Consider the following 144,179-nt stretch of genomic DNA (forward strand, 5'->3'; position numbering starts at 1 on the left):
CAAATTGCCCATGCATCTCTGTTATTGCGAGAACAGATCAAAGTGCATCTTTGAAGTGACCATTCCAAGTGTGCACAACAGACTCAAATGTGTCAGGATGTCACTCTAAGGCAGAGATTATCAACTTGATTCAGCCGCGGAAAGATTTTATTATTGAGCTAATGGTCAGGCCGGAACAAGATTACAAATAGTTTGTAGACTACAAATTGATCGCAAGAAGCCCAAACAGATATAATATGACTAAAACATAATAATTGAATTATTCCATTCCATTACATGAATTATCGGACAAAGGCGTCTTCTGTACGTTTAAGAGCCTTGGCACTTGGTCTGAACACACATCGCTTGCATTACCGTTTTGGAAGCATAAGGACCTTATCTTCAACTATTTTTAAAAAGCAAAACAAATTGATACAAAACTTTATAGGGTTAGGGTTTCTGTTCCCACACGGCCCTATCTCCATGTTAGAGCTCGTGTTTAATTTTTACAATTTTATTTCACCTTTATTTAACCAGGTAGGCTAGTTGAGAACAAGTTCTCATTTACAACTGCGACCTGGCCAAGATAAAGCATAGCAGTGTGAACAGACAACAACACAGAGTTACACATGGAGTAAACAATAAACAAGTCAATAACACAGTAGAAAGAAATAAGGAGTCTATATACATTGTGTGCAAAAGGCATGAGGAGGTAGGCGGATAGTTACAATTTTGCAGATTAACACTGGAGTGATAAATGATCAGATGGTCATGTGCAGGTAGAGATACAGGTGTGCAAAAGAGCAGAAAAGTAAATAAATATAAACAGTATGGGGATGAGATAGGTAAATTGGGTGGGCTATTTACCGATGAACTATGTACAGCTGCAGCGATCGGTTAGCTGCTCAGATAGCAGATGTTTGAAGTTGGTGAGGGAGATAAGTCTCCAACTTCAGCGATTTTTGCAATTCGTTCCAGTCACAGGCAACAGAGAACTGGAAGGAAAGGCGGCCAAATGAGGTGTTGGCTTTAGGGATGATCAGTGAGATACACCTACTGGAGCGCATGCTACGGGTGGGTGTTTCCATCGTGACCAGTGAACCGAGATAAGGCGGAACTTTATCTAGCATGGACTTGTAGATGACCTGGAGCCAGTGGGTCTGGCGACGAATATGTAGCGAGGGCCAGCCGACTAGAGCATACAGGTCGCAGTGGTGGGTGGTATAAGGTGCTTTAGTAACAAAACGGATGGCACTGTGATGAACTGCATCCAGTTTGCTGAGTAGAGTATTGGAAGCTATTTTGTAGATGACATCGCCGAAGTCGAGGATCGGTAAGATAGTCAGTTTTACTAGGGTAAGTTTGGCGGCGTGAGTGAGGTCGGAACCATCCAGGGTGGTGATGATAGTCGGGCGGGCGGGTGCAGGCAGCGAACGGTTGAAAAGCATGCATTTAGTTTTACTAGCGTTTAAAGAGCAGTTGGAGGCCACGGAAGGAGTGTTAACGGAAGATGGACGGAAGACAGAGGAACCACCTGTGCTAATTGGCTATATAGGCTGCACTGAACAGCTGTGTGTAATGGAAGAAGGCCGGCAGAAACGTGTTGTTACTGAGAAGAATTGTTGGCAGCAACTGTGATAAAGCTGGTTAAAACGGTATACAGTAAAGTGTTTATATTTATTTATCCGTTATTTTACCAGGTAAGTTGACTGAGAACACGTTCTCATTTGCAGTAACGACCTGGGGAATAGTTACAGGGGAGAGGAGGGGGATGAATGAGCCAATTGTAAACTGGGGATTATTAGGTGACCGTGATGGTTTGAGGGTCAGATTGGGAATTTAGCCAGGACACTGGGGTTAACACCCCTACTCTTACGATAAGTGCCATGGGATCTTTAATGACCTCAGAGAGTGAGGACACCCGTTTAACGTCCCATCCGAAAGACGGCACCCTAGACAGGGCAATGTCCCCAATCACTGCCCTGGTGCATTGGGATTTTTTTTAGACCAGAGGAAAGAGTGCCTCCTACAGGCCCTCCAACACCACTTCCAGCAGCATCTGGTCTCCCATCCAGGGACTGACCAGGACCAACCCTGCGTAGCTTCAGAAGCAAGCCAGCAGTGGTATGCAGGGTGGAATGCTGCTGGCAAAGTGTGCAATTTGTATTTGTGAAATTATTTTGATTTGAAAGTAAAGAACTTTACGTTTCAAGAACTGTATCGCAATTCAGAATCAATTCACATTTAGATGGAGTAATTGGCTGTTTTGCTTTGGCTGAAAATAACATAAGCTCCTTGAGGAGTAACGGTAATGTTAAGCTCCTTAAGAGTACATCTTGGGCTAAATCAAATCACACCTTGCTTACATTTGCATACGATCCAATATCTCTATGCGTAAGAATACTTTGGAACAGATTTCCAAAATTAAAATAACTTGGACCTGATTAGCTGGTGTTTTGACAGTCAAGTACGAATAAAAAAAATATAAAAAATAACTCAAACTTGGGGGCCAAAGAAAATCACCCGCGGGCCAAATTCGGGCGCAGGCCGCCAATTGGGGAAGCCTGCTTGAAGGATTGTGACACCCCCACCACTCTGACTCTCCTAAATATGAGACTCATGCTAAAATGGATAGTAAAACCAGAAAGCCCACTTTTAACCCATACCACATATGCAAATAGTTTGTGTCTTGTATCATAATGCTGAATTAGTACTGTTGGCTATCATGACATCATTATTGACCAGTGAAATCATAATGTGATATAGAACTGCCATTTAATGGTAGCTATGGGTTGCTAGGCATAAATAGCCAATACAAAACTTCCCCTTTATGAATTTCTTTTTCCAATCCCGATGTTTAATATTTGTGGTAATTGATCGAGATGTAGTTTTTGTGTGGGAAAATGCTGGGATATAAATATGGTGATTATGAGGTAAAGGCAAAGGGTTTACGTGACGATAGACAACATAGTGAGGTGGTACGATTTAACAAGCTAGCCTATGCCATTGCTTAAGTTAACTAGCTAATGACGGAAGCTAGCTAACTAGTGCAACAATTTTAGCCAGATTTTAGCTAGGTTACTTTTACTACAAATGTGTGAATGCACCTGCTAGCTAGCCCCATAAATGCAGAGCGTACTGTAGGGCTACTGCTAGCTTGCTATCCCAACTACAGTAGTTAGGTTCATAATAGTGGTGATTAGTGTCGAAATTAATGGCATCAATATATTAGATAAGAAATGTAACAACAATTGTGTCAGAGAAATTTTAACCCTGCTGCAATTTTTCAATCTTCCTTTGATGTGAAATGGCAGAGTGCGTGGACTCATCCACATAAATATTTGAGAACTAATAAAGTAAAACAAGTTTCTTAGAAGATCCTTCACAGATGTTATCCTTGTAATAGTCGTATTTCTAAATATTAATGTAGAAAATGAGACTAGAGAATTTATTTTGTGATTGTTTGCTTAGCTAAATATTTTGGACAGGTATGAAAATATATATTAGTGATAAGATGGGTAAACCTATAAGCATTACTGCATTTAATATTATTTAGATATTTTACATGCACACACAGTGACTGACAATACATTGTGAATTTGTTCATTTTATTGGGTAAATGTTTCATCCATAAAATGAAATACATGGGTAAAAAAAGAATTCAATATTTTTCTTCTTGATTTACAATATTATATAACATCCTTAAAATATATAAATACCAAATTATCAGAAGTGTCTACAGTATTTGTGAATGTAACTTTGTGTCTCTCTGGATTTATTTAGTATATTTTTGGAGATATTTTGTCATGTGTGATATTTGTAAATTGTTTTGTGTAATGCAGTGGCGATTTTAGCATGTAAATCTTGGTGGGGCAAAATTTTTTAGATGCATGCCACAAAGCCACTTCACAACACAACATTAAACAATACATGACTTGCACTATAACGGTGACAAACGGTGCCCATAAACTGTTAGAGCCACATAAAACTGTCCCAACAGCAGAGCTTTTTTTCAGCACCATGGAGTGAATCCTTACCACTAATACACCTGGCTATTAGCGGAGCCTTGTCTGGCAGCGAAACAGTTCATACTGCCTTTTAAAAAACATAGCTGATATGGCTGACTTGCTTAAACAAAATGTGGTTTCTACTGATAATTGAGATGTACAAACTGGACGTAGTCAATAACTATTTGTTCAGCACTTTTGAAATGTACAGCGACAGAATTCAGAACACAGGCCGTTCTTACAGTGTACTCCCTGTACAACAATTCAGAACCGTAGGATAAATAAAGGGGGCATATAAACAAACAATGAAAGCTCTTACAGTATTCGATGATTACATTTCTATAAAACAGGTTATAGGCTACATGTTCACCACCAATTTAAAACAGTAGGTGAAATTAAGAGGGGAAAATAAACCAAATGATTAGGGTGAGGCACATTGAACGTCGTTTGCGATTTTGCATGTCAAAAAAGATACATGTAAGCTTTTAATTTGACATGTCAAATAACACAATTCTATTATAGAATGTTGTGTGCGCTGAATTTGCAAGTGCAAGTCAAGCACCACCACTACTATCAGTAGCACTGTCAAAGCTGTACAAATAAAGTTTGCAAACAAGCGCACACCAGCCACGAACGATGTGTTTACAATACCACGATGGTGAAAATAGTCCAAATTTTAGGGTGAGGCACATGGCTACAAACAGCTTACTACACAACATACATTTAGTATTACTTTCTTAGCTACAGTATAAATATCTCCCTTGCATAATACATAATTTATGCAGCAGCATACAATACATTTTTGGACTCACCTTGTGAAGGTGGTCCTTTGTGGGCAAATTTTGTCATCAAAGTCTGGCATTCTCTGGATTTATGGTGGGGAACTCTGAAAAAAACACACAGCCATTCCATTGAATAGCAAGCTAGAGGATGCTTTGCAACGTTTGCAGTTAGCCACTGATTCCAAACCCCTCATTGTTGAATTTGCAATTTCCAACTTGTGCAATCTTTATGTCCCATGGCAGATGAGCACCGATATGTTTTATCTATAATTTCTCTTCATTATTTCTCTTCATATGACACGGATTAAAAATGATTTGCCAGTAGATTGTTGACATCATTCATGATGATGACTGCTAGCTAGACTTTGAAGATGTTGACATGAACAGTCCAATCAAAGCTGTACATATAACATGATTTGACGTCATTTTATCTGTGGCCAATGACCTTGAGACTTCTTGGAAGGGCACTTGCAATATAACTCTAAGGGCTGAAATATTGGATGTCTAACCTTACTTAGGACCTAAACTTGGTGATGACGTAGTGTCCCCATGAGTGACAGAACACTGAGCCAATCACACCACTCACAGAGACGCATACAAAGCTCATTAATAAGCTAAGGACCCTGGGACTAAACACCTCGCTCGGCAACTGGATCCTGGACTTACTGACGGGCCTGTAGTCCCTGTTCAAGGCCAGGCATGACTCCAACACAATCATTACGTTTGCCGATGACACAACAGTGGTAGACCTGATCACCGACAATGACGAGACAGCATTTAGGGAGGAGGTCAGAGACCTGGCCGTGTGGTGCCAGGACAACAACCTCTCCCTCAATATGATCAAGACAAAGGAGATGATTGTGGACTACAGGAAAAAGAGGACTGAGCACGTCCCCATTCTCATCGACAGAGCTATAGTGGAGCAGGTTGAGAGCTTCAAGTTCCTTGGTGTCCACATCACCAACAAAGTAACATGGTCCAAGCACACCAAGACAGTCGAGAAGAGGGCACGACAAAACCTATTCCCCGCTCAGGAGACTGGAAAGATTTGGCATGGGTCCTCAGATCCTCAAAAGGTTCTACAGCTGCACCATTGAGACCATCCTGACTGTTTGCATCACTGCCTGGTATGGCAACTGTTCGGCCTCCAACCGCAAGGCACTACGGAGGGTAGTGGGATATGGCCCAGTACATCACTGGGGCAAAGCTTCCTGCCATCCAGGACCTCTATCACAGGCGGGTCAGAGGAAGACCCTAAAAATTGTCAAAGACACTCCTGCCACCCTAGTCATAGACTGTTCTCTCTGCTACCGCACGGCAAGCGGTACTGGAGCCCCAAGTCTAGGTCCAAGAGGCATACAGCTTCTACCCCAAGCCATAGGCCTCCTGAAGATCTGATCAAGTGAAGGTCTACTACACCTGTTATATTCAACGCATGTGACTAATACGATTTGATTTGATCACGGCGCAATGTTCCTATTTTCTGCTGGCTCGCCCCACCACCACAGAAAGCACTGAGTTAGGCTGAAACACCTGCATTTTGGAGCTGCCTCACTAAAGAAAAGAGACCACCTGCCCCGAATGACGGGTCGCCACTGATTGTCATACTTGAGTAAGAGTAAAGATACCTTAATAAAAAATGACTCAGGTAAAGGTGAAAGTCACCCAGCTAAAATATTCTTGAGCATCGAAAGTAAAAGTATAAGCATAAATCATTTCAAGTTCCTTAAATTAAGCAAACTAGACAGCTCCGTTTTCTAGTTTTTAAAATGTACAGATAGCCAGGGGCAAACTACCACACTCAGACATAATTTGCAAATGAAGCAAGTGTGTTTAGTGAGTCTGACAGATCAGAAGCAGTAAGGATGTCATCTTGATAAGTGCATAAATTGGACCATGTATCTGTCCTGATAAGCATTCAAAATGTATGGAGAAATGTTTCAGAAAATGTATGGAGTAAAAAGTACATTATTTTCTTGAGGAATGTAAAAGTTGTCAAAATATAAACAGTAAAGCATAGATACCCTCAAAAACGACTGAAGTAGTAATTTAAAGTATTTTTTACTTAAGTACTTTACAGTTTGTCAGCTGCGCGAGTGGGTGGGAGATGCCTGTGTGCTTCGAGGTTTACCTGATATTTTCTTGAAGATCACTCCCAGTGTTGCCAACTATTTTCAGGGTAAATAGCTAGAGGCAGGTTGATTTGTTGCTAAATGACGTTGTGATGTCATTGCGTGATAACGTAAAACTGCGTCATTATGTATAATAGACAATAACGTTACTCACATTGACTGGCCATCTCTGCAAAAAAATATGATTTGACATTTGTTCAGGTACAGACTCCCACTCTTTTCTGTACTTCTGGCTGTACACTTTTGATTGAGTCATGTTGATTGATGTAAGTTTCGTTCAAGATCAAACATTCGTGACCAACTATATTCATTGGGTTTGGCTCGTCGAACGCGTACTACTGCTGCTGCAGTCAGCCAACACTGATTTGCAATTTGCTGAAATTGTTGCTGGCCTACTGCTGCCTGTGCACGAGCTGAGCCCCTACTGTTGACGTCACTCACAATGCACTTTTGCAGCCAGGCACGTGTGCTGTGACTGAGTGTGTGACAGAGAAAATCGTTTTTGTGCCATTTAGAGTGAAAATGCGTGCATTTTAACGTTTCAGTCACTTTTCAAAAGTTGCTAAAAGTTCCAAATACATTTTTAAAGGTAGCTACATTTGTTGCTAGGTGCTGTTTGAAATAAACGTTGCCAGGGTACTATGAAAAATGGCTAAATCTAGCAACAAAATTGGCATCACTGATCACTCCGCGACCCACAAGCTGCAGTACCGTCGTACAGCAGCAGATGATGTTGCGCGGTGAGCCAATTGCCGCGTTCATGACAACTGGGAACTCGGAAAAATACGAGGTCTAATCATGACTTCAGGGATCGGGAAGTCGGAGCGATAAAAAGAGTCCGAGTCGGAAGAGAGTTCAAATTAATTTTACGCAGTCGGAGCACGTTTTCTTTTAGAGTTCCCAGGTATTTTGAACATACTGAATCCGTAAGTGGGAGATTTCCGAGTTCCCAGTTATTTTGAACGCGGCAACTGACGTGTGATTTCCACTCGCCATCACTCACCGCTTTCATCGAATGGACTGAAAGCTAGCAACAAGTTATGTTGTTGAGCTCAATTGTCGAGGCCAGTTGTCATGAAACGCAAAAACAGCGATGAGTTGTTCTGTCTTGGTTTAATAAACACTTAGAGCAATAACGTGGAACGCCCACAATGTGTTTTGTGTGGGTTAAGTGCTTAATGAGTCTCTCATGGAACAAATTTAGAACGACACGTCCTGACAAAAACATCCACAGCATGACGGGAAACCCAGTCAGTTATTTCAGAACAGCGTAGAATGCTTCAGGAAACAGTGCTTCGACAGTGGAAGAGTGAGTCTGCTAGCAAGACATTGTTGTCATTTTATAACAGGTGATGATAAGCATAAATAAGGGAGTAACGTTACTTTCTCTCGTTGTAGTCGATGTGTGTTTCTCTTTCAAACAATCCCCTTGTACACAGTTAGCCAAAGCAAGCTAGCTATCTACTGATAGTGCAACAGGCATAAGTAACAGTACATATGAAGTTGAAACATGATCAGGCCTACTGTAAATCTTACTGTAGAAATTAGGTTGGAGTCTAGGTTGGAACTGTTGCTGTTAAAATACAAGTCATGTTTTTTATTCTGAACTGGAATAAACCGAAGCAAGATGCTTTTTGAGGCAAACACAAAGTTATGGGTTTCTTATCTACAGCAGGAAGCAGTCTCCTGCCTGCCTGAGAAAGCACTATATGTTCTGATCCAGTTTGTCACCACATACACTACCAGTCAAAAGTTTTAGAACACCTACTTATTCAAGGGTTTTTCTTTATTTGTATTATGTTCTATATTGTAGAATAATAGTGGAGACATATGGAATCAGGTAGTAACCAAAAAAGTGTTAAACAAATCAAAATATAGTTTATATTTGAGATTCTTCAAATAGCCACCCTTTGCCTTGATGACAGCTTTGCACACTCTTGGCATTCTCTCAACCAGCTTCCAACCACTGTGTCTTTGTGAGACGCGGTGTAGGTGAACGGATGATTGCCGCATGTGTATTACCCACCGTAAAGCATGGAGGAGGAGGTGTGGGGGTGCTTTGCTGGTGACAATGTCTGATTTATTTAGAATTCAAGGCACACTTAACCAGCATGGCTACCACAACATTCTGCATCAATACGCCATCCCATCTGGGTTGGGCTTAGTGGGACTATCATTTGTTTTTCAACAGGACAATGACCCAACACACCTCCAGGTTGTGTAAGGGCTATTTGACCAAGAAGGAGAGTGATGGAGTGCTGCATCAGATGACCTGGCCTCCACAATCCCCTGACCTCAACCAAGTTGTAATGGTTTGGGATGAGTTGGACCGCAGAGTGAAGGAAAAGCAGTCAACAAGTGCTCAGAATATGTGGGAACTCTTTCAAGATGCTTGGAAAAGTATTCTAGGTGAAGCTGGTTAAGAGAATGCCAAGAGTGTTCAAAGCTGTCATTAAGGCAAAGGGTGGCTATTTAAAGAATCTCAAATATAAAATATATTTAGATTTGTTTAACACTTTTTTGGTTACTACATGATTCTATATTTCATAGTTTTGATGTCTTCTACAATGTAGAAAATAGTAAAAATAAAAACCCTTGAATGAGTAGGTGTGTCCAAACTTTTGATCGTTAGTGTACCTATGTGAGTTAGTGTTCTCAACAAGTATAGAAACAGACTCCATGCTGAGCATGACCTTAGGGTTGCACTGTCAAAAACTGAGCCCAGAATAGACCTGTTTGTTGAAAACTTCAACCAGTCATTTACACACCTCTCATTAGGACTGTGTGTGTGTGTGTGTTTTGTGTGATGCCTCAAAAAGCATCTTGCTTAAATCAGTTTATTCCAGTTCCGAATTCAAATGATTTATTGTATTTTAACAGCAACTATTCCAACCTAGACAGATATGTAAGAGGGATTTTAATGGGGAAAAATAAACATGAATATCTATTTATATGGGTATTTAATTGAATTGTTATTTGTCTATATTGCATTTGTTTTAGGTATAAGGGCAATGAAATGTGCTGATATTTACATATAGTTGCATGTTTTCATAAGCTTGGGCCCCAGGAAAACACAGAATTTCTAATTTGGGTCCCAGGGTGAAAAGGTTTAAGAACCCCTGCTTTAATGATTGCAACATGCCAAAGATTAGGCTACCATATCTCACATTCTCCCACATTCAAGGTTGGTAAGGGCCCTGAGTCCAGGTTGCATAAATAGTCATTCAACCAGTTTTGAAAAGAGAAAACAGAGCATTCTACTCCATTTAACTCCAATGTAAAGTGCAAGGCTGCCAAAATTTGACCACAACTGTACTGTAATATTACAGACCTACACATAGGTGGTTACTAGGGGGTAACAATGTCTAATTGCTGACACAAAAAAGCAATGTCTGGGAACAAAAATGGTATGTGGATGAAGGTCATGCTTAAGTGAATAAACTATAAAGGGAAATAAATGGCTACAGTTGTAACGGTTTTCTTGTGGTGAAGGAGAGTCGGACCAAAATGCAGCGTGATGATGATTCATGATATTTTAATGAAGGAAAAAACTATACATGAAGAAACTACAAAATAATGAAATGTGAAAACCGAAACAGCCCTATCTGGTGCAAACACAAAGACAGGAACAATCACCCACAAAACACTCAAAGAATATGGCTGCCTAAATATGGTTCCCAATCAGAGACAACGATAAACACCTGCCTCTGATTGAGAACCACTCCAGACAGCCATAGACTTTGCTAAATACCTCCACTAAGCCACACACCCAATAACTAACAAAACCCCAAGACAAAACACACCACAATAAACCCATGTCACACCCCGGCCTAACCAAATAAATAAAGACAAACACCATATACTTCGACCAGGGCGTGACAGAACCAGTGGCTGACTGGCAGATCTGGAAGAGTCTGGCTGACTGGCGGATCTGGAAGAGTCTGGCTGACTGGCGGATCTGGAAGAGTCTGGCTGACTGGCGGATCTGGAAGAGTCTGGCTGACTGGCGGATCTGGAAGAGTCTGGCTGACTGGCGGATCTGGAAGAGTCTGGTTGACTGGCGGATCTGGAAGAGTCTGGTTGACTGGCGGATCTGGAAGAGTCTGGTTGACTGGCAGATCTGGAAGAGTCTGGTTGACTGGCAGATCTGGAAGAGTCTGGCTGACTGGCGGATCTGGAAGAGTCTGGCTGACTGGCAGATCTGGAAGAGTCTGGCTGACTGGCAGATCTGGAAGAGTCTGGCTTTTTTTAGTTTTTAGTTATTTAATAAAATGTTGTTTTTAGAAAAGGGGTGTTTTTTAAAAGTACCTGGGTAACTAAAAAAATATTAATTGGAATATAATATTGGAATGGAATAAAGTGCATTTGGAAAGTATTCAGACCCTTCCCTTTTTCCACATTTTGTTACGTTACAGCCTTATTCTAAAATTGATTCAATACATTGTTCCCCTCATCATCAATCAGTATTCAGTCCTGAAATTGAGCTCAGGTGCATCCTGTTTCCATTGATCATCCTTGAGATGTGTCTACAACTTGATTGGAGTCCACCTGTGGTAAATGATTTGCAAAGGCACAAACCTGTCTATATAAGGTCCCACAGTTGACAGTGTATGTCAGAGCAAAAACCAAGCCATGAGGTCGAAGGAATTGTCCTTAGAGTTCCGAGACAGGATTGTGTTGAGGCACAGATTTGAAGAAGGGTACAAAAAAAATGTCTGCAGCATTGAAGGTCCCCAAGAACACAGTGGCCTCCATTCTTAAATCGAAGAAGTTTGGAACCACCAAGACTCTTCCTAGAGCTGGCCGTCCGGCCAAACTGAGCAATCGGGGCAGAAGGGCCTTGGTCAGGGAGATGACCAAGAACCTGTTGGTCACTCTGACAGAGTTCAAAAGTTTTGTGGTGGAGATGGGAGAACCTTCCAGAAGGACAACCATCTCTGCAACACTCCACCAATCAGACGGAAGCCACTCTTCAGTAAAAGGCCCATGATTGCCTGCTTGGAGTTTGCCAAATGGCACCTAAAGAACTCTCAGACCATGAAAAACAAGATTCTCTGGTCTGCTGCAATCAAGATTGAACTCTTTGGCCTGAATGCCAAGCATCACGTCTGGAGGAAACCTGGCACTATCCCTACGGTGAAGTATGGTGGTGGCAGCATCATGCTGTGGGGATGTTTTTCAGTGGCAGGGACAGGGAGACTAGGCAGGATCGTGGGAAAGATGAACGGAGCAACATACAGATAGATCCTTGATGAAAACCTGCTCCAGAGCTCTCAGGACCTCAGACTGGGATGAAGGTTCACCTTACAACAGGACAATGACCCTAAGCACCCAGCAAAGACAACGCTGGAGTGGTTTCGGTACAAGTCTCTGAATGTCCTTGAATGGCACAGCCAGAGAGCCCGGACTTGAACCCGATCGAACATCTCTGGAGAGACCTGAAAATAGCTGTGTAGCAACGCTCCCCATCCAACCTGACAGAGCTTGAGAGGATCTGCAGAGGAGAATGGGAGAAACTCCCCAAATACAGGTGTGCCAAGCTTGTAGCATCATACCCAAGATGACTCAAGGCTGTAATCGCTGCCAAAGGTGCTTCAACAAAGTACTGAGTAAAGAGGCTGAATACTAATCTAAATGTGATATTTCTGTTTTTTTTAAACATGAAGCAAGAATTTCTAAAAAACTGTTTTTACCTTATTTTATGGTGTATTGTGTGTAGATTTGATGAGGGGGAAAAAACCATTTAATCCATTTTAGAATAAGGCTGTAATGTAACAAAATGTGGAAAAAGTCAACGGGTTAATAACACTAAAAAACATAGGAATATAACATTTAATAACTAACTTAACTAATTAACTTGATATGGCAGCTCTCTTATGCTCTGCTATTGCACGATTCTAATTTGTACATAGGTCACAAATAAAGCTATCCCCAGTAAAATTGGAGCACAATTTATGAGCCCACCTCCCGCACTGCTCACACCACACCTGTGACTAAAAACATGAGAGATGCCAATTGAAAAGTTACAGTGCCTTGCGAAAGTATTCGGCCCCCTTGAACTTTGCGACCTTTTGGCACATTTCAGGCTTCAAACATGAAGATATAAAACTGTATTTTTTTGTGAAGAATCAACAACAAGTGGGCCACAATCATGAAGTGGAACGACATTTATTGGATATTTAAAACTTTTTTAACAAATCAAAAACTGAAAAATTGGGCGTGCAAAATTATTCAGCCCCTTTACTTTCAGTGCAGCAAACTCTCTCCAGAAGTTCAGTGAGGATCTCTGAATGATCCAATGTTGACCTAAATGACTAATGATGATAAATACAATCCACCTGTGTGTAATCAAGTCTCCGTATAAATGCACCTGCACTGTGATAGTCTCAGAGGTCCGTTAAAAGCGCAGAGAGCATCATGAAGAACAAGGAACACACCAGGCAGGTCCGAGATACTGTTGTGAAGAAGTTTTAAAGCCGGATTTGGATACAAAAAGATTTCCCAAGCTTTAAACATCCCAAGGAGCACTGTGCAAGCGATAATATTGAAATGGAAGGAGTATCAGACCACTGCAAATCTACCAAGACCTGGCCGTCCCTCTAAACTTTCAGCTCATACAAGGAGAAGACTGATCAGAGATGCAGCCAAGAGGCCCATGATCACTCTGGATGAACTGCAGAGATCTACAGCTGAGGTGGGAGACTCTGTCCATAGGACAACAATCAGTCGTATATTGCACAAATCTGGCCTTTATGGAAGAGTGGCAAGAAGAAAGCCATTTCTTAAAGATATCCATAAAAAGTGTCGTTTAAAGTTTGCCACAAGCCACCTGGGAGACACACCAAACATGTGGAAGAAGGTGCTCTGGTCAGATGAAACCAAAATGTAACTTTTTGGCAACAGCAAAACGTTATGTTTGGCGTAAAAGCAACACAGCTCATCACCCTGAACACACCATCCCCACTGTCAAACATGGTGGTGGCAGCATCATGGTTTGGGCCTGCTTTTCTTCAGCAGGGACAGGGAAGATTGTTAAAATTGATGGGAAGATGGATGGAGCCAAATACAGGACCATTCTGGAAGAAAACCTGATGGAGTCTGCAAAAGACCTGAGACTGGGATGAAGATTTGTCTTCCAACAAGACAATGATCCAAAACATAAAGCAAAATCTACAATGGAATGGTTCAAAAATAAACATATCCAGGTGTTAGAATGGCCAAGTCAAAGTCCAGACCTGAATCCAATTGAGAATCTGTGGAAAGAACTGAAAACTGCTGTTCACAAATGCTCTCCATCCAACCTCACTGAGCTCGAGCTGTTTTGCAAGGAGGAATGGGAAAAAATTTCAGTCTCTCGATGTGCAAAACTGATAGAGACATACCCCAAGCGACTTGCAGCTGTAATCGCAGCAAAAGGTGGCGCTACAAAGTATTAACTTAAGGGGGCTGAATAACTTTGCACGCCCAATTTTTCCGTTTTTGATTTGTTAAAAAAGTTTGAAATATCCAATAAATGTCGTTCCACTTCATGATTGTGTCCCACTTGTTGTTGATTCTTCACAAAAAAATACAGTTTTATATCTTTATGTTTGAAGCCTGAAATGTGGCAAAAGGTCGCAAAGTTCAAGGGGGCCGAATACTTTCGCAAGGCACTGTATGTCTTAGAAACTTAGCTATCTATCCAGCAATATAACATAAAATGCTGTGTAAAATAGCTAAAAGGCTATAAAGTGACATTAACTGTAAAAATATCAGTCACTAGTGGAAACAATTAAGTTACCATTTTAATGTGTTTTACCTCAGATGGTCTGGTAGTAAGGTTGCTAGCCGCTTATGCTAGCCGGCAAGCATTTACTTCTAGTGAAGTTGCTAACTAGCAAGTTAGCATAAACTAGCGCTAACTGGGCTAGTCATTGTCTAAATGATAGGTAGAAACACATAACAACAAATGGGTAACTTAGCCCCCAGGGGCCAGCTACCCCTTAGTGTGGGGGCGAGTTGCCCCCAACACACTCATCCAACATATTACTGTTGACTAACCCCATTCCGTACAAATTTGCGCAACCGCGACATTCAAACGAGGCTGCAATAAAAACTAATGGGACAGTAGCGACTGTGTTGGCACGTGTGAACTACTTTTCTATTCAAGCGTTGGCACATGGTAATGGCCCAATAGTATTGGAGCAAAGTTTTAAAAAACGGACCCCTTTGACACTGTATGTTAAATTGTGATGTGTCATGACGGAACGTACAGCACACATAATGCAACTTATTCTGTGTCAGGTGTAGCACTTCCCTCACAGATTAAAAACAAGGAAGAGACAGGGTAAAGGGGGATACCTAGTCAATTGTAAAACTGAATGCATGACTCTCATGACTCTCAAAATCTGCTACAGCCGCTGTTTACTTCTGAAGATGACTTTAGCGCCACCCTAAAAACCTGATTCAAATTCGACACAAACCTTCAAATAGGTATGTAATGACATATTATATAAACTCTTTATAGTGTTTTATTTATATTTTAGAGGTGATAAGTTGGACAGATCGAGTGAAAAAAGCAGTTTCCCCACACGGCTTATCTCCCCCTTTCCCTATCACGCAGTAGGTTTCGCTTCCCCACCTGCCATTTTTTAAAGACCCGACGGAGATCATTGCCTTCTTCAATTATGCAGAGACGGGCAGCATGAAGGCCTTGTCATTGATTTTGCTGGAAAGGGGAGAAATTGTGCTTTACAATGGTGTTCATATTACAGTTGACCTGGGAGTCTTACGTTTTTTGGGTGCTAAAATAAGTTAAATTGTACGTTACAGCGCAATGTACAAATGAGCGTTAGCTAACTATACTACTTTACAAAAAAAGTATCTACATTTTTCTCTCTAAACAAGTGGATTATTTACTTGTATTTTTTAAAAACAATTATAGATCTAACTTCATTGGAATATATCTACGACTTACCACAAAAGTTGTGATGACACATTGGACATGTTTTGTTGAGCAGAGCAAATGCAAATGCAGCTAGAAAAAGTGTTGGAAAAATAATTTGTTGACATCTTGTGGTCTTTATATGTATTACAGGGGGGAGGGGGTAGTTACCCCAGGGGACTAGTTACCCCCTACTACCCTAGTAGTATTACAATGAAATGCCACCAATGTAAAGTTCAAATGTGAGTGTGATCAGCAGAGTGAAATTACTCATGGTTGTGACGTAAGGTTATAAGAGGTGGGGGGATAACCGAGTCAGATGATAGTAGGCCAAAATCGGCCGACCGGCTCAGCTGTCTCTAAGACATCAACACACCCATCAGCTAGTTTTCCGTTGCTGCCAGTGAAAACGGAGGAGCGCGCAAGCAAGCAACACTCAATGGATTATACAACGTAAATCAAGAAAAAGGCTGTGTTGATGCCAATCCGAACCAAGAAGAGAGAAAGAAAGCACATTACAGATTACAGTTCATTCAACCCGAGGTAATACTAACATTATTCACTAAGACATACTATAGGTCGTTTTAACAAGGGAAGAGTAGAAATGGTCTGTATGATTTATTTATTCTTGAATGTCTAGAATCTGTCTAAGTAAACTAAGGAAAGTTTGAATATAACTTTGGTGCTGAAGCTGCCTACACTATAGTTGAACTTTTCTTAAACGTCAATAACTGTGAACAAATTACCCTAGAATAGTATTTTATGGATTGGAATAGCCAGCCACTGAATGGGCTCTTGGCCATATGATCCACATACTTCTTCTGATTAACTGTGTCTGTGGAAGTGGAAAGTATTGCCTATTTTTTAAATTCAGACCCTGGCCTTGTTCACTCATTATCATTACACTGTTAAAATAGTTGTGCCTCCGGAGTGGAATGTCACCTCTCAGACTGAGTCAGTCTTTCACAGTCAGTCACAGGGCTGACATCACCCCACTCGATGCAGCAGCAGGGCAACAAAGCTCTCATTCACTAGGTTGGACTGTTTTCAGTTAAACTTAAGCAACATGCACATTCTCCCCTCCAATTACAAGACAAGGGATTCTGACAGTCAATTGTCGTGGCTTTCTCATTCTGTTTCTGACATTTGGTCAGAGACATTACTTGTCACATGCCATATTTTATGCTTTTGTTGTTTTGTGATTTCCCACATTCCTAGGCGGATTCGTCTTGCTGTCCACAGATGAATTTTGATCAGCCACCTCCTTATGGGGGCCCTGGCCCCTCTGCCCCAGGATACCCTGCCCCTACAGCACCTGGGTATCCAACCCCCATGGCCCCTGTGTACCAACCCCAAGGGTTCCCAGATCAGGGATACCCAGCCCAGGGATACCCTGCTCCGGGTTATCCACCCACAGATCCATCCTACTCTAACTTCCCCCCAGGACCCCCAGGTTTATACCAAGGGCAGCCAGGTTACCAGGGTTACCAGATTCCGCCTCAGCCACAGTTAGGATGGCAGGATACACCCCCTGGTGCACAAATGTATGGAGAAGCCCCTAAGAACACAGGTGAGATCTTGGAATTATGAAGCAGCTATGGAAATTAATACATAGAATAACCCACTGACCCACTTTTGTCTGGCTGTGTATCTGAATAGATTATTGTATACAGGGGTTAAATGTGGAATTCAGAGGTGGAGGAGCCCTATTTTGGCCGGGTTAGGTTAAGCCAGGGTTGACTTTAAGACTAAGGGTTAGAGATAGATAATAGGCCAAAATTGGTGTTAGGGTTCTTTTTAGTCTTCGTAACGGATTGCCAAATGACCTCTGAGAACTCCTTCCCCTTCACACGATGTAATTGAGATACTTAATATCAAAGATGTTTGCAGTCACGCCACACCCTTACTGTACCCACGTGACCTGTCACTATAAAAGGCAGTGCGGTGTGACATTCTGTCTTTCTTCACTCACGTTTGTGTTTTACATTACGAGATTGCTATTAATCCCCTTCGGATTACTTCCTTACGGAATTACAATTCTTCAACAATTCAGAGGTGCTGTGAGTAGTTGATGTTAATCTAGTCAAATCAAAGAACATTTTATTTGTCACACGCAGCAACAAATAAAATAACAATAAAGAGGATCTATATACAGGGGGTACCAGTACCGAGTCAATGTGCGGGGGTCCAGGTTAGTCGAGGCAATTGAGGTAATATGTACATGTAGCTAGGGGTAAAGTGACTATGCATAGATAATAAACAGCGAGTAGCAGCAGTGTAAAAAGGGGGGTGTCAATGCAAATAGTCTGGGTAGCCATTTGATTAGCTTTCCTCTAGGAGCTTATGGTTGCAGGGAAGTTCCATCTACATTGAAAGTGTGTATGGCAGCCATCTCTATGGGTCATGACCAGATTGTGGATGCATTACTACGGGCACACCCTCTAGTATCGCAATTCATGCCCACCCAAGGCTCCTTCAGTACCCTCATGGGAGTTAGATGTTGTCCTAAAATCATTTATGACTCCACCAACTCTATGTTAATGCCCATGATTTTGGAATGAGATGTTGGACGAGCAGGTGTCCACATACATTTGGTCATGTAGTGTAATTTCCTTACATTTGACACATTTTGCCATGATTTATGCTATCTGAGTGACTCAAACATGATAACAAAATCAATAAAGGGAAAGGGGATACCTCGTCAATTGCACAACTGAATGCATTCAACCAAATGTTTCTTCCGCATTTAACCCAACCCCTTTGAATCAGATTGGTGTGGGAGCTGACTTAATCAACGTCCAAGTCATCAGCTCCCGGGGCCCATACCATGACAAAAATAAGGGACCGTACCATGACAAAAATAAGGGCCCCGTACCATGACAAAAATGATCCTGAATGCATAATGTTTGGAAATGTTAGACTGTCTAGCTTTTATTTTGGTGATTGTTAGTAAATTTGGTGATTTTGGTCATAAAAAGGTATATAGGCTCACAATCCTCTCTACATACTTTACACTGAGTGTACAAAACATTAGGAACACCTGGTCTTTCCATGACATAGACAGACCAGGTGAATTCAGGTGAAAGCTATGCTCCCTTATTGATGTCACTTGTTAATCAGTGTAGGGGAGGAGCCAGGTTAAAGCATGATTTTTAAGCCTTAAAAGACAATTGAGACATGGATTGTGTGTGTGTACAGTCATGGCCAAAAGTTTTGAGAATGTTTCACAAAGTCTGCGGCCTCAGTTTGTATGATGGCAATTTGCATATACTCCAGAATGTTATGAAGAGTGATCAGAGGATTTGCAATTAATTGCAAAGTCCCTCCTTGCCATGCAAATGAATTCCCCCAAAAACATTTCCACTGCATTTCAGCCCTTCCACAAAAGGACCAGCTGACATCATGTCAGTGATTCTCTCGTTAACACAGGTGTGAGGAAGGCTGGAGATCACTCTGTCATGCCGATTGAGTTCGAAAGCTTTAAAAGGAGGGTGGTGCTTGGAATCATTGTTCTTCCTCTGTCAACCATGGTTACCTGCAAGGAAACACGTGCCGTCATCATTGCTTTAAACAAAAAGAGCTTCACAGGCAAGGATATTGCTGCCAGTAAGATTGCACCTAAATCAACCATTTATCGGATCATCAAGAACTTCAAGGAGAGCGGTTCAATTGTTGTGAAGAAGGCTTCAGGGCGCCCAAGATAGTCCAGCAAGCGCCAGGACCATCTCCTAAAGTTGATTCAGCTGCGGGATTGGGGCACCACCAGTACATAGCTTGCTCAGGAATGGCAATTCCTGCCATTCCTATTCCATAGGCAGGTGTGAGTGCATCTGCACGCACAGTGAGGCAAAGACTTTTGGAGGATGGCCTGGTGTCAAGAAGGGCAGCAAAGAAGCCACTTCTCTCCCTGAAAAACATCAGGGACAGACTGATATTCTGCAAAAGGTACAGGGATTGGACTGCTGAGGACTGGGGTAAAGTCATTTTCTCGGAATAATTGTTCCGATTGTTTGGGGCATCCGGAAAAAGCTTGTCCGGAGAAGACAAGGTGAACGCTACCATCAGTCCTGTGTCATGCCAACAGTAAAGCATCCTGAGACCATTCATGTGTGGGGTTGCTTCTCAGCCAAGGGAGTGGGCTCACTCACAATTTTGCCTAAGAACACAGCCATGAATAAAGAATGGTACCAACACATCCTCCGAGAGCAACCATCCAGGAACAGTTTGGTGACGGAACAATGCATTTTCCAGCATGATGGAGCACCTTGCCATAAGGCAAAAGGGATAACTAAGTGGCTCGGGGAACAAAACATCGATATTTTGGGTCCATGGCCAGCAAAATCCCCAGACCTTAATCCCATTGAGAACTTGTGGTCAATCCTCAAGAGGCGGGTGGACAAACAAAAACCAACAAATTCTGATAAACTCCAAGCATTGATTATGCAGGAATGGGCAGCCATCAGTCAGGATGTGGCCCAGAAGTGAATTGACAGCATGCCAGGGCGGATTGCAGAAGTCTTGAAAAAGAAGGGTCAACACTGCAAATATTGACTCTTTGCATCAACTTCATGTAATTGTCAATAAAAGCCTTTGACACTTATGAAATGCTTGTAATTATACTTCAGTATTCCATAGTAACATCTGACAAAAATATCTAAAGACACAAGCAGCAAACTTTGTGAAAATTAATATTCGTGTCATTCTCAAAACTTTTGCCCACAATTGTACTGTTCAGAGGATGAATTGTAAGTGCCTTTCAACATGGTATGGTAGTAGGTGCCAGATGCACTGGTTTGTGCCAAGAACTGCAACGCTGCTGGGTTTTTCACTCTCAACAGTTTCCCCTGTGTATCAAGAATGGTTCACCACCCAAAGGACATCCAACCAATTTGACACAACTGTTGTGAGCATTGGAGTCAACATGCTTTCGACACTTTGTAGAGTCCATGCCCCGACGAATTGAGCCTGTTCTGAGGGGAAAAGGGGGTGCATCTCAATATTAGGAAGGTGTTCCTAATGTTTGGTATACTCCGTGTATATTTTCATTTTAGTTTAAGTTTACACTGAAAAGTTTTCCCATCCTGAAAAATATGAACTAATTTCTAGTCTTTTTTTGAATGTTTGGATTTTGGTGGCCCATAAAATAAATATTAGGCAGCCTGCCCAATACTTTTCCATGCAGAAAAACCCTGTCTTTGACCCAAGGTGCAGGAGCCAGGTTCTGTGAAGCTGAGGCACAACTTAACCACTGCCTGTACATACAGTATATGCATAAATCAACTATTTTACCTTTTTATAGAAAGGATTCTTGATGACTAGTTGAGGTGCAGAATTGTCAGTGATATTTGTAGAGTAGGCCAGTACAACTCAATGAACACTAATATATAATTTTCCCAGCATGGACACAGCCTGGGACAGGCAATCTCTGGCTCTGTGACGAGGCCAAAGTGATTAAATGGATTTGAACGCTCATAGGAATGAAATTCAACTTAACCTCGCTACCCATTGAAGAGTCATGACACTAATGGCAGAACTGCTGGCTTGATCCACTTTCCTTCGGTCCCTGCTTCTGACAGTGGTCACCCCTAATCAATGGAGTTCCACTCAGTGAGAGTCTGATCAGACCCCAGGGGCATCCAATTCCAGCTCCCAGTCTAAACCCATCTTGCTCTTGCCGGAAGTGAGGTTTTGTGAATCTGCCCTCATTCCCTTAGCACACATTGACATTACTAGTAATGCGAATTAATGCCTGATAGCTAACGAGTGTCGTAACATGGAGTGGCCTAGCTCTGGCCAATTACTAGTATATGTGTCTAAATAATGGATACAAGCTTTTAGTTTTTCCAATATTATGAACATGCATGTGTGTCAGTGGAGGCTGCTGAGGGGAGGAAGGCTCATATTAATGGCTGGAATGGAATTAATGGAATGGGTTTGATGTATTTAATACCTTTCCACCGATTCCGCTCCAGTCATTACCACGAGCCCGTCCTCCCCAATTAAGGTGCCACCAACCTCCCGTGATGTGTGTAGATAAGAGGGCCTGGGAATACAGCATTGAATAACTTCTCTTTGTCTTCGTCTCTATCAGTGTATGTGGTGGAGGACAGGAGTCGAGATGGCGGAGGTGGAGGGGAGCACGCCTGTCTCACGGCCTGTTGGACAGCCCTTTGCTGCTGCTGTTTGTGGGACATGATGACCTGATCCCTGAACCTGGCGAGACGAGACCTCACTGTTACCTCACCATGTCCTCCCCAGAGAAATCTATCACGGTGTATTATGCTCGCTAAATTGTTACACACGTGACTTTGTACATCATACGGCAACTAAAAACCTAGCCTGAACACTCAAAGTACTAAAGCTAACTTTTAAAAAATATATAAATATTGACAAATCTTAGCCGAAGAAAAATATATAAAACAATGTTGAATAATCGGTCTTAATAATTAACAGTTTATATTTAATTATATTTTTAGTTTTTTTCATATTAGAGACGTTGGAAACTTACTTTTATCTTTCATCCCCACCTTTAAATATTTGCTTTTCATGGTAAAGAAAACTAGACTGAACCAAAATATAAACGCAACATGTAAAGTTTTGGTCCCATGTTTCATGAGCTGAAATAAAATATCCCAGAAATGTTCCATACACACAAAAAGCTTATTTCTCAAAATGTGTCCACAAATTTGTTTATATCCTGGCCAAGATAATCCATCCACCTGACAGTTGTGGCATATCAAGAAGATGATTAAACAGCCTGATCATTACACAGCTGCACCTTGTGCTGGGGACAATAAAAGGCCACTCTAAAATGTACAGTTTTGTCACACAACACAATGCCACAGATGTCTCAAGTTTTGTCAACCAGAGTTGTTGCCAGAGAACTGATTAATTTCTCTACCGTAAACCGCCTCCCAACATTGTTTTAGAGAATTTGGCAGTATGTCCGACTGGCCTCACAACCACAGACCACGTGTAATCACTGCAGCCCAGGACCTCCACATCTGGTTTCTTCACCTGCAGGATCATCTGAGACCAGCCACCCAGACAGCTGATGAAACTGAGTATTTCTGTCTGTAATAAAGCACTTTTGTGGGGAAAAACTCATTCTGATTGGCTGGGCCTGGATAACCAGTGCGCCCCTGCCCAGTCATGTGAAATCCATAGATTAAGGCCTAATGAATTTATTTCAATTGACTGATTTCCTTATTTGAACTGTAACTCAGTAAAATTGTTGAAATTGGTTTCCAAGTGTTTGATACCATTCCATTTATTCCGTTCCAGACATTATTAAGAGCCGTCCTCCCATCAGCAGCCTCCAATGGTTTACAGCTATTCACATTTAAATATGTGCATTTTAGCTGTGTGTCTTAGTCAGGTGACTATATTTGCACAACTTATTTTGGGCAGTGCTTCTCACCCCTCTGGCTTAAAGCTCTCATGTGGGTTGAGTGTGGGGCCAGGAAGGTCTCTGATTCTATTTCTGAAAGGTCAAGATTTAAGCCCTGTTTATACCTGGTGCTAACATGTGTACTGATCTTGTCCACATTCTGATCACCATCAGTTATTTTAATAATCTACACCTGTCTAGAAATGTGGGCCCAATCAGAATGTGAACAAGATCAGGACACATCACACCAGGGTATAAACAGGGCTTTGGACAGGGTGCAGTGAGTTTGATCTGCATGTGTGAAAATAGCTGCAACTCGTTCAGAACAGTCCTGACTGCTGAGTATCTCTGCTTACCGCTGCTCTATAAAGGTAGATGATTCTACGGTCATGGAGGGGGCTCAGTCCTACTGTATGTCAATGGAGATGTTAATGATTAAATCTGCTTGTTAGCTTGGAGTCCCAACCTCACACTTCACTGCAGTACTCCAGTCTTTCATATACGTTAGTGCCGGGGGTCAAAGATGCTTCTGGCAGGTGCTAATTAAAATGGTAAAAATAACCTGGGAGCCATGAGAACCCACTGCAGCTGACAGGAAGAGGTTTGCCTCCAATGATCTCAATTTGAATGATACAATACCTGCCTTTAATATACATTTACCTCAGTAGTACAAAGGAAGCCAATTTGACCTGTCAATCAGTATTTGACAGATTAAATTGCTTTTGATTTATTCACAATTTGCTAATTTTACGCTAATGACAAAAATACTGTAAGTGCTCAATGGAAGTTGAGGGTAGGTAGTTAAGTCTCCCAAATGACCCTCAGGAAAGCACGTCGATCCACAGCTGCTTGCTGAAAGTGGAAAAAGAACTTCATGCAACATGAAAAAACACGTTTATTCTGATAAACCTTCCACATAATCCTCGTCCTAGTGTAAAGAATGTTTCATGATACCTATTCATGTACATATTGACATCCGTACTGTGGTTCTTCACAGTGAAAAGATACTTTTTACAGATATGGTTGGTTACAGAGAAACCACTAGGTAAAAAATGAATTAAAATCTCCAGTTCAAAAGGGATGTTTGAGTTTTGGCAATCAAATCAGTCAAAGATCAGTATGTAAACCCCTTTTCTATGGATCTTCACAGAACTATAGTTAAACCACCTTTGAGAAATTTACAAATTAGACAGCTTTCAGGACATGGATCTCTGTTGCTGAATGAATGTGAATGTACACATTTAACTTGGTAATGTATAGGGAAACATGTTTCACAGTTGTAAAGACAAAGAAAAAGTTAACAATATAAAAACACAACATACACCATCATTTAGGTAGACCTTTACTTGACACCCAGTGTCATAACACATTATGACACGGTCATAACAACTGACATAACTTGTCATAACCTGTCATAATATGGTCATAACACTGTCAGGTGTCTTGTCCTGCTCCTGCATTCATCCCAGTCATCAGCAACAGAGCACTTGCGTAGGTGCATGTCTGACATCAACGTGTGCGCAATTACAATGATAATTTAATATGGTCAATTAAAAAACAAATATATATATATATATATATATATATATATATATAACAAGCATACTGTTGACACATAGGCTATGGTGTAATGGAATGTTTTGCCTTGTGTGGTAGGTTTGGTGGGTTTGGACACTTATGTAGGTGTCATAACCAGCCATAAAATAATGCACCTTATGTCACAACAGGTCTAAATATATGTGTCATGACGGTGTTATGACCATATTATAACAGGTTATGTCAGATGTTATGACATATTATGACATGGTTCTGACCGTGAAATAACGTGTTATGATGCTGGCTTATCAAGTGTTACCATATTTTATCTGTAGCATGTCTTGGGCTGCAAATTCAAATTCATGTATTGAGAAAACTTTAATATATATATATATTTTTTTAAAGACATGTATTTCATCCTCAATACAAATTCTTCATGATTGTCATATAGTGCAAACAAAAAGAGCAAGAAAAAAAACAACTATCCTGTGATTCCATTTGTATTTTTCTTGAAATTGTGAGAGAGTTATCCTGACTTATCTTGGATAAGTCAACAGGAGTGCCCAAGTGAATGTCTTGTTTCAAAGTCTACAGCACAGGAACATACAAATCTACATATATGTCATATCCTCAATCTCTGTTGTTGTTAAATTAAACCATATTTTAATATGTGAATGAAGAACAATTGAGCGTCCTTAAACATTGCTCATGGTTATGATGATGTTGGCAAGTGATGGCTCTATGTTCTTCAGATGGTGGCCTGAGACAGTTCAAGAGTTGTTTAGCCATTAGAAATAAAAGTTGGGTCGGATACGTCTGATAAGCTGTTGGAATAGCAGTTAACCTCATTGGCATCAATACCAATCCCTCAAAAAAGAGTGAAAAATATTTTCAATTTTTTTTCCACATAAAAAAAGTCTGTACAGTTCATATCATCAGTAGTTAAGGGTGCTTTTTTAATTCATAGTCTGAACTCATTCAGGCGTTGTTTTTGCCTTCAGCAAGACATCTGTTTTGTGAGATTGTGTCCTCTCAGATGCCCCTGCAGCACTGCCAGGGAAACCCCATGTTTACTCTCCCTAGGAGATGAAGTGTCAGAGGGGCTGTGTTATATTGTACTCTGTTACCTCTTGCCCATTTCCTTCTGTCTGAGGAACTGGATGTTGCTGCTGCTGTCTGCCAGTTCTGGGTACTGCTCCACAGGCAGCACATAGTACCCATCGTAACCTGGCACCTTCCCTGCTGCTAGGAGCTGCTGCCTCTCTCCCTCTGCCCACAGCCTCCCACCCTCTCTGCTTTCTCTCAGACACTGCTGCTCCCTCATCCAGGCCCCCGACAGGGCCCTCTGGTGGGCCTGCTCCAGCAGGCGACCCCGTTCCTTCTCCAGCACGTCAGCCGCCAGGCCGTAACGTACACTCAGGGACAACGCTACCGTGTGGATCTCCACGGTGACGCCCCGACGAGAGCGGCCGCTTACGGTCACGTTGACGCCATTCTCCAGGGCTTTCCTCCCGCTGCTCAGTCCTAGAGACAGCAGGTCACTGTCAGCCAGGCCCAGCTTCACAAAGAAGTGGCAGTCCTTCCCGTCTACGGTGTAGTGGGTTCCCTCCAGATAGATGGCGTTGTTCAGGACTTGGGCCACCTTACGGCTGTCCTCGCTGGCCAGGCCGGACACTCCCGTCACCACATGGCCCTCCTTGATGGCTAGCATCATGCCCCGGCCCACGATGGGGATCTTGGTGCCGAACCAGTACCCAGGCTTGTCCCGTTTGGCCCGGTGCTCCTTGTTGAGCAACCTCCCCTCCAGGGCCATGAAGGCCTGGTTATAGCGCTCCGCTGCATGCTGCACACCTGTGATCAGCTGGAGACAGAGCAGAGGGTCGGCCAGTCACTTGAATATTTTGTTTCAATTAATAAACATAAAAAAAACATGGAGATTTGCCTGTGTAGTCTCAGTAATCAGTAGCTCAAATATGTATTTGATACATAACTCACCTGAGCAGTCTCACAGTCCTGGCTTGCTAGTAGTTCATAAGGCGGCTCAACAAAATACATGGGGTGCCTGGGGAAGCCTGGTATGATGTTACTGAGCTGGAAACCGAACATCACCAGCCAGCTCTTCACATCTACAAAATAGGGCAAGAGTATTAATGAATTAAAACATGTCAAGATGCCATAACAACATACTTAGCTCACTTGATGGATCTTTTTCCATAAGAAAAAGCAAACTCAAATCATCCTCACCTGTCACATAGCTCTTGACGTCTATCATGTCACTGAGTGGGTTGTTGTTCTTGAACATGTACAGATTGAACGGGGATGGCTCCTTGCCAATTTTAGGTAGGAGTTTATGGTCTGGAGCAGTCCATCTGCCTGCCAGCACATCGTAGTCTCTCTGGCCAAAGTGCACCAGCTTAGTGAGGGGGTCGTAGAGCCCTCCGTGGAAGCCCACCGCCATGTTGAAGTCAGGGTTGGAGTCGTGGTACACCTCCCCGTAGGCAGTGTACTGGAGCTGCTTGACCATCTGTCCGTTGCTGCTGAACACGGCGAGCGGCGTGCCCGTGTTGTCCGAGGCGATGTAATACTCCTCCCCGCCGGTCACCTCCATGGCAAACAGATGGCCCTGCAGGTCGTAGTAGAAAGAGGTGATCTCCCCTCCAGAGTGGTTGTACACGTGGGTTATCCTGCCGGGGTAGTTGAGATCTGCGTAGAAGAACTGCAGGTGCTCTCCCTCATTGGTCTTCCTGGAGATGCGGCGGCCCAGGCCATCATAGCGGTAACGCACGCTCCACCCCCTGGGCGTACGGCTGTACGCCTGCTCCAGCAGCCCGTTGGAGTTGTAGAGGAAGACATCAGCGCCGCGCTGGCCCAGGACGCCGTCCTCATCCACGCGGTACTGCATGTCACCCAGGCGGGTGATGCGGTCGCGCAGGTCGTAGCGCAGCGGTAGCAGGCGTGCACTGTTCCCAGGGTTCAGCAGGTGCAAGTTGCCGTTCAGGTCGTAGCTGTAACGCCAGGTGGACCAGTCGTTGACTTTGACCCCGACAAGCTGGCCGTCACCATCATATTCATAGCGGTACTGTGTCGTGTTAGCATATGGCCCGATCTTCAGCTCTCTCTTGATGACCCGGCCCATGCTGTCATACTGTACCGTCATCCAGTACATGAGCGAGCGGAAGATCTCGTACTGCACCTCTTTGATGCGGCCGTGGGCGTCAAAGTGCTTGCTGAGGGTCATCACTGCCGTGGTGATTATCTGGTTGACGTCATAGTAGATAATGCCAAACTTGCCAAAGTGCTCCACCTTGCCTGAGATCTCATCGTAGCGGTAGAGGTCCACTGGCAGGGGCGTCTCGCCGATCACAGGCTTGACACTGGCCACACGGAAGCTGTTGTCGTGGTAGGTGTAATCAAAACGGGCGTTAACCATGCCCTCCTCAGAGAAGCGGTACATCTGTTTGTCCACTAGGGGGCCAACTTTACGGTAGCGGATGGTGCAGGAGAATCCCCCACTCTGCAGGTTAACCATCTTCAACACTCCGGCTGTCTCGTCGTAGCCGAACGTCACAGCTGTGCCGTCGTACAGAACCTCAGACAGCTTGGCCAGCTTGCCATACTTATAGATGACGCGTCGACCCGTGCCTAGGTAAAAGGTGGCGCGGGGTCGCCCGTCTTCGCTGAAGTCGTGGATGACTGTGGCGTTGCTCTCGGGAGGGTTGTAGATGTTGCGGATGTAGCCGATGGACACGTGGGTGGACATGGTGTGTCTGGCCATGCTGGGCATGGTGACAGAGATGATACGCCCCGAGGTGTCAAACTCAAACACATACTGCCTCTGACTCTGCTGGAGGTGCAGCACCATGGACTGGGGAGGAAGATAGAGAAAACAAAAAAAAGGTACATCCATTTGTATTCTAGACTGTACATCCACAATAACAGAGACCTTGAAAAACTTCTCACAAAAAATACTCAGGGACAGGCAAGAGTAAAAACACTGTTCCCTTGCAGCTTACAGCACGCACGCCAGGCAGACAAACAGGTAGACAGGCAGGCAGACAGACAGTCACATCCAGTAGTGTATCAGAATGCCTCACCCTGTCCAGATAGCTGAAGCTCCACACCTTGCCGTCCACAAAGGTGCGTGAGAGGATGCGTCCGAAGGTGTCGAACTCGCTCCTCTGGCTCATGCTGCCTCTCTGCAGGCCCACTAGGCGTCCGGTGGGGGAGTAGGACACGTTGACCACAGCCAGGCTGCTGCTGGGAAGCCAGGTGGCTGGACGGCCCTGCTGGTCATACATGATCCTCAGTGTGAACTTACGGTGGTCGTCATAGATCTTCTCTGTGCGAGTGTTGCGGTCAAAATCAATGGAGAGGAGGTTCCTGCCATGGGCCTGTGCAGAGTGTGAGGGAGGACATTTCATTAGTCATAGGTATAGCTAGGTCAAAAATTATTGGCACCTGACTGTACATGAAACATGAGAGGAAGACATCCTAAGCCTGTATAATCATCTGCATTCTGATAAAATCAAATGTTTTTATGGGTGAAAAACTAAATGTTCTCTCTTTTGCTCAGAGCTGGCTGTGTATCATATATAGTTAAACACAACATTACTCTACAAATCCTATATTGTAGCTCTATTTTCCTTCTCAGTGATAGAGAGGGACTTCAGTTTGACAGAGAGCAAGCTGCATTGATTAAAAAACCTCCAGAAATGGATTGACATTAGAGACTGAGCACTTTAAGTGCATTGTGTCCAGCTTACTCTCAGCTTCCTGCCATAGACGGTCACTTTGCTCTTGATGAGTTCCTTCCTCATCCTCCACTCGATAGAGTTCAGCCCGCTGTCAGTGGGCAGACTGATGTTGCGCTGACCAATGGTAGGGCTGACTGAGCCGGCTAGGATATGGGGCTCTGTGTGGAAGCTGAGGCCCATGCCATTGGCATACGATACTCTTAGAGTACCATTGTAACAGAACTGGTAGTTGTTCCGTACTTGGTCTGCAGGGGGAGCAGCAGACACAGGCACACACACACAAACAGGCACACACACAGAGGTTGGATTAGAAGTGAGAAACCGAGGGCACGTTTTATTACAGAGAAGACATTACATTTGATCTGATTGAATGCTCTGCATTAGGGGAAATGCAGTCTCTTGGGCTGGATCTGTGTACTTTTCTACCAGACAATAACAAGTATCCTCTCTCATAATGACATGACCAAAGATAAGAGGGTTTTTAGTCTTTCAGCAAAATGCAGAACATTAGCTTTTTATTCCATTTACATGCAGTAATGAGATCATGTACTACATTTGAGGAGGAAAGGTACCTGGAAGCAAAATAATCCATGGAGCTTAATGCGAAGGAAACTTCCCGAACACGTCTAACCAGACGAGAGTACTCAAAACCAGCTTTTAACGGCTTTCAAACTCAATTTATCTCCCTGAAACAGTAGAAGCAAACTTTGGAAGCCTTTATAGACAGATTTACTTTGTAGAGTCCATTTCAGTCAGAACTCTCGCATTAGATTGAAATAAAGTGTGCAGTTTAAGGTAGCCAAGTCGCTTTCCCTCTTTTATGAGCCCCCCAGGGCACACTTTCATATAAATCTCTTCAATTCTTATTCTCGCGGCTCCAGTAGTTTCCAGACGTACAGATGAGATTGCATTTATTTTCTGTCACACCCCCATGGGTCAGTAGGGAAATCTATACTCTCTCCTGCTCTTTCCTCCACACTGTTAAACAGCTGAAATAAGCTCTGGGATCAGGGGCCTTCTTGTTGGGCAGCAGCCACCTCCTATGGCGCCCACAGACACAGATGAAGATTTACTGTGTCCTAGGTAATGAATTTCCACCTTAATCGCATTTGTCATAGGACTGTAACAAGTGTCAGGTACCCTAGGGTGTTGGAGTTGGGGAGACAGAGAGAGCGAGCTGGGTAGGGGATTATAGTACTGTAGTTTAAATATGAGAAGGATCCTTTTAGGTGACATGTTTGCTACCTTGCACCACAGTGTACGATGCCTCCGCAGAGGACAGGTTGGTGATGACGGTGACATCATCATCCCTGTTGGAGCTCTCCATGTCGATGTTGATTGACTGGTCTATCTCCCGGTGCAGGCTGGTCACCACTCCCGTGGGGTAGGTGACGTTAGTCAGACGCCCCTCACTGTCATACCTGCATGGGAAGAGTAGGATGGAGCTGAGTCGAGGGGCCATGGAAGAAAAATCCTACATGTGCTGGAATGTTTGTCAAACGTGAGACCAACAGATGTCGTCTAGCACTCAGAGCAGTACCAGGGTCAGACACCAGATGGTGACAATGTGACATGACACATACTGTTGATTTGACTCCGAGTGGCCTGACGGAATCCAGACTTCTTTTTCTCTCTGACTAATGCATTACTTCCACACCAATAAATGGCTATTGCTCCTTTTCTTCACCTAATATTAATACACTACACTGTGAGCTATACCACTGAATACGTTAGGCTAATTTACAGTCACACATACACTAGTTAATTCCCACATACTCATAAAAGTTGGTCCATCCAGTCTCATCAGCCTTGGAGGCCAGCAGGCCCGTGTTCGCAGCATAGCTCATCAGCGCCACCTCCTGGTTGAGGGCAGATACGGAGCGCAGGCCACCGGCAGGGTCCAACCCCAGGGTGACCACCTGGTTCTCAGGCAACAGCACCAGCCTCAGCTGGCCAGATCCGTCTCTCCTCACCCTCAGGGTGTTGTTACAGTTATCAGCAACAGCAGCCAGCTCCATGTCCGGCCCGTAGGTGAAGTTATAGAGAGGTTCCCCGGTGATCAGACTGACTGTCTGTCTGTGGAGCCCATCTCTACTGAACACATACAGCTCCTGCTCCCGGGGTGACCCCACCTCATATAGCCCCACTGGCGTGGCCACGGGCCTGTCGCGCCGCACTGCCCGCACACGGATGTTGTTGAGGTCAGCGATGAACAGCGTGCCGTCGGGAGACACAGCGAGCGAGGTGGGGGCGTTGAGCCCGGCATCCGTGGCGTAGCCCTCGTCGCCAGAGAAGCACTGGCAGTTGACGTCGTTCTTGCAGTCGCACTCGGAGGTGGCGCCGGCCAGCAGAGAGGTCTCTCCGGAGGCGCTGACCTGCCGCACGCGGTTGATCTTCTTCTCGTCCGTCTCGGCGATGTAGAGCACACCGGTGTGGGAGATGGCGATGGCCGTGGCGCTCTCCAGGGCAGAGTGGATGGCCAGCTTGCTCAAGGAGTAGTCGATGCCCGGGACCTGGCAGTGCATGGGCCTCCCAGCGATGATGCTGACCTGGTGGTTCTCTGTGATGCGGAGGATCATGTTGTTCTCTAGCACGTACAGGGAGTTGTCTGTGGGGTTCACCGCCAGGTCTGTGGGCCACTCCAGACGCACCTGGATGAACAGTTACACAACACATGAGTAATCACAAATCCACTGGAACTCCCCAGTGCTCTTTAGATCTCCAAGTCTTCACCCAAATTTCTCTCTCTCACACACTATTCAGAAGAGAGCACAGCTAGGATAGCTTGGATAGGTGGGTATAAATACTGTCAATTGATGACAGCAAAGAGGCAGCCCTCTTATGTTGGACAGTAGTAGATATATCCCTCTAAAGAAAAGTCTCTGTAGTGGTCCATGCTTAGCGTATTTGGCCATAAGGCAGAGGGGGGGAAAATAGGACAGATGGGGATATCATTTAGACTGCAGACTCTCTTCCCACCTGGCTATTAAGAAAAACATATAGCCTCAGCACAACACAGGTTTCCTGCCCCAAAGGACGATTTTTTGTCCCCCAGTTTTTCTCCCCACCTGACTGACGTCCATGCTGGAGTCACAGCTGAGTGGACGGACCGCTGTGAGGTCATTGGTCTTGATCACGGTAGAGATGATGCCGTTTTGGTCCACCCTACGGATCATGGTGGCGTCAACAAAGTACATTAGGCCGTTCTTATCCACCGCGATCCCTGACAGACAGAAAGATGGAGACAGAGTTAGAAATCATGACATTCTGACATATCAAAACTAGTTCTACTTTACATCTGGGGCTGCTAACACAAACAGTCATAACACTGTCAAAGTTGGGCTCATCAGGCATTCTGCAGGGTTGTAACCTCATCCTGACATCAGAATGTCTCTGTGTTAGAGTGTCACCTCTGCTGTGACACCAAGTGACAGTGTTAACACTCCGCCTGGCAGTTTGGTGTCAAGAAGACCCGCTGTTTCTGTTCCAGGTCACTGCTCTGAACAAACAGATTGCAAATCACTCGTTTACATACACCCTCCTTCCTGAGGACACCACTAGATAGATACTGAGTGACAGCTAAAGACCCCAAAAGAATAGCAGGTGAACATGTGTAAAATCACACAATATGAGTGTTTCTTACAAGGGGGTATAAGTGACAGACTGTATGTAACAGTCAGATATAACTAAATAATCCTGATGGAAATTAGATGTGTGGATCTGATTTTATATGGAATGTGTGGAGCAGAGCATCCCTAAAATGAGGAAAGGCTTCAGTCACTGTCACCTCCACAGTAAGAGTTGATACACTATGCCCCTGGAACTCACCCCTAGGGCTCATGAGTGTGGCCTCCGCGGCCTTGCCCCCGTCCCCACAGCGGGCCTCGTCGAAGGGGACACACTGCTCGCCGGTCCCAGCCACCACCTGGGCATTGTCCAACAACTGCCGCCCGCCGGTCAGTGAGCGCACGCGGTAGATCTGTCGAGAGTTGGTGTCCGAGAGAAAGACCGACCCAGACAGCGGGTCCACCGCTAGGTAGTACTTGTGTGTTGGGTTGTTCCTAGGTAGATAGGAAATTAGAGAATATTCTAGATAGATAATCCCTCAAAGGACTGAGACTATAGGAATTACAAGAGAGATGACATACAGGTAACCATCACTTTTGCTAAAGCTATATGTCAGGCAATGTTACCAAGCTGGAGGATACCAAAAGTGCTTCAACAAAGTACTGAGTAAAGGGTCTGAGTACTTACAGTACCAGGTTTAGACACACCTACTCATTCAAGGGTTTGTCTTTATTTTTTACTATTTTCTAGATTGTAGAATAATAGTGAAGACATCAACACTATGGATTAACACATATGGAATCATGTCGTAACCAAAAAAGTGTTAAACAAGTAAAAATATATTATAGATATAGTAGCCACCCTTTGCCTTGATGACAGCTTTGCACATTCTTGGCATTCTCTCAACCGGTGAGGTAGTCACCTGGAATGCATTTCCAACAGTCTTGAAAAAGTTCCCACATGTGATGTGTGGGGGTGCTTTGCTGGTGACACTTTGGTGGTGACACACATAAGGCACACACCCGACCTCAACCCAGTTGAGATGGTTTGGGATGAGTTGGACCGCAGGGTGAAGAAAAAGCAGCTAACAAGTGGAACGGAGCAACCAACAAGTGCTCAGCATATTATGCTGACCACTTGTTGGCGGCTTTTTCTTCACTCTGCAGACGATGTCTGCGGCTCCTGAGTGGAAACTTTCAAAGTTCTTGAAATGTTGAAATTGTCTGGATTGACTGACCTTCATGTCTTAAAGTAATGATGGACTGTCGCTTCTCTTTGCTTATTTGAGCTGTTCTTTCCATAATATGGACTTGGTATTTTACCAAATAGGGCTATCTTCTGTATACCACTCCTACCTTGTCACAACACAACTGATTGGCTCAAAAGCATCAAGAAGGAAAGAAATTCCACAAAATAACTTTTAACAAGGCACACCTGTTAATTGAAATGCATTCCAGGTGACTACCTCATGAAGTTGGTTGAGAGTATGCAAAGAGTGTGCAAAGCTGTCATCAAGGCAAAGGGTGGCTACTTTGAAGAATTTCAAATATAAAAAAATTTGTTTAACACATGATTCCATATGTGTTATTTCATTGTTTTGATGTCTTCACTATTATTCTACATTGTAGAAAATAGTAAAAATAAAGAAAAACCCTGGAATGAGTAGGTGTCAACTTTTGTTGAAAAACATGTCATGTTTTTTTTTTTACTTTGCAAAAAATGCAGCCTTATTCTAAAATTGATTGTTTTTTTCACTCATCAATCTACACACAATACCCCATAATGACGAAGCAAAAACAGGATGAGAAATGCTAAATAAAAAAAATAAAAAATGAAATATCACATTTACATAAGTAAATTGGTCACCTCCCTGACCCAAGGCCCTTCAATCCCAATTGCTCAGTTTGGCCAAGCAGCCAGCTCTAGGGAGAGTCTTGGTGGTTCCTAACTTCTTCCATTTAAGAATGATGGAGGCCACTATATTTTTGGGGACCTTCAATGTTGCAGAAATTTGTTGGTAGCCTTCCCAAGTTCTGTGCCTCTACAATCTTTTCTCTGAGGTCTAAGGACAATTCCGTCGACCTCATGGCTTGGTTTTTGCTCTGACATGCTTCCAATGTGATGATGTATTTCAGAACCGCGGACAGCGACCGCTAGCTACCCAAGCCGGAGAATTGTTATAAAATAATAAAACAATAATAATATTAGTGTTGCACCATTGTTCTCACTTAATACAACCATATATATTTTCAGCAGCACATGTCTTGATGGACATGTGTCATCCCCGCGGCCTCCACAATAGATTAGTCCACTCAGACATGTGTCATCCCCGCGGCCTCCACAATAGATTAGTCCACTCAGACAGGTGTCTTGTACGACATCATTTTTGTTTGCTGCTGCTCGACTAAAGAAATCTCGGTTGACCAACAGCTTATCGACCAAACAATCGACCAGTCGACTAAATGGGGTCAGCCCTAGAGGACACACAAACATAACTTACCCATGCCTCAAGTCTTTATTTCTGGAGAAAAACAAAAACAAAAGAAAACAACCTTGTTAGTTTCCACCTATCATGTTACTCAACCCCTCCTCAACCCCTCTGTCCATCCGTCATGTCTGCCAACCTACCTGAGCTCCAGCACGGCTGTGGTGTTCAGAGTGGGGTAGACCCGGCGGACGAAGTTGAGGTCTCCCACATACAGGCTGCCGTCCCCCCCACAGGCCAGCGCCATGGGGGCCAGCAGCTTGTTGCCTTCAGCCAGACCACTGCAGCTGGGGCAAGAGATACTGCGCCTGCGCCCGTTCCCCATGATGCTGTTGATGACTGGAGGCTGCTGCTCTGATACAAACACGTTCTCCCCACTGCCCTTATGCAGGATCCCTGAAACAGTAGAGGCATTCCGATTCAAAACAATATCCTTTTAGATCCTAAACTTTACATCTACTCCGTGAAGAGAGCTAGGGAACAAAGACCCAGTGTCACTTTTTAATCAGCCTCTATCTTAATATTGACTTACTTATCATTTTAGACTTTAAATTCCCTGTGTACTTAAAAATAAAACAATAAAAAGTCATCCAATAATACTGTTCAAACTGTTGCTATAGAAACTGAGTGAGTGTGAAGGTGTGAGAGTCAGAGAGGTATACTATTAGTGTTTTTCATCTTATTGACTCCCTGCTTGTCACTGCCTGGGCACAGGACTATTCCATTGGTTTTCAGTGGAAACGGGGTGCTGTCAAACATGGAGGCGAAAGAACACTGTTTTAGGAGATCCTCAGTGGCACTGCATTGATATACAGATGCGACACAAGAAAAGACACGACTACTTGGATGTTGAACATTCATTCATGCATTCCAAGACGTTGTCTGGTTTCAGTGACCATTTAATGTAGCTACACCATTAAAAAAATTTTAAAAACATTTCTCAACACAAGATAACACACACGTGTAAATGATCTGTCCTGCTGTGAGTGAGGTTCGTAGCTAAAATGTTCTAAGTGCGTTTTAAAAGGCTGTAGGTCGTACCACTGGCAATGTTGAGGGCGTGGTGTTTGTCCAGGGACCAGCCCCCCAGGTTGGACGGTAGCAGCTCGTAACCCTGCAGCACCGCTGTCCTCTTCTCCCATAGGATCAGACTGGGACACGTCTCATACTCAAACCCCACTGACACTGTAGAAAAACAGAGAATAGAACTTTTCCTCCCCATCCACACTTTAGCACCACCTCAAACTAACACAGGGCGTCATCACACCACATAGCGCGTACAGTCGTTGAATGCATTAAATGTACTCTCAATGACCACAGGAATCAAATGCAATACACATATGTGTGGACAAACGCATCAGGTTTAGCCTGCTTCCACGAGAATGTTAATCAAGCGAGTGAGATTTAATGAGACGTGTGTGCGTAGGGAGAAACGTATGCAGTGTGATCACATAGTGTTTCTGTCAATGCATGGTTCACACCTACACAGCACCACACAGTATCTTACTGTGTAGGTGTCAACTTAATTAAACGCTTGTGTTGTGGCTTTCTTTTGTCAGGAAGCCACAACAGAAGTTCTGCCAGCCTGTTGCGGTAATAGATGGCACGGTCCTGTGTCTTGACAGATAGAGCTACACAGTTACATCTAACATAACCGACAAAACATAATCCAAACACTACAGAATCTCACACTGCCACTCACCAGCAGCCTGGGTCAGCCCATAGACCCTCTGCCTGTAGGCGTCCGTCTTGTCCCAGATGTAGGAGTAGGCCAGGTTAGGAGAGGCGTGGAACCACTTCTGGAAGAGGTGTCCCTCCACGGCCACCATCAGGTGCACCTTGACCAGGGAGAGGGGCACCAGGGTCTGAGTCATGGTCACCTTCAGCAGGGCGTGGTACCCCGAAGCACGAGAGCTCAGGTAGCACAGCTTCAGACCTGTACCTGGGATCTCTAGCTGCTCATGAACCACCTAAGAGGAGGAGGGAGAGAGGGAGTTAGTGGAAGAGAGAGAGAGAAGAAAGTAACAGACAAAGACAGCTAGAGGGAGGGAGAGAGAGAGAGAGAGAGAGAGTATGCTAATATATATATATTTTAAATTGTGGTTTGATACTTTATTCAGACGGTAATGACATGAGATAGGGAGACAGGCAAATACTAGAAACAGTGGCAAGGTTGGAAGCAGGGATTGATCCCTGTTCTCAGGTGGAAAGTTGTAAGCAGAGAGAGACAGAGAGAGACAGAGAGAGAGAGAGAGAGAGAGAGAGAGAGAGAGAGAGAGAGAGGAAAGTAAATAGACAAAGAGAGCCAGAGGAGAGCTACTGAATGTATGTACAGTAAGTACCTGAGTCTCAGGGATGATGTGCCTCTCTGCAGGATGGGAGCTGAAGAAGGAGGAGAGGGGTGAGGCCACCACCACGGGGTCAGGGTGGACGTAGCCACTGAGGTCACAGGCTGGGATGGTGTTCTCCTCCGTCTTCAGTACCAGCGTGTCCATGGCATAGAACTGGTTCCAGGGCAGCCACACCGTGCGCTCTTGGCTCAAGAACGGCGCTCGCTCGAAGTGCAGGGTCAGAGACGCACCCCCATTGGCCACCAGGTCAAATCTACAGAGGAACAAAGACAGGGTGATATAAGGACGTTGATCCACACGGTCCTCCATTCACTCTAAGATGTTTTTAATTCATGGGGGAACTAAGGGACATACAGTAAATCCATTAATAATACAAATGATAGTCATTGTCATATTCAAAACCCAAACGGGCACTCACGTGCCGTCCTGTCGAGTCAGGGTGTAACCATAGTGAGGGTACTTGACAAACGTCACGTTGACCCCTACCAGGGGAGTCCCGTCCGTGGTCAGGACCTGGCCTCTGATCAACGATGCCAGGCTGCAAGAGGAGGTGAAAGAAGATACAGTTGCTTCCTAACTGACTGCCAAGGCATGAAGATGATGTAGCAGCAAGTGATCCTAAAATCTCAATGTCAAAGTCAGTGGTAATTGCTTAGTGACAGAAAAATACACTTTTGGATATATTTGAAACTCTCATATATATTTAAGCAATAAGACCAGGGGGGTGTGGTATATGGTCAATATACCATGGCTAAGGGCTGTTCTTACTACAGCCCTTAGCCGTGGTATATTGACCATATACCACAAACCCCCAAGGTGCCTTATTGCAATTATAAACTGGTTAAGAACGTAATTAGAGCAGTTAAAATAAATGTTTTGTCATACCCGTGGTAAACGGTCTGATATACTACGGCTGTCAGCCAATTAGAATTCAGGGCTCGAACCACCCAGTTTACAAATGCTGATATTTATTGCATAGCTAGTTGATTCCATCCAAGGAAGTGAAATGGACAGATGGGTACACTACCTTGAGTTGAAGGGGTTGTTTCCAGGGATGATGTGGGTGCCATCCCTCCCCACCAGTAGCTTGACCCTGTCATAGAATGACCGGACTTTCAGGGATGGTGATTGACTTTGCTGGATGATCTGCAGTGGATCCCTTGCTCCCAGACACAGTGGATTGGTCAGGCACAGACTCTGAGTGCAGCAGTCGGGATCCATGCAGTCCGTCAGTCCGTCTGCAAGGGGAAATACACAGAAATATCATCTGGACGGACAGACAGACAGCGCCGCAGCTAAATAAGGATTCAACGGCATTCTTTATGTCAAATTGGTCCTCTTGTAGTTGGGCAGAACAGAACAAGGTGATTGCTCACGCAGGAGCAGAGCTGATAAAACAGTGCCACGAAGAAACGACAGTCGAAATGGAATTTAACATTCAAAGACATGGCACGCATTGTTTAGCATTCGGGGTGCCCTCTACACTGTGTCCATGTGAACCACAACGTGTGCATGATTCAAAATGTATAATCCCTTTCCATTCTTCTCCTGATTGTTTCATGAGACAGTTATAATTGAGCTCTTCATCTAACGCTCTATTTTCATTAGGACGGGTGTGTGGTGTTGTATTTTCTCCAGGTTCTCCTTTAGAAGTGGTGCTCTGCAGCCTGCTCCCCGGCACAGTGCCTGCATGTCCTCCTTTTAATCAAACCCAATAACACTGGCATCAAAGTCAAACGGGACGTAACGCACAACCCTGTGGGGGGGGGGGGGGGGGGGTCTCCTCTTTTTCATCTCTCTTTACGCGCCCGACACAAGCACGCGCGCACGCGCGTGCACTCACCCGCCTCTATTTTCCTTCCCTCCCTTTTACACCTCCCATCCGCTTCAGACCTGCCAAAACAAACACTGCCAACTACTTTCAGAGACTTTGTACACATTTTCCGTTTGATCTTTCAGGTATTATTTGGTGAAATAAAACCCAGACAGAGACAAATAGAGAGGGAGAGAGACTGATAAACACACAGACAGACATACATACACAGCGAGAGTGTTACGGATTAAGGACGCGACTTGGAAGTATGACACAACATCTCCACGGAAGAAGGAAGACGATTGGATTGACCACATCAGCCAGCCAGTTAGGCAGCCAGGCAGCCAGCCAGTCACACATTGAAACATGCACTGAGCCAGTCTGGTAATGGAGGGCTGTTCAAGTGAGCCATGTTTAAAAACCCATTGTCCTCGGAGCCCATGACCTTATTGCTCAGACGCAGACGGGGGAGATGAAAGATTAAAGGCTTCCAGGGGCTGCATTAAGACACCTGTTCAATCACCACCCGTTTCCTTGGCGACAGGCATCCTCAATTGCATGACATGCCACAGAGAAAGCGATCTTTAAAATTGACACAGCTCTGGCCTCTGCAAACTACTTAGCCGTTAATCAAGGAAAAATACATCTGGGTATCATTTTCATGTTAGATAACCCTGCCCTGACATGCTGACTGAGGCTGACTGGCTGACTGCTCAGAGCTGCTGCTTGCCCTGTGAAAAGCATCTATTGCCGAGGCCTCTTTGATCCTCTCACAAATGGTCACAGGAGGGGGTCACTCCATCTCCCACCAGGGAGGGAGGGAGAGGAAATAATATGGGCATCCATCTCAGCAAACTCTAGGTCACTGATCCCCACATGCTCTTAGGAGGAGGAGGAGGAGGCATTGATTCAACCAGCCTCTCCTCTCTCCCCAGCCCTCTCAGTACTCGCTCACACCGACAGAAGGATGCCATAATGGGGCCATTCAGACCTGATAGCACTAGCCCCGCAATCACACCTCTTTGATCCGCTAAAAACACTCACTGAGAGGAAACCTCTCAGAGAAACCTGGGCAGGCGTCTGTCTGGCTGTCTGGCTGACTGCTGCTCATCAGGGAGAATCAAGTAATTGTCACGCCTGAGAGACACTGCTATTATTAGGAAATAAACTGACTCAAAATCTAGACCAAATCAACAGTACAGTTGCACAAATACTGTAACTCCGCCACAGCTGGTTCAAAATCAGGGTATAATTTTTCATAGGCAAATCTACAAAGCGTCAGCCTGCCTTCCTGTGCTGCGATCCTTCACCTCTTCAACACACTCACCTCCTTCGTTGTCCTTGTTGTCAGCACAGGAGATCTCCATGGCAACGCTGCAGCCAGGTCCTCTCCAGCCAGTGTGGCATTCACAGTGCCAGTTGTTCTGTCCCAGGGTGCATTGGCCGTTCCCGTTACAGAGGCCCGGGCACCCGTCTGAGAGAGAGAGGGAGGAGGGAAATAGAGGAAGAGTGGACAGGGACCAGAGGAGAGGACCGATCAATAATAGTGACATAGTAACTTGTGCCAGCTAAGGGAGAGCAGCACACCAACTTTATATATTTAGTCTCTGTCTACCATTGCATCACACAACAAAGGCATAAAAAAAAAACGATTGATTACATGGCAAGGGGATTGCATCTCATCACAACTATTCTCTTCTTGTGGATGTGGGTTTCATACAGCTACAATATATACCCTAGAGGCAAAAGGGAGGATTTTGGCATGCGGTAAATTGTTTTGTTCAATATCCATTCATAGCTAAAAGTATTCAATAAAAGAAAGTACACAAGTTCACAGCCAATTCATTTGCAGTGGTTGATTTGCCTCTGGAGGCTGGCTGGGTTGTAATGCTGCCTCATGAGAGAATTTGATTAGGCAAAACTGATGAGATTACAAGCCACCTAGACTTTGAAAACAGGGAGGGAGAACAACAGGAGAAATGCTACACATCATTGATGACTGCAGTCCCCCTCAGCAGATGTACTATTCTCCCAGGCTAGGTTAATGAAGAGGACATGATGAATGCTGCTGGGACATCTGTCTCAGTGGTGTAGTACAGTCTGTACAGGAGACCAGATGTATGGGACCAGGCAGTCGGAGGTATTGGACTGTAAACTCGCCGATGGTGTACCCACGAATTACCATCACCAAAAGGTCAAAAGAGCAAACCTCACTGAAAAACAAATATATATATGAAGAAGTGATAAATATGAATCCATAAACTGCATTTAGAAAATCAGACACTTTCGTCAAATTAGGAAACGTCAAGATTAACATTAAGACTCCCCCCCGAACAGACTAAAATCTCATTAAACCGTATTAACCTTTCATTTAAGCCAGCCTCCTAACAACATGTCCGCCGTCCTGTCCCGATGTGGAGCAGTACAGTCATTAGTATTCTCCCAGCAGGGATGAGCATGCAGCTTCACTGGTCCAACTCATCTATTAGTATTCTACCTACTGCTGGGCAGATGCAGCTAGAAGGCCAAGGCCATTAATATTCCCATGGAGGGAGCGGACTGCTGCAGCAGAAATAGCTGCCGATCGGTCTCCATTGAGCCCACTTAACATGGAGTAGCAACGCTAACGTACACTTCCAGCTAACTGTGTGTCTACAACAAGACGATAGACAAATAGACGGACTGACAGGCCGACAGTCGCAAAGGAACACACTTGACACACAATAGTCCTATGCTTAACAAAGCACAAGAGAGAAATCAAGGCAATGGATACAAATGTTAAGTCTATGAGGAAGGGGTTCATCTGTAGTGGACAGACTAGTTAAACATACAAATGGTACCATCTGACCATCTGGGTTAACCAATATTAGGAAGTGGTAGAAAGGGTGCACTAGCTGAATATCCCAATATGAGGGACCAATAGGGATTGGGGATACTAGCAAATGGGAGTTTGCATCACTCTACTGGAACTCTAAAACACCAGCTACCACTAAGACATTGAGTACAAACACTACTCAACACTTCACAATACTAAAGGAACCCTCTTACATCCCTCTTCTACACAAGAGAGTGGTCTGTTTGAGGCGTGGGGAACTAACGCACACATCAGATCACCTCTTGTCCAAATACAATACCTTGTTCCAAGCTTTCCCAAAAGTCTGCTAGAAACCAAAATAGGCAGGTTTGATACGTTACTCGTGTGTGGAGGACAAAGTGGGATTCTTAACATGGCGTGGTTCATCACAGGTAAATAGGAGAGATAAATCTCCTTCAAACTCAACTGTCCAACACTAAGAGAGAGACGCATAATGAACAGAGAATGGGAGCTAGCACAACTCTAACAACACAGCCCACAGTGGAGCCCCAGGGAGGTGTTTTTCTCATCAGATGGGAGGAAGATAAAGAGAGGAAAATAGGAAAATAAAGCCCTCTGGCACTCAAGAGCACTCTGGGGGAGAATGAGGGGGCAGAGTGGCTGTCCCTCTCTGTTGGCTCCCAGGGAGGCTGAGTGGGTCTTAAGGCTTCCACATGCTTCGGTTCGGCTGGCACCTAGCCGAACTAGGCTAGGCAAATCAAATGAGTGTGCTGGCATACTCCCTTAAAAGACGTTCGCTTGAAAAACAAGAAAAAAGCTGCAATAGTACTGTTTGTCCATCTTGAGAAGCCGTAGCCAGTATACACGTCCTCAAAATAGTCTGAATTAATCTAAGATAACTCAAGAAATCTGTCATTCATTTTGATGTTCTTGTTGATTAACTCTTAGTCCCGGTATTTAACATCTAACTAAGATGTCTGGTGCAGTATTTCTCAAGTGAAAGAATGTGCATGAAAAATAATAATCTATCATAGAATGACAATAAACCCTTCATTGAAGAATCCCTACTGTTGACCAATGACTGACGAAGGGGCGTAGACTACAGCTACCAAAATTGGACTTGCCTTGAGCCCAAAAAAAGTGCGCACGAAGCAGGAAAAACCCTTGACGAAGACCAAAAAGAACAAAAACGTCACAAAAATGCACAATCTGTTCCGAACTGTTTTGGATGGAAAGCATGCAGACGCCTTAAGGGAGCACCAAGAGGCCTGCTGCCCAGCCTTCTCCACCGGAGAGTGGGTGACTAGGCTGGAGGGGCGAGGCTGCAAATAGATGTGGCTGAGTACTTTGGTCATGGATGAAACATTTGCACTGTAGTGGAGAAACCATTCCAAATGAATGGGAGAGCTTCTTAATGACATGAAGGAGCAGAGCAGGAAAGGAGGGCACTCATCAGCATTGGTGGAAGTATCTTCTGCTGAGTGCTATACTTCAGCAATAAGGCCAGAGGGGGGTTGTGGTATACGGCCAATATACCACTGCTAAGGGCTGTTCTCAAGCACGAAACAACGTAGCATTCAGGGCTCGAACCACCCAGTTTAGAATGCTCTTTATATAATCATAGAAAGAGACACATTGGACATGGCTACAGGAAGATGTTTTGTGTTAGGGGTGCTGTCGAGGGGGTAGGGTTTGGTGCTGAGGAGTATTTTTCTCCGCTCTGCTGACAAGTATTTTTCCCCGCTCATACAGAATTAATAAAGGCCGAGTTCACTAATAAAAAAATGATAACAGAAAAAAGTATATATATATATGCTTTTATTTCCCGCGGCTATGGACTGACAATACCTCCTCATAATCCAACCAGGGTATATGGTTAAGACAGCATAAAGGATGCATCTTTTAAACATGTGGGGGTAGTGACAGTTCCACTCCTTGGCTGAGAGTTAGTATGGTGGGAAGATAGACGCATGATACCGCTGTGTGTGTTAGCGTGCCAGGGTGTTGGCTGATTGGCTGGCTGGCTGGCCGGATGCATACCGATGGTGCAGTGCTCTCCGTTCCAGCCCTGTTGGCACTGACACTTCCCATCCCGGCATGTCCCGTGCTTCACACACAGCGGGTTGCAGACACGCTGGTCACACCCGGCGCCTGTCCAGCCCTCCTCACAGCGACACACACCGCCGACACACAGGCCGTGGGCGCCACAGTCCGACGAGCACACCTCTGTGGAGAAACACACATGTAGGCACATGAGCACATTAACAGGAGAGGAAAGCAATACAGTAGACGGACACAGGGAAATGGATGGGTTTCACAGAGGAGGTAGTCACAAAGAGATGTGGCGATGGCGTGTGTTGAGTGTCTTTCTGAGTTGTAGAGACTAGTGGGAGAAGTAGTATAATATATGCCATTTAGCAGACGTTCTATCCAAAGCAACAGACATGCATGCGTGGTCCCGGGTGTTGAACCCACCATCTTGGCATTGCAAGCACCATGCGCTTACCAACTGAGCTTACAGAGGGGAAGGTGTGTGTGGTATTACCTACCCATGGAGCAGTCTGGTCCCATCCAGTTTGGGTCGCAGCTACAGATGCCTGTGTCGGGTATGAAGGCACCGTGTCCGTGGCACTGGTCTGGGCACTGGGCCCTGGGATGCTCACAGAGCGGGCCGGCCCAGCCTGGCTTACAGTGGCACTGCCCACTCACACAGGTACCATGGTCAGAGCAGCCTGGGTCAAGACAGTCCACTGATACACAGATAGAGAGAAACAGAGGCATGCCGTCAATGCACCTAACAAAAACGTAGTAGCAGTAGTAGTGAATAGTGAATATACTTAAAGTAGGGAATATTCTGAAAGAGAGGAGGCAAAATGGCCATTTCTGATGTATTCTCAGTCCCTCCGTATAACTAGAACTCTCTCTACTCTGCCATCACACATCTCGCTTCTCTACTTACCCTACTTTTGGCTCCAACTCCACTTCATCCCAGATGAGCAGAAAACCCATCAGAACATAAGTGAATGAATCAGCTCCAGGGCAATTATTTAAAAGCGGGATCAATAGAAGAGATTCCATTCCCGTAATAACGTTTCTGATGTACTGTGGGGGTCTGAAATGATTGACGACCGTGACAAAGTTGAGCAAAGAATGACCGTGTAAAATAAATCATTTAAATACTGAGCTATATTGTATGCAAAGGATATTATATTATTTTTTATACGAACAGAACTGCTCAGAGAAAGAGGTTTTTGTTGAACAACTCATTTAAAAACAATTCTCAAAAAGGTAGGGGGTCAAAATGATTGACACCCCTGTTTTCAACACTTCAGGTGGTGAGGATAAAAGAGTCTTCTTCTAAAATGTTTCATGAGATTGGAGAACACACTGGGAGGGACCCTTGACCGTTCCTCCATACAGAATCCTTCTAGATCACCGATATCCTTCGAACTGCCCTGTTCAATTCAAACAGCAGGTTTTTAATGGGTTTCAAGTCCGCCAATTAACCATTTATTTTTTTGAAGGTTTTGGGCTAAAATATCCTGGTACATGAAGTTCATGATGCCGTTGACCTTAATAAGAGCCCCCAAAGACCAGCGGCAGCAAAATAGCCCCATAACATCAAATATTATTTTCTGATCATGCGTTCTCGTCTTGACGCCAAACCCACCACTGGTGTGCATGGCCAAAGAGCTCATGGATTAGAACTGGAGTTTTGGTCTGATGACATGATACAAAAAGCTATTGTATTGTATTTTAACTATATATTTTATACAGACAATACTTGCTCATCATTATCAAGGGTGTCAATCATTTCAGACCCCACTGTGTACACTGAGTGCACAAAACATTAGGAACACCTTCCTAATCTTGAGTTGCATCCCCTTTGCCCTCAGAACAGCCTCAATTTGTCAGAGCATGTACTCTACAAGGTGTCAAAAGCGTTCCACAGGGATGCTGGCCCATTTTTGACCCAAATGCTTTCCACAGTTGGGTCAAGTTGGCTGAATGTCCTTTGGATGGTGGACCATTATTGATACACACAGGAAACCCAGCAGTGTTGCCGTTCTTGACACACTCAAACCGGTGCGCCAGGAACCTAGTGATACCCCGTTCAAAGGCACTTAAATATTTAGTCTTGTCCATTCACCCTCTGAATGGCACACATACACAATCCATGTCTCAATTTTTAATTTTTTTATTTTACCTTTATTTAACTAGGCATGTCAGTTAAGAACAAATTCTTATTTTCAATGACGGCCTAGGAACAGTGGGTTAACTGCCTGTTCAGGGGCAGAACGTCAGATTTGTAACTTGTCAGCTCGGGGATTTGAACTTGCAACCTTCCGGTTGCACCGCTCTAACCACTAGGCTACCCTGCCACCCCAATTGTCTCAAAGCTTAAAAATCCTTCTTCAACCTGTCTCCCCCCCTTCATCTACACGGATTGAAATGGATTTAACAAGTGACATCATTAAGGGATCATATCTTTCACCTGGATTCTCCTGGTCAGTCTGTCACAGAATGAGCAAGTGTTCCTAATGTTTTGTCCACTCAGTGTATATCACTGCCGTCGCATACTTTTTGAAACGTAATATGGCACAACATTGTGAATCTCCCTGAAGGCAGGTGTGTGTGCGTGTGTTTGTCTGAGAGTGGGCGTGAACAAGTGTGCGCGTGATCTACAGCGCTGTACACCCTACCTTCCTCGCAGGTGTCGCCGCGGTAACCTGCAGAGCACGTGCAGGAGCCCTCGGAGCAGGTGCCACGGCCGTTACAAACTGGGTCAATACACTGGCCCACTGGGACGTCACACTCTGAACCCTTCCATCCGCTGTAGCAGATACACGAGCCCTTGTCATACTGGCCATTGCCACTGCACAGGACCGGGCAGGCAGCTAGACAACGTGGGAGGAATGAGATACAGCAAGGGTGAAAGACATGGGCTTTAGGTCCTATTTGAGTAGGTCCTGAGTAGGTCCTATTTGAGTCATGCTCCATTTTATTTCAGTAGATAATCACTTATGTTGAGATTGGACTCAAACAAGTCATGGTGGCTCTTGTTACGAGGATCAAGGTAGGGGTAAAATATTCCACAATATACATTTGAGTGATGCTTCATTTGAATATATCAGTATCACATACGTTGAGACGTATGTCTCAAAACGATAATGATTTTCAAGATAGGGGTGAAATATACCTACAGAATACACAACTTGACAGCCGAGCGCACTGATACCAAAGTACATACCTTTGGCACAATCCATGCCATGGAATCCTGGAAAGCAGTGGCACACGCCCGACATACACTCTCCGTTTCCATGGCAATTCTGCGGGCATTCTTGCACTGAATCTATGATCGAACAGAAATCATTGAAAACAGACAAGTAATTACAACCAAAATATGAGATCTGATATGATACAGGATGCGATTGTTCCCACTCCTCTCACCTCCCTCTGTTGGATCCCTCACCTGTTTTGATTAGGCAGACCTCCTCCCTCATCACCTCTTCCCTCCTTACCGTTCATAATTAGATGCGTCTAAATAATTAACAGTCATTAACGTTTCACCGGAGGCCGAACCTGCTACTCTTTCTATAGCTAATATAATAGTCTGTGCCAATAAGAGTTGAATGCAGAACGTCAAAGGTTTGATGGAAGAATACAATGAAGCACTAGAATGGTGTGAACACATTGACATTACTCGAAAAAAGGGGGCAGCTCCTGGGGGGGCATGTCAACATATACTCTATACAGCTTTATGCAAAGACTACAGCTCAGCATTAAGAGGACAGGTGAAGACAGATGAGCTTTTGCGATTCGGGTAATTTTTATTAAAATAATTCTCTGTAAATATCCGTTAGCAGACCATTCAAAAACACCTCTGTGGTGTGACGTCTTAACACATTATTCAAACGATTCAGCATACCAACACTCTTTTTTAGCACACCCCAAATGTCCTCAAACAACCCTCCCTCCTCCTCCACCCCTCCCCCCCTGCCACAAGTGAAAACCTCCCCCCATTACAACATTACTCATCCCCACTGCTCAGTTAAGTACAATTACTGTAATATAATTGCCTCAATCACTCAGTGTCCCTACGGCAGTATGCCAGTGGCAGAGGATACTCCACCACTGTATGTTGCTGCCACTGTTGGATGTCCTGTGTGCCTCCCCACGGAGGATTAGAGGGTCATGGAAGCATATAAGGCAAATGAATAATGAGCAGATGTGTATTCATGTACTAAGAGAGTCTACTGTTGAAGACAAAAGCGCCACTTTGACCTTGTGCATATCCATGTAGCCAGTAGGCCAAGCCAACCCATTAGTCTCAGCTCCCGTTCCCCTCTCTTTTAGTCAAGTTTAAGCCCACGCCCTGTTCTGTTGCCCTTTGTTTTCCTTTCAGTAGCATCATCCTTCAGACCAGACTTTCTCATCACTGGTTATCATTTCAACTCATCTCTAAATCAAAAGATGTTGTTTCATGCCTTTACTGCAGCAGAGCCTGCCTGTGTGCTGTGTAGAGATAGTGTTTTTCTTCAGGGGAGCTCCTGACAGTCATGAAAACTTCAAAACCAAAGCAAGTGCAAAAATTAATGTGTTTTTTTATTTTCTTGTTTTGTTCTCAGCTGTTGCACGCTTGTTTACTGTTAAGCGATGGCGAACTCTTGTGACAGCTGCGGCAGGTAGCTTAGTGGTTAGAGCGTTGGGCCAGTAACCGAAAGGTTGCTGGATCGAATCCCCGAGCTGACATGGCAGAAATGTGTCATTCTCCCCCTGAACAAGGCAGTTAACCCACTGTTCCTTGGTAGGCCGTCATTGTAAATAAGAATTTGTTCTTAACTGACTTAAATGCAGCTTACAGACAGAGAATACTCCACAGGCATACATCTTTTACAACTCAATCTCTCCCACTCAACCTTGCCAACACATTCAGAGTTCACTACTAATATCAGTCTAACCCGAACTGGCCAACAGGGCTGCAAACCTGGAATGGTGCATTTGTAGGTGTTACTTGCTACCAGAATCCAAAAATGGTTTCCCTGACTTTACGAAGAGAAAACAGAGATATAGAGCAGGGAAATACAATAACAGCACCCACCTAGAGCCACGGTGCTGAAGGAGACAGACTCCTTGTCCTTGCCGTCATTGTAGAAGGCCAGATGCCAGGTGCCAGGGTCCAGGTATTGAACAAAGATGGCCTCGTTCAGAACCACCATGTGGATGCTGCGGCGCTCCCGAGGAGACTCCACCACACTCCACTTCTCCTTCCCGTCCAGGCGCTCCATGTAGTCATACTGAACAGAGAGAACAGGGTTAGTCAGGAAGGAAGGGGCACGGCAGGAAGTAGTCAATTCTGCTTAATAAACCCGGTTTATTAAATTCAGGTGGAATTAATGTCAAGGTCTATAACATATCTGTGACATATGTAATATACTTCTATATCCAGGTCTACAACATTACCTATCCAGGTCTACAACATTACCTATCCAGGTCTACAACATTACCTATCCAGGTCTACAACATTACCTATCCAGGTCTACAACATTACCTATCCAGGTCTACAACATGACCTATCCAGGTCTAAAACATGACCTATCCAGGTCTAAAACATGACCTATCTAGGTCTAAAACATGACCTATCTAGGTCTAAAACATGACCTATCTAGGTCTAAAACATGACCTATCTAGGTCTAAAACATGACCTATCTAGGTCTAAAACATGACCCATCTAGGTCTAAAACATGACCCATCTAGGTCTAAAACATGACCCATCTAGGTCTAAAACATGACCCATCTAGGTCTAAAACATGACCCATCTAGGTCTAAAACAATATAGACGGCCATTGCTGGGTACCTGTGCATGGGAGGGGGGCAGACCCTTGCGGATGTACACCCCAAAGAGTGCATCTTTGCCCAGGGAGATGTTGAACTTGAGGAACAGGGGCTGGCGGAGGTGTAGTAAGGAGCGCCAAAACACTCCTGGGGGGATGTCCTGGCTCACCCGCCGACCTACCTCCAGCTCACCTGTACTTATACTACTGTTCCTGTACACCCATGGTCCTGAAAGAGAGACGGATGAGGGAATGGGGATGGGAGAGAGAGAGAGAGAGAGAGGGGGGGTGAGTGAAAGAGAGAAGAGAGAAAGAGTAGGTTTAGACATACCAAATCCAAGGTAAAGGCCCCTGTGAGTTTACCTCAGATCTCTGTCGAAATAACCCCTCTGCTGTGATAAAACCCAGAGGAAAGTCAATGTCTCCAGCTCATGGAGAGGCAATGCAAATATTTGTGTTTCATTGCGGGGGAAAAAAACAACATACAGATGCTGTTTTACTAAGGTGTGCATTTTACAACACTATTAATCATCTCACACTGTAAAAGGGTTTTAGATTCATGTTTACATTGTAGTGCTGTAGGATGCGGCATCACACAGTTCCTGTAGCTCCTTTTCCCTATGGGGACTGGTGAGGAACTAAAGGTCTGCTACCATTCTCCTCCTCCCTCCAAGGGGGATTACCGTATTCCCAGACCTGTTTATCATGCAGCTCTCATGGGACTGAGGGGGTCGACAATAGTGAGGACTTTGCTAAATCATCGTAGTCCACCATCATCTGGGGTGCAACATACTGCATCTCCCCTTAAAAACAAAAAACGCTTGAGAAATTGATGCAGGAACAGGAAGTTCCTAGTATTAACTATAACTGCAAAGGTTGCTATCCCTCTCTGGTTTGGAGCAGTTAACCCCAAATAGTTTATTTTCCTAGCTGAGAAACCTCTGGCTGTATTAATATTGGATGAGGGAGAGAGATAAAGAAAGAATGGGGTAGAGAGAGAGAGAGAGAGAGAGAGATAAAGAAAGAATGGGGTAGAGAGAGAGAGAGAGAGAGAGAGAGATAAAGAAAGAATGGGGTAGAGAGAGAGAGAGAGAGAGAGAGATAGAGAGAGAGAGAAAGAAAGAATGGGGTAGAGAGAGAGAGAGAGAGAGAGAGAGAGAGAAAGAAAGAATGGGGTAGAGAGAGAGAGAGAGAGAGAGAGAGAGAAAGAAAGAATGGGGTAGAGAGAGAGAGAGAGAGAGAGAGAGAGAGAGAGAGAGAGAGAGAGAGAGAGAGAGAGAGAGAGAGAGAGAGAGAGAGAGAGAGAGAGAGAGAGAGAGAGAGAGAGAGAGAGAGAGAGAGAGAGAGAGAGAGAGAGAGAGAGAGAAAGAGATGAGGTCCTAGGTAGCGATCTGTTCCTCCCACAGTATTAAAGCAGGGGTGTTATTCCTCCTGAACACATCAGGCAGATCTGCAAATGTCCTCCTGACAGTGAGGATCACAGACACACAGCGAGAGAGTCACACTAACCACAATGCTCTGGCTCGCCTCCAGCACAGTCTCACAGTTCCTTCTCTATGTCTTTACTGCAGAGTGACCTCAACTCATCTAGACACCAGGATCCAAGCCCTGGAGGTTAGGGATGCATCGACCGTTTAGTCTGGAGGTCTGCCTCACAACACAGTCTTATGAAAAACTATTCCCAGTCCTGCCAAACCCCGGAGAACCCAACGCGACTGCCGTATCTCTCAGTAGAGAGCCGTTTGATGCCATTCCCAACAGATGACAGATGTGCTCTCACTCATATCTTGTCCTTTCCACAACCTTCTCTAATTACATGAAGCCCAGCAAATTCAAACGCTCAATTTCAGCGTCTGGCTTAAACAAACTAGCTTGGCCCAGACATGCAGTGTGTGTGTGTGCGTTTATGTGTGTGTGTGTGTGTGCGGGTGTGTCGGCTCATCAGACAGCCCATGCTTGGCGGCTCCTCAGAGCCACTCCAGAGGCCCTCCATCAAAGCCAACGTCACGCTGTTGGAAAAACACTTCAGAGGACGAGTTCACAGCTCGAGTCTCCGAGAGCGATTTCACAGCTCCTTCCGCCCACACTACGCCTCCTCTAGTTGGATTAGATGGAATGTGTCGTTACAGTCCTCCTAAATTAAGACGTGCCTCTGACGCGGCCAGCAAATTCTACAGACCGAAGGGCGTGATATGGTGTTTTAACAGCAATCAAACAAATGTGCATTGGTATGTGTGAGGAATTACTAAATATTTATTTGAGGGCTGAAGGCTTCCTTTCTAATGTGTTACTAATTCACAAGGGAAATGAGGCATTACATGCACTATGGCGGACGGATGGTCAGCCTTGTGCCATCCTTTGATTGCGCTCCGACAGCAAACTTCAAAGCGCAAGGTAAATAACCTGAGTTCTAATGCAATTGGCAACGCTCCTTTAATAGAACCTGTGTAAGCTCTGTTGATGTGATTAGTATTCTATTAGGAGTTTTGCTTCACTATAATTCAAACACTCCAGACAGCAGAAAAGGGAGAACTCGTTATAATTTGTTAATTAACAAATGAAAGTCAGGGACTTCTTGTTCTTCATTCTTGCACATTAGCAGGTTGTCGATTTCCACTACATCCTTCCCTCCATTCATAAACAAATCTAGCCCAGAGCTACCAGACCTCTAGCCCAGAGCTACCAGAACAGCCAGAGCCTCACTAGCTGTTAGAACCCCCAGTACAGTCTCCAGTCATCCATGCTGCCTCAGTGTAGTGTAGTGGAGGGTTTCAGCACCATGGCCAGGGGCGGTAGCTGTGTGGACTCTGGCTGTTCTTACCTCTGCCTCCGGAGGGCACTGTTGCCACGTCGCTCCTGCCTGGCAGGCCAGTGCTCAGTCCGTTGTTGATCAGGTGACCATCGGCCGGTTTCAGCTGCCAGTTGAGCCCCAGCAGATTCAGAACTGATCGAGACACAGAGAGAGAGAGAAAGAGAGAGAGAGAGAGAGAGAGATAGAGAGAGAGCGATAGAGAGCAGTGTGAATATTGTGGTGTATATACCACTAATACACAGAGCTGGGCTGTTGAGCTGTGCTGGGTTGGGCTGGCCACAATGGCCAGGCAGCTTGCCCACACAGGTGGACTGGAAGCCCACAGCCCAGGAGAACAGTTTGATAAGCCTCTCACTTCACTACTTAATCACAATGGCCTTTAGGTAAATCACTTCATCCCAATACTCAAGAGAAAACTCTTTAAACAGCCATGATAGAGTTGGCTTTGTCTCATACCTTCCTGTATATTGGATTAAATGCTGGGACATCCTAAATCTTGATTAAAAAGAGACAAATAGGCTGAATATGAATAATAATAAAACAAAAATATATATGAAATGCTTTGAATTTAGTGACAAAGTGGCAAAGATAACTCTTCTTCTTGAGTTAATCAGCTAGTACATTCCATCGCTAGGAAAAGACCTTGGATTAATATCTCAGCAATTTTTCATCTACTCCCCAGAACTCCAATTACTGCTGCCAATGACCTTTTGCACAGAGCGAAACCCAGAGAGTAGAACATTCAGGTATATCAAAATTCCCAAAAATGTAGCTATTAGGTTGGGACAGGGATGGCATCTGCTTGAAGCACACGTCAACCTCACTATAACAAGTCAGACAGATCAACACTCTTATTTTATAATTGTTTTAATTGTACCTTTATTTAACGAGGCAAGTCAGTTAAGAACAAATTCTTATTTACAATGACGGCCTACCGGGCAACAGTGGCTTATCTGCCTCGTTTCAGGGCCAGAACGCCAGATTTTTACCTTGTCAGCTCGGGGATTCGAGCCAGCAACTTGTCTGTTATTGGCCCAATGCTCTAACCACTAGGCTACCTGCCGCTCTCTATGATAATATAAGGAACAGTAGTTTTGTCAGTCAGAGGTCCTAAGGTCATCTACATGACAACATGCAGAGTGGTCCAATGGCTGTTCATAACAGGGGTAGAAATGAAATCTACTCTACAAACGGCTACGTGGGGAGAGGCCGAAGGGGTCTTAATATTCTACCCAGTCCCTCTTACCCTAGTCCACATGGATGCACACCAGCACACACACTGACATTGGTATGTACAGGCACAGCAGTATGCAAACAAGCATACGCACGCAAACATATACACGCATGCACACACACGCGCGAAGATGCAAACGTATGCAGTATCAGTGTTAATGACTCACCTTCATCTGTGCCCTACTATCCCAGCTACCCCCCCCCCCCCCCCAGGGCTGAGGCAGACAGTAGGCTGAGGAGAATGAATGGAGCAGGATGGGCCCCTCGGTATAGCTCCTGTCTGAGCTGTTCAGCTTGACTTGTGGGCAGGCAGGCTATGCTCCTGTGCCACTCCACTGTCAACCTCTCTACCGTCACAGAGATGGAGCAGCCTTTCTTCACTATCTCCATTTACTCTCGCTCTCTCCCTCTATCTGCTTATCTGCCACAATCTCTCTCCTTCAATCTACCTCCATCTCCACGTCTCCTTCATTCATCTCTCTCTGCAGCCTTTCTTTTCTCCCACAGCAGTCACTAGGCCTCTGTCCCAGATACACTTTGCTATCCAGACATTGGGCTGCTGCTGCTGATCCTGGCACAGATCAGGGACAAAGAAGTCCAGGAACGTTATCAATAATAAGCTCTCTCCGAAAGCTTTGTCTAATGGGACACAATTCACTGCATTTCTGTCGATGCCGGCAAGAAACCCATTGTCTTTCTACTCAGCCTGTAGAGGGCATCCTTGCTATAAACCATTGCAGAGTTCAAAGGGGAATTTCTGATAAGGTCTATGCATGGGGAGCCAAACTGCATATCGACTCGGTATTGCAGCGAGACACACCTCTATACAGCAATGGCGCCACCTTCCGCAATTCAGGATGGTGCCAAGGGCCACATACAATCAATTGCTAATTGTATTAGGATCATTTAACAACAATCAAATGATGCCATTCTAAAAATAGCACTTCTCAATGACTATTTTCAAACCATCTCCTCACGGCGTGCACACAGTCACCCTACATTTAAACACAAGAAACAACAATCAGGCTGGCTGTGCAGCTATAGTTATGCACACTATAAATGTGCCCATGGGGAGGAGTGTAGAAAAAGGATCAGAGAAACAGGCACTTTGCATACATTAGCTCAAAGACAAGAGCTGCAGCACTGCACTGCTTACTGCGGTCTGCATGCTGCCTGTACAACTCCCAAGGTTTACCTAGATAATCATTAGCTGATTGAATAAAAAGCTTGTCAATGAGGCGAAGAGACAGTAAAACTAAACCTAAATGACAGGCGGGCCCCTCAAGCTGTTGGTCATCCTCAGTTAATTCTGAACAAGAACCCAAGTTCTGCCGAGGCATTAATAAATCCTCGCCTTCGGGTTCCTCCTCCCTCTCTAGCTTCTTTCGGTACAACACACGGTCTTCTGCAGGCCTCTCTAAAGACACACATATACATGTAAAGCAATGTAAGCTAGGTAATCAGTGGTTCATCAGTCTGTCAATGAACCAGCGTGGCAAGTGTTAAATACTCTCTGTCGCTTCAATGCACTTAAGACTGCTTAATCACATCTGGGGGAAATCTTCCACAAACTCATTTTCGGCCCTGCAATAAACATGAATAATTAACAGAAAATGTGTTAGATGAGAAATTCATGAGATGGTGCATAACAATTTATGTAATCTTTATCTATAATTCACCTCCTCAAAGTGATGTATAACATTACCTAGAGAAGTACTAATCTGAGAGATGACCTCAACTCTACCGGGAAGGCACTGTGAGTTCCCCGTCTCGGTCTCTGCTGCAGGAGCAAGACGCTCCGACTTCAGGTCACATCCATCATCAAGGAACAGCACAGAGAGATACTGGACTAATGCAGTATAATTATTTATTATTGGCTACCACTCACTTCAGTGGTTATGTATCAAAACTCAATGCGACGATCCAAAAAAAGATCAAGTTGTAATACATTGGTCTGGGGAGTCTGATGAATTCTATGAATCTAACAGGTGAAGAGTCCTCAGTTTGAGGACTGAGACTGGGTGTGGCAAAAAAAAAGAAAAGATTCCTGAATATTAAGCCTTTATTCTTGTAATACCCCCATGTGAGCTGCTCCCTCCAGGGGATTTCTCCTGCAAACGCAAACACAGCTAAGTCTAAAGGCTTTGAAGTTCAACTACAAAGTGGAGCAGACCCAGGGGCCAGGGGAGGGAGCTTGCCGGGCCGGCTGAGGAAAGGAAAGCAGGCCGTGCTGGGGATGAGGATGGGCCGTGATGTGATGTGATGGAGGAGCGTAGAGCTCAGGTCTGCTCGGGTTGGTCCCCTGGCAGGACCAGCCTCTGATGAACCGGTAATGAAAACAGCCGTGGGCCTTGCTCCCTGGGTGCCACACCTCCTCTGACTGATGCAACTAAGTGGCAGTTCACAGCAATCTGAGGACAGGATTACAGGAAGTTAAAAGCAGGTGTGCAGTACCACCACCACCACCACCACCCATCCCCCATCCCCGAGAGACAACTCAAATTATAGGTGTGTAAACACAGACGTTAGGCTCCAACTTTCACACACACACACACACACACACCATATAAGTCACACACTTATCAACACAAACTCAAATCACCAACACTCTGCCACACACAAACACACAAAAAAAAAGCGCACTGAAATAAAAAGCTTTTATTCCCACTGATCTCCCGGCGTGTTTCCATCTTTGAAGTCTGTTTGATTTGTCGTTCACAGCTTCTAGCAACACTTGTGAATACAAATGTGTGACTACGAGAAATCGACAGTGTCTCTCCTAACAATGAAAAGCCAAGCCAATAACAGCAGCCCTTTCTGGGGTCTATCCATCCCCGCTGCAGCATTCTCTCCAATCCCTCCACAGTGTGTACCTTATCCGCTGCTCTATCCCTGACCACTGAGGGACCCCAGCCTCTGAGAGATGATGCGACATGCCTGTGCTGCGGAGCCATTTTGTTGTCTGATCATCACCCTTTCTGCAGACCCATGGAATCTAAAAAAGGATTACCACCCCACCAGCAACCCCCGCGACCCCCCCTCTGCGAGGGCGAGATGTGGGTGTGAAGAGCAGCGTGACGAGATGGATCCAATCTATTCCACTCCGCTTGTCAAAATCCCTGAGCCCAACCATCGGTCCCCCAGACACCTTTTCTTTCTTCTATAATTGCAACCTTCGCGTTATGAGTTTCTCTCTCTTACTCTTTCACCGACTCCAAATGGACCATGTCACCATCCTGCCCATGTGCAAGTGCTGAGGAGACAATTTGTGTGACAGCGTTATATACCCCTGTCGGTCTCATGAAGGAGAGCCAGGGAGAACATCCACACATATGCCAGCAGCATACCAGCCTGCATCCCACTGCTGGCTTGCCCCTGAAGCTAAGCAGGGTCGGTTCTGTCGGTCCCTGGATGGGGGATCAGATGCTGCTTGAAGTCAAATCAATCAAATGTATTTTATAAAGCCCTTTTTACATCAGCCGATATCACAACGTGCTGTATAGAAACCCAGCCTAAAACCCCAAACAGCAATGCAGATGTAGAAGCACGGTGGCTAGGAAAAACTCCATAGAAAGGCAGGTATCTCGGAAGAAACCTAGGACAGGATTACAGTGGTTTTGGAGGGCCAGTAGGGGGCACTCTTCCCTCTGGTCTAAGGAGATCCCCATTTCAGGGCAGTGAAGGGGACATTGCCCTGCATAGGGTGCCTTCTTGTGGAGGGAACGTTAAAACAGGTATCCTGACTCTCTATTAAAAGTCCCATGACACTTAGCATAAGAGTAGGGGTGTTAACCCCGGTGTCATGTCAAAATGTCCAACCTGGCCCCATTCCATCATGGCCACCTAATTATCCCCCTCATTCCTAATTGGCATATATCACTCACCTGATAGCTGATGTGTGGTGAAAATGGCACAAAAATGGTTGCTGTGCATCACCCAGGTGGGTGCTACAGTACACATTGATGGTGGATAAGGTGAGTTTCCCCCTACTATAGGAAACGCCTTGAGGAACTCAGTTGGTAGAAAAGCGCTATATAAATCCAATCAATTATTTATTATTATTATTATTATTATTATTATTATTATTATTATTATTATAATACCTGGAGTCAGGCCACATGCTCAGCCTCCCTCTCTACAGCTGCAGCTCTTGTACAGCTCATACTATATGCGTCTAACCGTAACCGGCCAAGTTCACCAATGGTGGCTGGCCATTCCAGCAATATTGCCAAGGTGCTTTGCTCTCTGCTGCTTTGAATCTGAAATAGACCTGAATTTACTATTACTATGCAGGCTGGCATTTGTTTATAGCGAGAGGTAAAAATATTAAATTAAGTGGAATGGAAATAAAGTTGAATTTTGATTGTCATTTCTGTACGCCAGAAGCAGAATTTAGAGTAGAATGAAGAGACGAGGACTCAGGGTTGTGGATTGTTTTTTCTCCAGTTTAAAGTGCGTGCATTGTATAGCATATCTAACACATCCATGACATGCGGCATAAAGAAAAGTTTCACTCAAAGCCTCATCTCCAAAGTAGGAAGGGAAGGAATTTCAGGTTAGTCTCTCTCCAGTGTACACCGGATTCATTCTGCACATTAAGTTTTGCCAGCATGAAGGTCAAAGTCTCCAAAGGCTTGGGGACATTGGGGGTCGTGTTTTCCAGGGTAGAGTCAGTCTGATGAGGCAGATATAAAAATATAAAAACTGTGACAGACTAGGCGTATTGATGGAGCACTGGTTTCACCCGGAGAGAGGAGAGCCACGCAGGGCTGAGGACGTCTACCACCTGTCTCACATGTTTTACCACATGGCCTGTCACTAATGATGGACAGATGACTACAATCAGAACCCACACATAAAAGTGACAACCGCCAACCCTGCTCCATCACTGATACCGGAGGGAGAAGGGGAATAATATGAGTGGATATGTGTGTGCCTGTGCCTGTCAGGTGGTGTGTTATTCTAAATACAGAGGGGGGGGGGGGGGGGGGGGGGTATTTAGTCAGCCACCAATTGTGCAAGTTCTCCCACTTAAAAAGATGAGAGAGGCCTGTAATTTTCATCATAGGTACACTTCAACTATGACAGACAAAATGAGAGAAAAAATCCAGAAAATCACATTGTAGGATTTTTAATGAATTTATTTGCAAATTATGGTGGAAAATAAGTATTTGGTCACCTACAAACAAGCAAGATTTCTGGCTCTCACAGACCTTCTTTAAGAGGCTTCCCTGTCCTCCACTTGTTACCTGTATTAATGGCACCTGTTTGAACTTGTTATCAGTATAAAAGACACCTGTCCACAACCTCAAACAGTCACACTCCAAACTCCACTATGGCCAAGACCAAAGAGCTGTCAAAGGACACCAGAAACAAAATTGTAGACCTGCACCAGGCTGGGAAGACTGAATCTGCAATAGGTAAGCAGCTTGGTTTGAAAAAAATCGATTAAATGAACGTTTTCCCTCATTAACCTACACACAATACCACACCTTGCCTGGTTCACCAATTACTTTGCAGACAGAGTTCAGTGCGTCAAATCGGAGGGCATGCTGTCCGGTCCTCTGGCAGTCTCTATGGGGGTGCCACAGGGTTCAATTCTCAGGCCGACTCTTTTCTCTGTGTATATCAATGATGTTGCTCTTGCTGCGGGCAATTCCCTGATCCACCTCTACGCAGACGACACCATTCTATATACCTTCGGCCCGTCTTTGGACACTGTGCTATCTAACCTCCAAACAAGCTTCAATGCCATACAACACTCCTTCCGTGGCCTCCAACTGCTCTTAAACGCTAGTAAAACCAAATGCATGCTTTTCAACCGGTCGCTGCCTGCACCCGCATGCCCGACTAGCATCACCACCCTGGATGGTCCCGACCTAGAATATGTGGACGTCTATAAGTACCTAGGTGTCTGGCTAGACTGCAAACTCTCCTTCCAGACTCATATCAAACATCTCCAATCGAAAATCAAATCAAGAGTCGGCTTTCTATTCCGCAACAAAGCCTCCTTCACTCACGCCGCCAAGCTTACCCTAGTAAAACTGACTATCCTACCGATCCTCGACTTCGGCGATGTCATCTACAAAATGGCTTCCAACACTCTACTCAGCAAACTGGATGCAGTCTATCACAGTGCCATCCGTTTCGTCACTAAAGCACCTTATACCACCCACCACTGCGACTTGTATGCTCTAGTCGGCTGGCCCTCACTACATATTCGTCGCCAGACCCACTGGCTCCAGGTCATCTACAAGTCCATGCTAGGTAAAGCTCCGCCTTATCTCAGCTCACTGGTCACGATGGCAACACCCATCCGTAGCACGCGCTCCAGCAGGTGTATCTCACTGATCATCCCTAAAGCCAACACCTCATTTGGCCGCCTTTCGTTCCAGTACTCTGCTGCCTGTGACTGGAACGAATTGCAAAAATCGCTGAAGTTGGAGACTCTTATCTCCCTCACCAACTTCAAACATCAGCTATATGAGCGGCTAACCGATCGCTGCAGCTGTACATAGTCTATTGGTAAATAGCCCACCCTTTCTCACCTACCTCATCCCCATACTGTTTTTATTTATTTACTTTTCTGCTCTTTTGCACACCAATATCTCTACCTGTACATGACCATCTGATCATTCATCACTCCAGTGTTAATCTGCAAAATTGTAATTATTTGCCTACCTCCTCATGCCTTTTGCACACATTGTATATAGACTCCCCCTTTGGTTTCTACTGTGTTATTGACTTGTTAATTGTTTACTCCATGTGTAACTCTTTGTTGTCTGCTCACACTGCTATGCTTTATCTTGGCCAGGTCGCAGTTGCAAATGAGAACTTGTTCTCAACTAGCCTACCTGGTTAAATAAAGGTGAAATAAATAAATAAATAATAAAGTGAAAACAAGTTTAGAGATTTTTGCAAAATAATTGAAAATACAAACAGAAATACCTTAATTACAAAAGTATTCAGACCCTTTGAGAAATTGAGCTCAGGTACATCCTGTTTCCATTGATCATCCTTGAGATGTTTCTACAACTTGAATGAACTCCACCTGTGATAAATGAATTTGATTGGACATGATTTGGAAAAGGTACACACCTGTCTATAAGGTTTCACAGTTGACAATGCATGTCAGAGCAAAAATTAGGCCTTTATGTTAGAGTGGCCAGACGGAAGCCACTCCTCAGTAAAACGCACATGCCAAAAGACACCTGACCATGCCAAGCGTCACGTCTGGAGGAAACCAGGCACCGCTCATCACCTGGCCAATACCATCCCTACGGTGAAGCATGGTGGTGGCAACATCATGCTGTGGGGATGTTTTCAGTGGCAGGGACTGTGAGACTAGTCAGGATCGAGGGAAAGATGAACGAAGCAAAGTATGGCGAGATCCTTGATGAAAACGTTCTCCAGAGGCTCATGACCTCAGACTGGCGTGAAGGTTCACCTTCCAACAGGACAACGACCCTAAGCACACAGCCAAGACAACGCAGGAGTAGCTTCGGGACAATTCTCTGAATGTCTTTGAGTGGCCCAGCCAGAGCCTGGACTTGAACCCGATCAAACAACTCTGGAGAGACCTGAAAATAGCTGTGCAGCAATGCTCCCCATCCAACCTGACAGAGCTTGTGAGGTTCTGCAGAGAAGAATGGGAGAAAATCCCCAAATACAGGTGTACAAAGCTTGTAGCATCATACCCAAGAAGACTCAAGGCTGTAATCGCTGCCAAAAGGTGCTTCAACAAATAACTGAGTAAAGGGTTTGAATGCTTATGTAAATGTGATATTTCAGTTTTTAATTTTGGATACATTTGCACAAAATTCAAAAAAAATGTTTTTGTTTTGTCATTATTGGGTAGTGTGTAGATTGATGAGGGATTTAAAAAAATCAATCTTAGAGTAAGGCTGTAATGTAACAAAATGTGGAAAAAGATAAGGGGTCTGAATACTTTCTGAATGCACCATAACTAAGGGGATAAAAGTAGAACCAATATCAAAAGGGGGTTTGGGAGGTGGATAGCTAAGCCTAGACATACTTGTAATTTATCTCTCCCTTTCATCATCATTCACCAATTAGTGTAAATTAGACCTGCTGTCCTTTAAGGGGGGGGGGGGGGGCGAGAGAGAAACGCAGGAGCAGGGCTCTCCATTGCCATTCCCCACCTAGCATGATGATGCTAGACCTGCTCGGCTTGCATCAGGCCTGCTCACCTCACCTGTGTCCTAGCAACAGTAAACCTCTCAGCCCCTTGGATGCGGTAGGTCGGTGAGCGAGTGCGTTTCACAACAAACCACAAGGAATATAAAAAGACCTTTGTGGCAAACGAGTGTCCTTAGAGGAATGGACGAGCGGAGAGATACAAGGACAACTGGTGAGAGTCAGTCTTTCATGATGTAACAACGTCTCCGTGATTGGCCCAGTAGCTCTTCACACTTGTACCCGTACACTGTTTCAAAATAGCAGATTTGGACACGCAGTGGCTGTGCAATAACATGCTACTCATGACGTCAGAGCTCAAGGACTCAACTTCACTGTGCAGTATTGGTTTTGACTGACAGCAGTTCTGAACTTGAACACCGGGCGTGACAAGACGTCGCCCCGATCCCCATTGCTAATTGGGGAAATCGCTGTCTTTTGAAAAGACGAGACATTGGACAAACACCCGTTAGTCCAAATGTGCAGTTCACATTTCCATATCATAAAACTCATGTCATATACAGTAGTGTCAACGTTTATGATCACTATGCCATGTACAGTTCGAAAGACATTTGGCGGGGAACACGCATCTGAATACACCAAAATGAGAACCTGCTTCTCTGAACTGCCTTGTGAAAGCCTAACACTGTAAGATCCTATTGAGTAATTTAGCTAGCTAGCCATGTTGCCAATAGAACACACTTTCAAATAATGCCCATCTGACCAGATTGCGATTTATAATGGACTGTTTTTGGAATGTGTAAACAACAACAGTAATTGACACGGATGCAGGGCTGTGTTCCAAAGAAAACAACTACAAGTCTACTTGCTCTAGTTCCTCAACGGCACAGCTAGGAGAGCTCAAAATAGCACCTTATAGTTGAAGACTCCTCTTTGAGACATACAAGTGCATTCAAATTACATAGGAACTGTGTGTGGCCACTTGGAGATACAAGTTAAACCTCTCACTCAAAGCCGTGTCATTTTTGTCTTATGTTGCACCTACCCCACATTTTCCAGGAATAATCTAGTCATGTTACTGAATTTATCCAGAGAATTTACAGATTTAGTTATCAACAAATGTGGCAAATAGGTACAGTAAATGTAAAATATACATAAAATCAATAATGTAATGTTTGGATTAAGTCTTGCGTCAGATTAACTGTTTTGTCCTCACATTTAATCATTTTCACATAATCTCCAATCTGTTCCCTTTTGATTGTTACCATGGTTATGCATACATGCTTTCCATATTTCTTCTTTAAGAAACATTTCAATTTAGCCCTGTCCCACGAGTGTATTGGGTTAAGAGGCATGCTATGCAGACTCAAAAGGAGTCTAGCGTTCAACTCTTTCCGAGCACATTCTTTGTCTTGAGTCTCTGAGAGACGTTCCCTTCAGACACTAATTCTGGAGTTCAAGAAAAGGACAGACGGCATCATTTTTTTTTAGACACTTATGAAAGAGGGAAACAGAAATGGCTCATATTTGTCTGACTGCTGCGTTTCAAGATGCATTAGTGCAGATCTCCCTGGAACGTAGGCAGAGTCTGGGCTATGGCTGTGTCTGCGGTGGAGAGCTCAGCTGCAGCCGTCCAGGTTTGATCGCTTGTAAAAAATAAATAAAAAAGCCACGGTCACATTTATTTCTGCAGTTTGCACGCACGCACAGGGTTCGGTTCTGCTCAGAAGTCCCGGGGCCCGCTGAGTATTGGCCTGGCCCGGGGGTGCTGGATCGGAACCGCTCAGCCCGTAAAGCCTCGACCCCCATCCTGGCGCTGGGGTACAGAGCGCTCTGCTTGCTGAGCTGTGGCCTTGCCTCCCTCCCTCGGTGTGCCTGAGTGCCACGCCATGCGAAACATAATCCCACAGGTAATGGGGGAGTTTCACCACGCATCACACACCAGTGCACACACACAGCCAGCTTCCACCCATGGCTGCCCAGAGACAATGAGCCAGCTCTCTCTCTCCCACTCGATCTTTTTTTCTCCCTCTCTGTGTGTGTCTCTCCAGATTTGAATAGGACAAGCGTGTCAACGCAATCTCACAGTGAATAAATATATCCACAAACATTGCAATTCCAAACAGTGAAGCCCTGAAAGCCGGGTGAAGTTGACTTAAAACCACAATACCGCATAGGCTTGGCCACCACTACTAATGTATCTGTTTCTACCCCACATAGAGCCTGTAATACAACACATTCAGGCAACTCACAATACACCCCCCCCCCCCCCCCCCCCCCCCCCCCCCAACTGATTGGCCTTAGCTGTTATTATGTGACCACAGTGAGGCTCTTGATCGGCTCATCAAAGCCCTTTGATGTGTTTACTCTCATTTTCCACCCCTCCTGCAGTGGGCTCTGCTCCCTCTCTCACTCGAGCGCTCTTACGCCTCAGTATCGACTGTGTCCACAGTCCTCTGAGGAGCAAGGCTTGGGGAGCGGCAGGCTCCCTCTCTCAGCCTGGTGTGTGGAGCTAACAGCACAGCTCACTGCACCCCACAGTGCTGCGATGACTCACAATCACCATGTCAGATCTGAACACCGCCGGAGAGACCTCAATGCTGACTATAAATCGTTACCGCACAAAACAAAATGCTAATAGTAAATATTGTGGGATGAAACCGACCATGGAGTACGGCTAGAGTAGGCTGAGTGTTCGCACGGCTTTTTCTTTCTATGTGCTTCATCCTCAGTCATATTCCATTTTATAATAACCAACATAATATGCTAACAGGCACACATGGATTCATTGCATGTCAAATGTCAAGCTAATTGTGATATATAAGCAAGGTTCTCGAAATTGCTTTTCCATGTCAAGTGTCTGTGAATTTTTATATCATTAGTGCGATAAGGCCTATGGTATTTCAGTCAACCATACCCTTGACAATAATATTTTCAGTTGGAACATTTTCCAGTTCATTCCCAAACAGGTGAAATGAGCCAAGCCAATCTGACAGCAGATGGCATATCAATATAACAAGGGGGGTCTACAGTACTGTATTGTACTGTACTGTAGTGTACTGTAGCCTACCTATGAAGTAGGAGAGCAGCACGGCCAGCAGGACGGCAGCAGCGATGGCCGACACGGCAGCACATTTCCAGCTGCAGTACTTGGAGGGTTTATTCAGCTTGAAGGAGCTCCTGGAGAAGGCGTTTCTGGGTAGCAGCCGCGGTGGGGGGGAGTAGACGGTCCCAGACGTCAGGGGGTACCCTGGAGACGAGCTGCTGAACAGGGGAGTGGTCCCGGACGGGGTTTTAAACAGGAAGTGCCTACAGCGAAGGAGAGAAAAGGAGAGAGAGACAAGAGGCGGACACGGAGAGTTAGAATCAGCTGCTACATGGTCTCGATTACCAATAGAATGTGCAAATTGTGTTGGAGTGAACAGTAGCTTTCAGAATATAATGAGACATCTGGAGCAATGAAGTGCCCCTCTATATTCCACCAGCAATTATTCACTGGTCATTTACATGCATTGATTTTCTTATTCACACTACTCAAAGCGGTCTAAGGACTCTGAATTATACAGCTAAAAGCATACAGAATATACAGATTATCGCCTTCCAGACTCGGTAGACCGGCATTTGATTATTATGCTCATTATCATCGTTAGCGCTTAGGCTAAGAATAAAAATCAACTGCTTCTTCGTCATCAGCAGTCTAATTTCTACCCAATGTGAAGATTAGTAAATACTGTAGCTAAGTTAGTCTGCTTCGACAGTATCTCTCCCCTCGCACCTCCTTTCCGTCCGGTGCCCAGCTTGGCTACAGGCAGACCCCAGTGCAATGCTGGCCTGTGCCAGGTGGGCGGCAGACCCTGCGGGGAGGTCTACGAGGAGGCAGATGGGATGGGGATGAAAGTGGAAGACAGTTGACCGTGCCGCTTTGATGCTGGTCGGAAGCTCTCACAAGCTGCTGCCCCACACTGAACCCAAAAACACTCTCCTCTCAGATCTCGTTCCACAGCTCCAGCCCGGACGGGGAAGAAAGTCCAAAACCCCCCAGCATCAAACCTCATGGTGTCCTCCTCTCTCGCCTTAAAAAACTAAATTTCCCTTCTATTCACTCACACACAACAAGAGGACAGTTTCTTCTCCTCTCCTCAATTGGAGAAGCAGTGACTAGATCAATGGTGCACATCTACCAATTATGTGTCTCAACTCCTGAGCTGGTGTCTGATCAATCCTAGCAGTAGAACACTGAGATCAACACTAACAGGCTCTCCACAGCCCATCTCTCAACCAACCCGAAGAAGAGAACACCAAGGATGACTTGTAACAAAAGGTCTGGGAATTACAGTTAGAAATAAGTAGGAAATCTGTCAGAGATGTCTGTTAAATCGACTATATGTGTTGTAGAGGGAAGGAACTCTTATATGAAGTAGGTAGGGGGAAGCAGCAGAGAGAGTAACAAGTGGATTGACCGTCAATCCTCACGTCAATTCTCAATTCACCGGTTTGGTGGTCTGTGTCCAAATGAGAGCGTCAGCTCAGAAATAATCATTTCATGGGGCGAGAAAGCAACAGAATGACTTAGATATAAGTGAGAGAGAGAGAGAGAGAAAAAAAAACAGGTTGGACGCACAAACAAGCTGTAGGAGGCGTGCGCACATAACTCGAGGCCTTACCTCGATGCGTCTCCGTCAGTCTTTACATTTGGGATCAGTCTTTACGTTTGGGCTTCACGTGCAGGCAAGGTCAAATGTGAAACCTGCTCAAGGCAACAGCCCGATTTTCATAGCCGTGATGATGGTGCGTCGGCATTCCTCACCCTGGAATAGCGATGATAAAGTGGGCTGACTTGCCGGTCTACCCTATTACCAGTCAATATCAAACGATGGCTGGCTGATGACATCAACTAATCCCAGGGTCTGCAACATGTGACCTAATAATCCTCATTCAATTCACTCTAACAACCTCGTGTGGAGTGAAATAAACACCTCGAGGAATGGTTTGTCCGAACATAGTATATTGAATATACTGTACTGTCTATGGGAAATCAAATGGATCACATAAAAAACAAAACATGTTTGATGTACGTACGATTGGTTGTGTTAAATATGCGTTCAGCCAGCTGGCCATTATGGTTCATCAGAGTATCATCCTCTATACCTCCTCCTCAGTATATAATAAAAGGGATGAAGACAGTGGAAAGAGGTGTCACCGCAGCGACCTGAGAAGGTGTTACACTTGGAGAGGAGTGAACCCCCCCCCCCCCCCAAGCAGCCCCTCCTGACGTCTGTGTACGTGCACTAATGAAAACATGGCTGAGGTTAGCGCCCTGCCCCTTACTTTGGCCTGCCCTCCGACGCTGCCTGATTAATGACCTGTTCCTTGGTGACAGGCAGGCAAGCACGCAGGCGGCTGGCCACGGCCATCACATCACACCGTGTTAGTGGAGAGAATATCCTCTCAACTAGATGCATGTTAATTGCACCATAGCAGGCAGCAGGTAAATGAATCCATAAATCAATCATATTTTATCCACCAGGGCATGAGTCATATAGCCGTCGTCAGAGACAGCTTTGCAAAGCAAAACAGAGACAGTATAATGGCTTTGGCAAGCACACAACAGATGAGATGGATGATATCACAGTTGATTATATGTGGGTATTACCACCTGAATTAAACAACACAATATTCTCACAACACACTATAGAGAATGTAATATTCTCTCTCCTGACATGACAAAGAAGGCTGTTTTGTATCCAAAAATCGGTCAATAGTGAAAATAAATGTACATGCTGTTCAGCAGTTATTAAAAATGCCACTCTAGCTTACAATGACATTCAGTTCACAAGCCTACTCTGACTTTAAACAAAAAAATTAAATCTATTTCAATGTGATTATAGGACAAAATGAGCATATAATATAAAGGCCTTCATACGTTAATTGCTTTAGTTACACATATCATATCAAATCCATGCTCGAGTTGCATATTTTCAAAGAGGAGAGCCAGCATCAAAGCTGCATTTGAATAAGGACACACACAAAAAAACACTTAATTTCTTTCTTTCAGGTGAGCCTTTCTGTCTTTTTGTTTATTTATTTTATCCAGATGTTTGCCTATCATCCTTTTAAATAGCACTTATGGTGATAGTCTTTTCTTTCCTTCCTGCTCCGGTGTGTAAATTGGCCACAACATGCCACTCAGAGGGGTTTATCCCACACAGACAGTTTAACAAAACCACAGATGAATACAAAACCAAGCCAAACAGAACAAAACAAAACAGCAAGACAAAACTGTGTTCATAGTCTCTCTTTCACAGTAAACACTTCTCTCATCCTGAGGGAGGGCGTGTAAAGCCAGTGCAATTAACGAGTAAATGGAGATTTTACAGATAATGAACAGGAATTCAACTGGAGTGTAGATCTATTAGTATTCTACCAGACATGCCAGGACATAATGGTAAAGCTATCAAGGGCAACAGAAATTTAGCATAAGAATTTATGTAATGAATCCTGTTTGGGAGTCAAGTCACGGAGGGCTGAACTGTTGGAGGTTCTGGCTGTTTCTCTCTCAATACCAATACCTCCAGAATATCAGGCAGGCAGGGCCAGGTCTGTCTGCAAGGTGCAACCACGGCAACACATTGAGCTGGGCGCTATAACACACTGAACCATACCAACGGTGCCAGAGTCAGTCAAACTAATCTAATAAAAAGCGACATCAAAAGGTTCGGGAGTCGAGTCCCTAGCACCATGGCTTTTTTAAGGGACCACAAAGTCATTGACTTTATTGTGTTATCCCCGACTGGTTCTTAAAATGTTTGTACTGTGTGTATATGTAATTTTTTAAACTGTCAAATCAAAACCAATCAACCAGCCTTTGAAGACTTCCACAACAAAAACAAAAAAAAATCTGACAGGACAGCAACCACAATGACGCGAGTTGAACTCAGAGAAAAACATGTTATATAACTAACCCATCCATTCTCAGAGGATGTCTCTCCTAGACAGAGCTCACATAAAATAATTGTGAAAAACGGACTCAGTAGGGTTGAAACAGAGAAAAAAGGCATTTGGAAATTGAACAAGCTACAAACACTACCATTTAACATGGCTGCCATTAATAGTGCATAATTAATTCCAATAAACATGCCATCAACATGCGAATACAGCATCAGTGCGTACCATAATAATCAGCGGCTTGGTCTTCATGTTACAGGAGCCATACAATATGGGCTTTCACGCTACGTTGTGAGCATACAGTAGTAGGGCTAATATATACTGTAATAGGGCTCATACATGCAAATTGGCTAAATACAGGCTATGCATTCTGTTGTTGAGAATATAGGAGGAACACCTACAGGCCAAAAGCACCATTGCACAGGTGGCCACTACTCGCTACACTTTGTGATTTTTTATCTTCCCCAACCCCGTTTAATTTCAGGGCTCCTCAGCAGAAATCGACTGCTGGAGGAGGACATTCAATCTGCAGATAGAGAGAGAGAGGAAGAGAGTGAGAGAGAGAGAGAGGAATGGTTCAGCCTTCTCAAACAAGCCCATGGGGATACAGGGAGAGAGCGGACCGGGCAGCGACTCAGCTCACCTCTCAGGATAATGGATTTTTTTATTATTTCATTTCAATTCACCATTTCTTGGAATGTGATGAGACTGGACCCTAGAGTATGACAGTGTTACAGTGCCTTTGCAGAATTATTCAGACCCCTTGGATTTCTTCACATTTTACTGTGCTACAAAGCGGGATTCCAAATAAAAAGTCAACAATGTACACAAAATACTCTGGAATGTCAAAGTGATCATATGTATATTTTTTAAAATAAATAAAACATTCAGAACTAAAATACAGTCACTGCATCAGTATTCAGACCCTTTGTTATGGCAAGCCTAAATTAGTTCAAGACTCAAATGTGGCTTAACAAATCACAGAATAAATTACATGGACACTGTGTGAAATAATAGGGGTTGACATGATTTTTGAATGACTAAACCCTCCTCTGTCCCCCATACACACACAACCTCTGTAAGGTCCCTCAGTCAAGTATTGAATTTCAAGGACAGATTCAACTACAAAGAGAACGGAGCTTTTCGAAAGCCTCTTAAAGATGGTCAGTGATTGGTAGATGGGTAACAATAACAAATCAGACATTGATTATCTCTTAAGCATAGTCAAGTAAATAATTATGCTGTGGATTATGTATTAAACCACCCAGACACCTCAAAATATACAGTTGTCCTTCTGAACTGAGCTGTTGAAGCCATTGGTGATTTTATAACAGCTACACTTTAATGATTGTGATGGGAGAAAACTGAGGATGGATTAAACAACATTGTAGGGACCTAAATGACAGAGTGAATAGAAGAATACAAATACACAGAAATAATATATATTCCAAAACATGCAACAAGTCACTAAAACACAGCAAAGAACTACACTTTTTGCATAAATGCAAAGCCTTATGTTTGGGCAAATCCAACTCAAACCGTCACTGAGCAACTACCTCCTTATTTTCAAGCATGATGGTGGCTGCATCATGGTATGAGTATGCTTGACATTAACAAATACTGGGGAGTTTTTCAGGATAAAAAGAAACAGGATGGAGCTAAGCACAGGCAAAATCCTAAAGGAAAACCTGCTTTACACCAGAGACTGGGAGAGGAATTCACCTTTCAGCAGGACAATAACCTACAATAAATCTACAACGGATTTCCTTACCAAGAAGACAGTGAATGTTCCTTAGTAACCAAGTTCAAGTTTTGACTTAAATCTGCTTGAACATTTATGGCAAGACTTGAAAAAAGTACTGTGAGCCATGATCCCCAAACATCTTGACAGAGCTGGAATAATTTAGAAAATAATAAAATGGGTAAATATTGCACAATGCAGGTGTGGAAAGCTCTGAGAGATTTTACCCAGAAAGACTCACAGCTGTAATCACTGCCAAAGGTGTTTCTAACATGTATTGACTTATGCAACAACTATATTTTAGTTATTACATTTTTCTTCCACTTTGACATTTAGAGTATTTTGTGTACATTGCTGACAAAAAAATGACAATTAAATCCATTTGACTCCCACTTTGTTTCACTAAAGAAGGAGGATTCTTTATAGATAACATTGATGTCATCGCTGAATAATTTGGTAGCTCATTTATGCACGGTAGTTCCTTGGCGCATAAAGACTAGGGCAAGCATTTCGTGAGGGAATTATATAAAATAGTGCACTTATGAAAGTACTTTTCTTGCCCAGGCAAACTGGCGACCCAGCATATGTTAGCAAAAAGGTGAACGATAATGGCAAGTAAAATAAATACTTTATTTGAATGACTAGATTTGGTTGATAGCTTCATTATTTTGACATGTAGCTGTTTTAAAGGTCATTTTCTGCAATTCTTCAGATTTTTTTCATTGAGCTGAAATAAAATTTTGAAGATTTGAAGTTAATTTCCAGCAATTCTATACAGTTTGGCATGGAGTTGAGGGACAATTTTGCAGCTTTAAAAGCACATTTCCTGCATTTATATGCATTTTGCAATGGCTAATGCTGTATTCCTCTGAGCAAACAAAATCAATGGGCATGTGCCCTGACGGTCTAATTTCTATTCGATTGTTAGTTCTCAAACATTGTATAATGAAAAATTATATATAGTTCAATATCTTTTCTGCATGCTTTTTATCTGGTTTTAGTCGTTTAAGTTGACAATGAAACCGTTTTTCCATCCCGAAAATTACCACTTAAGACAGCCCGCCTAAGAATTTTCTATACAGAAAAACCCCTGTAATTAGCTCAAATGACTATAATTTCCTCTATATTAAAGGGATGGTTTGAGATTTTGGCAATGAAGCCCTTTATCTACTTCCCCAGAGTTGGATGAACAGGAACAGCTAGCACGGTAACTGTTCCTGAAGACAGCCAGTCATTGCGCTAATGCTAGTTAGAGGTAGTTTCACGAGCCTATGCTAACTTATTTCATACTGGACGCAGAGACATAAAAAGGTTATCCACAATAGCCTTCTGTTGTAGCTAGCTAGCGAAAATGTATTAAAGAAAATGTTGGTATGTGTCTTTCTACCGTAGTCATTTGCAATATGGTAACCTTACAGTTGATTTGTTCCATTGCAAAGAAAATGGCTTTTCCAAGCCAAACCCAAGTCACTGCCTCCCTGAAAATGTGTGTGTGTGTGTGTGTGTGTGTGTGTGTGTGTGTGTGTGTGTGTGTGTGTGTGTGTGTGTGTGTGTGTGTGTGTGTGTGTGTGTGAGAGAGAGAGAGAGAGAGAGCATGTGTGTGCTAGTGTGTGAATGTACTGTATGAGTTATATTATCTCCAGCAGTGGTATGATGGACAGCATGTCGGGTGGTTCCAGGTCATAGGGTAAAGGGTCAGGCCCCAGATGAAATGTTGTTTTATGCCTATGAGGGAGACTCTGTAAAGACCAAGCAGTATTAATGGGTAAAACTAAGTAAAAGTGCTAGCGCTGCAAGATGCCCCAGACAGGGGCATCTGAAAGACAAAGAATTATGAACTGAAGTGTGTGAGGTCAGGCCCATATGCCCCGACAGAAGCTATATTAATCTGCCTGCTGAGAACAGGCACTGAGGGGGCAGGGAGAGAGGGAAGAGAGAAGAGGAGAGACGGAAGGGGGAGAGGAGAAAAGGGCAAGGAGCACTAGGGGGAATTGATAGTGAGCGAATAGACGCAGGGTTCTTGTACTGTTTTGTTTTGTGTGTAGTTTGCATTTGTGTAAGTGTATATAGCTGTCAATGTAAAGTGTAGGATTAGGAAGAGGAAATTGGATTGCTGTCCACAGTAGAAAGGGAAGTCATAAAACCTAATAAACTAACTAACAAACAGTGGTGTAAAGTACTTAAGTAAAAAATACTTTGAAGTACTACTTAAGTAGTTTTTTTGGGTATCTTACTTTACTATTTATATTTTTGACACCTTTTACTTCACTACATCCCTAAAGAAAATAATGTACTTAAAAATATAAAAAATCCCCTGACACCCAAAAGTTACATTTTGAATGCTTAGCAGGACAGAAGTTACATTTTGAATGCTTAGCAGGACAGAAGTTACATTTTGAATGCTTAGCAGGACAGAAGTTACATTTTGAATGCTTAGCAGGACAGAAGTTACATTTTGAATGCTTAGCAGGACAGAAGTTACATTTTGAATGCTTAGCAGGACAGAAGTTACATTTTGAATGCTTAGCAGGACAGAAGTTACATTTTGAATGCTTAGCAGGACAGAAGTTACATTTTGAATGCTTAGCAGGACAGAAGTTACATTTTGAATGCTTAGCAGGACAGAAGTTACATTTTGAATGCTTAGCAGGACAGAAAATGGTCGAATTCACACACTTATCAACAGAACCTCCCTGGTCATTCCTAAAGCCTCTGACCTGGTGGACTCATTAAGCACAAATGCATCGTTTGTCAAATATGTCTGACTGTTGGAGTGTGCCCCTGGCTATCCGTAAATTTAAAAAACAAGAAAATTGTGCCGCCTGGTTTGATTAATATAAGGAATTTTCAATTATTCATACTTCTACTCTTGATACTTAAGAATATTTTAAACCAAATACTTTTAGACTTTTACTCAAGTAGTAATTTACTGGGCGACTTTCACTTTTATTTGAGTCATTCTCTATCAAGGTATCTTTACTTTTACTCAAGTATGACAATTGGGTACTTTTTCCACCACTGCTAACAAACCACCATACTGGAGACTTTTGGGAAAATGCATGGCCTAAAAACCTGAAAAGCAGCAGAACACATCTCATGCTGCTAGGACACCAGATCAGGAAATACAACCCTAACATCCTGAACACGGTCTCGTTATTCCTGCGTATCTCAGCTAACATGATGGAATTGAAAAAAGAGTTCCTACAGTAAAAACTGATTTCCTCACTCAGTAGGAGGCATGCTGGCTGTGACTCAGGCGCCAGGCTCCATTTTGGAAAGGAGGGAACAGGCAGGTAAAGGCACCCGGCGGTAGCAGGAGTAGCAGGAGCTCCTGGCAAATAAAACATCTGAGAGACACGCCCTGTAGTCCCGGTAACATGAATTGTGCATGCGGCGTGTTTGGAGTGTGATCTGGGAACATAGAGGAGCGACTCACAACCCAGCAGGAGCATAGCAATCACACACCAAACAAAAGGCAGAACAGAGGGGGAGAGGAGGACACCAGCTTCTATCTACCAGAACACCAGAGAGAGAGAGCAGCAGGCAGGGCCTCTGCCTGTGTGCCAGTGTGGCTGTGTGTGAAGATAGGCAATGGCAGAAGGGGATGTTGAGTTCAGAGCTCTAGCAGCTGGGCAGAGGGCACCCACAAACCTGACCGGAGCCTTTAAGTTTAAGGTAAAGACCTTTGTCACTTGGATAAATACAGCCAGCTGTACAGTACCAGGAGCTGATAGGAAGCATACAGTGTTCCTGTCCCTCTGAATAGGGAGGGTGTCCAAACATGAATGGATAGCAAGCAGGGAGACAGTGATACTGACCTGGTCTCCAGGGGCACGCTGCTGTTCAGCGCCCAGCTTTCCTGGAGCTGGACTGACTCTGGTGTGGAGGGGCCCTCCCCGGGGGCCGTCGGGGGGGCATGGGTTTGGCCGCGGCGGCTGGCCAGGGTGTTGCGGTTCAGGGAGTTGGCCGACGACTGGTGGTGGTTGTGAGGAGGAGGGAGTGGCGGCCGCAGAGACTGACTGTGGTGGTTGTTGGGAGGACCTGAAGGAGAACACAGGAACAAATGAGGGCTTATTGTTGGACAGGAATGGTGTTCTAGCGCATAGTGTATATTTCAGTTGTTATAGCCTTGGCGGGGGCTTTATAAATGTGTACTACTTCAGCCTGAATTGACTGATTTAATGAAAGCATTATCCATTGACAGTGATGTATGTTTGGATGCTTTAGTTTCATATAGAACATTTTTCATTTCATGTGTTACAAATTGCTTTATGAGAACATGTCAGATCGAAATACAAAAACACCTCTGAAGAAATAACTAAAATTGTACAAGTATAATATTTTACAGACAAAATCCAACCTCCTGTAGAGTGACCAATTCTCCTTAACATTTATGAAAATAACTTTGTGAAAGTTAAATGTTAATTATGATTAAAACTATCCCAATGTTGGAATCAAGTGTTCTTAACTTTTAAACCTTTAATCAAATAATATGATACAAATACATTATTGTAGCAGCCCTAAATCATTCCATTTAATCATTACTTCTGATTTTGGCAAATGAGATCTAAATCTCTAAATTAAGAAAATATCACTAATTACTCAATTCTAAAGAGAAATATTTGAACGATTCTAATTTCTATCTACAGATACTATATATTACAGAGAACAAATTGTGTAGCAACATGAATAAAATCTTAGTGCTTCCACCTCCACACATTCTTTACAAAGCCTGCGTGATGGACTGATCGGACAATGGCAAGACATCAATGAATCAACATATTCCTCAAAAAGGGTCAAAAGAAAAGACAATATATACTTCTTCCATGATGCAATAACAGTCTTATTGACTAAAAAGGCAACACCTACTGTATAAAAAAAAGCACACAAACACACACACTGAGGGTACAAAAGGACATAGACAGACCTGGTGACTCCAGGTGAAATAATGATCCCTTATTGATGTCACTTGTTAAATCCACTTCAAAATCAGTGTAGATGAAGGGTGAGGAGACAGGTGTAAAGGAGGAATTTCAAGCCTTGAGACATGGATTGTGTGTGTGTGCCACTCAGAGGGTGAATGGGCAAGACAAAAGATTTAAGTGCCTTTAAAAGTGGTATGGTAGTAGGTGCCAGGCACACCGGTTTAAGTGTGTTAACAACTGCAACGCTGCTGGGTTTTTCACACTCAACAGTTTCCTGTGTGTATCAAGAATGGTCCATCACCAAAAGGGACATCCATCCAACTTGACACAACTGTGGGAAGCATTAGTCAACATGGGACAGCATCCCTGTGGAACGCTTTGACACCTTGTATAGTCTATGCCCCGATGGATGAATTGAGGGCAAAAGGGGGTACAACTCAAGATTAGGAAGGTGTTCCCGATGTTTTGTATACTCCGTGTGTATTCTCCAACGGGTTTCTCCTTCCTTTCCTTGTACAATTAATTTCAGCTATTGAACCTTTCAGGAGTAACATAAAAATATCAGTTACCCATACAGTATGTCATGTCAACATGGTAAGAAACAGTGGGCCTACCTGATTACGTACACAGCACTGATAACTGAAAGAATGAGAGTCATACCAAGACCTAAGACATGAGCTAAGAAAGGGAGAGGCCCTTTACACAAAACGTCTTGTGAAAAGAGGAGAAATGAAAAAAGGGATTGGGCCGAGTTGAGATCAGTCATGGTTTGGAGGGCCAGGGTGTGTAATCTCCCACACCACACTGTGTAAGAACTGGAGAAAGACCCAGTGCTACAAAACCCACAGTTCACAAAAGCTGCATTTGGACTGCAGGGACGCAGGGAACAATCTGAGCAGCACAATAGGGGCTGAGAGCAGTGGATTATAAAGTGTGACGTGTCCATCAAAGCACCACTCCACACAACAGCCCTGGCTAAACACAATGGTATTCTGGTACTAACCCTTTAATGTGCTCTGATAACCTTGGTCGGGCTCTGATCTAATGCTTCTTCCACTGTTTCCCCCTGCAAAACTGCCGTTCAAACTCAAAATCGAGCTGACAGCCATGGAGGTTGTTTACCAACCCTCAAAAAGGTCTGTGGGCACACAAAAGGACACGCAGTCAGAGGCCTCAGTTTCTAACCTTCAGTAACGACATCCCTGTGTGAAACAGTGGAATCCCACAAACACAATGGCCGACTCCTCATCTGTTTAAACATACTGCCGAGATCACAGTGGAGATCTGAGCAGGGGGGTTATCAAAGTCCCTTCTGTAATACGCAGATTACAGCATTCTGCAGCATGCTGGCCTTTATTAGTCTACTGTATTGTGTGTTTAATAGCTCTAATACAATGGCCTTTAAGACGGAATGAATGTCCTTTCATCCGCTTTGGGGTGGCAGGCAGCCTAGTGGTTAGAACGTTGGGACAGTAACCAAAAGGTTGCTGGATCGAATCCCCGAGCTGACAAGGTAAAAATGAAAAATGTGTCTTTCTTCCCCAGAACAAGGCAATTAAGCCACTGTTCCCAGGTAGGCCGTCATTTTAAATCATAATTTGTTCTTTATTTATTTGCCTAGTTAAATATATCTATTTTTAATTAAGATTAAGATCACTTTATTGGTCGATAGCACAATTTGACTTCCGCTTTTAGCTCAACCCTTCCGAAATACACACATCCAGGTTTGGAGAGGTGCAGGGGGCTGCCACACTGAGAGTCTGGGGAGCTGGGATTCCGCAGTAGAGGAATGGCAGGGCACCTACAGTTGAAGTCGGAAGTTTACATACACCTTGGCCAAATACATTTAAACTCAGTTTCACAAATCCTGACATTTATTCCTAGTAGAAATTCCGTGTCTTAGGTAAGTTAGGGATCAACACTTTATTTTAAGAATGTGAAATGTCAGAATAATAGTAGAGAGAATGATTTACTTCAGCTTGTATTTCTTTCATCACGTTCCCAGTGGGTCAGAAGTTTACATACACTCAATTAGTATTTGATAGCATTGCCTTTAAATGGTTTAACTTGGGTCAAACGTTTCGGGTAGCCTTCCACAAGATTCCCACAATAAGTCATTTTGGCCCATTCTTCCTGACAGAGCTGGGGTAACTGAGTCAGGTTTGTAGGACTCCTTGCTCACACACGCTTTTTCAGTTCTGCCCACACATTTTCTATAGGATTGAGGTCAGGTGATGGCCACTCCAATACCTTAACTTTGTTGTCTTTAAGCTGTTTTTCACAACTTTGGAAGTATGCTTGGGGTCATTGTCCATTTGTAAGACCCATTTCCGACCAAGCTTTAACTACTACTGATGTCGCTTCAATATATCCACATAATTTTCCTGCCTCATGATGCAATCTATTTTGTGAAGTGCACCAGTCCCTCCTGCAGCAAGGCACCACCACAACATGATGCTGCCACACCCGTGCTTCACGGTTGGGATGGTGTTCTTCGGCTTGCAAGCATCCTCCTTTTTCCTCCAAACATAACGATGGTCATTACGGCAAACAGTTCTATTTTTGTTTCATCAGTCCCCATGTGCAGTTGCAAGCCGTAGTCTGTCTTTTTTATGGCAGTTTTGGAGCAGTGGCTTCTTCCTTGCTGAGCAGCCTTTCAGGTTATGTTGATATAGGACTCGTTTTACTGTGGATATAGATACTTTTGTACCGGTTTCCTCCGGAGTCTTCACAAGGTCGTTTGCTGTTGTTCTGGGATTGATGTGCACTTTTCGCACCAAAGTACGTTCATCTCTAGGAGACAGAATGCGTCTCCTTCCTGAGCGGTATGACAGTTGCCTGGTCCCATGGTGTTTATATACTATTGTTTGTACAGACGAACGTGGTCCCTTCAGGCGTGTGGAAATTGCTCCCAAGGATGACCAGACTTGTGGAGATCTCCAATCTTTTTTCTGAGGTCTTGGCTGATTTCTTTTGATTTTCCCATGATGTCAAGCAAAGAGGCACTGAGTTTGAAGGTAGGCTTTGAAATACATCCACAGGTACACCACCAATTGACTCGAATGATGTCTGTTAGCCTATCAGAAGCTTCTAAAGCCATGACATAAATTCCAGAAAATTTCCAAGCAGTTTAAAAGCACAGTCAGCTTAGTGTATGTAAACTTCTGACCCACTGGAATTGGGATACAGTGAATTATAAGTGAAATAATCTGTCTGTAAACAATTGTTGGAAAAACTACTTGTGTCATGCACAAAGTGGATGTCCTAACCGACTTGCCAAACTATAGTTTGTTAACAAGAAATTTGTGGAGTGGTTGAAAAATGAGTTTAAATGACTCCAACCTAAGTGTATGTAAACTAGCCTAGTGGTTAGAGCGTTGGACTAGTAACCGAAAGGTTGCAAGATTGAATCCCTGAACTGACAAGGTAAAAGTCTGTTGTTTTGCCCCTGAACAAGGCAGTTAACCCACTATTTCTAGACCGTCATTTAATATAAGTGTTTGCCTAGTTAAATAAAAGGTCAACAACAACAAAAATGTATCTGAACTGCTGTTTAAGTAGTTGGGGGGCAGCGGCTTTTTCAGAATGGATGACATGGTGACTTAACCCTGCACAATAAAGAGATGCAGCACGTTTCGGTCACAGCAGAGTGGAGGGGTGCCTAACACAGCACACACATGATCACACACACATACATACACATGAACAGAAAGCAACAACATCAGCCAGGCAGAACCATTGCACTTACACAACCTAACCCTGGAGAATTAGGCCTTTTCTCTTTCTGCCTTGAAGACAATCATTCCAATTCCAAACAAAGTCCTATGAGGAGCAAGAGAGGCGCAAACTAGAAATGAGCAAATGAGGATACAAACTTAATAACAGGCAGCCATGTTGGTAATTACCCACTCCATGGATATAGAATGAACACACTTCTAAAAAGGTTAATTGCTTTTCTGTCAGCAAGGCAGCTCCTCGCTACAGAGTGACAGAAATGGAAATTGAGAGCGTGTCTGTTTTCTTTATATGGAATCAGAAAATATATTATATTTATTGTAAGAAATATGTATTACACAACAAGAACAACAAAAAATGCTAAATTATAAAAAATAAAAAAATGTCTTCATTAAAAACCATGTTTTATGGCAAGATTTATCCAAGTAAAATTGGTATCAGCCAAGCTGCAGCAACATCCATATGAGCATGACTAAAACTTTGTTCTGTAGCTTTAGATCTCATCCTGCATCGCATCATAAGCTCCTTTAATGTAAAAACTGTTGGGAAACAGCACTGAGCTGTAGTTCCACCCATACATGACATTCATTTTCCCCCTCTATCTTCTACCTCCTTTTGTTTTTCTAAATGTCTTTTTTTTTCTCCCCCGCCATTTAAGAGAGTTGATTCACAATTGAGTTCTAATCTACTGTGCAAACCTACAGTACGCAAAAGACAACTCAACAAAAACACAGGGACGAGAGCCCATGTCAAATAAGCTACTATATGATGGTTGTCGTTTTGGAATCATTCCTGAACAACAACAAAAAAACTGGATGACAGGCTCAAGCCAATTTGCTACAAAACTCAGTTTAAACTTGAAAAATCTCTGTTTGAACTTGAAAATCTGCTCCAACTCTCTTTAAAACAGTATGGGAAAGGAGGAAAACACACAAACACATGAAATGGTCTTACATGCCTATTTGTTCCTCCAATGTTTAGGAGTCCAGGCAAAATAACAATTGCTGCAGATAATGACCCAGGTGTAGAATGTGTTTTATAGCCACCTCAGCTATCAAAGACTCATGTAGAGAAAAGAGACAGAAAGCTGAGAGGGAATAAAAAAAAAGATATGTCTAAAAGCAATTACAGTTCAGAGGCAATGCAGGGCGAAATGGAAGCACAGCACAACAGCTTCCCGGGTCCGCTTGTTGTTGTTGGTGGTGCATGGCGATGTTGAAATTACTGCAGCTCAGATTCGCAGGCTACGGGCTAGAATGACAAGGATTAAAATAAATTGCCCAACATGAGCAGTGGGAACCTTGGGAAAAACAATACGAGTAAAAGCATAAAATGTCAATTTGGAATGATAAAAGACACAATCTAAACAGGGCAGGAGAAGCCCCAAGACAGCGCAAGGTAATAGAAATTGTGATTTTTACTGTGACTCAGCCTGCTTAAAAATAAATGAGGTGGCATGATTGGAAACGGGGCATTTTTCCGTCTTCCACTCTTTTGCTAGTTCCACCTATCTATCTCTTCACACAAACCAAAGACAGGTGCAAATGTCTTAATTGAAACAGGCCCAAAGGTCAGTGTACTCATGACAGCTCTCAACGCCTCAACGAGTGGTGGACGCCTGCCAAGCTGAATGGGTTAACATTTGACTTCGGCTGCAAATTGGTAAGAACGGTGTTATGGATATGCAAGACCCAGGATTCAGCTGACGGTGTCCAGACATCCTTTTCTTTTACTGCTAGTACATCATATCATAATAGAGAATGGCAGGATTAGCAGAAGCAGTTGAATTCATTTTTTTCCAGGGACTTCTGTTCAGTGAATAAACTTTATGTTGACACTTCTGTTGGGCGTTTCCAGGGCGATAGGATGGGTGGCAAAACAGAACCGCAAGCAACACCACACCGAGTCAGATCAGTGAGCGGCTGTGCTTGAGAAGCAATGGATCATACCCCTACTCTTCCAAACAGGGGAGGATCTGGTACTGCCGAAGGACAGCTCAGTTTCGGAGTGCACTACTTAGCCCTGTCCCCTTGATCTTTTTCTTTCTTGGGGATTTATTTCAAAAGCAAGATTGCAGTACGTTAGTGCAAATGAAATACAGAGACATACTGATGGAGAGAAGAGGGGGGAGATGAGACGGAGGTTGTTTTGAAATATTCAGAGCACACTATTTCTCTGCCTCGGTCACTCATCTCCACTAATTAGACAATAATAACTGTCCAGCAGCAACAGACAAGGAGAAGAGACTACTGCACATTCAACTTGAAACCCCTCCAAATCAAATACCCCAATGCTATGAAATTACATTCATCACCAGAGAGATCTGTGGCATACAATTTATTAACACAAAATTAACACAATTTAAGACCAGACAAATGAACTTTGGTAACAAAGTGGCATAGAGAATGGAGTGATCAAACATTCAAAACACCACACAAACCTCTAGTGATTTCCCTGCTGGAATGTTTTTCTACTTTCAAAACGCATAGACACCGGAAATACACCACAAGAGGGGGAAAAAAACAACAGATGAATAATGCATTGGTAGCATTAGTGCGCTAAGAGCCTGGGTCGTTCCAGGAGTAGCTACTGCGTCTGCCACTGCTCACATCCAGTTCTGGCTAAACCTTCACAGAGAGTGTGGAGAGACAGGCCCCAGCAGGCACACTTACAGTGCTGATGCCATCGACACCTCACTTTTCCCCCATGACACCTGAGAATGTGACGGCCTCAGGAAGGGAGATGGAGCGTACACAAGGTGCTAATGCTGTAGCATGGGTTAGCGCAAAAATTAGCAGGAGACTAACAATGCATACCAATTACGCACAGCCGGCACTAGGGATAAGCCACAAGCAAGGCTGAGAGTGGAGGCTTCAGGGGCAGACTATACGTTTGAAGGCAATGTTTAGCATTTGTTTGGAGAGATGCAACACTGCCACAATATGGAAGGCATATTATGCATCCAAATATGATCATGGGAATGAAAAAGCCGTTACAATAATATAATGTAGAATTTAGGAGCAGGAAACGCAAAAAATCAACAGTCAGCCAACTTCAACACACACTGATTTAAACTGCATATTTTGTTATCCCAATCTAGAGGAGTAGAGGGGACTGATGACCGAGTTGTCATAATAATAAGGGAATCAGTCGATAACTGAATAAGGCACACGGGCAGGAAAGCCAACTGAAATGTAACCTTGGAGAATACAAAGCATTGCAATATGAAGGGGGAAAAAATGGTTCATTATCTGTTTCATTATTCATCTTCTTGGTGGTTGTTGGTGAAAATGTTTCCCTTTGAGAGGTGATTGTACTAGAAAAGTACAGATGAGCATGAAACGACAAAGGTGTGCAGGCGTTACAAAACAGCGCATCAGAATGCTTTGTAGAGAACCATGGTATCCGATTACAGAATTGTGTGTGCTCCACATGCAGGAACCTCAATCAAAAACGATATCAGGATTCATTATCAGAAACAGGGAAAGAGATGCCAGAGTGGAAAACAACAGGCAATTAAAATATGACTTATTCTATCCAGCTACCTAAACAATGGATGGGGAAAAAAAGGAAAAGCACACTTGACAAAGGAGGAGATGACAAGGAAATCTAAAAAGCGCTTTAGATCTGTGATACCTCTTAGAGCTAAAAATACTCCTACGTTCCTTCCATGGAGAACATGAGGGCACAATGTCGACAGTGTTGATACATGTGCCTACCTGTCTAACAATCTGGGTTAATTGTGTTTAGTCCCAAAAAATAATATCACTTCTGTTCTGACTCCAAACAGGACAAGGTGAGAAGCAGAGAGTCATAGCAAAGCATTTTATACAGCAGCACCAGGCCATCAACTTCCGTAAGGATGATATGCTGGTGATATGCTATTTCATGTCGTAGACATACCACTTCGTCATACCTACAAGTATTGACACTTCCGTGGAAAAATCATTCTATGGGTCTTTTAACCGGCTGACTGACGTTGATAGATTTGATTTGATTTCTTGCAAAGATGGTTCATTAACTGCATGCACGTGATGAGTAAAAGCTGGTATGACATATTTTCTTAACAATGTGCATATACATATACATAATGCTTATTCACTTGTTTAGGTCAGAAACATATTGATTTGCGTATTATAAAATCAATAACAGGAGATAGTTTATCTTTTTGCATATGCACTTTGGATGTTAAAGGGCCAATCGACAACTGAAACAATAACAAAGGCATCCACACCACCGCTGTTTTGGTAAAAGCTGAGGGACGGGGCTGGAGAAATGTAACCACTAAAATTCATAAACAGACCTATGGATACAAGGACTGACCATCCATGATATCCAAATGATAGTTTTAACCATGTTTTGAGGTTTTACAATGTTTGTTTACATTTGTTGTTTATAAACAATCGAGTAAAGCAAGCTTATATTTTGGGATCTGATGGGGTACAACAGTTTAACTAAGCTCATGAGGCATTTATACATGTTATATTCATGATGAATCACTGGGTATATATATCATTCATTTATAAGTCTGAATATGAATGAAGTAACTGCGGACTGCCCCTTTAAAGTGCCATGGTCAAATCAATAAAATACAGAAACATTTGCATTATTTTATCTCTAAACACATATTTGAACTTTAAAACATAATACATAACATTTGTGACTACTTCTATGAAATAACTTGTCTAGTTTTCTATTCATTGTTTTTATAATGCAAACAATATTGATTACGGCATGTACACCAAATACAATAATGATGCACTTTTCTAAATGAATTCAAATCGGTGAAAATCAAATTGAAAAATGAATCAGAACAAGTACTGTGTAAAAAGTTTAAAAGTTTAAATCCTAGTACATAGGGTGACTTTTCTTTTTCAAAGTATTCTTAGTTACTCCCTGTTGATGTGGTAAATGATAGGTGAACAGTGAGGAGATGCAATACTCGGTAATATGCAGTACAGCATATTTTAAGAGTAACGCACACGTTGCACTAGAACACTGCCAGAGCAACATGTCGGCACTTAATTTATTTTAATTTTATTTTACCTTTATTTTACTAGGCAAGTCAGTTAAGAACAAATTCTTATTTTCAGCATCAGCACTGAAAAATGGCACATACAGTATTTTCACCAAATTGCTAGCAACCTCTAGCTGCTGCATTTGACTGTTTACTAAACTACTCTGTCTTTCTGTGCTGATTATTTTCCACATTTAGGCCTAACGCACACGCAGCATGGAGAAATGCTACACTAAGACTCAAATCTCCAGAAACACAGCCTCTGGAAGAGCAGAAGGCCATGCAGCAAAACATTATCGAACACAATAATTCATAGGAAAATCATAGACATAGTAGTATCTGTTGAAAACAAGACCTATAAGCTACCATAATGAAAATCCAATTGTGGATTCCCCAATCAATAAGAACCATATCTGTCTTAAGAGGACTAAACTTTTCACTAACCTATTTGATATGGGTGCTTCGCCATGATGTGGCTCCATTGAAAAGTAAACCAATTTCAGCCCTGATGCAAAGTTGATTGAAATTGGCTATAATCACGTTACTCTCGAATTCTGACACCCCCCCCCCCCCCATAAAGATTTATGGCTGATTAAAGGACAGACTAATCTAATTAAGACTAGACCTTGTTCCAGCAAAAAAATCGTTCCAACTGATTTTGCAAAATCCGATTTTCGTTTATAATATTGATATAACACTTACTGATTTAGATCCATAGAAGAGGAAGGAGGTCTCTTTTACAGATTTATTCCCCATCATGCATTGGGGGTCAAGCATCAAGCATTGGGGGTTCAGAAAGAGCCAGAATGACCAAGCACAGAGAATATATATTTTTCTCTCTGTGTTAGTGAGGTGTCACCTCAGTCTATTCACAGCAGAAAACACATGACCCCAACAATGGGTGTCAGTGGCCTTTCAACTCAAAGGCAATGGGATGATGTGGATCAGAAGACAACTTAGGAAAAGGACAGACCCATTTCAAGGAGAAGGTCTATATATAGTCTGTCGCTATAGTGAGTATGAACTTTGGACACAAAAGTGATCTGTTACCTACTAATCGGCACCATAAACAGGATAATTTGGTTAATGTAATATTCTTACGTGTATTAGACCATAATGTACTATTACTTTGTGGTACACAGATGCAGTGGGTTTGAAATATATATGTAAAGCCAACGTGACCAATGAGCTATACAATGTGTATTCTTTTTAGGATCTGTGCTGAAATTCAAACGTAGGCTACAACGTCACACTGAGTGCATTTCAAAAATGTCATATTTCCGTGTAGGACGAGCAGTTTTACAACACTAAAAATATAAACAATACCATGTAAAAATGTGCTATTTTTGGACCATTCATTAACTACAAACAAGTGCACTGGCAAGACAAATACATAGCCTACAGTACACAATTTCATCAAGGGAAAATGTAATACAACATGAAACCACAAAAGCCAAAAGCTGTGCTTCCTAGCCACATTTTAGAAGACATAAATATACAAGTATTATATCTTTAGTGTCGAACGTACAGTCAAAAAAACATAAAAGAATGAGAGAAACCATCGGAAACCCAGACAAAGCCTCCTCTGTATCTCCGGCTACAAGCAGGGTCTCTGTTTGACATCGCAGTAATCGTCTCAAATCCTTTCCTTCCACCATTCTCACCCACTGAGGAGAATTCAGTCACCTAGGAACTCTCATTCTGAATACTGACGTGATTAGAAACTAACAGCTGCATTCACGGTGTTTGGAACAAAAGCACACTCAAAGACGCACAATTTTCTTGCTTGTTCATGCTAGCGCAGAAAAAGGCAAAGCAATTACAGGCAGAAAATACAAAAATGAATTAAGTGGGCCTATTTCTACACCATTCCTAATGACTAATGCTTTTTAATATTCTTTTTTGATAGACATTCACAGTGGGGGGGCAGTTTCACAGATTGAACAGATTGAATTTAAACTCCAAATTCCCTTAATTCAACATCTTTCAAGGATATTTTTGCATTTCAGACTCAATTCAATAATTCTATGTAATACTACTTCAATTTAATAATACTTTATTAAACCACAATTTATCCATTGTGATATTTATCCATTTCCAAAGCATTGATAAATTCACCGGTTTGCTTTTTTTGAACTAAAAATTAACACATAACTTCCATTTTATAGAAAATATATTCTTAGCCAATTAAAATGTATGTATTTTCTTTAAATACTAATGTACACTAATAAACTTTCCTAATTGTATCCAATAAACCACAGAGAAGAGTGGAAATATAAACCCTAAGTGTGTTCCTCATTGAATATGCAACCAGTCTCACAAGCACAGGTAGAAACTGAGTGAATGATAAGGGATTCATAATTTACTATGGAATGGTAGTTATTAATATGGAAATAATATGCTCTGATTCAAAGGAGCTGCTTTCAAAACTCTTTCCTATTTTTATGACTTTGGGTGGCATAAGAGCAAATAATTGTAAATTCATATTGACTACTTTCTTTGCTGTGTGAAAAATATTTGGAATTGCAGTATATCAATGAATTCAATCTTAGCATATACATTTGATTTTCTACCTGAAGCGAGTGAGTCATTTCTTAAAAAAGGACTGAGGTTCATTATGATTTTAACATTACAAATGATCGTTGTAGAATGTCCTTCACCTTCAACGATATGGCATAATCGTTTACTATGCGCTTACTTTTGGGTTTTAAAACTAAATCTAAACTATTCAGAGATCTGTATCTATCCCTGAACCACAGTGAATAAAGACAGAGAGATATGCCATGGTAGATGGCATATTAATGATACTCTACATTGGCTGGGGATGGTCTTACCCGCAGAGGGGGGCTGGGGTGGAGGTGCGCAGGCCCGGAGTAGGTAAGAATTGGGGGAGAATTCATCATCAGGAGGGGGGTCCAGCATGACGTGGGGGGAGCCGCTGTCCAGCAGGGGCACTTGGCACTCCCTGATGGCTGGGGGGGCAGGATGGGGAGGGCCAGTGGGTGGAGGTGGGGCAGGGGGTAGCAGGCTGGACGAAGGTGTGGGAGGTAGGGGACGACCTGGGGAGCACACACACACACACACACACACACAGAAGATGGAGGGCACGTGTTACTATGCACACTGGTATTGTAAATTACAGGAGGACAATAGGCGGCGTCCTCTTTGAACATGAAGAAGTGCTAGAAATTACACAACCTCGTCTCCATGTCAATACAATGCTCTTTTAGACACACTGTCAATCTCTACCAGCATTGTCAATTCAATCAATCTCTACCAGCATTGTCAATCTCTACCAGCATTGTCAATCTCTACCAGCATTGTCAATCTCTACCAGCATTGTCAATCTCTACCAGCATTGTCAATCTCTACCAGCATTGTCAATCTCTACCAGCATTGTCAATCGCTACCCGTATTCATGTGTTCAAGAGGAGACTGTCAATTCCATTGACAGCTGAGCGATAAAATAACGATAATGAAAGACGAGAGAAACAATGGAGAAAGAAAGAGATATAGAAAATGGAGAAGTATTGCAGGGCTTTCAATTCCTTCAATCGCTCTGATAACCTTGCTCTTTAATAGCAGCACACTGAAAGGAGGTCAACTTTGATGTCCTATACAGGCTTTTAAATGAACCATCATGTACGGTATTTTATTTGCCTTGAAATAAGAACTCCTGCGTTTGACTCTGACCTTGAGAAATAAATAGTGAAAGCCTATGAGTTTTCATTAGGATTCTTTGTGCCATCGATGGTGCAGAATTGTCTTTATTTTGCCATAGTCATGGGGGATCTACCTCCTTTTTATCTATTTTGCAACCAAACCAGATGGCACTGAGAAAATAACATTGATTTGCACGATTAAGCCTGCAGTAACACTAGAGTTCAACATTTGGTTAAAGCAGAATGGTTGACCCCAACAGAAAATCCAAGGGGTAGCCTTATGTTTTTTTTTTCTTTTTTTCTCACATTCAATATGAAAATATAAAATAAATAAAATATTAGGCCATCAAATATTTGGTTTGTAAAAGGAACTATGTCCACGAACCACAAGTATTTAACTTGTGAAATGGGACATAAACGTGCTTATTAGGACATTTCAAGGAGATAACAAAAGGAGATTATATTAATAAATGTGTTTTGAGAATGATCAAAAATATATGATCAATTGTGGCCTAGAAATTCCAGAAAATACTCATTCTTCAAGACAAGTAAGCAAAGTACATTTATGGCTACCATTTCTCAAAATAATTATTGCTCCATTTTCTGATTTCAGTCAATTACAGCATTTTATTTAACATATTTAATATATTCTGTTTTCCTACTTATGTCCAACAAAGCAATGGAGAAATTAAGGCTGATTCCCTCCCACAGATCCATGGTGTCCTTTTAGATTAGTATGTTTTGATGCAGCTCATCAAGATCACAGACACATATATCAACCCTACACCTTGTTGTGGTGTGATGGAATGGTGTCACCAAGGCCCTGCAACTGTCAGTACAAGGCAAAGCACTCCCAGCTCGTGTGAATACTCTCACTAATAACATGAGCACCACCACCCACTTTGCCTCTGAGCAAGTCGGCAGATCCAACATCCACGGCTGTTTTGGCAAACGTGTCCTTGTATAGAGGCAGGGTGATTTTGACTTCATGTCAGTTCTTGTCATGCGTAGTTAAAAAATAAAATAAAAAATAAAAAAAGTGGCCTGCTTTTGCTGAATAATATATGCCTGCTTCAAAGTCCCAGAGTGGAAGATAACCATTGCATCACTAGCTTGCTGCCACACAGCACTCTTCAAAGCAAATAGGCTAGCAGAACATTGGAATGGGCAGTGGAGAGGACGAGCACATATAGTACAGTACTGAGAAGCCAGAGAGTAGAGTGGCTGGACGGCGATAGAGGGCAAATCTCTCTCTAATGATGAGGATTCATCCTCCTCTCCTGTCGACAACAGGCATTCAGAACATCAACATAAAATAGGAAGGTTTTCTGAATGGAAGATGACATCGGCTCCTGCCACAGAGTATCAGAACAGCCCTCATTTCCTATTCCAGTGTGGATGTTTGGCACAGGCCTCCATTGTGGCTCATTTGGAGCCGTTATCGCTGTTTCAAGCCTTATCCTCTGCTGTTAGCGTCCCTGTCCTCTGAGTCACATAATGTGTTGGGAAGCAAACACACCGGCCCCCCCCCCCCCCACTCACTCTCCTCCTCGCTGACTCCTGCTGAGGCTGTCTACACACAGCAGGTCTAGCTGTGCCATTTGCAGAGATGTATCATATCAGTGTCCTCCTACATCACACAGCAAAACAAAACTAGAGGACCAAAAGAAACCAGAGCTCCTCGCCCCTCTGTCCTCTTTGTCACGTTTAACACGGCTCCAAACGCTGACATCAAGGGGCAAGAAAGAGAGAGAGAGAGAAAGTGAGCACAAGCCAGCTCTAATGTGACAAGTCGACAAAGATTACTTCACAAAATGTCACTTGAAGAGACATCACACTATCTAACGCGCCTGGCATTACATTATGAGCATCTGATTATGTTGCTATTTTGATTGCTGAGGGCTTTGATGTGCACCATAAATAGTTTAATATGCACCTCAAATGTAAATTAATGCTAAGCTTTTTATAAAGTATTTTTGTACCAAGTAGTACAGTACTTTTTCTTTCTATTGCCTGATATGTAAAAAAAAAAATTTAACCTTTATTTAACTAGGCAAGTCAGTTAAGAACAATTTCTTATTTACAATGACAGCTTACCCCGGCCAAACTCGGACGACGCTGGGCCAATTGTACGCCGCACTATGGGACTCCAATCATGGCTCGATGTGATACAGCCTGGAATCGAACCAGGGACTGTAGTGACGCCTCTTGCACTGACATGCAGTATCTTAGACCTATGTGCCACTCGAAGCCCCTGTTAGGTATAGCATCCAGATGTGGGGGCTCCATAAAAGCTCCTTTCTATCCCTCACTGCCCCCCCCTCTCTCCTGGGCCAAGGCCTTTTCAAGCAACAACATTCAGCGTGGTCTGAAAATAACTGTCTCCAATCAGCCTGACTCCATTTTGTCACGGACCTCTTTGTGTCATCCCTCCCCGTGACTGGGATGGCTCCGTGCTGCATCCTCAGCACATTCACGGCCCCAGTAGCCCCATGCCCAGGCACCATTGTTCACATGAAACCACACTTTATTTCTCTAATTATTTTCAACACACTCAAGGTGGGATTCTGCACCATTTACAAAGTAAAATGGTGGAAGATAAACCACCAAATTATTTTTGTCCCACAACTTCCCATTGTCTCCATCTCATGCACTTATTAATCTCTGTGTGGCTCTTCTCTATAACTGTCTAAACCAACATGGCCTCGGATTGCTGTTGATTTGATCCTATTGTTTCCTCCACAGGCACCACCAGGCCACTATTATACACACTGCACCGGCCAGTCATCACCACAGGCACCAACAGGCCACTATTATACACACTGCACCGGCCAGTCATCACCACAGGCACCAACAGGCCACTATTATACACACTGCACCGGCCAGTCATCACCAGGCACCACCAGGCCACTATTATACACACTGCACCGGCCAGTCATCACCACAGGCACCAACAGGCCACTATTATACACACTGCACCGGCCAGTCATCACCACAGGCACCAACAGGCCACTATTATACACACTGCACCGGCCAGTCATCACCACAGGCACCACCAGGCCACTATTATACACACTGCACCGGCCAGTCATCACCACAGGCACCACCAGGCCACTATTATACACACTGCACCGGTCAGTCATCACCACAGGCACCAACAGGCCACTATTATACACACAGCACCGGCCAGTCATCTCTTCAGACTGCCTGTCCCAGTGATCTCACAACCACAAACAGTTTCACAAACACTCAGGAGCATGTGGTCCTTTAACAACAGGCAGTAGTGGCATCTCCATGTCCAAATTGAAATGGAAATCCAACTTTGTTCTCATCAGCCATGGAGACAACTCTATTGTGTGATTTCAATGTCGGCTCAGTTGTTCAATTTCATTCGAGCAAATGGGTGAAATGATCCACCACAATGTGATATGGTGATATATGTGTGCTACGATATACGAGATGACATGACACCGGCGTCACAACAAGTTAACCTCACCCGTCAACCCCCTCCCTCCCTCATTAACCTAGCTACCCCTCCTCAACCCAACAGAAACACAGATGGTTTTGGAGTGTTTGCTAAATCCTGCAGCACAAACAACACAGCAGCAAACCCACATCCCTCCTACTGTCCTGTGTGTGTCTCGCTGCTGATGTACAGATTAGCCCAGAACACGGCAATGTGGAACAGCAGGAGGGAGGCAAGAACCAAGACTTAGGCTCAGCTGCAAAGCACATCGGAAAACCAGACTTGAGCAATAATATCACTATCATCTCCCTTTCTATCCTTGTATGTTTCATTACAAAGACAGCTGGGAAACGGGTTAAGATGTGCTGACTCGGCTCTCCATCACACAGAACAAAGCTCCACTTAAAGCTCCACTTCTGCCATCAGCTGTAGCCTTTTAATATATGTACGGTATAAATTACTTATTACATCGCTGCCTTTGAAGTAGGATGCTTCCATTCTGGCACTATTTTTATCCGGTGTCGCAAAAGTAACAACAAAAAAAAGGACTTACTTTTCTATAACGCCGACTCATCCTCGAGCCTCCCCCCCCCCCCATACTGTTACCCCCCCCCAATCTGTAGTCCTAAGAACTCTTTGCCCTCACACAGGATCAAAGCAGTGAGAAATTAGATTCCATTCCAAACCAATGAGAGCAGCCTCTCCCCCCTAACAACACGTTCCGCATAAAATCACAGCTTTTTTTTGTTTGTTTGTTTTCCTAGAACCTGCAAGCCTCAATTCTTCTCTCTCTGCCACTTTCTCACTCTCTCGCTCTGATTTTAGGTGTCTTGTGATCGTTCACTTGGAGAAAGTATTTTTCCTATGCCACCAACCCGAAAGTACTCATAATCCCAAAATAAGGTAATTACTCAAATGAACTGATGCCTTTGAAGTGGGGAGAGAGATTTTGTCAAAGACACACCATATTGCTTTGAGTTTTATTTGAAGTAGGTCTCAACGGTAATGAGTTTGAGTCACTGGCCTCAGAGGATGCACTTTTATCACAAAGACGCCACCATCTTCATTAATTTACTCAAATCAACATATTGCACTGTAAACATGTAATTTGAACCAAATGAAAGACAACTAAAAGGCTTGTTAACAGACCAACCTAGTCTCAGTGCATTTCGTATTATTCTGAACGGAAATCCTAGACACTCCATTTAGTATGATGTTACATTTCTTATGGTATGTATTCATTTGTGGATGTCCATCACCCATTTTGTATACGTTACGAATTTCAATTCAATTTACAAAATAGCAAAACGTACAATATGTTACCAATATACAAAGCATATGATATGTTAAAAATTCTAGCTAGGTGGCTAACGTTAGCTAGGCTAGGGGTTCGGGGTTATGGTTAAGTTTCAGAGTTAGGTTAAAGGGTTAAGGTTAGGGGGCGGGTTAGCTAACTTGCTAAGTAGCAAGTAGTTCAAAAGTTGCTAATTAGCTAAAATGCTAAAATTGTGCGTGATGATTCAAACTCGCAATCTTTGGCAACCATGTCACGCCCTGACCTTAGAGATCCTTTTTATGTCTCTATTTTGGTTTCTATGTTTTCTATTTCTTTGTGGTTGGCCGGGTATGGTTCTCAATCAGGGACAGCTGTCTATCGTTGTCTCTGATTGGGAACCATACTTAGGTACCCTTTTTCCCACCTGTGTTTGTGAGAGGCTGGCTTTGTTTAGAGCACTTTGATGGTGAGCTTCACGGTTTGTTTTTGTAGTGCTTATTGTTTTGTTTGGCGTCATTTGGATTAATAAAGGAAATGTACGCTCGCCACGCTGCACCTTGGTCCGCTCCTTCCATCAGCCGTGACAAACCACCCCGATCCAACCACCCTCATTTCGTTTTTTCCTTAAGTGACTATCCGTCTTATGTAACTATACCAAACATAACATATCATACTAAATTGAGTGTCATGGATTTACGTACAGAATAATACAAAATGCTCTGAGGCCAGGTATGTAGGCATGCATGCTTGGGTTGGGCGGTAATCCACATTTTCCTACCATCAAAGTTTCTGTTCCATCCCAGGGTATACGGTATTATTATTAAGGGGGAAAATTTATATTTATTATTTTTACGCACAAAAATATTTAGGCAATGGGGATCTTCATCCAGGAGGAAACTGAATGTCTCTAGTCTGGGTACCAGTCTTTTAGCTAACATTCCATTCCTTGCCACACCATGTCATAGCAAGAGACTGGCCTTTCGGCAATCTCAACGTTCAAAATGCAGTTGGATTTAAGGCAGAGTTGGTTGTTGAAAATAACATTAATATTTTCCATGACAACATGTTGAGCCTCGAAAATATAATTATATAAACAAGTTGTTGTATTTTGAGGCTTAAAATCAAAGCAAATAGGTTATGTGGTTTGCAGTATGTATTCAGAGAATTTAGAGCTAGAATCTTTTGAAAGACTGGTTTAGTCTGGATAAACAAAAAATATGGATACCAACGTGTTCTGTGGAGAGAAAAAAAAGTGATTGAATGCCAATATTTGGGTAATTGTTGTTATTGGATGATCGCTGTGAGGGTTATCGAATCAGGATCAACTCCTCTGTTCTCCTTGAGTTCATTAATGATAGAATGTTCATGTTTGAATATGGCAGAAAGGTCAGGCTCTTTGGCAATGACAAGGAGTGGCAAGGAGTTGTTAGCTAAAGCAACTGGTACTCAGGCTGGAATGTCTCTGCTGTAACCAAGAAGTTTAGTCTTGACATCTAGCCACTTAGCTAGCTAGCAAGACAGCAAACATCATCATTTATTTGACACATCTTAGATTTCTTATAGTTATACATATATTTATAAACAGTGGTCGGTATTGAAAAATCACACTGTAGGTATTTCAGAATACCCCAGTATTCGGTATAAAACAGTATATTGCCCAAGCCTAGAGGTCGCACAAATTACTCACGCATGCAGACACACACACACACACACACACACACACACACACACACACACACACACACACACACACACACACACACACACCCCTCCTAAACCTTTATAGTGCCTTATAAAATAAATGTCAGAATGTTTTAGCTGAATCCCAGAGGCAAATGCCAGTCACATATTAGCCATCTGACAACTGGTAACATAAGTGTCCAGGGGACCCGAAGTCTGGTCCTGGGGACAGCAGCAGGACACAGGTCATTAGTGACCAGCAGCCCACTGGGCACTGTGACTGCACCAGGCTGCAAGGTGACAGGGCCATCGCTGAGACATACAGCGCTAGGCCAGCCAGTAGTAGGACCAGCCCCACTACTCCAGGCTCTGGGATCAGCACACACAGCACACTGAGGCAAACGCTGCTCCTCTTTGCATCATCTGACCCCGAGGAGCAGGTTGGCTGATGTTGTTCTGCACAGCTCCCCCTACAGAGCCCCACAGTGGATGCGGCAATACCCTGCAGCACTGACGCACACCACAAACAAACATACATGTGCTAGGCATTGTCGGTCTTTCCCTCTCATACACCCCCCACGCACATACGTATGATGCACATTTACTTGGCTGTACTGTACGTAATGCCCAAATCAGACATGAGCATGTACTCACTTCACTTAACACAGAAAAAAACACTGCCTTGAAAAACCGAAGTGTGCTCCTTCCTTGGACAGTTCAAGGATAGTCAGTGATACACACACTCCAGTATTCATGAAGAGCAGGTATAATCGAGCCTCTCCAACCAAAGGAAGTCATTAATTTTTCTTCACTTATGAACTGTTTTCTTTTCTAGTTGTAAATGAGATCCTTAGTGTTTAAATCATTCGTGTTTCTCCTACATTGCTAATACATTTATTACAAGTGTCATCAACCCAGCACTAACTATTCCCCTTTCGGCTAATCCATACACTGATAACAGTGAATGTCTTGGTAGGGTATTGCTCATTTTGACTTATTAAGTGAGAAATGGTTCAAACGCCTATGCCCCACATATAGGCTGTCTAAGAATATAGCTTTAGAGTATTATAATCACCAAGTTAACCATATTTACACCTCTGAGAGATTTATAGTTTGGCGCCCACATAGTACCCTACATTTCCAACAATAAGCTAGCCTTATGTATAACCTTAACTCTCCAAGCAGCTCTCTCTCGCTACCTCTCTCTCCAGCTAGAACTTGGCAGATGCTTTGAGAAGGGATGCCTCCGTGTGGTGAGGGCACATATCAGAATACATCAGGGCTGGGAATTGCCAGGGACCTCACGATATGATATTATCATGATACTTACAATATGTATTGCAATTCTCACAATTCTATATGTATTGTGATTCGATATTGAGATGTTGATTTTGATCGGCCATGAAAATAAAAGTGATGAAAACATGTTGGTTCACTATTTAAAAAGAAGATGGAGAACAAGCTATAGGATGACAAATCAAGTTTTTTGGTGTATCAATTTGTACAAATTGATACTTGGAGTCAAATATTGATATAATATCATCCAAAACAAATATTGTGATATGTAACTCTATCAATCCCCCCCAATAACTAAAATATATTAGAGTAATGCATTATGAATTGGACCGTCCAACATGTCAATTAGTAATAGCATTATCAGCCTTTGAGACATGGGCACTGAGTTGACCTGAAAAGACGCAGAGAAGGAAAAAAGCAGCTCTGCTAAATAAGAATATTGCCTAGTGACACGAAACACAGACAGTGATGAATACACTACTACGTAGTTAGTAGTTATGAGAAAAAAGAGGCATGACTGTTGCAGCCCTGTAAAGATGGAACATGCTAATGAGTATGTGTCTAAAGTCTTTTTTCATATATATCAAGCTCCCTGAAAGCATTTATGTAAACACTTTATGTAGGCCAAACAAGAGCTGTGGAAATCCACTGTAAAAAAAACATTATCAGCCAAAATCCAGAACATATAAAAAGTATATATATATATAATCTTCAAATTCAAAACCCATCACATGGCATGTCCTAAAATAGATATAGAAGATGGTGCAATACATGTTGATGATTAGTAAATCAGATTCTCAGTGGGAGATGAATATATGGTTACATATACATTTTCCTGAGACTGACAATTACCCGAAGAATGCTAAAACACAAATATTTAATAACAGGTGGACTACATCAGAAAAATGCTGATTATTTGAGGAAGAATGTAGAATAACTTAGCATTTTAAGCTGCCAACCACTCCCCCTTACTTTGATTGCAATCAGTTGTTCTGGGAGTGTCCCTAGACTCCATTAAAACGTCACGATTATTCTAACAACAAAATCAAACAACGTTCATCAACCTGATTAAATGCACACACACATTTAAAATGCCCTTAAGAGTGTAGATGATGCACAATTTCGAACACATATCAAAACGAAGTTCATTAATTGTATATAGATTACATAAAACGCTTCAATTATGATAAAAGGGGGATACATTGTTTATGTGATGTAAAATAAAACAATTATAGGAAATGCAACCAGGTGTTGCTAGATGAAGCCCTAATACAGAATAGATTGCCTACAGCTCGAATCCTACACGGCATCCTAAAAAGCAGATGTTGGAATGATTTATTCCAAAAGACGCTGACATTATCATGGGATGGGAGTCAGAATTCAGAACCAAAATTCCGTTCCAAAAGACTCAACGGGCTGAAATAGGAGATCTCACGACAGATGCACCCCCATATGTCAACCAACTTTAAAACCACATTCAGAGGGAACACACAAACCGCCTAATATTATTTTAACAGCATCCAGGCATAGTTGAATGAGCCACACACAGCAAGAAAGATAGGTCGATTTATTCGGCTTACCTTTGCTTTTCACCATGCTGCGAACTCGGTTTCTTCTCTACTCATGCAAGGGAGGTATACATTTTTCCAACATCAGCAAAGAGCGCCGTGTTCCGTGTCTGCTACACAGACGTGCACCAAGAGAAGACAGCGAAAGGCGCGAAACTGAGGTTGTTAGCATCCGCGGCAGTAGCTTTGTCTGGTTGCTGATGTGTTTGCATCGAAACGAACAGACAGACATCCAACTTAAACCTTCAGCGCTACAGTGCACTAACGTTACCATGCATTACGCGCAGGCAAACTGACAAAGAACCATGCAGTTAGTGTCCAGTACAAATGTTGCAGAGGGGCGGGCTGGTGCGTAAAGGTGAGCTCATGGTGTCATTATAGGGTGTGGATTTGTCTGTACCTCCTGTATGGTCAACTAGCCAACTCCTATCTCTCTCTTTGTTATGCTGCCTTTGCAGCAAGTGTCTCAGGTATACATTTAGTGCCATTATGCTCTCGCTATGGGGTCAGTCAAATTGTGTTTAGATCATCATGCCATGCACCATAGGGATTTTACGGATCAGTCTCCAGCTCTCCACTCCTACAGTCTACACACACGATTATGAGCCTTTAGAATACCCTCCAGTGTGCGGTATTGTACAGCTGACATGGCAGTGTCCCTCTAGTATGGGTGAATTCTCCATGGCATGCTGCAGTTGCCCAGACAGACTAAGGAAAAGGGTGGTTTTCATGTTGAGAGTCTGGGGGTGCCACCCTTATAGATTGCCATCACAGATAGGCTATCATCTCCCCGATTCCTTTACATTTTATATAACAACCTTCTTGCCTGTGTGTTTACCTATATATTCATGTACAATATATTGCTGAATATTACAAACCATGTCCATGAAACCAAATGGATCAATAGTCCAGAAGTAGATTCATCTGTGTCTGTTAAACCAGTTCCAAACCACTGTCTCTGTAGTCCAGAAACACAGTATTCTAAGGCTAATCAGTGCATTTGATAAAATTGTAGTTCTTGATGTATGCTATAAAACTATATTCAAGCCTAGTTCTGGAAACATATAATAGCCTATCTGTTGTTCATATACTGTGTGTGTGTGTGTCTAAAGTGAGATTGAGATGATAAAATCTGTACAATGTCCATTGTTCTATCTTTAGACCACAAGAGATTAACAAAAAGGAAACTTACACCAAGGACCCACTTACAAGCACAGTGCCGCTTTGCTTCGGTTTCAACAGCTTTGTGCTATGAGGTGAGGAAATATCATTGTCAACTACACTTTCCTCCCTTTTAACATTTTTGTGGTGACACTAAGCATAGAGCATCAACCCACAGTTAAGTGAGAATAAGAAGTGAGAATAAGTAGTAATCTAATTAGTGCTAATTCAGAAACTGTCTTTGCTAAACCCGCATTTCTGGGCAGCTCTGTTTACTGTGTGGCAATACTTTGACTGCTTCCAGGAGCCTCCCTTTTGTACAGCGACACTACAAAGCGCCAGCGCTTCCCACGCATGGGCATCCGTCCTCATTAACCACGGCAGTTCTCGACTGCCAGAGCTCACAAAGAGCGCCATGGCGCAGAAACTCGGCTGTGCCACAGAAACACGCCGGCACTGGAGAGTTGGGGTTGAAACAGAACAATAGTAGAGGCAGAGAGAAAGAGGGAGAGAGACAGAGAGAAGGAGAGAGGGGGAAATAGAGAGAGAGAGAGAGAGAGAGAGAGAGAGAGAGGGAGAAATAGAGGGAGAGAGGGGAGAGCGAGGGAAAAATAGAGGGAGATAAGATGTGGAGGCTGTGTTCTGCCCTTTGTTGTTTCCCTGACAGGAAAAAACACATGGAAATTGGGGAAGAAAATTGATGAAAATGCATCCGTATCCCAGAGGCCCCAAACCCTGGACCCAGCTGCACTCACACTCACACTCCACAGCCTTACAGAGCTAAAACAATGGAGGCAGACCTTTGTTTAGCTCACAGCATTCAAAGCTGCAGGCATGCAGATTGTACAGTACGTCACCCAATAACAAAGGCAAAACACACACATGTGCACATACTACACACAAGCACACACACAAAAACGTACACACAGTGACACCTAAGACACTCTGGGCTCCCTCCTGAGGTTGTGTAGCCCTGCTAAAACATGCTGTCACTCGCAATTCTCCCCAGTGCCCCTTAGAGGTGAGAGCTGGCCTTTCCCCTCTCACAGCATACTTAAATGAGAGAAAATGAAAGAGCCCAGCCCAACTCTATGGGGTTTCTTCACACTAAGCTATCAAGGCTCGCTCCATGAACACATCAACAAACAGTTTAACCTTAGCCTAAAAATAACAGGGCAAAAACACAGCTCACACACATACATGCATGCACGAACACACACACACGCACGTGCACACACACACACACACACACACACACACACACACACACACACACACACACACACACACACACACACACACACACACACACACACACACACAGGCAAGCATACGCACGGACACACACAGAAACACATACACCCAAGAGGGCCATTTATCAAAAAATGACATAAAATCCATTTAAATTCTATTAGAATCTGCTGCAGTATGATACTGTATATACACACCAGTATTATTTCACCCAGCAATCCCTTCTGACTCCACCTATTGCCAGCATGAACCTCTCCATGCCTCCACTCTGTGTTTTCATCCTTCCCCCAAATACACCGAACAAAAATATAAATGCAACATGTAAAGTGTTGGTCCCATGTTTCACCCAGCCACTTTGGCACAGCCATTGAAGAGTGGGACAACATTCCACAGTCCACAATCAACAGCCTGATGAAGTCTATGTGAAGGAGATGTGTTGAACTCCATGAGACATATGGTGGTCACACCAGATACTGACCGGTTTTCTGACCCACACACCTACCTTTTCTTTAAGGTACTGTATCTGTGACCAACAGATGCATATCATGTGAAATCCATAGATTAGGGCCTAATGAATTTATTTCAGTTGACTGATTTCCTTATATGAACTGTAACTCAGTATAATCTTTGAAATGATTGCATGTTGCGTTTATATATTTTTTTCAGTATAGTAGAATACATACTCCAAATCGTGTCTGAACAGATAACATAATATTTTAACTATCCTCTATGGCCACCTTAACACACATATCAATAGTTAAAAAATGCAGAAAACTATTCACTGCTTCACCCAAAGCTGAGAATTGATTTGCACCACAAACAATAACAGACGTTTTCCAATTTGTTGATGCAAACGATTTCAGAAAGCAATTAGGCATTTTTCCCCGAAACATATTCAAATGAGTTATTTTCTCCTCTCGTAGGGATGTTTAATCATGAGCACTTTTAATCAGGTGGGCTGGCAGATAGGTCTCGATCACCATTATGTATAAACTGGAAATAAAGACAAAGGCCCGCATTTGTTTCAATCAGAGTGGAACAAAGCCCTGTATCGCTTCCAAATTGACTTAGGGGTGCTCCGCATTTCAATGGGAGAAAGTTTGTCCCACATTATGTAAAAATGAATTTCTTGACGTGAGTTTGTGCCCCCAGGGGGAGTGGGCTGTTTGCGGAGGAGCAGTGACTGGAACCAGAACATTATCCACACTAATGAACCTCTCAGGTGTTCACAGGATCCAGGGATGGGAAGGGGAAGGATGGGAAATAAAAACAGGGTAAACACAGCAGTGCATTTACACTATGGCCCTGTAAATCCAGTCAGTTCAGAAAGCTATGCATTCCTATGAACATGTTTAATGTCCAATTCAAAAAGGAATGGACAATACCCTCCTGTACAGACAGCTGTAGTGCTGGTTCTGGACTCTCCTCTATCTGTCCTTGTCGTTCCAGAATACACACACACATACACATGAAACCATCACTTACCTTACCCTGCATTGGGACTCAACCCATTGGAAATGAATGTTACACTGTTACAATGCCACAACTACTACTGCTTAATTGCTATAACAAATTAAGAAGGGGATTACATTTTAATCCTAAAAATAATATTTCAAGGGCAATGGATCCTGACCTGTGATTTGAATTGTTCACTGTAGATTTTTTTCACAAAGCCATTGGAAAGCTGGCAATGTTGATTAAAAAAAAACATATCTGTAATGTAATGTTTAATTTCAGAGATATGAAACAGAACAGTTGCGTCTATCTGTCCTCTACAGCGTCTGGCTCTCCTTGCCGGAGTCTGTTTTTTTAATACAGGTGGGCTCTCAGTCATGCTCTGCATTCTCTTTTATGCCCCTAACTCTGCAACACACTCTCATTCTAGGGTGTGTGTCTGTCAAAACAGCACCGCTGGGTATTATCCACAGAGAAAGCCTTTGAAAGTGCACCAGATCCATCCTCCCTATTACTTCTCTCAGTAGGAAGTGGAGGAGACGGAAGAACGTTGGTGCAGTGTCAGCAAGCGGATTGCTCGCATTTCCCCCAAAACCTATCCCCACAGGTGTGTCAGTCTGTGTTTAAATTCTCGTTATCTGCCTCGCTCTACCTTTTGTTCTACGTGGCACGCCGTAGCATTTACTTTTGGTGGGATTGGTTTGTTTACCTTTCACGTGTCTGGAGTAAATTCCTCTTTTCAAGCCCCTTACCATGCAAAATGTCCTTGCTGTGAACTGCTCCCCAATCAAATGTCACAGGAAAGACTCCCCCTCTTTCTCTCTTTCTTTTAAATTGAATATTTACATCAGATAACCTGACCTAATTTGGTTTCTAGCTGGTCGCCCCCCAATGAAGTCTAAATGCAGTTATCAGCAATGTTTCAGTAAACAGCAGCAACGGTCTGATAGCACACAACTGTCAAGTAAAAACATGGACATTTGCATGTATTCAGGCTGCATTAGCTGTTGTCATACAGAACTGAATTACGTAACTTGCATCCACAGGCCACGGAGACCAGACCACCACTGAATGCCTAATATTGTTGCCGCCCAATAGTTGAAGCTTGTGAGGAATAGAGCAGGACAATTTATGCAGTTTATGACTTTACTCAGTCCTATGAGTTCCCCTGTACCAGGGGAGTACGGCTCCAGTCCTGCAGTCTACAAGTCCATGCTAGGCAAAGCTCCGCCTTATCTCAGTTCACTGGTCACGATGGCAACACCCACCCGTAGCACGCGCTCCAGCAGGTGTATCTCACTGATCATCCCTAAAGCCAACACCTCATTTGGACGCCTTTCCTTCCAGTTCTCTGCTGCCTGTGACTGGAACGAATTGCAAAAATCGCTGAAGTCGGAGACTTTTATCTCCCTCACCAACTTCAAACATGTGATATCTGAGCAGCTAACCGATCGCTGCAGCTGTACATAGTCCATCGGTAAATAGCCCACCCAATTCACCTACCTCATCCCCATACTGTTTTTATTTATTTACTTTTCTGCTCTTTTGCACACCAGTATCTCTACCTGCACATGACCCTCTGATCATTTATCACTCCAGTGTTAATCTGCTAAATTGTAATTATTCGCCTACCTCCTCATGCCTTTTGCACACAATGTATATAGACTCTTTCTTTTTTTTCTACTGTGTTATTGACTTGTTTATTGTTTACTCCATGTGTAACACTGTGTTGTTATCTGTTCACACTGCTATGCTTTATCTTGGCCAGGTCGCAGTTGTAAATGAGAACTTGTTCTCAACTAGCCTACCTGTTGTATATTCCTATTCTATGTCAGGCGGTAGGAGGGAGGGTCGGTAGCAGGAGGAGAGGCAAGGCAGCAGTAAGCCAATGTACAGTTTTACTTTCTTGCTTTCCCAATATCCTCGTATTCATGCTCAGAGAGCCCCGATTTCTCCCTCAAAGTATCTGTCCCTGTTCATTAAATTTCACTTAGCAGCTAAGGACCATCAGAGGTGGAGCCACTGAATCATGGCCCTCTATCTGGAATTGGCGAGAAAAGCGAAGCAGCGGGAGGGTTCCCCCAGTCACTCAGGCGGATGGCCAGTCCCTGAGCTTATTAGGGAGAGGAAAAGGGAGGGAGGCTGAATGGAGAAATGGAGGTGCAGGCTGACAGAAAGCTCCAGAGACAGGGAAGGGCACAGGGAGGAAGGGTGTGTGTGTGTGTGTGTGTGTGTATGTGTGTGTGTGTGTGTGTGTGTGTGTGTGTGTGTGTGTGTGTGTGTGTGCTACACTGAATTAACCACTGTGAATGTGTGAGTTCTTGCTGCCAAGTGCCGTATGGAGGTAGCAGAGCAGCCCAGGAGGTCGTTGCAGAGGTAACGGGACGACCTACGCTGCCGGAGGCACGCTAAGGTGTAGGTGTCATTTTTCCAGCTATGATGGAAAGAGATGGCTATGCAAATGAGAGAACGAGAGAGAAATCAACGGGGGAAAGTGTTGAACGTTCATTGTTTGTGATGGAACTGTTAAATTTTTTTATTTTGTTTTCTCAAGGATTAATTTGCACATAAATTATATTCCATTTCCACTGTATGCTGTCCTTGAACCTAGGGTTCCACTCAGTTTCCCGAACCCAAAAGCATAGTCGGTGAACAGCGGCATTGTATCCGTTGTGTAAAAGCCCCGCAATTAATTTTGACCGTGCAACTTTAAAGTCAGAAGAAAGTCAAGTCATTGACAGTTTGCACAGGGCAATATATCAGATGAATTGAATTCAGCTATTCTAGCCAGTCCGGACAGAGAGGTGTGTGTGTGTGTGTGTGTGATTAACCCCGCTGTTGTCCAATGAGCCTGTGTGCATGGTACACACACCATCCTCCCACCCATCCCAGTGTCATTAAAAGGAGTGAGTCACCAAGCTCACCTGCGCTACACTGCTGCTGCCAGCTGTTAATAAAGTGCTTATTGGATTACCTTCCCTCTAATGAAGTAATTTAATCAGGGGACACAAAGCACGAGTAAGCCCGGGTTCCTCCAGGACAACTAATGTCCACCTCTGGTCTAAAGCTCAATATCTGGAGCAAGACAGATAGATTTTATTGAGTACTCTTACTTAGAAAAGCAGTCATGTCCGTGCTGCCATTTTGGGTGTAGGATCAGTCACTGGAGCCAGGAAAGGAATATGCCAGGGTAGACTGATACCGGCATGGTCAGTCTGGACACACATGCTCTCTGGCATTGGATATTCGGCCCGAAACAAACGCTTCAACAGTTTTTATAATCTCAGCCACTTCCCCTGCAACAAAGGCTTAAGAACTGTAGGCCGATACAAACAGCATATGGAAATACCTCTGTGTTATGTAAAAATATGCAGATACCGTGTGAGCCACTGCTCCACATCAACAGGCAAATGTCAAACAAATCAGAGCTAAACCCACACATATGTCTCCACACCCTGTTAAGAAGACATTAAATCAACTTAAAGGCTTTTCAAATAATGCAATACACATTATTACAATACAATTAAAGTAATGTGTTTACTCCTTCAATATTTATTTGGAAATGCCTCCTGTTTCCTACAAAGACTGCCAGAGCACCAGAGCTGCTGCCATCTAGATCTGGCCGGCAGCTTTGAAACGTTGCAGGACCGTGTCCTAAGTTCCCATGCTGCCCCATGCACCCAGGGAGGGGAAGTGAACCCGAAGATCTGAGACTGGATCAGGAGAAGCAGCGAAACACACTGTGGAGAATCAGATTACTGGCACTGCTCTGCCAGAGTCCTGCCCCTGTTTTATCCCATTACAGCAATATGTCTGAGTACTGGATCCTCTTTCTGCAGCAATTACAAAACCTTTGGAGAGATAAAATGCCCAGTTCCTCATGGCAAACGCCATCCATCAAACATTTAGCCTCCTGAATGTGAAAGACTTTTTGTGGTTCCCTGCTCACATTTGTAAACTGCGTGGTTACTCCGCAGCGAGGACTTCCATTCACTGTCACATTATCTTCCTAATGGATGTTTACATAGATCTTGTTGCTTTCTATCAACACATGCATATACAAGCAACACAATACACAACAATGCAAACCCTACTACAAATAACATCATAAACACATGAAAGCATTCCAGGTTTAACATGTCAACATGTATAAAAACCCTACAGTTTCCTACACATATTTTCAGTGGCGCATGATTTGTAATAAATCTCGACTGGATGGAAAGGAGTGGAGTGTCAGGATACAAAGTGGCTTGCCCTAGGCGTCGATAGGAGAAGGGGAGAGAGAGAGGGAGGGATGGATGGCGGTGGGGGGAGGGGGGTAGATGGAGTGAGGGGGCTGTAACACAGCCAGGTTGGTTGAGAGAGTGACACTGAGGGGAGCCAGGCGGCAGGGCTGATGAGATAGGATATGATGTGCCCTTGCCAGCTGTGAGAGTTTAATTAAAACCTGGAGTCACACCACCACACACAGAGAGAAAGGGAGGGAGAGAGAGAGAGAGAAGAGAGCGAGGGGCGGTGAGACAAAGAGAGACTGGGGGGGACAGACAGACAGAGGGAGATGAGAGAGAGACAGACAGAAAAGGGGAGAGGGAGAGCAAGACAGTATGCCAGAGAGAGACAGATGAAGGGAGAGAGAGGAGGACACTCCAAAACAAATAGGTAAATTAGAAAGGGAGCGTAGTGGGGCTGGGGTGCTAGGTTGTTAGCGACATTGGGACGTCAGAGAAAGTGCAGCACATTGCACATTAAGGACAGTGATTCACTCCGCTGGTATCTCGCTGCTGACTCCAGGATGTTAATAAGGGCCTGTGATGGGGCTTGTTAGTGGCTAACGAGCCATGGCACTGATGTCACCTCGCGGACCAAAAACTGGGAGAATACAGTCTCCCACACCTTTGGAGCCAGAGATAGATGGGCTTTTTGACGGGTAGTCCTGTCACACACGGATTCAAAGTGGTCTGTCTGTACCCATGCAAGCGTTAGCTGATTCTCGGGGAAAGAGAATCAAGATCCAAAGACTGTTGTTGAGACTAGTTTGTGAAATCAAAGACGTGACAGATACAACTGCCATTTACCTTTGAGTATACTGTACACCTATGTACTATATGTGTACCTGGGAAACAGGACACTGCTCTCGGGAAGTGTTAGTGAGAAAAATATATCCATCAAACAACCTGTTCCAACATGTAACAGTCATCTTGTCATCTTTACAGTCCTAACACAGCCTTCCAGCTGAGGGAGTGATGGAGAGAGAGAGAGACAGAGGAAGAGAGAGAGATAGAGACAGAGGAAGAGAGGAAGAGAGAGAGAGAGAAAGAAATGACAGGGCAAAGGGCAGGATTACAAGAGACAGACTGAGGAGAGAAAATAGGACAGAATCTAAAGGGTACAAGAATAGGCAAGATCTATCTAGTGACGCACTGACCCTGAGGCCAGAATGGAGGATAGAGGGTGAGAGAAAGTGGGGGATGAGGGAGACAGGCGAGAGAGAGAGAGATATGAAGGCGAGAGTGGGAGTGAGAGGAGAACGGAAAAGGAAGAATTTGAGGAATACATTTGAGGGTCTAATAAGAGAGGTGACCTATCGATCATGTGGAGGGAGAAGTGGGAGGAAGGCATGGTGGAGTGGAGCTGGCTGCATGATATGGGTTTTGCAAGAGAAGAGCTAGAGGAGGATAAAAGGAGGAGGGGTTTACTGTAGAACAACAGCAAAGGCCTAATGCCGTCCAAATGAGCCGAATCAGGAATAGCCTCAAAAAAAGGAAAAGTGATTTATTATCTGACAATATCCGTCTGTAATGCTTCCCTCGCTCCTTTCAACCCTGTCCATTTTTAACCACCGTTGCCAGATGCGGATAAGCGACCCCGACATTGACGACTCATTGTGTGGCAAACGCCCACCACTCACTGGGACACCAGCGACAATGACAAGGACCTGGGACCGTCTAGTGTAGAGGCGAGAAGATATCAGTCAACCAATGATTAACCACACTTGTCGTCACTATCAACTGCTTTCTATGACTGAATGTCATTGGCTACTGTTCAAAGACCACAACTGTCATTGTTTTGACAGATGTAAACAGTACATTTCAGATGGACAATGAATCGATTTAGTTATGCTGGACAAGTCACTTGGGTGCCTCTGATAGCCTGTTGGTCATATGCATGTTTACAGACTGCGATTCAAAACGACCTTCTCTATTCTTTCATGGAGGGTGATTGTGGCAATCCGCTCTCTCTCAACCTCGCCATCTCCTTTCAGTCTCTTTTTGAACACATCCTAATAATAAATGAGCACAGCATTCACTCCGCACTGAACGTAGCAGATCCGACTAAAGCTCACAACTAATACTTTGTGTTTTCTCACTGAATTTCCCCATTATCGTATCTGAAAGATTGCGTTCTGGACCGGCGTGGAGTAAGGGGAGGTTGGTGAATGTGCACCCATGTATACTGTATGTACAGTATTTATAATGCAAAAGGAGCATCATTTGTTCCGTTAGGATCACACAGTCTTTGGACCACTGTAGACCACCACATGTAAGCCACTCCCCCTAATTGGTCTTTTGAACAATCAGATTGTCTGCCAATAATTGGGCTGCCTGTGTAAACCCACCCAGTGAAGTTCAGGGATGTTACCTGGCCACACAGATAGAACTCCTGCAGGGTCACATACACAACGAGAGAACAGGCCAGGTGAGACACACACACACACAAAACACAGCAGAGCTATTTCTGCCCTACGATTTATGGACTGTCAATATGAGCACTGTGCTGGGGGGAGAGAATCCAATTACCTTATTTGGGTGGGGTGTGCTGTGTGAGGGTAAACAGCTCAGCTAAAACAGTAGCAGGCACATCAAACCGCACATCAACAGCAACCCACTTGCCCTGCTTCCAAGGAGGTATAGAGAGGGATATCGCTCGACTGTTTGATTGGACAGCTCTGGGCCTCCAGTGAATTGAATGGCATTGGCTTTTGCTTTTTAAAAGCAGATCAATTATGAAACGCAACATTAACGGCAACAAAATGGACGGGGGGAAAACTTCACCTGGGAGGATCTAGAGAGAAATAAATATAACTCTGACACTGCCCCCCCCCCCCCCCCCCCCCATCTCTCTCGCTCTATCTCTCTTTCCCTCTGAAAAGAGGAGTGAGTGATGGCAAAATTCTGCAGTCAAACAACATTACAGTGAATAAATTATGCAAAGAGAGGCATAAATTACTGGGTACATCTCCAGGCATAGAATCCTGCATCAGATAAACATAAGTCTTAATTTAGAAACTGGAACACATGACATGGTATTGTTTATGGGCATCGCAAATCATCTAGTTGCTGACTTGTTGCACCACCGAGCAAAACAAAATCCATAATGGACATCTTGTAACCACTGTCTGTCTCAATCCTACGTTTGTTTCAAATACTTTTTTTCTTCATTTTTTAAAATTATAATTATTTTCTTCAAAGAAACCCTCCGATGCAGAATGGCTGAAGTCCCAGGAGATGACAAATTATATGGGAGAAAACCAAGGGCTAAAAATACTCAGCTGGCTTCATTATTGAAAAGGTAGCCATCCTCTGTCTTAGCCTACCTGTGGTGAACCACACAAGACAGAACTCAACTCAGGCCCTGGTTCATTACACTCTCCTCCCTCCGTCAGACTTAAGTCAGGGCCGGAAGGAAGCTGTGGAGATGAACTCTATTTCCCAATATTTGAGCTGCCTGACAGGGGTGATGAAAGTTGCCTTAATTAGCAGAAATAAAGTTAGCTGAACTGAACTTTAATATATATATTTTTTATTTTTTATTTAACCTTTATTTAACTAATGGGGGACAGAAAAAGAAGGAGCCTCCTCTGGTCTCTGTTCACTGTGGCCCTGGTAGCTCCTCCAGTCCTGACAGCTAAAACCGTCTCTATCAGGTGCACTACGCTCTGACAAAATCATCAGCCAATTGCTTTGCCCTCCCCATCGGCCATCAGAGGGGCGATTTAGAAGACGTGCCTTGCAATTAAAGCCTTCCTGGCACCTGCTGCCTTAATGAGATTTGTGAGCAACACTCTCCCTTCGTTTCCACCCCTGCACACCAAGGATATCTGCGAGGAGGCATTCCCCACACATGGGTCACCCAGGACTGACTCTCTCTCTGCCTTTGACTTTGTGGGCTCTAACAGGCAGCATGGGAGGCAGCTCCAGACTGGAGGGAAAAACAGAGAGAGGCTAGCAGGGCTCTTCACATCAGGTCCTGTGTTGTGTTGTGTTCTCTTCTCTTCTCTTTGAGAGAGAGAGAGAGAGAGAGAGAGAGAGAGAGAGAGAGAGAGAGAGAAAGATAACTACATGTAAAAAAAAAAGAGAGGAGAAAGAGAGAGAGAGAGAGAGAGAAAGATAAATACATGTAAAAAAAAGAGAGGAGGAAGAGAGAGAGAGAGAAAGGAGGGGAGAAAGTAGGGAGGGATAAAGAGCAATGGAGGAGAGAAAGAGCTGGACCTGGATGCCAGACAGGTACAGCAGGCTCATTAGTGCTTCCTTAACAACAGCAGGTTCTGTTCTCACACTATGCCCACACACACATTTTCAACTTTTAAATTCATTTAATTGATTATTCAACTTAATTTTTAAGCCCAAGTTGTATCTTCATTATTTATAAAAAGATCTGTCAGCTGTATTCTGCAGAGGGGGCACACTGAATGGTCCAGGCAATTCTCCCTATTCTCCCTAGTAAGTGATTCCTTCCAAGGTGCAATACAGAGCAAAAATATGCTAGGCAGGACGCTAGATACTCTAAGTGCCCTCAAACTCAACTCTGGACCTTGAAGCCGGTTTCACTGCATTTTTCATTATTCTCCTCTAATCAGGGACTGATTTAGACCTGGGACACCAGGTGGGTGCAATTAATTATCAGGTAGAACAGAAAACCAGCAGGCTCCAGACCTCGTAGGGTAAGAGTTGAATACCCCTGCTCTAGTGCGTGCCGACAGCATCGTCAGTGGAGGAGGAGATAGAGTGTCACGCACAGAGTTTGATTTGATTTTAGCTGCCGGTGATGGGCAGGACTCCCAGGAGGTATGTTTGTAAATTAATTTGATCATGCTATGTAGCCTATTGATTCCTTCTTGATGAATAAATACAACAAAAATGCTGTTTCTCTGTAATTCTACCCACCTACCAATTTTATTCTGGTGTATGTGACACTTAATCTATTATTTTAAAACATTTTTAGCTATCCAGATAGATAATCTCCCAACCTCATCACTAGCTACCAAGCCAATTCAGGCTATCAATCAAGTTAGAGTAGCTAGCTTGTCTAACTATCTTAGGTGGCATTCCTGCTGGCAAGATTGCTAGACTTCATAAAATGCAGAAATTGCTTTGATTCTTGGGTTATGATACTATATACCAGTGTGGCAGTTGTACTAAACTCCTAAGGCATAAAAGTTCTTAAAGGGTGACTGGACTTCTTCTTATCTAGCCTCGTTTTATATTTGGTTTGTTTTAGATTTGGTTCATTAAAGCCACCATAATTATATTTTGAAATACATTTATCTAATAAATCACTGTGTGTGTTTTTTAAAAATGTTTATGTAACTACAAAATATTGTTTTTCTATTTTATTTCCCTGAGCCTCTGTTTCATTTTCTTATATAATGTTATACTGTTATTAACTTTGAAGTTGCTTAGCTTTATCCTTTGAAAATAGATACATTATAAAGTAAACACTCTTGAATTACACATTTTGGAATGTTTTCTGTTGTTGAAAGTAAAGAAAGAAACCAGACTGCAATTAAAGGTTGTTGTCATTATTCCTCGTAAACAGTGTTATAATGAAAGTCCAAATCAAAGCATGTAAGTGTTTCCAAGTTAATGTTTTCCAACTCAAGCTTTGGAAGGTATAACTCACAGTAAAATGTATTTCTATTCTGATCCTTACAAAATAAGGAACACCTGTTTTAGTGAGCTTTCCTAAATCATATGATCTATCACAGGGTTATTCAACTCTTGCTCTATGAGGTCTGGAGCCTGTTGGTTTTCTGTTCTACCTGATAATTGATTGCAATCAGTCCCTGATTAGAGGGGAACAATGAAAAAATGCAGTGGAACTGCCTTCGAGGTCCAGCGTTGAGTTTGAGCGATCTATCACAAGGGTTATACATTCATTCTTGCATTCAAAAGCCAGAAAGCGTACCCATTTTTTCGCAATCATATCATAGATAAACATGAGATATGTAGCTAGCTAATCATAATATACCCTCTCTTTTTCTTCTGGCTGGCTGGCTAGTCTACTAATCTAATCCAAAAACAGTTCATTTGAGCTCTAATACCTAATGACAAATAATCTTGAAATTGTCAATTTGTGCATTTTATTTTGGACAGTCATGAAGGAAAACATTAGCATCAAAAAGACAAGACACGAGCTAAACCAAGTAGGCTACCTTGGTCTGTTTTGGGTGACTGACTGACTGCAGCTTGAACAACAGTCAACAGGCTACCTAGCTAGCTAGCATTAGTTAGCTCACAGACTTTGGTAACTAGCAATCTAGCTAACATTTTTTTATAACTAACCCAAGATAGACCAGAGCCTGTCATTTCCAATGGGAGCAAATGAATCATTGTGGGGAGAACAAGCAAGGAGTTGGGCAGAGCCAAGCACGATTTAGTGAGATCCTATTGGCACGTTCTAGCATTTCTTGCATATTTCCATTAGGGAGTGCCTACTCTGAAGTGCACTCAATTCGCCTTTGAACTCCTGAAAGAAATCAAAGCTGAAAGGCTGACATTTGTTTTAAACAGCTCTTACCCAACTAGGGCATTATCATAATTTTCATAATTTCAGTGTTAATTTGACCTTTATAGTGGAAAAATCATGAAAGAAAAATAAGGAGAGGTGTTCTACCTCCTAGAGATGAACGTACTTTGGTGCGAAAGTGCAAAACAATCCCAGAACAACAGCAAAGGACCTTGTAAAGATGCTGAAGGAAACGGGTACACAAGTGTCTATATCCACAATAAAACGAGTCCGATATGGACATAACCTGAAAGGCCGCTCAGCAAGGAAGATGCCACTGCTCCAAAACCACCATAAAAAAAAGCCAGACTACGGTTTGAAACTGCACATGGGGACAAAGACCATACTTTTTGGAGAAATGTCCTCTGTTCTGATGAAACAAAATAGAACTGTTGGCCATAATGACCATCGTTATCATTGGAGGAAAAAGGGTGAGGCTTACAAGCCGAAGAACACCATCCTACCTGTGAAGAACGGGGGTGGCAGCATCATATTGTGGGGGTGCTTTTCTGCAGGAGGGACTGGGGCACTTCACAAAATCGATGGCATCATGAGGTAGGAAAATGATGTGGATATATTGAAGCAACATATCAAGACATCGTGGGGGTGCTTTTCTGCAGGAGGGACTGGGGCACTTCACAAAATCGATGGCATCATGAGGTAGGAAAATGATGTGGATATATTGAAGCAACATATCAAGACATCGGTCATGAAGTTAAAGCTTGGTCACAAATGGGGTCTTCCAAATGGACAATGACCCTAAGCATACTTCCAAAGTTGTGGCAAAATGGCTTAAGGACAACAAAGTCAAGGTATTGGTGTGGCCATCACAAAGCCCTAACCTCAATCTTATAGACAAGTTGTGTGCAGAACTGAAAAAGTGTATGCGAGCAAGAAGGCCTACAAACCTGACTCAGTTACCCCAGCTCTGTCAGGAGGAATGGGCCAAAATTCACCCAACTTATTATGGGAAGCTTGTGTAAGGCTACCTGAAATATTTGACCCAAGTTAAACAATTTAAAGGCAATGCTACCAAAGACTAATTGAGTGTATGTAAACTTCTGACCCACTGGGAATGTGATGAAAGAAATCAAATCTGAAATAAATCATTCTCTCCGCTATTATTCTGACATTTCACATTCATAAAATAAAGTGGTGATCCTAACTGACCTAAAACAGGGAATTTTTACGAGGCTTAAATGTCAGAAATGTTGAAAAACTGAGTTTAAATGTATTTGGCTAAGGTGTATGTAAACTTCCGACTTCAACTGTATATCTCACTAGGTCAGGGTTTTTAAGCCTCCATATATCCACAAATTCCAATATATCCATAACTTTCATGAGTTCCTTAAGTGCCTGAGGGTGATAGTTTGTAGTGTGATTTCTTTTACGGTCCATAGAGGTGTTTAAAACCGCATTCAAATATCCCACTATAATAATACTGTTGCTTGTAAGTTAATACATTCTTATATATTTTTTCAAAGAAGCTTGGTCACCATATAGGTTAATAACCCATATCTGTTTATGGTTCAATAACGTACTTAAAATAATCCATCTACCTCGAGGATCTGTTTGGACAATTTGCACATTTGGATCTAAATTACTGTTAATTAAAATCCTCACCCCTTTTGAATTTCTTCGCCAATGGGAGAAATATATTTTGTCCCCCCCAGTCCTTTTTTCACAAAACTTCATCTAAAGTTGTTGAATGAGTTTCCTGTAAACAATAGATAATATATTCCTTCTCTTTTAGCCAGGTAAATACTGATCGTCTTTTCTTGGTTTATAATTGTAAACCATTACAATTATAACTGGCTATACTTATTTCACCACGTACCATAATGAGACATAAGTTTCAATTATATTTATCATAATATACAGTAGCAAGAAAAAGTATGTGAACCCTTTGGAATTCAAAATTCCTGGATTTCTGCATAAATTAGTCATAACATTTGATCTGACCTTCATCTTAGTCACAACAATAGACAAACACGATGTGCTTAAACTAATGACACATACATTATTGTATTTTTTTGTCCATATTGAATACACCATTTAAACACTCACAGTGTAATGTAGGTTGGACAAAGTATGTGAACCACTAGGCTAAAGACTTTTCCAAAGGCTAATTGGAGTCAGGAGTCAGCTAACCTGGAGTCCAATCATTGAGATGAGATTGGAGATGTTGGTTAGAGCTGCCCTGCCCTATAAAAAACACTCACAAAATTTGAGTTTGCTAATCACAAGAAGCATTGCCTGATGTGAGCAATGCCTCGAACAAAAGAGATCTCAGAAGACCTAAGATTAAGAATTGTTGACTTGCATAAAGCTGGAAAGAGTTTTAAAAAGTATCTCTAAAAGCCTTGATGTTCATCAGTCCACGGTAAGACAAATTGTCTATAAATGGAGAAAGTTCAGCACTGTTGCTACTCTCCCTAGGAGTGGCCATCCTGAAAAGATGACTGCAAGAGGACAGAGCAGAATGCTCAATGAGGTTAAGAATAATCCTAGAGTGTCAGCTAAAGCCTTACAGAAATCTCTGGAACATGCTAACATCTCTGACGAGTCCACAATACGTAAAACACTAAACAAGAATGGTGTTCATGGGAGGACACCATGGAAGACGTCACTGCAGTCCAAAAAAACTGAAGTTCACAAAAGAGCACATGGATGTTCCACAGCGCTTCTGGCAAAATATTCTGTGGACAGATTAAACTAAAGTTGAGATGTTTGGAAGGAACACACAGCACTGTGTGTGGAGAAAAAAAGGCACAGCACACCAACATCAAAACCTCATCCCAACTATAAAGTATGGTGAAGGAAGCATCATGGATTGGGGCTGCTTTGCTTGCCTCAGTGCCTGGACAGCTTGCTATCATCAACGGAAAAATGAATTCCCAAGTTTATCAAGACATTTGCAGGAGAATGTAAGGCTATGTGTCAACCAATTGAAGCTCAACAGAAGTTGGGTGATAAAACAGGACAACGATCCAAAACACAGAAGCAAAAGAAGAAAATACGCCTTCTGGAGTAGCCCAGTCAGAGTCCTGACTTCAATCCGATTTAAAATGTGGCATGACCTCGAGAGCGGTTCACATCAGACATCCTAAGAATATTGCTGAACTGAAACAGTTTTGTAAAGATGAATTGTCCAAAATTCCTCCTGACCGTTGTGCAGGTCTGATCCACAACTACAGAAAACCTTTGGTTGAGCTTATTGCTGCCAAAGGAGGGTCAACCAGTTATTAAATCCAAGGATTCACATACTTTTTTCCCACCCTACACTGTGAATGTTTACACGGGGTGTTCAATAAAGACATGAAAACATATAATTGTTTGTGTGTTATTAGTTTAAGCAGACTGTGTTTGTCTATTGTTGTGACTTAGATGAAGATCAGATCAAATTTATGACCAAATTATGCAGAAATCCAGGTAATTCCAAAGGGTTCACATACAGACATACAGTGGCAAGAAAAAGTAAACGTACCATTAAAAAGTAACATGATGATTGAGTGTCTATATACTGTAGCTGTACCATGATATTTGCATTGCTACTAAGTAAACCTCCAATTGGTCCCCACTATTCCACCCGCTAAAACCCCTCCTCATCCCGAGTTGTCATCCCAATGCCCGGCAGACCACCCTCGACCGCCCGGATTCCATGGCCCTGGAGAGACCGGGACCCATCCTTTGAAAAGAGCACACAGTGCCACCCACAGAACAGAAGCAGATCAACCGCCAAATGCATTTCCATCGCCCTCATCTCGATTTGTATTATATATAGCCATTCAAAAATATACAATATATATATATATATATTAAAAAAAATCTGTTTATCTTATTTTCTATAAATAGCTATTAATATTTATAGTAATGTAGCATATTTTTTAGTTGTCTCATTAAATTCTTTCAATATTTGTATTTGAATTTCTACAATTTCTAGTTGGTTTGTGTCACGCGGGACTAGGTGTGAGTGCAGGAATCAGACGCAGAGAGAGAGTAACGGAGTAAAGTGCTTTACTATTGCACACCAAACTGATACACCACGACCTAATATGTACACACGTAACAAAAGACAATCCCGCACAAAACAAGTGCCCGTCAAACTACTACATATAGGGAAGCTAATTAAACCAAAATACACACAGGTGAAACTAATAAGACAAAACCAACAGGGATCGTGGATCGGTAGCGGCTAGTAGGACGGTGACGACGACCGCAGAGCACCGCCCGAACAGGCAGGGGAGCCGAATGTCGTGACAGTACCCCCCCCCCCCCCCCCGGAGGACGACCCGGAGGACGAGGCGCCGGGTGATCCGGGTGGAGGCGGTGGAAATCTCTCAGGAGAGAAGGGTCCAACATGTCCCCCACCGGAACCCAGCATCTCTCCTCCGGACCGTACCGCTCCCAGTCCACGAGGTACTGTAGGCCCCTCACCCGGCGTCTCGAGTCCAGAATGCCACGGACTGTGTACGCCGGGGACCCCTCGGTCCCCGGTGAGGGGGCGGAGGGACCTCAGGCACCTCACCTTCTTGCAGGGGACCAGCCACCACCGGCCTGAGGAGAGACACATGAAACGAGGGGTTAATACGGTAATACCTAGGAAGTTGTAACCTGTAACACACCTCGTTTATTCTCCTCAGGACTTTGAACGGCCCCACACATTGCGGCCCTAGCTTCCGACAGGGCAGGCGGAGGGGCAGGTTTCGGGTCGAGAGCCAGACCCTGTACCCCGGTGCAAACACGGGGGCCTCACTGCGGTGCTGGTCAGCGCTCCTCTTCTGCCGTTCTCCTGCTAACCTTGGCGAGTCCGGAACGGCTTTCCAGGTGTCCTTGGAGCGCTGTACCCATTCCTCAACCGCAGGAGCCTCGGTCTGGCTCTGATGCCATGGGGCCAGGACCGGCTGGTAACCTAACACACACTCAAAAGGGGACAAGTTAGTTGAGGAGTGGCGTAGGGAGTTCTGAGCGAGCTCAGCCCAAGGAACATACCTTGCCCACTCACCAGGCCGGTCCCGGCAATAGGACCGCAGAAACCTGCCCACATCCTGGTTTACGCGCTCCACCTGCCCATTACTCTCGGGGTGAAAACCTGAGGTTAAGCTGACCGAGACCCTCAGTCTCTCCATAAATGCCCTCCACAATCTGGACGTGAATTGGGGACCCCGATCAGAAACGATGTCCTCAGGCACCCCATAGTGCCGGAAGACATGGGTAAACAAGGCCTCCGCAGTCTGCAGGGCCGTAGGGAGACCGGGCAACGGGATGAGACGACAGGACTTACATAAAATCTCACGTCCTTAGCCAGCGTGGGCCACCAGTATCTCCCTCTAAGACTGCGCACTGTCCTCTCGATGCCAGGATGTCCCGAGGAGGGGAGAGTATGAGCCCAACGGATCAGCTTATCCCGGACCCCCCTCGGCACGTACTGAGCCCCCGCTGGACAGTTAGGGGGGGCCGGCTCTAACCGTGAGGCCCTCTCTATCTCCGCGTCCACCTCCCATACTACCGGTGCCACGAGACATGAAGGTGGAATGATGGGAGTTGGCTCAACGGTATCATAGAGGCGGGACAGCGCGTCAGCTTTGGTGTTTTGGGAGCCTGGTTGGTATGAGATGGTAAACCGAAACCTGGTGAAAAACATGGCCCATCTAGCTTGACGTGGATTTAGTCTCCTCGCTGCCCGGATATACTCGAGATTTCGATGGTCAGTCCAGATGAGAAAAGGGTGTTTCGCCCCCTCAAGCCAATGTGCCCCTCTCCACACCTTCAGAGCCTTGACTACAGTTAACAACTCCCGGTCCCCCACGTCATAGTTTCGCTCCGCCAGACCAAGCTTCCTCGAAAAGAAGTCACAAGGGCGGAGCTTGGGTGGCACACCCGAGCGCTGGGACAGCACGGCCCCGACCCCCACCTCGGACGCGTCCACCTCCACTATGAACGCTAAAGAAGGGTCCGAATGCGCCAACACGGGCACATTGGTGAACAGCTCCTTCAAACGTGGTCGGAGTCGGCCAATTACGCATGGCTGTAACGCGGTCATCCTCCATCACCACCCCGGAGGTGGAAATACGATAACCCAGGAAGGAAACGGCCTGTTTGAAAAACTCACATTTCTCCGCCTTGCAATACAGGTCATGCTCCAGCAGTCGCCCAAGTACCTTTACGCACCAGAGACACATGCGCCGCGCGTGTGGCAGAATAGATCAAGATGTCATCGATGTACACTACCACTCCCTGCCCGAGCAGGTCTCGGAGAATCTCCTCTACGAAGGATTGGAAGACGGCTGGAGCATTCTTCAACCCATATGGCATGACGCGGTACTCATAATGACCAGATGTAGTACTAAATGCGGTTTTCCACTCATCTCCTCCCCAGATACGTACCAGATTATACGCACTCCTCAGGTCCAGTTTTGTGAAGAAGCGCGCCCCGTGAAATGATTCCACCGCCGTAGCGATGAGAGGTAGTGGGTAACTGTGATGGAATTTAGACCTCTATAATCAATGCACGGGCACAGACCTCCATCCTTCTTCTTCACAAAAAAGAAGCTTGAGGAGACGGGTGATGCGGAGGGCCGAATGTACCCCTGTCCCAGCGATTCAGCAACATATGTTTCCATCGCTACTGTCTCCTCCTGGGACAATGGATACACGTGACTCCTAAGAAGTGCAGCGTTCTCCAGAAGGTTTATCGCGCAGTCCTCTCGACGATGGGGTGGTAATTGGGTCGCCCTCTTTTTACTGAAGGCGATAGCCAAATCGGCATATTCAGAGGGAATGCGCACGGTGGAAACCTGGTCTGGACTCTCCACCGTAGTCGCACCAACGGTAACTCCTATACACCTGCCTGAACACTCCTCTGACCACCCCTTAAGAGCCCCCTGTCACCAGGAAATCACTGGGTTGTGCTGAGCTAGCCAGGGAATGCCCAACACCACTGGAAACGCAGGTGAATCTATAAGGAACAGACTAATCTGCTCCTTATGACCCCCCTGCGTTACCATGTCCAGCGGCACCGTAGCCTCCCTAACTACTCCTGACCCTAATGGTTGGCTATCTAAGGAGTGCACGGGGAAAGGTAGGTCTAACGACACCAGGGGAATCCCTAGCCTTAACGCAAGCCCACGATCCATGAAATTCCCAGCTGCGCCTGAATCGCCTAGTGCCTTATGTTGTAGAGAGGGAAGAAACCCAGGGAAAGAAGTCAACACATACATATGACCGACAGGAAGCTCTGGGTGAGCCTGGTGCTTACTCACCTGGGGTGATCGAGTAGTGCTCCGCCTGCCCTCCCGACTCCCAGACGAGTTCCTCCAGCACCGGTCGGCCGTGTGCCCTCGCCGACCACAACTGGTGCAGGAGGACACTCCTCCTCCGGTCCCCCTCGAAGCCGCCCCCTCCTAACTCCATAGGGATAGGGGCAGGAGGGCTGGGAAGTGGAAACGACAGGACCTGATCCGAACGCCCGCTGGCAGCCAGCAGGTTGTCGAGACGGATAGCCATGTCAATGAGTTCATCCAGTGTGAGGGAGGTGTCCCGACATGCTAGCTCCCTGCGGACGTCCTCCCTGAGACGGAAATCGGAAAAGATCTATCAGGGCCCTGTTGTTCCACCCTGCTCCTGCGGCCAAGGTCCTGAACTCCAGGGCAAAGTCCTGCGTGCTCCTCGTCTCCTGACGCAGGTGGAACAGCCGTTCACCGGCCACACAACCCTCTGGTGGATGGTCAAACACAGCTCGGAATCGCAGAGTCCGGACCATTCCACACTGCGTTGGCCCACTCGAGAGCTCGCCCAGTCAAACAGGAGACGAGGGCGCTCACGCGCTCCTCTCCGGAGGGAGCAGGACGCACGGTAGCCAGGTACAGTTCCAGTTGTAGAAGGAAACCCTGGCACCCAGCCGCCGTTCCGTCATACTCCCGTGGGAGCGTCAGCCGAAGAGCCCCGGAGCCAGATGCGGTAGCAGGAACAGGAGGTGCTGGAGGAGGGGGTGCTGGAGATGAGGTGGGAAGGCCACTCCTCTCCCATCGATCCATCCTCTCCATCATTTGGTCCATGGCCGAACCAATCCTATGGAGAACGCTGGTATGATGGAGGACCCTTTCCTCCATCGATGGGAGAGGAGATGCGGCTGCTCCTGCTGATTCCATGTTGTTGGTGCAGGATTCTGTCACGCGGGACTAGGTATGTGTGCAGGAATCAGACGCAGAGAGAGAGTAACGGAGTAAAGTGCTTTACTATTGCACACCAAACTGATAAGCCCAATAAAATACAGGGCGCAGGACACTATACCAGACAATCCAAAACCACAGGGTGTCCAGTATAGAAAACAAAATACACCACGACCTAATATGTACACACGTAACAAAAGACAATCCCGCACAAAACAAGGGTGGGTCAAACTACTACATAAAGGGAAGCTAATTAAACCAAAATACACACAGGTGAAACTAAAAAGACAAAACCAACAGACAAACGAAAAAGGGATCGGTAGCGGCTAGTAGGACGGTGACGACGACCGCCGAGCACCGCCCGAACAGGCAGGGGAGCCAACTTGGGCGGAAGTCGTGACAGTTTGAGGTTTTTAAGTCATTGACATTTGGAGCTATTGACATTTAAAAATATTGTCCCATGTACATTGTGTAATTTACTTATGGTCCCTAACTAGCCCCATAGGGATATCAAATGTCAAACCAAATTGACCATGACCATTATGATTGGGTCCCTTGCAACTGTGCTCCTAATTGATGATTACTTGGGTACTGCCAGCTGTGGGCATGTGGGTAGGATTAAAATAAACCCAATCTACGGAAAAGTGTATCCTTCATTTTTTTACATTTTTTTGTTGTTTTTTTTACATAGAATTAGGCGTAATGATTATGGCTCTAGATTGCAGGAACAAGCAGTTTCAGGTGTTTGAAAAATGCTAAATTCTCATGTACTTCATGCCCCCTCTAAAATAATGGATGCGTCATGCCCCTGCACACAAAGACACACAGCTCAGAAAAAGAGAGGCGAACATATAATCACCTCACCTTTTTCACTACAAAATATGTAAGGTTGAAGCCCCAGGGAATTCAGACAGGAAAATGTATTGATAGTTGTTTTCCTGTGAGATTTTTTTATGCACACTAATTATCTTCCCTGGAAAATAATGTGTGGGAAAAATGTACACACACTGTGGTGTGACTATTGATAAGGAAAACATTCAGAATGGACATCTGTTAGTTTGATGGGGCTGTTGATAAGGTGTGATAGTGATAAAGCTTGTGTCTGTCTCTTCCCCAACTGGCAGCCTATGCCAGCCAAGCCTGTTGATCGGAATGCTGGATGAACAATGTGCTTCAGCCAATGGAAGCACCTTAGAGGAGGAAGGGGAGGACCATCCTCTTCAGGGATTTTCATAAAAATATTGAAGCATTTAAAAGGTTATACTTTTTAGAAAAAACTATTCCAAATATATTCACATCACCAAATAATTGATTAAAACACATGGTTTTGCAATGAAGGTCTACAGTAGTCTCAGCAGCACTCACAGCAGTACACTGACATCAATACAAAACCTAGGAGGCTCTTGGTTCTCACCCTCTTCCTTAGACTTACACAGTAATTTTGACAACTTCCGGAGGACGTCCTCCAACCTATCAGAGCTCTTGCAGTATGAACTGACATGTTGTCCACCCAATCAAAGGATCAGAGAATCAAGTACTGAAAGCAAAAGCTACAGCTAGCTAGGACTACAGTGCATAAAATGCGGTGAGTATTTGACTCAAAGAGAGAGAAAGATAATAGTTAAACAGTTTTGAACAAATTAATTTCTTCCAGAATTAAGGAGAAGCAAGAAAGAGAGAGATTTGGTTGTATTTTTTTAAACTTAATGCAGCTAGCTAGTTCAGCCTACTCAAACAACCGGCTGCTATGTTATCTAGCTGGCTATGGCTATCCAACACTGGAACTCTTCCAAGTTAAGGTAAGCTTTTGGTTTTCTTAATTTATTGCCACCGGGGCCTGCCAGTGTAAATGCTAAACTGAGTTCTGACTGTCCACTGTACTGCATGATTGTAGCGGATTTACTAACACGTTAGTTCCAGTCTCAATGTTGACTATGAGGTGAGGCTGTGCGTAGCAGTTAGCAGTCATGATATGTTTTGGCTCGGAAAGGTTTTTTCGCTTGGTCATAGATAGCTGATGTGCTGTGCACTGAAGGGAAAAGGTGAGAGAAGGAGAGCAGGTAGCAGTTGCGAGAAGGAATGATGTATACAATGAGCAAAGTGATCATGGGGTTTTAATATGGCTGCTATGAAAGTGAATTGTGTTCAGCGTGCGATCAGGGGTGTATTCATTCTGCCGATTCTGTTGAAAAACATACCTGAATTCCTCCAATGGAAACTGTCGTTTGCAACTGTTGGATTAATGATTACACCCTAGCTAGATCAGCTAGATGCAGGCAAGAGTTTGCAAGGTGGTATTGAATGTGAATGATTACTCAAAATTCTCTCGACCTTTCCACCTACTTGTAAACTTTCATTCATAGGCTAGGTTGTAGCAACCTCATGATGGGTACAGGGGAAATTTGAATATCATGCAGTAGCCTAAACCTATCAATGTTACATTGAGCTGGGAATGGAATATGGAATATGAATGACAGTCTTCCAATATGCTGTAATATAAATAAGGCCACAAAAAAATCCTCCCTCATCTTAAACGTCACCGACAGCCACTGGCTTCAGTGATACGGTATTTTAACTTCAAATGCAGATAGCAGCAGATCTTTGCAAGCAAAAATTCATATTCCAAACATACATTTTGTCTTTCATGTTTTAATGAAGCCCATTTTGTTACCATCGGACATGATTATGAGGCTGATATGTTTGAATGTAAAGCAGCTGTGTGGGTGAAATGCTGTAGATGTAGTAGATATCAGGCCTAGTGGGCCAATACCTTTCAAATGATACAAGGACGATCTTGTCTTTTTTAATGGAAATGTAGTAGGCTCTCTCTCTCTCTCTCTCTCTCTCTCTCTCTCTCTCTCTCTCTCCCTCAGTGGGTGCAGTGGGTGTCTGGCTGTGGGTAGAGCTGGCTAGAAATCTCGCCAGGGAGCATCCCTTTGACATTACGCATTCTCCTCTCTGCTTCACGCGTCAGGAGGCTGCAATACATGAATTCCGTCGTGTATCTAGAGGCCCACTTGCGTTATCTGACAAAACAGCTTTCTTCAAAGGGGAAGTAGATGGTGGGAATGTGCAGCCGGAGGAAGACTGCAGGCCTGGGCTCCGGGCCTGGGGCCCACTGCTGAAGCTAGCTCTCTCTCTCTTTCCCCAGATAGCATTCATTTGAGGGCCTTACTTAATACATCAGACAGGCCAGGCAACACACGCATCATTAAGGCCTCATGATGGAACCGCTTATGGCTCGAGCTCATTAGGATTAACATTATTACAGAGAAAATGGGTGTCACTTATTCTGAGTCAAGAAAAGCAAATGAGGCCAGGAGCAGTAAAAGATTGAAATTCCTCCTTGTTTATTAAATCAAACCTTTTCAAAGTGCTCTAATTGAGGAGTATTAGCGCTGTGGCGGGCGGGCAAGCATTGTAGCCTGGCTTAACACATGCAAAACAACCTGTCGTTGGCAGCAGTTACCATGCTAAACTTAGCATGCAAATCCAGAAGGTCAATGAGCCGACAAACAAGCACATTAGCAGCGCCTCCACTCTAAACAAACCCATTTGCCCCACTTTGTATGCACTCTTTATGCATTCTGTATGCGTGCTCCCTGAACCAAACACAAGCACACAACCTTATTCCAACCCTGCACACCTCCATGTCATGTGTAAAGTAAACCATTTAACTAAGGCATGTTTAAATCACAAAAAAAAATCTGACTGAAAATGAGCTTGAACTGTTGGAAGGATAAAACAACAGGAAAACGAGAGGCAGGTTCCATTCTGATTGACTGACTGGGGTCTGGCCTATCTGAAAAATAATTTGCGCCTCATCTGTGATTCCACCCAGGTGGAGAGAGGGTTAAAGTAAACACTTCCAAATGACACTATCGCCTTTCATATTTTCATATTTCAAACCATCACCTTGGCTACGAGGTGGGTATTTTGCATTTCACACAAACACAACAGAAGCATTCTGAGTCATTCCATATTCTCCCTTTACAGATTCATACAGACACAAAGACAGGAAAAGGCTCTGTCTATGCTGGCGTCATTAGGTTGAAACTTTTGTGGAAAATTGTGGAGTTAGTTTGGAAGAGTTTCCTTCCCTCCCCTGGGCCCGGTGCTCTAATTGAGATTCCTGCAGAGGACCTGATCCCTCTGATCCTGTCACATTCATTTCCTGCTCCCGCTTCACACCAGAATTCCAATTACACCTGTCTGCCTTCTCCCTGCCAGGCCTTCACGCAGGCAGCCACACACACGCCTATGTTTGTGATGAGGCTGTGTTTACCAGCAAGAAAAAAACTACAAGAGCTTTAATTAACAGGGAGATGTTAAATTAAGTTACCGATTCAGATGGGAAGGGAGACAGATAGTTGAGGAGCAACTCATCAATGAAATGCTCATCAGGTTGAGATATTGGCCACATTGAATACTGGTCACTGATCAGTTTTTACATACTGTTTTAGCACTTTATATTTATTCCGGACTCTGACATTGCTAATTCTGATATTTTTGGGGGATTTTAGATTTTTGTACGCGTATTGTTATTTTTATTGTTAGATATTACCGCACTGTTGAGGCTAGAAACATAAGTATTTCGCTGCACCTGTGATAACATCTGCAAATCTGTGTACGTGACCAATGATTTGAACTAGATTTGAACTAGAAAACACTGTTCCTAGTTCAGACCCAAGGCCTCTGCAGACCACTTCAACTAACGGCGTTCTGCCAGCATGCATAGCCTACTCTAATACTCCCTCTATTCTACCTGGCCTTGTGTAATTTCACTGTGTGTTTTACTCATCCTGCCAACTGAAATCCCATTTCAACAGCACTCGAGACATTTCAACATTTCATCTCGGCTAGCAGCTGATGTTGATGTGTTCATCCTGACTATAACAGTGTGAAGATTTACAACAACAACAGTTCTAGTCTATAGCCATGCTTCTGACCTATCACAGCTCGGCGTGGACCTGCCAATGGAGCTCGGGGCCCAGACGGATGTCCTCCTGGAAGTGTCAGCAGCGGAGGGATTCCTGGCACATAATTGGTCTGTGAATGGAGCTGCTCCACCCCCTGTCTCATTGTCATGCATGGCTGTCTGTGAGATTTCTGCCTGCGTGCCGAGTGCTGAGGCAAGGGCGTCAGACTGTGAAACGACCCTCCGCCACTCAAACTGGGAGCTAATTGGGTGTGGCTGAAACAATATGGCTCCCCATGGCTCAATGGAAACTAATAGTCTCTCTCATCAAAATACCTGCTGCCGCACTTCGCTTCTTTATCGCACCTGATCAACAGAGTCGAACACAGAACAACAATAAACCGGGCTAGATGTTCACCAGATATACTTTTAAATGGGGAAAAGACTGGAGAATGCTCCCCACCACCTATGATCATTATAATCAGAGAGGGATCACATTGCTTTGCAGCCTCACAGGTAGCTGTGAGAGATGATCTTTGGGCCTGACAGTAATGGAGACCCAGGAATGATGATAAGGCACTGCACACTGGAGTGTCACTCATGCCTGCTATAAATGTCACTCAGGGCTCCACGTTATCGAGTGAACGGGCTAGATACTCCTGCTGTGAAGTAAAACAGAAAAAAACCCACTGATCTTGCAGTGAGTTCAGAATGTGCAGGCTACGACTTCCAGTTAAGAGCTGAGCACGGTTTTTCATTGGATCATCTAATACAGCAATTAGCAGCAACCATTTAGCTGTAGAGAATGGTGCTTTATTCAGGAGAACGTACTGTACGCCTGCTACACATTATGAATGAATATGAAAATAGCACATTGCCTGTAATTGCCTATTGATTTATCCAATTCTACTAGCATGCCATCAACAACTTAATCCATGCTCTACTGAGAAGAAAGAAACATTCCTCATGAACCACGGTTGATGTGAAATGGATGACAGAAATAATGTAATAGTTTCAGCTACCTCAGGTGTGGTAAACCTGCTGTTCTGATACTCCCAGTCCCACAAGTAGCCAAGTGATGCTGATATAGCCTGCAGCTATACCACCCTGCCTGCTTCGCTCTGCTGTCCGATGCTGAAGCTAAGCAGGTTCGATCCTGATCAGAGGGAAACTGCCATGTTGGGTGCTGGTGGAAGGGGAGAGCTACATCCATGCAGCGCTAAGCATTGAGTTAGACAGAAATACAGTTAAACCATCCACTCAGGCCTATCCAGTCCATAACACACACTCTTAAGAAAAACAGGTGCTATCTAGAACCTAAAAGGGTTCTTCAGCTGTCCCCATAGGAGAACCCTTTGAAGAACCCTTTTTGGTTCCAGGTAAAACCCTTTTAGATTCCCTTTCCACAGAGGGTTCTACATGGAACCCAAAAAGGTTCTACCTGGAACCAAAAAGGGTTCTCCTATGGGGACAGCCGAATAACCTTTTTGTAACCCTTTTTTCTAAGAATGTACCAGATGCAAGCAATTAGTATCCCCTCCACACATGCACGCATACGCACGCGGACACTCTTTTGAGAGTGGTTAGGAGCAGAGCAGTACACGATGAGGTTCAGGTAATTAAACCCCATTCATGTTGCCAGGGAGGATCAATACCTTCTCTCTCCCTTACTCTCTCTCTCCATCTCTCCCTTCCTTTCTAGCTCTCTCTCTCTAGCTCTCATCTCTCCCTTCCTCTCTTTCTTTATCTCTCCCTTCTCCCTTCTCTCCACAGAGTCCAAAGTCCAACTGTTATCTGCTAAGTGAGGCCAGAGAGGACCATAAAAATATGAAAAAACAATATATTTAAAAAACACTCCTCTAGCCTTTTGCACAAAGCAGAAGGGGCCCACCACTGACAGGGCGGTGCTCCACCCGGGAAAGACCCCAGACAATTAGTGTCTGTGTGGGAAATCAAACACACCCTTGCCTTCATGTAAAATGTAGATTATGGCAATTGTGTCATCCAGCCCTCCAGGGATAGAAGCTTTAACTGTACTTCAGAGGCAGAAGAAAGAGGAGCATGGACCCTGGGCAGGGGGCAGGATTGGCTGTGTTTTGGCAGCTGCAGGGTTCCCTAGGAAAGAGTCTCTAAAAGGCCCAGCCACTGGGCTTAAAGAACACAGCATGTCTAATGCTTGTAAAATATCCAGTTCTTGCTCTGTGTGTGAATTACCCTTGAGACCTAACACGTCAAGACCCTTGCAACCCCATGGCCTGCGGACCAACGTTCTCTACTGTACATAAATCTCTCCATCCATGCTAACACCTCACACACAGGAAGCACAGGCACACACACGCGTAAAAAAATATATAGGGAGCCGATCCGAGACGAGAGTTCAATTGTAATTAAAACAAGCCCATAACATCTCGGTTAATGGGAGCTGGAGGCCCATTGGCATGGAAACATAACAGCATGTGCTGCCCCCCCACCAGACGGAAATTGGCAGACAAATCAAGCCATACATCACCGGGCCGATATGAGAGCATCACTCTGAATAATGGGCAGTGGAGAAGCAGCGCTGCCTTATCAGAGGCATCCCACAGCAGCACACAAACACTGTTATTAGGGGCCTCCATTACACTACTCACACAGTCATACAGATAGAGCTAATGAAGATGTGTGTTTTATGTCAGGCACCCTGTATCAGTTTAGAAAGCTACAACAACAAAAAAGGGTGTAGGAGGTGACGTCAAACGAGAAGATTTGCTCAGGCTCAGTCCCTTAACAAGGGAACACCGGCCTACTTGAGTGAGTGCTGCTGCTGACGTTACATAAAGCACTTCTGAAAATGTCAGCAGCATTGTTTTTGTAGGTTGCCTGTCAAAACACAGCCTCAAACCCCACTCACACCTGATGTAGATAGATGGATAAATAGACAGCTACCAAAACATTGATAACTGCACTGGAGCACAATAAGGTGGGCGGTAGTGACTGATTCACACTGTTTACAAGCTGATCAATGGCCAACTGGAGGAACCTGTTGCAATGCGCTGTTTCTCTGGAAGTCTGACAGACAAACTCGGCGGCTAATGAAGATGAAGTTTCGGCATTGTTTAAGAGGCCACAATTTCAGAGACATGTTATTGAAAGCGGGCCTCCCAACCCCACCCACAGCGAGACACTTTCTTTGTGATATTCCAGATGAGAATTATGTTTGTGGGCATTTACTCACAAATGGCAGTTTTATTTTTATCACCCAGAGACTGGCAAAGAGATCCAAATGAAATGCAAAATATCCTGCAACACCAATGTCATTTATTTAATCAAGTGTCCATGCGGATGAGCATATGTGGGAAAGAGTTGCATAAGAAATAATGATATCAAATGTCCCCTTGCTGTGCGCTTTTCCCAGGCAAAGCACAACTTGTCCTCTCTCTGCTTCTTGGGAATTGAACATGTGAAAATGTCATGTGGAGAGGGCGATACATTTCCTCAACACTCTATTTACAAGAGGTCTAAACGGGGAACTAGATATAAAGCCGTTTCTATAATGTGTTCAGCTCACAGGGGGTTGCTTTTTGCCATTTCCCCTATATAATATTGTATACAAAAATGATTGTCACGTTTGTCTCACCCGTTTTTGTCTATCGCACACCTACTGTGTATTACTTGACGTGGATCAACAAACCTAAATGTATTCATGTTTTTACATATATTTCTACTGTGTAATAATTTTTGTGATGTTAACATATTATATGTACTCAATTGACTGGATGTACATGCCTCTAGAGGTTTTTAAGTAGGTGTTTTTCACAGTGGTGTGTGACCTGATGAAGATCCAACTCCGATCGAAAACGCAACCTGATTCCAAAGGTTGCAATTTCAAATCCAGTGATAGAAAGTTGTTTTTATATTTTGGTTTTAACCCTATCCCAAACCATAACCCTTAACCATTCAGAATTATTGTCTAACCTTAAGAAATTGGAGTTAATGCCTGAACTTAACACTAACCTTAAACATTTGGAGTTGATGTCTAAACTTAACCTTAAACACGTCAAAATTTGACGTTTGGAGCAACTTCGAAATTTTATGTTTGAGAAACATGAATGAACGTCTAATTCTGATGTGAGACTGTGAGAGCTGGTTGCGATAGCTAACATGCACACCTAATTAGAGGGACCATCAGATCCTCACAGCTCTTCTCTCTCTCCATTGATCTGTTTTAAACCGAACCCTGTCTGATGAACCAACTCCCAACTCCAAGCCAGCGGTCAGCCTTAACACCTATTTCTAAGGGGAAAATCACACCTAAATACAGAACAATGAATACACCTCCCTTTAACCTTGTTGTTCCACCTTCCACTCCCCCACTGTGGGGCTCCTTGGTGGGTCTGTAAACCAGGCATAAAGCCCTGACTTACACCATAAAGCAGAGGGGGTGTGGTCGCTGGGATGACACAGGTACATGGTCTAGTGAGGACAAGTCCCAGGATAACAAACAGTCAGAGCCCCTCCATCCCTCTCTAAGCTAGGTGGGGACCTGGATGAGCTAACTAATGGCTTCATTTTGGAGCTGTATTGATAGTAGAAGGAAAGGGGCCGGCTGATTCTCCATCCATTGATTCCCTTTCCAGGCACATTGTGGATATTGATGGTGGTTTTTGCCAAGAGCTGTTCTCCGACGCACGCTAATCAAACAGTTCCTCTGACGTAGAACGTGAAATGGGGTTGGAGACTTTATTCTCACTATCGATGCAAAAAAAACACAGCACACATTTGTATGAGCACGGACATTTTAAATCTCAGCCACTTGTGGAATTTGAAAGCTGAAATTCTCTTGTGGAATTTGAAAGCTTGAAAAGACGCACAGGACTAAATGTAAGCCTTCTATTAGCTTGCAGTTTGAAGGTCACAACTCCACCGGTGGTATTTGAGAGTGAGTAACAGATTACCAGTGGCCAGCAGTGAGGCTAGGGGGGTAAGGCGAGCAGGGCGAGGTGACAGACGCTTAGCATCTCGCTCCAGCCTGGCAGGCAGGCAGTACGGTGTGTGTCTGTGTGCTGAGGAATGGCCTCTGTGGGCTGCCTGACGCTGAGCCCTATTGATGGATGGCGATGCTACGGCGCGCCACCCCCCCCCCCCCCCCCCCCCAGTTTACCGCTGGTTATTTGTCACGTCTGTCACCGCAATGATCCTCTCACAAGGAGGCTGGCTCCCACTACATCACTGTCTCCAAAACAAGGTGATACAGCAACCTCCTCCTCATCCAGCCACTGCCTCACTTCCTGCACCTCTTATGTGAGTGGAGCGGTGTGTTTGGGCTATATTCAGCCAGGATGACTCAAAGGCAAATGTCAGAAAGCAGCAGTGATCTGGGCTTTGCTTTCAGCCGCATTCACATTTACTATGTCTCACCTTCTAAAAAAGCATTGCAATTTCATCGAAAAGGATTTGATACAACCCCTGCAGTCCCACACCCAAGGACACAATTCTAGTGCTATTTATGAAAACACAAGTAAAGGTTGTGACAACAGGCTGCACAAACTGTATGATGATAAACTGTAGACCACACTCTCTACCTAGAGAGTTTTCACCTGTATTTTTCGTAGCTGTCTACATACCACCACAGACCGATGCTGGCACTAAGACCGCACTCAATGAGCTGTATTCCGCCATAAGCAAACAGGAAAACGCTCATCCAGAGGCAAAGCTCCTAGTGGCCGGGGAATTTAATGCAGGGAAACTTAAATCAGTTTTACCTCATCTAAACCAGCGTGTTAAATGTGCAACCAGAAGGGAAAAAAACTCTGGACCACCTTTACTCCACATACAGAGACGCATACAAAGCTCTCCCTCGCCCTCCATTTGGCAAATCTGACCATAATTATATCCTCCTTATTCCTGTTTACAAGCAAAAAATGCAAGCAGGAAGCACCAGTGACTCGGTCAATGAAAAAGTGGTCAGATGAAGCAGATGCTAAGCTACAGGACTGTTTTGCTAGCACAGATTGGAATACGTTCCGGGATTCTTCCGATGGCAGTGAGGAGTACATCACATCAGTCACTGGCTTCATCAATAAGTGCATCGATGACGTCGTCCCCACAGTGACATACCCCAACCAGAAGCCATGGATTACAGGCAACATCCGTACTGACCTAAAGGGTAGAGCTGCTGCTTTCAAGGAGCGGGACTCTAACCCAGAAGCTTATAAGAAATCCCGCTATGCTCTCCAACAAACCATCAAACAGGCAAAGCGTCAATACAGGACTAAGATCGAATCGTATTACACCGGCTGGTCATGGCTCACATCAACACCATTATCCCAGAAACCCTAGACCCACTACGATTTGCATACCGCCACAACAGATCCACAGATGATGCAATCTCTATTGCCCTCCACACTGCCCTTTCCCACCTGGACAAAAAGGAACACCTACAGTGGCTTGCGAAAGTATTCATCCCCTGTGCTATCCCGGGGGGTGGTAATAGAGGGGAGGTACGTGCTGCGACGTTCGTGCTGCGACATTGGCTCCCTATTCTGGGAGTACACGAGCTGGACACCCCAACACGGATGGCTCCAAGTGGAGGTAATTAGGGGAAAGTGCCAACCAGCCGTGGAGGACACATAAAAGGAGCACTGTGGCACACCGCGGGAGAGACCAACACCGAGTCAAAGCTGAGAAGAAGGACCAAGCCAAACCTACGTGATTTTTCTTTGTTATGTTTATTTTATGGCCTAGTAAAGTCATGTTTGCTGACTAAAACAGTCTTTGTGTCCCAGTCTCTGTGTTAATCTCTGCACGCTCAACCCAACACCCCACGGGTTACCACACCCCCCTTGGCATTTTTCCTATTTTCTTGCCTTACAACCTGGAATTAAAATTGATTTTTTTGGGGGGGTTTGTGTCATTTGATTTACACAACATGCCTACCACTTTGAAGATGAAAATATTTTTTGTGTGAAACAAACAAGAAATAAGACAAAAAAACTGAAAACTTGAGCGTGCATAACTATTCACCCCCGCAAAGTCAATACTTTGTAGAGGCACCTTTTGCAGCAAGTACAGCTGCAAGTCTCTTGGAGTATGTCTCTATAAGCTTGGCACATCTAGCCACTGGGATTTTTGCTATTCAAGGCAAAACTGCTCCAGTTTCTTTAAGTTGGATGGGTTCCGCTGATGTACAGCAATCTTCAAGTCATACCACAGATTCTCAATTGGATTGAGGTCTTGGCTTTGACTAGGCCATTCCAAGACATTTAAATGTTTCCACTCAAGTGTTGCTTTAGCAGTATGGTTAGGGTCATTGTCCTGCTGGAAGGTGAACCTCCATCACAGTCTCAAATCTCTGGAAGACTGAAACAGGTTTCCCTCAAGAATTTCCATGTATTTAGCGCCATCCAACATTCCTTCAATTCTGACCAGTTTCCCAGTCCCTGCCGATGAAAAACATCCCCACAGCATGATGCTGCCACCACCATGCTTCACTGTGGGGATGGTGTTCTCAGGGTGTTGAGAGGTGTTTGGTTTGAGCCAGACATAGTGTTTTCCTTGATGGCTAAAAAGCCCAGTTTTAGTCTCATCTGACCAGAGTACCTTCTTCCATATGTTTGGCGAGTTTCCCATATGCCTTTTGGCGAACACCAAATGTGTTTGCTTATCTTTTTCTTTAAGCATTGGCTTTTTTCTGGCCACTTCCGTAAACCCTGCTCTGTGGAGTGTACAGCTTAAAGTGGTCCTATGGACAGATACTCCAATCTCCGCTGTGGAGCTTTGCAGCTCTTTGTTGCCTCTCTGATTAATGCCCTCCTCCTTGGTCCATGAGCTTTGGTGGAAGGCCCTCTCTTGGCAGGTTTGTTGTGGTGCCATATTCTTTCCATTTTTAAATAATGGATTTAATGGTGCTCAGTGGGATGTTCAAAGTTTCTGATATCTTTTTATAACCCAACCCTGAACTGTACTTCTCCACAACTTTGGAGAGCTCCTTGGTCTTCATGGTGCCACTTGCTTGGTGGTGCCCCTTGTTTAGTGGTGTTGCAGACTCTGGGGCCTTTCAGAACAGGTGTATATATACTGAGATGATGTGACACTTAGATTGCACACAGGTGGACTTTATTTAACTAATTATGTGACTTCTGAAGGTAATTGTTTGCACCAGATCTTATTTAGGGGCTTCATTTTTCTGCACCACTTTTGAATTTTTTTGTTATTTGTTATTTTTTTCATTTCACTTCACCACTTTGGACTATTTTGTGTATGTCCATTACATGAAATCCAAATAAAAATCTATATAAATTACAGGTTGTATTGCAACAAAATAGGAATAATCCAAAGGGGGATGAACACTTTTGCAAGGCACTGTATGTGAGAATGCTATTCATTGACTACAGTTCAGGGTTCAACACCATAGTGCCCTCATCACTAAGCTAAGGACCTTGGGTCTAAACACCTCCCCCTGAAACTGGATCCTGGACTTCCTGACGGGCCACTCCCAGGTCGTAAGGGTAGGTAACAACACATCCGCCACTCTGATCCTCAACACAGGGGCCCCTTAGTGGTGCATGCCCAGTCCCCTCCTGTACTCCCTGTTCACTGCACGGCCAGGCACGACTCAAACACCATCATTAAGTTGTGCCGATGACACAACAGTTGTAGGCCTGATAACCAACAACAACATGACAGCGTATAGGGAGGTCATAGGCCTGGCAGTGTGGTGCCAGGACAACCTCTCCCTCAACGTGATCAAGACTAAGGAGTTGATTGTGTCCTACAAGAAAAGGAGGACCCGAGCACGCCCCCATTCTCATTGACGGAGCAGGTTGAGAGCTTCAAGTTCCTTGGTGTCCACATCACCAACAAAGTAACATGGTCCGAGCACACCAAGACAGTTGTGATGAGGGCATGAGAAAACCTATTCCCCTCAGGAGACTGAAAATATTTGGCAAAAGGTTCTACAGCTGCACCATCGAGAGCATCCTGACTGGTTGCATCCCTGCCTGGTATGGCAATTGGTTGGCCTCCGACGGCAAGGCACAGAGGGTACGGTAGAGCAACAGGCGATGTCAGAGGCAGGTCCTAAAAATTGTCAAAGACTCCAGCCAGCCTTGTCATAGACTGTTCTCACTGCTACCGCATGGCAAGCTGTTCCGGAGCAAAGTCTAGATCCAAGAGGCTTCTAAATAGCTTCTTCCCCCAAGCCATAAGACTACTGAACATCTAATCATATGGCTACTCAGACTATTTGTATTGTCCCCCCCACCCTATTTTACGCTGCTGCTACTCTCTGTTATTATCTATACATAAGTCACTTTAGTAACTCTACCCACATGTATATATTACCTCAATTACCTCGATTAATTAGTGCCCCCGCACATTGACTCTGTACCGGTACCCCCTGTGTATAGCCTCGCTATTGTTATTTTACTGCTGCTCTTTAATTATTTGTTACTTTTATTTCTTTTTTTTAGGTATTTTTCTTAAAACTGCATTGTTGGTTAAGGGTAAGTAAGCATTTCACTGTAAGGGCTACCCTTGTTGTATTCGGCGCATGTGACAAATTCATTTTGATTTGATTTGACACAATTTCATCCTGTTCAATCAGCGGAAACAAACAACCCACCCACTTCGAATAAAAACAGGTTATGTTTATCATGAAATCATTTACACCTGGGTTCTTACCTGAGAAAAGAAAGGAAAAGATAGAGAGAGAGAAAAAGAGGGAAAAAAGAAAGAAATAGAAATTCAGATAGAAATTCAGGAGAGAAACCGAGAGAGAGAGAACATGAGGAAGGGAAGGAGGTAGGGAGGGAGGGGTGGAGAGAGGGGGGAAGCGTAGAGGGAGGAAGATAGAGAGTGGTGGGGTAATGGATCAGAGGGTTTCTGATGAGGGAGACGGAGAGCACATGGAAATGCCACATGCAAATGAGTCGCTAGAAAGAGCACTGGGTGAAGTGAGCCGCAAACTTAGGCCTGGATGAGAGCCTGCCACTGCCAGCCTCCAACTGACCACTGGGACACCCAGGAACCCAGGCCAGCCACCCATACAGTTACATCTACAGGCAACTGCCAAAATAAAGGAAACGCCAACATAACGTGTCTTAATAGAACAGCTTCAATGCACCATGGCATAGATTCTACAGGTGTCTGGAACTCTACTGGAGGGATGTGACACGAGGAATTCCATAATTTGGTGTTTTGTTTTTATGGTGGTGGAAAATGCTGGGTCTCTCTCCCGTAAGCGTTCAATTGGGTTGAGATCTGGTGACACACACACACACACACACACACACACACACACACACACACACACTTTTAAAATACTTTATTTGAATCCACCAATCAAATTTACAAATAAAGGATCCAAACATTTCAGAGGTCCCTGTATGCATGACACTAAAGGGTACAGAAAGCACCTCCTTCTCCAAATAGCTAGGCTGCCCACAACAGCTGAAACAGAGCAGTACTTAGCCAATTGCTTTGCCCTAATTTTTGTCAGGCCCGCAATCTGGAGGCCATGCACTGCAAGCCTGTGTACATGGCTGAGACTGTCGAATATCATCGCCACCAGCTTGCACCTCCACCCGAGGCTGTCCAAGCGTGCCACGAGTGGCTGGTACTTAAGCAGCTTCTCAGCAAAGGCCTGCTCCATGTAGTCGTCAATTGAGCAGCCACTTCCAAAATGAACACCTCCCCTGGCCTCTGGTGATTGACACACACACACTCAGACCATATAAAACCTCTATGCTCCTTTGAGACCCCCCTTTCAAAGTCACTGAGATCTCTTCTAGCCATAATAATGGGCCATTTTTATACATGACCCTAAGTATTATGTGGATGTTAATTGCTTAATTAACTCAGGAAGCACACCTGTGTTGAAGCACCTGCTTTCAATATATTTTGTATCCCTCATTTCCTTTATTTTCCTTTATTTTGGCAGTTACCTGTACATACACAAGCGTGCGTGCGCTCACACACACACACACACACACACACACACACACACACACACACACACACACACACACACACACACACACACACACACACACACACACACCACACGTCAGCTGACATTTCAGTGGGCTTTATCTTGCTTTTGTCAATATACCTGGAGGTTATAGCATAATAGTTTGTTACAATGACTCACACACAGACACACAGAATAATGTAAGTGTGGGAAAAGGATCACGAGGGGCAGCCTGGAACCCGATTCCATGTGACTTTGCAGCTGTGACCTTGAGCTGGATAGTCCCTAAAGAGCAGTAGCCGTGTCAAAGTCCCCTGCACCTCCATCTGAGCCCACATACAGCCAGGCAGCCTCCCAGGAGCAGAGGAGGTACAGCCGAGGAGAGGAGAGAGAAAACAACACACATACAAGCCATCACAGCCATAGAGTTAGATAGGGGAGTCTAGATGGATATAACCTATTTTGGCATGGACAGTGCCATTGAGGGCTTCCACCATTTTAAAGTATTCAACTGAGTGAGACTTCTTATGGGTTAAGGAAGCTGACCGTGTGCTCACAGATGCCATAATACAACTGATACAATGATGTACTCTATCATTCTCTATGATCAGAGCAGGAATAATACCACCTCCCTCTCTTTCTCCATCTTGGGAAGACTGACCTCCAAGGTCTCAAATTTAAAGATAGGGAGCAAAGGGACCTGTGGCATCTGATCTGGACATTGGCTCTTTAACAATGTAGTTAGTTTGTTAGCATGCAGGCCAGCAGTTAGGCAGTTTGATAGTATGCAGGGAAAACAGACTGTAAATAGCTCTTTTAGGCCAAATATTCTGTTCTCCTTTTCCATCTCTCGTTCTCTTTTTCTACCATATCTATGATTCAAATGTCAAAGCGGATTCTGTGCTATACGTGCATGACAATTTCTGTTTGGTTCACAGCAACAGACAGCAACAGGAGACACAAGCTGATCGAATCTCTGTCTCACTGCTCCCTCTTGGGGGCCACTCAATCAAAACAAATCGCCCAAGGCCGACATAGCGGTATGAGAAGATGTTTATTTTTTTATTTAAAAAAAATGTTTTAACCTCATATCAGTGATAGCCAAAGCAGAATCAACTTGTATCATTCTCCACTGGCTGGGATGCTGCTGAGGTGACAGAGAGCACAATCCTAGATAAGACTCTATATGAAATAATAACCAACAGGATTTATACCTTAGTATGTATCAATGTCCGTGTCTGAATACCCATACTTGCGTTCTAAATTGTAGGCATTTTGGGTATGCTGAAAAAAATCATGTTTTATCGCATGTGAAATTGTATGCTTTAAATGCCAGGATGTCATACTCATTAATAGAATTCGCTGCACACTATTGAGGAAAATAATCGTCTTTTAAGACACAAGTGTGTCTGACAACAGCTGATAATCAGCTGAGGGGACGCACGCGCTCTACCAAAATGAACGAATGAAGGGAATCAATTCAATTGAGCATTAGATGATCCATTCTCATCCTACTGATCCATTCTCAGTAGGATGAGCCGAGCATGCTGATATTTGTGGTTTACTGTTTTCATTTTTACTAAACAGTACTTTCGAAATAGTATGTACAGTATTCATACCCCTTGACTTATTCCACATTTTGTTATGTTACAGTCCGAATTTAAAAGGTATTAAATTGCTTTTGTTTCTCACCCATCTACACACAATAACCCATAATGACAAAAGGGAAACATATTTTTAGACATTTTTACAAATGTATTGTAAATTAAATACAGAAATATCTCATTTACATACTGTATGTAGGCCTATTCACACCCCTGATTCAATACTTTGTAGAAGCATAGCATAGTCATTAGTCGAATTTGCTGCACACTATTGAGGAAAATAATCGTCTTTTGAGACCCAAGTGTGTCTGACCACAGCTGATAATCAGCTGAGGGGACGCGCTCTACCAAAATGAACGAATGGAGGGGATCAATGCAATTTCTCATTAGATGATCCATTCTCAGTCGGATGAGCCGAGCATGCTGATATTTGTTGCTTACTGTATTCAGTTTTACTAAACAGTACGTTCTAAACATACTGAACTAAAATATAAACGCAACATGCAAACCTTTCTAAGATCTACTGAGTTACAGTTACAGTACCAGTCAAACGTTTGGACACACCGACTCATTCAAGGGTTTGTCTTCATCTTTACTATTTTCTGCATTGTAGAATAATAGTGAAGACATCAAAACTATGAAATAACACATATGGAATAATGTAACAACCAAAAAAGTGTTAAACAAATTAGATTTTAGATTCTTCAAAGTAGCCACCCTTTGCCTTGATGACAGATTTGATTTGCACACTCTTGGCATTCTCTCAACCATCTTCACCTGAAATGCTTTTTCAACAGTCTTGAAGGAGTTCCCACATATGCTGAGCACTTGTTGGCTGCTTTTCCTTCACTCTGCAGTCCAACTCATCCCAAACCATCTCAATTGGGTTGAAGTTGGGTGATTGTGGAGGCCAGGTCATCTGATGGATCCCTCCATCATTCTCCTTCTTGGTCAAATAGCCCTTACACAGCCTGGAGGTGTGCTGAGTCATTGTCCTGTTGAAAAACAAATGATAGTCCCACTAAGCACAAGCCAGATGGGATGGCGTATCGCTGCAGAATGCTGTGGTAGCCATGCTGGTTAAGTGTGTCTTTAATTCTAAATAAATCACGGACAGTGTCACCAGCAAAGCACCCCCACACCATCACACCTTGCCCTCCATGGAGATCATCCGTTAACCTAATCTGTGTCTCACAAAGACACAGTGGTTGGAACCAAAATCTCTACATTTTGATTTCTTTGCAGCAATTCGACCATGAAGGCCTGATTCATGCAGTCTCCTCTGAACAGTTGATATTGAGATGTGTCTGTTACTTGAACTCTGTGAAGCATTTGTTTGGGCTATAATTTCTGAGGCTGGTAACTCTAATGAACGTATCCTCTTTAGCAGAGGTAACTCTGGGTCTTCCTTTCCTGTTGCGGTCCTCATGAGAGCTTGATGGTTTTTGCGACTGAAACTTTCAAAGTTATTTACATTTTCCGAATTGACTGATCTTCATGTCTTAAAGTAATAATGGACTGTCGTTTCTCTTTGCTTTTTTGAGCTGTTCTTGCCATAACATGGACTTGATCTTTTACCAAATAGGACTATCTTCTGTATACCAACCCAACCTTGTCACAACACAACTGATTGGCTCAAACGCATCAAGGAAATAAATTCCACAAATTAACTTTTAACAAGGCACACCTGTTAATTGAAATGCATTCCAGGTGACTACCTCATGAAACTGGTTGAGAGAATGCCAAGAGTGTGCAAAGCTGTCATCAAGGGAAAGGGTGGTTACTTTGAAGAATCTCAAATATAAAACATATTTTGATTTGTTTAACACTCATTTGGTTACTACATTATTTCATATGTGTTATTTCATGGATTTTGATGTATTCTACAATGTAGAAGATAGTAAAGATAAAGAAAAACCCTTGCATGACTAGGTGTGCCCAAATGTTTGACTGGTACTGTAAGGAAATCAGTCAATTGAAATAAATTCATTAGGCCATCATTTATGGATTTCACATGACTGGACAGGGGTGCAGCAATAGGTGGGTCTGGGAGGGCATAGGTCCACCCACTTGGCAACCAGGCCCACCTACTGGAGAGCCAGGCCCAGCCAATCAGAATGGGTTTTTCCACAGAAAGGGCTCTGTTACAGACAGAAATACCCCTCAGCACCCCCCTCAGACAATCCTGCAGGCGAAGAAGCCCGGATGTGGTGGTCTAGGGCTGACGTGGCTACACGTGGTCTGCGGTTGTGATGCCGGTTGGACATACTGGCAAATTCTCTAACATGACGTTGGAACCTTATGGTAAAGAAATTCATATTAAATTATCTGGCAACAGCTCTGGTGGACATTCCTGCAGTCAGCATGCCAATTGTACACTCTGTGGCATTGTGTTGTGTAACAAAGCTGCACATTTTAAAGTGGCCTTTTATTGTCCCCAGCACAAGGTGCCCCTGTGTAATGATCATGCTGTTTAATCAGTTTCTTGATATGCCACACCTGTCAGGTGGATGGATTATCTTAGCTAAGGAAAAATGCTCACCAATAGGGATATAAACACATTTGTGCACAAAATTTGAGAGAAATAAGCTTTTTTTTATTTTTTATTTCAGCTTATGAAACATGAGACCAACACTTTACATACTGCATTCATCTTTTTGTTCAGTGTAGTATGTACAGTACCTTCAGAAAGTATTCATACACTTTGACCTTTTCCACATTTAGTTGTGTTACAGGCCGAATTCAAAATGGATTAAATATATATTTTTCTCTAACCCATCTACACACAATACCCCATAATGAAAAGTGGAAACATGTTTTTTTACAAGTGTGCAAATGTATTGAAAATAAAATAGAGAAATATCTCATTTACGTAAGTAGGCCTATTCCCACCACTGAGTCAATACTTTGTAGAACCACCTTTGGCAGCGATTACAGCTGTGAGTCTTTCTGGGTAAGTCTCTAAGAGCTTTCCACACCTAGATGTGAAACATTTGCCCATTATCATTTTCAAAATTCTTCAAACTCTGTCAAATTGGTTGTTGATTATTGATAGACAACCATTTTCAGACGTTGCCATAGATTTTTAAGTAGATTTAAGTCAAAACTGTAATTGGATCACTCAGGAACATTCACTGTCTCCTTGGTAAGCAACTCCAATGACATTGTGTTTTAGGTTATTGTCCTGCTGAAAGGTGAATTCATGTCCCAGTGTCTGGTGGAAAATAGACTAAACCAGGTTTTCCTCTAGGATTTTGCCTGTGCTTAGCTCTATTCCATTTTTAAATGTTTTTTTATAATACTTTAACCCCTTTTTCTCCCTAATTTTGTGGTATCCAATTGGTAGTTACAGTCTTGTCTCATCGCTGCAACTCCCAAACGAACTCGGGAGAGGCGAAGGTCTTAGAGCCGTGCGTCCTCCGAAACACAACCCTGCTTCTTGACAACAAAAAAACGGAAGCCAGCTGCACCATTTTGTTGGAGGAAACACTGTACACCTGGCGACCGTGTCAGTGTGCATTGCGCCCGGCCCGTCACAGGAGTTTCTTGATTGCAATGGGACAAGAACATCCCTGCCGGCTAAACCCTCCCCGAAACCGGACGACACTGGGCCCCATGAGTCTCCCGGTATACATATACATATGAGATGAGTAATGTAGGGTATGTAAACATTATAGGAAGTAGTATTGTTTAAAGTGGCTAGTGATATATTTTTACATCAATTTCCATTATTAAGGTGGCTGGATTTGAGTCAGTGTGTTGGCAGCAGCCACTCAATGTTACTGGTGGCTGTTTAACAGTTTGATAGCCTTGAGATAGAAGCTGTTTTTCAGTCTCTCGGTCCCTGCTTTGATGCACCTGTACTGACCTCGCCTTCTGGATGATAGCGGGGTGAACAGGCAGTGGCTCGGGTGGTTGTTGTCCTTGATGATCTTTATGGCCTACCTGTGACATCGGGTGGTGTAGGTGTCCTGGAGGGCAGGTAGTTTGCCCACGGTGATGCGTTGTGCAGACCTCACTACCCTCTGGAGAGCCTTACGGTTGTGGGCGGAGCAGTTGCCGGACCAGGCGGTGATACAGCCCGACAGGATGCTCTCAATTGTGCATCTGTAGAAGTTTGTGAGTGCTTTTGGTGACAAGCTGAATTTCTTCAGCCTCCTGATGTTGAAGAGGCGCTGCTGCGCCTTCTTTACGACGCTGCCTGTGTGGGTGGACCAATTCAGTTTGTCCGTGATGTGTACGCCGAGGAACTTAAAACTTACTACCCTCTCCACTACTGTCCCGTCTGCTGTTTCCTGAAGTCCACAATCATCTCCTTTGTTTTGTTGACGTTGAGTGTGAGGTTATTTTCCTGACACCACACTCCGAGGGCCCTCACCTCCTCCCTGTAGGCCATCTCGTCGTTGTTGGTAATCAAGCCTACCGCTGTAGTGTCGTCCGCAAACTTGATGATTGAGTTGGAGGCGTACATGGCCACGCAGTCGTGGGTGAACAGGGAGTACAGGAGAGGGCTCAGAACGCACCCTTGTGGGGCCCCAGTGTTGAGGATCAGCGGGGTGGAGATGTTGTTGCCTACCCTCACCACCTGGGGGCGGCCCGTCAGGAAGTCCAGTACCCAGTTGCACAGGGCGGGGTCGAGAACCAGGGTCTCGAGCTTGATGACGAGTTTGGAGGGTACTATGGTGTTAAATGCTGAGCTGTAGTCGATGAACAGCATTCTCACATAGGTATTCCTCTTGTCCAGATGGGTTAGGGCAGTGTGGTTGTGATTGCGTGAGTGCTACGGGGCGGTAGTCGTTTAGCTCAGTTACCTTAGCTTTCTTGGGAACAGGGACAATGGTGGCCCTCTTGAAGCATGTGGGAACAGCAGACTGGGATAAGGATTGATTGAATATGTCCATAAACACACCAGCCAGCTGGTCTGAGCATGCTCTGAGGACGCGGCTGGGGATGCTGTCTGGGCCTGCAGCCTTGCGAACACGCGAACGCGTATTCGTCAATGTTGTTGTTGGACGCAATGCGGAACATATCCCAATCCACGTGATCAAAGCAGTCTTGAAGCGTGGAATCAGATTGGTCGGACCAGCGTTGAACAGACCTTCTTGTTTTAGGAGCAGGAGCTTCTTGTTTTAGTTTCTGTCTGTAGGCTGGGAGCAACAAAATGGAGTTGTGGTCAGCTTTTCCGAAAGGAGGGCGGGGGAGGGCTTTATATGCGTTGCGGAAGTTAGAATAACAATGATCCAGGGTTTTACCAGCCCTGGTTGCGCAATCGATATGCTGATACAATTTAGGGAGTCTTGTTTTCAGATTAGCCTTGTTAAAATCCCCAGCTACAATGAATGCAGCCTCCGGATATGTGGTTTCCAGTTTGCATAGAGTCAAATAAAGTTCGTTCAGGGCCATCGATGTGTCTGCTTGGGGGTCAATATATACGGCTGTGATTATAATCGAAGAGAATTCCATTGGTAGATAATGCGGTCGACATTTGATTGTGAGGAATTCTAAGTCAGGTGAACAGAAGGACTTGAGTTCCTGTATGTTGTTATGATCACACCACGTCTCGTTAATCATAAGGCATACCCCCCCCCACCCCCCCACCCCTCTTCTTACCAGAAAGATGGTTGTTTCTGTCGGCACGATGCGTGAAGAAACCAACTGGCTGCACCGACTCCGATAGCGTCTCTCAAGTGAGCCATGTTTCCGTGTAAGAACGTTACAGTCTCTGATGTCTCTCTGGAATGCTACCCTTGCTCGGATTTCATCAACCTTGTTGTCAAGAGACTGGACATTGGCGAGTAGTATGCTAGGGAGCCTCTTTTACGACGTTGTTGTTTTGGGTCGCCGGCTGGGATCCGATCCATTGTCCTGGGTGGAAGGCAGAACACAGTATCCGCTTCGGGAAAGTCATATTCCTGGTCGTAATGATGGTGAGTTGACGTTGCTCTTATATTCAGTAGTTCCTCCCGACTGTATGTAATGAAACCGAAGATTACCTGGGGTACCA

The 144,179-nt window shown here is 43.9% G+C and overlaps 2 protein-coding genes across 3 annotated transcripts; one reads left to right on the plus strand and one right to left on the minus strand.

Annotated features, from left to right (window-relative positions):
* Nucleotides 1–16,109: 16,109 nt before the first annotated feature.
* On the plus strand, nucleotides 16,110–22,467 carry LOC109892187 (cysteine-rich and transmembrane domain-containing protein 1). Its single transcript, XM_020484627.2, has 3 exons — nucleotides 16,110–16,366; nucleotides 17,042–17,393; nucleotides 21,915–22,467. The coding sequence occupies exons 2-3, from the start codon at nucleotides 17,066–17,068 to the stop codon at nucleotides 22,025–22,027; spliced, it is 441 nt and encodes a 146-aa protein (XP_020340216.1). The 5' UTR covers nucleotides 16,110–16,366; nucleotides 17,042–17,065; the 3' UTR covers nucleotides 22,028–22,467.
* Nucleotides 22,468–24,090: 1,623 nt separating this feature from the next.
* Nucleotides 24,091–98,286, minus strand: LOC109893019 (teneurin-2). Of its 2 annotated transcripts, XM_031826987.1 has the most exons (28): nucleotides 97,895–98,286; nucleotides 87,769–87,993; nucleotides 75,076–75,298; nucleotides 65,642–65,880; nucleotides 53,191–53,313; nucleotides 50,393–50,598; nucleotides 49,637–49,832; nucleotides 47,786–47,887; nucleotides 47,238–47,432; nucleotides 45,084–45,284; nucleotides 44,575–44,760; nucleotides 41,047–41,193; nucleotides 38,934–39,144; nucleotides 38,325–38,444; nucleotides 37,898–38,159; nucleotides 37,258–37,525; nucleotides 36,597–36,740; nucleotides 35,699–35,951; nucleotides 35,571–35,591; nucleotides 33,332–33,564; nucleotides 32,572–32,726; nucleotides 31,280–32,154; nucleotides 30,749–30,924; nucleotides 29,513–29,748; nucleotides 28,844–29,140; nucleotides 26,994–28,614; nucleotides 26,745–26,875; nucleotides 24,091–26,610 (listed from the first exon to the last, which is right to left on the minus strand). In XM_031826987.1, exons 1-28 carry the CDS (start codon nucleotides 97,908–97,910, stop codon nucleotides 25,873–25,875), a joined length of 7,800 nt encoding a protein of 2,599 aa, XP_031682847.1. In that variant the 5' UTR covers nucleotides 97,911–98,286; the 3' UTR covers nucleotides 24,091–25,872. The 2 variants fall into 2 exon arrangements, with proteins under 2 accessions (XP_031682847.1, XP_031682849.1); XM_031826989.1 differs by lacking the exon at nucleotides 87,769–87,993.
* Nucleotides 98,287–144,179: the final 45,893 nt, after the last annotated feature.

This window comes from Oncorhynchus kisutch, linkage group LG6 (genome assembly GCF_002021735.2).
Source record: "Oncorhynchus kisutch isolate 150728-3 linkage group LG6, Okis_V2, whole genome shotgun sequence".
NCBI classification, from domain to species: Eukaryota; Metazoa; Chordata; class Actinopteri; order Salmoniformes; family Salmonidae; genus Oncorhynchus; species Oncorhynchus kisutch.

Bases quoted from the DNA above. Each gene is read 5' to 3' on its own strand.
- LOC109892187 (XM_020484627.2), top strand. From the start codon at position 17,066: ATGAATTTTGATCAGCCACCTCCTTATGGGGGCCCTGGCCCCTCTGCC. The intron at 17,394-21,914 runs GTGAGATCTTGG...CGTCTCTATCAG, and splicing joins AGAAGCCCCTAAGAACACAG to TGTATGTGGTGGAGGACAGG.
- LOC109893019 (XM_031826987.1), bottom strand. The intron at 35,952-36,596 runs GTACGACCTACA...CTACTGTTTCAG, and splicing joins CGCCCTCAACATTGCCAGTG to GGATCCTGCATAAGGGCAGT. The intron at 32,727-33,331 runs GTGAGTTCCAGG...TCTGTCTGTCAG, and splicing joins CACACTCATGAGCCCTAGGG to GGATCGCGGTGGATAAGAAC.